Source organism: Salmo salar, chromosome ssa05 (assembly GCF_905237065.1).
Source record: "Salmo salar chromosome ssa05, Ssal_v3.1, whole genome shotgun sequence".
Taxonomy (NCBI): Eukaryota; Metazoa; Chordata; class Actinopteri; order Salmoniformes; family Salmonidae; genus Salmo; species Salmo salar.
The window spans coordinates 31869183-32013361 of record NC_059446.1 but is presented as its reverse complement, the minus strand read 5'-3'; the positions used below and the strand labels follow the sequence as shown (position 1 = coordinate 32013361).

The 144179-nt window shown below is 43.1% G+C and overlaps 1 protein-coding gene across 5 annotated transcripts; it reads left to right on the top strand.

The window, feature by feature from the left end:
* The first annotated feature begins 48068 nt into the window (after positions 1 to 48068).
* On the top strand, positions 48069 to 126770 carry LOC106604630 (complexin-1). Of its 5 annotated transcripts, XM_045718051.1 has the most exons (6): positions 48077 to 48343; positions 48609 to 48695; positions 55141 to 55341; positions 70962 to 71078; positions 110198 to 110376; positions 122764 to 126770. In XM_045718051.1, the coding sequence occupies exons 4-6, from the start codon at positions 71048 to 71050 to the stop codon at positions 122959 to 122961; spliced, it is 408 nt and encodes a 135-aa protein (XP_045574007.1). In that variant the 5' UTR covers positions 48077 to 48343; positions 48609 to 48695; positions 55141 to 55341; positions 70962 to 71047; the 3' UTR covers positions 122962 to 126770. The 5 variants fall into 5 exon arrangements, 4 of the variants coding, with proteins under 4 accessions (XP_045574006.1, XP_045574007.1, XP_014054932.1 ...); XM_014199457.2 differs by lacking the exon at positions 55141 to 55341; XR_006769852.1 differs by lacking the exons at positions 110198 to 110376; positions 122764 to 126770 and having other exon boundaries at positions 48069 to 48343; positions 48609 to 50337; positions 70962 to 71020.
* The last annotated feature ends 17409 nt before the right edge of the window (positions 126771 to 144179 follow it).

The window sequence follows — 144179 nt, the reverse complement described above, 5'->3', positions numbered from 1 at the left end:
GGATGAGCTGCACGACCTGAGCCACTTGTGTGGGTTGTAGACTGCGTCTCATGCTACCACTAGAGTGAAAGCACCGCCAGCATTCAAAAGTGACCAAAACATCAGCCAGGAAGCATAGGAACTGAGAAGTTGTCTGTGGTCCCCACTTGCAGAACCACTCCTTTATTGGGGGTGTCTTGCTAATTGCCTATCATTTCCACCTGTTGTCTATTCCATTTGCACAACATCATGTGAAATGTATTGTCAATCAGTGTTGCTTCCTAAGTGGACAGTTTGATTTCACAGAAGTGTGATTGACTTGGAGTTACATTGTGTTGTTTAAGTGTTCCCTTTATTTATTTGAGCAGTGTACTTTTTACCAGGTAGAATCTTTTGAATACCTTCGTAAAACAGGTAGCACTAGTTCATGGCTGCCAAGTTGTGTAGCTGAAGATGTGACCGGCATCATTAAAGGCATCTACATGACCGAATGCAAAGAGTGTAGCTTTTTCCTCCGCAAGGCAATCAAACAAGCAAAGCGTCAGTATAGAGACAAAGTAGTCGCAATTCAACGGCTCAAACATGAGACGTATGTGGCAGGGTCTTCAGTCAATCACGGATTATAAGAAGAAAACCAGCGCCCCATCGCGGACATCGACGTCTTGCTCCCAGACAGATTAAACAACTTCTTTGTTCGCTTTGAGGACAATACAGTGCCACTGACACGGCCCGCTACCAAAGCCTGTGGGCCCTCCTTCACAGTGGCCAACGTGAGTAAAACATTTAAACGTGTTAACCCTCACAAGGCTGCCGGCCCAGACGGCATCCCTAGCCGCGTCCTCAGAGCATGCGCAGAACAGCTGGCTGTTGTGTTTACGGACATATTCAATCAATTCCTATCCCAGTCTGCAGTGTCCACATGCTTCAAGATGGCCACCATTGTTCCTGTTCCCAAGAAAGGTAGGGTAACTGAACTAAATTACTACTGCCCCATAGCCCTCACTTCTGTCATTGTGAAGTGCTTTGAAAGACTAGTCAAGGATCATATCACCTCCACCCTATCTGATACCCTTGACCCCTCCAATTTGCTTACCTCCCCAATAGGTCCACAGACGACGCTATCGCCATCACACTGCACACTGCCCTATCCCATCTGGACAAGAGGAATACCTATGTAAGAAGGCTGTTCATTGACTACAGCTCAGCATTTAACACCATAGTCCCCTCCAAACTCGTCATTAAGCTGGAGACCCTGTGCAACTGGGTCCTGGACTTCCTGACGGGCCGCCCCCAGGGGTGAGGGTAGGAAACAACATCTCCACCCCGCTGATCCTCAACACAGGGGCCCCACAAGGGTGCATTCTCAGCCCTCTCCTGACTGCATGGCCATGCCTCCAACTCAATCATCATGTTTGTAGATGACACTACAGTGGTAGGCTTGATTACCAACAATGACGAGATGGCCTACAGAGAGGAGGTGAGGGCCCTTGGAGTGTGGTGTCCGGAAAATAACCTCTCACTCAACATCAGCAAAACAAAGGAGATGATCGTGGACTTCAGGAAACAGCAGAGGGAGCATCCCCCCATCCACATCGCCGGGACAGTAGTGGAGAAGGTGGAAAGTTTTAAGTTCCTCGGCGTACACATCACGGACAAACTGAAATGGTCCACGCACACAGACAGTGTGGTGGAGAAGGCGCAACAGCGCCTCTTCAACCTCAGGAGGCTGAAGCAATTTGGCCTGTCACCTAAAACACTCACAAACTTTTACAGATGCAAAATCGAGAGCATCCTGTCGGGCTGTATCACCGCCTGGTACGGCAACTGCTCCGCCCACAACCGTAAGGCTCTCCAGAGGGTAGTGCGGTCTGCACAAAGCATCACTGGCAGCAAACTACCTGCCCTCCAGGACACCTACAGCACCCGATGTCACAGGAAGGCCAAAAAGATCATCAAGGACAACAACCACCTGAGCCACTGCCTGTTCACCCCACTATCATCCAGAAGGCGAGGTCAGTACAGGTGCATCAAAGCTGGGACCGAGAGACTGAAAAACAGCTTCTATCTCAAGGCCATCAGATGTTAATAAACAGCCATCACTAACATAGATAGAGTGGCTGCTGCCAACATACAAACTGTCACGTCCTGGCCAGTATAAGGTTAATTGTTTTTGTAGTTTGGTCAGGACGTGGCAGAGGGTATTTGTTTTATGTGGTTCGGGGTGGTGTGTTTGTGTAAAGGGTGTTTGATTTAGTATTTCCGGGTTTTTGGTTGATGGTCTATGTGTTTGCATTCTATGGTTAGTCTGGTGTGTGTGTTTCTATGTTTGGTTAATTGGTGTTGGGACTCTCAGTTGAAGGCAGGTGTTGTCTATCTGCCTTTGATTGAGAGTCCCATATATTAGGGTGTGTTTGTGTGTGTGATTTGTGGGTGATTGTTCTGTGTTGAGCCTATGCTTTGCAGACTGTCAGTTTATTGTTCGTTTTCTTGTTTGTTGTTTTTGTATTCGTGTTGATTTCATTAAATGTTCAAAATGAACAACTGCACACCTGCTGCGTATTGGTCTACCTTTTCCGATGACGATTTCGCATTATCGTCAGAAGACGAAGATACTTGTGACAGAATCACCCACCACTCAAGGACCAAGCAGCAGAAGAAGGAGCAGAGGGAATTCGAGTTGGACTGGCGGGAGAAGTGGACCTGGGAGGAAGTTCTGGACGGGGCCGGACCTTGGCACCAGGCTGAGGATTATCGCCGCCCGCAGTGGGAAATTGAGGCAGCCAAGGCAGAGAGGCGGAGGTACGAGGCCAAGTACGCGCTGAGGGAGAAGCACGAGAGGCACCCCCAATAAAAAATTTTGGGGGGGCACACGGGTAGTTTGGCTAGGCGTAAGAAGAGCCGGAAGCCAGCTACTCGTGGTTATATGGAGGAGCGTATGGGGTGGAGAGCGCTATGTTTCGCTGAGGAGCGCACTATTTCACCCATACGCACGCACAGTCCGGTGCGCGTTATTCCAGCCCCTCGCAGGTGCCGTGCTAGAGCGGGCATCCAGCCTGGTAGGAGGATGCCTGTGCAGCGCATCTGGTCGCCGGTACGCCTCCGAGGACCAGGCTACCCAACTCCCGCTCTACGCACGGCTACCATCAGGCCCCTGCACAGCCCAGTCTGCCCTGTACGAGCACCCCGCTCGTACAGGGCTACTAGTTCCATCCAGCCAAGATGGGTTGCGCAGGAGGTAAGATCGAGACCGACTGTGCGCCTCCATAGCCCTGGGTTTCCAGCTCCTGTCTCTCGTGCGGACCCGGAAGTGCATCAACCCAGTCCGACTCGTCCTGTTCCCGCTCCCCGCACTAGCCTGGAGGTGCGTGTACATAATCTGGTAAGCCCAGTACCAGCACCACGCACCAGGCTACAAGTGCGTCAACCCAGCCACGCCAGTCAACAGTCACCAGAGCTGCCCGCCAGTCAACAGTCGTCACCAGAGCTGCCCGCCAGTCAACAGTCGTCACCAGAGCTGCCCGCCAGTCAACAGTCGTCACCAGAGCTGCCCGCCAGTCAACAGTCGTCACCAGAGCTGCCCGCCAGTCAACAGTCGTCAGAGCTGCCCGCCAGTCAACAGTCGTCAGAGCTGCCCGCCAGTCAACAGTCGTCAGAGCTGCCCGCCAGTCAACAGTCGTCAGAGCTGCCCGCCAGTCAACAGTCGCCAGAGAGGTCAGACTGCGCTGAACTGCCGGAGTGGCCAGACTGCGCTGAACTGCCGGAGTGGCCAGACTGCGCTGAACTGCCGGAGTGGCCAGACTGCGCTGAACTGCCGGAGTGGCCAGACTGCCCTGAACTGCCGGAGTGGCCAGACTGCCCTGAACTGCCGGAGTGGCCAGACTGCCCTGAACTGCCGGAGTGGCCAGACTGCCCTGAACTGCCGGAGTGGCCAGACTGCCCTGAACTGCCGGAGTGGCCAGACTGCCCAGACTGTCCCGAGTTGCCAGACTGCCCAGACTGTCCCGAGTTGCCAGAATGTCCCGAGTTGCCAGACTGCCCAGACTGTCCCGAGTTGCCAGACTGCCCAGACTGTCCCGAGTTGCCAGACTGCCCAGACTGCCCCGAGTTGCCAGACTGCCCCGAGTTGCCAGACTGTCCCGAGCTGCCAGACTGCACAGACTGTCCCGAGCTGCCAGACTGCCCCGACAGCCTGGAACGGCCTGAGCCGGAGCCACCTCCAGAAATAGGTGGGTTGGGGAGGGGGGGTGTAGCACAGTGCCGTCGTTGACGGCAGCCACCCTCCCTTCCCTCCCTTTAGAAAAGGGGAATTTTTTTTGGTGTTGCTTGGGGTTATTTTTTGTTAAGGTGCTTCTGGGGTAGCATCTTTAAGGGGGGGGTACTGTCACGTCCTGGCCAGTATAAGGTTAATTGTTTTTGTAGTTTGGTCAGGACGTGGCAGAGGGTATTTGTTTTATGTGGTTCGGGGTGGTGTGTTTGTGTAAAGGGTGTTTGATTTAGTATTTCCGGGTTTTGGTTGATGGTCTATGTGTTTGCATTCTATGGTTAGTCTGGTGTGTGTGTTTCTATGTTTGGTTAATTGGTGTTGGGACTCTCAGTTGAAGGCAGGTGTTGTCTATCTGCCTTTGATTGAGAGTCCCATATATTAGGGTGTGTTTGTGTGTGTGATTTGTGGGTGATTGTTCTGTGTTGAGCCTATGCTTTGCAGACTGTCAGTTTATTGTTCGTTTTCTTGTTTGTTGTTTTTGTATTCGTGTTGATTTCATTAAATGTTCAAAATGAACAACTGCACACCTGCTGCGTATTGGTCTACCTTTTCCGATGACGATTTCGCATTATCGTCAGAAGACGAAGATACTTGTGACAGAATCACCCACCACTCAAGGACCAAGCAGCAGAAGAAGGAGCAGAGGGAATTCGAGTTGGACTGGCGGGAGAAGTGGACCTGGGAGGAAGTTCTGGACGGGGCCGGACCTTGGCACCAGGCTGAGGATTATCGCCGCCCGCAGTGGGAAATTGAGGCAGCCAAGGCAGAGAGGCGGAGGTACGAGGCCAAGTACGCGCTGAGGGAGAAGCACGAGAGGCACCCCCAATAAATTTTTTTGGGGGGGCACACGGGTAGTTTGGCTAGGCGTAAGAAGAGCCGGAAGCCAGCTACTCGTGGTTATATGGAGGAGCGTATGGGGTGGAGAGCGCTATGTTTCGCTGAGGAGCGCACTATTTCACCCATACGCACGCACAGTCCGGTGCGCGTTATTCCAGCCCCTCGCAGGTGCCGTGCTAGAGCGGGCATCCAGCCTGGTAGGAGGATGCCTGTGCAGCGCATCTGGTCGCCGGTACGCCTCCGAGGACCAGGCTACCCAACTCCCGCTCTACGCACGGCTACCATCAGGCCCCTGCACAGCCCAGTCTGCCCTGTACGAGCACCCCGCTCGTACAGGGCTACTAGTTCCATCCAGCCAAGATGGGTTGCGCAGGAGGTAAGATCGAGACCGACTGTGCGCCTCCATAGCCCTGGGTTTCCAGCTCCTGTCTCTCGTGCGGACCCGGAAGTGCATCAACCCAGTCCGACTCGTCCTGTTCCCGCTCCCCGCACTAGCCTGGAGGTGCGTGTACATAATCTGGTAAGCCCAGTACCAGCACCACGCACCAGGCTACAAGTGCGTCAACCCAGCCACGCCAGTCAACAGTCACCAGAGCTGCCCGCCAGTCAACAGTCGTCACCAGAGCTGCCCGCCAGTCAACAGTCGTCACCAGAGCTGCCCGCCAGTCAACAGTCGTCACCAGAGCTGCCCGCCAGTCAACAGTCGTCACCAGAGCTGCCCGCCAGTCAACAGTCGTCAGAGCTGCCCGCCAGTCAACAGTCGTCAGAGCTGCCCGCCAGTCAACAGTCGTCAGAGCTGCCCGCCAGTCAACAGTCGTCAGAGCTGCCCGCCAGTCAACAGTCGCCAGAGAGGTCAGACTGCGCTGAACTGCCGGAGTGGCCAGACTGCGCTGAACTGCCGGAGTGGCCAGACTGCGCTGAACTGCCGGAGTGGCCAGACTGCGCTGAACTGCCGGAGTGGCCAGACTGCCCTGAACTGCCGGAGTGGCCAGACTGCCCTGAACTGCCGGAGTGGCCAGACTGCCCTGAACTGCCGGAGTGGCCAGACTGCCCTGAACTGCCGGAGTGGCCAGACTGCCCTGAACTGCCGGAGTGGCCAGACTGCCCAGACTGTCCCGAGTTGCCAGACTGCCCAGACTGTCCCGAGTTGCCAGAATGTCCCGAGTTGCCAGACTGCCCAGACTGTCCCGAGTTGCCAGACTGCCCAGACTGTCCCGAGTTGCCAGACTGCCCAGACTGCCCCGAGTTGCCAGACTGCCCCGAGTTGCCAGACTGTCCCGAGCTGCCAGACTGCACAGACTGTCCCGAGCTGCCAGACTGCCCCGACAGCCTGGAACGGCCTGAGCCGGAGCCACCTCCAGAAATAGGTGGGTTGGGGAGGGGGGTGTAGCACAGTGCCGTCGTTGACGGCAGCCACCCTCCCTTCCCTCCCTTTAGAAAAGGGGAATTTTTTTTGGTGTTGCTTGGGGTTATTTTTTGTTAAGGTGCTTCTGGGGTAGCATCTTTAAGGGGGGGGTACTGTCACGTCCTGGCCAGTATAAGGTTAATTGTTTTTGTAGTTTGGTCAGGACGTGGCAGAGGGTATTTGTTTTATGTGGTTCGGGGTGGTGTGTTTGTGTAAAGGGTGTTTGATTTAGTATTTCCGGGTTTTTGGTTGATGGTCTATGTGTTTGCATTCTATGGTTAGTCTGGTGTGTGTGTTTCTATGTTTGGTTAATTGGTGTTGGGACTCTCAGTTGAAGGCAGGTGTTGTCTATCTGCCTTTGATTGAGAGTCCCATATATTAGGGTGTGTTTGTGTGTGTGATTTGTGGGTGATTGTTCTGTGTTGAGCCTATGCTTTGCAGACTGTCAGTTTATTGTTCGTTTTCTTGTTTGTTGTTTTTGTATTCGTGTTGATTTCATTAAATGTTCAAAATGAACAACTGCACACCTGCTGCGTATTGGTCTACCTTTTCCGATGACGATTTCGCATTATCGTCAGAAGACGAAGATACTTGTGACAGAATCACCCACCACTCAAGGACCAAGCAGCAGAAGAAGGAGCAGAGGGAATTCGAGTTGGACTGGCGGGAGAAGTGGACCTGGGAGGAAGTTCTGGACGGGGCCGGACCTTGGCACCAGGCTGAGGATTATCGCCGCCCGCAGTGGGAAATTGAGGCAGCCAAGGCAGAGAGGCGGAGGTACGAGGCCAAGTACGCGCTGAGGGAGAAGCACGAGAGGCACCCCCAATAAAATTTTTTGGGGGGGCACACGGGTAGTTTGGCTAGGCGTAAGAAGAGCCGGAAGCCAGCTACTCGTGGTTATATGGAGGAGCGTATGGGGTGGAGAGCGCTATGTTTCGCTGAGGAGCGCACTATTTCACCCATACGCACGCACAGTCCGGTGCGCGTTATTCCAGCCCCTCGCAGGTGCCGTGCTAGAGCGGGCATCCAGCCTGGTAGGAGGATGCCTGTGCAGCGCATCTGGTCGCCGGTACGCCTCCGAGGACCAGGCTACCCAACTCCCGCTCTACGCACGGCTACCATCAGGCCCCTGCACAGCCCAGTCTGCCCTGTACGAGCACCCCGCTCGTACAGGGCTACTAGTTCCATCCAGCCAAGATGGGTTGCGCAGGAGGTAAGATCGAGACCGACTGTGCGCCTCCATAGCCCTGGGTTTCCAGCTCCTGTCTCTCGTGCGGACCCGGAAGTGCATCAACCCAGTCCGACTCGTCCTGTTCCCGCTCCCCGCACTAGCCTGGAGGTGCGTGTACATAATCTGGTAAGCCCAGTACCAGCACCACGCACCAGGCTACAAGTGCGTCAACCCAGCCACGCCAGTCAACAGTCACCAGAGCTGCCCGCCAGTCAACAGTCGTCACCAGAGCTGCCCGCCAGTCAACAGTCGTCACCAGAGCTGCCCGCCAGTCAACAGTCGTCACCAGAGCTGCCCGCCAGTCAACAGTCGTCACCAGAGCTGCCCGCCAGTCAACAGTCGTCAGAGCTGCCCGCCAGTCAACAGTCGTCAGAGCTGCCCGCCAGTCAACAGTCGTCAGAGCTGCCCGCCAGTCAACAGTCGTCAGAGCTGCCCGCCAGTCAACAGTCGCCAGAGAGGTCAGACTGCGCTGAACTGCCGGAGTGGCCAGACTGCGCTGAACTGCCGGAGTGGCCAGACTGCGCTGAACTGCCGGAGTGGCCAGACTGCGCTGAACTGCCGGAGTGGCCAGACTGCCCTGAACTGCCGGAGTGGCCAGACTGCCCTGAACTGCCGGAGTGGCCAGACTGCCCTGAACTGCCGGAGTGGCCAGACTGCCCTGAACTGCCGGAGTGGCCAGACTGCCCTGAACTGCCGGAGTGGCCAGACTGCCCAGACTGTCCCGAGTTGCCAGACTGCCCAGACTGTCCCGAGTTGCCAGAATGTCCCGAGTTGCCAGACTGCCCAGACTGTCCCGAGTTGCCAGACTGCCCAGACTGTCCCGAGTTGCCAGACTGCCCAGACTGCCCCGAGTTGCCAGACTGCCCCGAGTTGCCAGACTGTCCCGAGCTGCCAGACTGCACAGACTGTCCCGAGCTGCCAGACTGCCCCGACAGCCTGGAACGGCCTGAGCCGGAGCCACCTCCAGAAATAGGTGGGTTGGGGAGGGGGGTGTAGCACAGTGCCGTCGTTGACGGCAGCCACCCTCCCTTCCCTCCCTTTAGAAAAGGGGAATTTTTTTGGTGTTGCTTGGGGTTATTTTTTGTTAAGGTGCTTCTGGGGTAGCATCTTTAAGGGGGGGGTACTGTCACGTCCTGGCCAGTATAAGGTTAATTGTTTTTGTAGTTTGGTCAGGACGTGGCAGAGAGAATTTGTTTTATGTGGTTCGGGGTGGTGTGTTTGTGTAAAGGGTGTTTGATTTAGTATTTCCGGGTTTTTGGTTGATGGTCTATGTGTTTGTATTCTATGGTTAGTCTGGTGTGTGTGTTTCTATGTTTGGTTAATTGGGGTTGGGACTCTCAGTTGAAGGCAGGTGTTGTCTATCTGCCTTTGATTGAGAGTCCCATATATTAGGGTGTGTTTGTGTGTGTGATTTGTGGGTGATTGTTCTGTGTTGAGCCTATGCTTTGCAGACTGTCAGTTTATCGTTCGTTTTCTTGTTTGTTGTTTTTGTATTCGTGTTGATTTCATTAAATGTTCAAAATGAACAACTGCACACCTGCTGCGTATTGGTCTACCTTTTCCGATGACGATTTCGCATTATCGTCAGAAGACGAAGATACTTGTGACACAAACTCAAATCTCTTGCCACTTTAATACATTTAATAAATGGATCTGATAAAGGTATCACTAGTCACTTTAAATAACGGGACCTTAAAAAATGTTCTACATATCCTACATTACTCATCTCATATGTATATACTGCATTCTATACCATCTACTGCATCTTGCCTATGCCGCATGGCCATCGCTCATCCATATATTTTTAATTACATATTCTTATTCATCCCTTTTACATTTGTGTGTATGAGGTAGTCGTTGTGAATTTGTGAGATTACTTGTTAGATATTACTGCGCTGTCAACTAGAAACAGAAGCATTTCGCTACACTCGCATTAACATCTGCTAACCATGTGTATGTGACCAATAACATTTGTTTTGATTTGATAAAACAGGTGCCACTAGTTCATGGCTGCCAAGTTGTGTAGCTGAAGATGTGACCGGCATCATTAAAGGCATTTATATTAACAAGGTTATGGATGTGGAACTCTGTTAAAACATGTCTTTTCAATACTCCGTTCTGAAGGCTTTTTAGAAACTAAATTCACACTGTTATCCAAGTCATTCCAATATTTGTTATTTCATTTTAATAAAATACATATTTTCTTTAAATATTATGTTATTAGCCTTATGTTAAATACCAGTCATTAAAGAACACGATTTCATTGTGTGCTGGAATTATTCCCTAATACAACTATAGTCAAGTACTTAGTATATTTGACTTTCCCGGTTTCCACTTTCAAAAATAGAACTACATCAATTGAAATCTAAATGTCACTGTAACTGCTTTGGATGGAAGTTGCTCCATCTTGCTAGCTACTATTTTGTGTCTAGGGGATGTTTACACTAGGGCAACAACTAGATAAGGCAGTGACTTGAAGCTGGATGTCCCAACTCCGCCCTTTCCTCTATGCCAAACTGACGTTGTATCCATAGAGACTTGTAAGCCGAACGTTAATACATTGTGGGAGGCGACCCGTCTGTCTAGACTCTAGACTCTAGAGAGACTAACTAATAACATGTACTGTGTCTGCACTGCCAGAGAGGTGTGGGAAGGTTTGTGTCCCTACTAAGCTACTGTCAAGCTCTGCTGAAATAACATCTAGATTCTGTACTGGGGGCCTCTGTGCTTCCAGGGCACTTCATAGATCTCCTTAGTTGAGCATGCCATTGAATATAGATTCATTTATTATCAGTCACATATTAAGTTACAAGCTTATAGAACGAGGGAGCATTTCAAAGTGTATCCAAATGAATTAGATATGGTCAGATTTCCAGTATTGTAGTCATTGCTGTTATGCTATTATTGGGAAGCTGTATATTATATATCTTAGATCATTGAGATAAAGTATGGTCCCCCTTTGCTGCTATAACAGCCTCCACTCTTCTGAGAAGGCTTTCCACTAGATGTTGGAACATTGCTGCGGGGACTTGCTTCCATTCAGCCACAAGAGCGTTAGTGATGTTGGGCACTGATGTTGGGTGATTAGGCCTGGTTCGCAGCCAGCGTTCCAATTCAACCCAAAGGTATTCGATGGGGTTGAGGTCAGGGCTCTGTGCAGGCCAGTCAAGTTCTTCCACACCGATCTCGACAAACCATTTCTGCATGGACCTCGCTTTGTGCACGGGGGCATTGTCATGCTGAAACAGGAAAGGGCCTTCCCCAAACTGTTGCCACAGAGTTGGAAGCACAGAATCGTCTACAATGTCATTGTATGCTGTAGCATTAAGATTTTCTTTCAGTGGAACTAAGGGGCCTAGCCCGAACCATGAAAAACAGCCCCAGACTATTATTCCTCCCCCACCAAACTTTACAGTTGGTGTTATGCATTGGGTCAGGTAGCGTTCTCCTGGCATCCGCCAAACCCAGATTTGTCCGTCAGACGGCCAGATGGTGAAACGTGATTCATCATGCCAGAGAACACGTTTCCACTGCTCCAGAGTCCAATGGCAGGGAGCTTTACTCCACTCCAGCCGACGCTTGGCATTGTGCATGGTGATCTTAGGCTTGTGTGTGGCAGCTCGGCCATGGAAACCCATTTCATGACGCTTCCGACGAACAGTTCTTGTGCTGACGTTGCTTCCAGAGGCAATATGGAAGTTGGTAGTGAGTGTTGCAACCGAGGACAGACAATTTTTACGTGCTATGTGCTTCAGCCCTCGGCGGTCTCATTGTTTTGTGGCATATCACTTCGTGGCTGAGCTGTTGTTGCTCCTAGACATTTCCACTTCACAATAACAGCACTTACAGTTGATCGGGGCAGCTCTAGCATGGCATACATTTGACAAACTGACTTGTTGAAAAGGTGGCATCCTATGACGGTACTACGTTGAAAGTCACTGAGCTCTTCAGTAAGGCAATTCTACTGCCAACATTTGTCTATGGAGATTGCATGGCTGTGTGCTTGATTTTATACACCTGTCAGTAACGGGTGTGGATGAAATAGCCAAATCAACATATTTTGTATATATAGTGTAGTTCGCCACCATTTCTTCTACTGCCTGGGCAGAGTCAGATCAGACGATGCAGTGTCTCTGTAGCCATGTCGTCAGACTGTCACTGTGGCTCTTGTTGCTGGGACTGGGAGTATATCTGGACCCTCCTGCCAGTCCTAAACCACACAGAACCGATGGCCCAGGTTCCCATCCCATCCGCATTCCTCAATGTCAAACGGCTCCACGCACCTACTGGACCAGACAGCGACCTGGCATCCTCAAAGCAGCGAGACGGACTACTACACCATGTCTGTCATTGAAGTGTCCTTGCCGGGATCCTGACTTCTCCATCTTTGTTTTCTACTCAAATCTGCAAGTCTGTTTTCATTTTTTATATATATTGGGAGACCCAGTAATTATAGGTTTGTGTAGTCTTTGTTGAACAGCATTCATCAAGTTGTCAGCTTTCATACAGTCGCAATTTTGACGGCTCTGAGAACAATGACACCAATGCTAGTGTAAGCTTTCAGTATGTCTCAGGTCAAGTTCTAGTATACTCACACTTTCACCACATTGTAAGAGGCATGAGTGGTATTGTAGCCGATATCAACTGTCATGAGGGTACAAGTGTCACAAATGTCAAACTATTGTAATGCATATGAGATACTCATCCAGAATAACTCCTCCAGAACAGTTAAATAACACGTCTCTCTATCTGAAGAGCATATTGTTTAGATTCCATGTACACCTGTGTTCGAAAAGATTTCTCCAACTTCCCTTCGATGATCATAGTCCAATTTGCTTTACTACACACCGTGTAAATGAAGTCAGGGAGAACACCTTGCTTTACTACACACCGTGTAAATGAAGTCAGGGAGAACACCTTGCTTTACTACACACCGTGTAAATGAAGTCAGGGAGAACACCTTGCTTTACTACACACCGTGTAAATGAAGTCAGGTAGAACACATTGCTTTACTACACACCGTGTAAATGAAGTCAGGGAGAACACATTGCTTTACTACACACCGTGTAAATGAAGTCAGGGAGAACACATTGCTTTACTACACACCGTGTAAATGAAGTCAGGGAGAACACATTGCTTTACTACACACTGTGTAAATGAAGTCAGGGAGAACACCTTGCTTTTAAAAACATTTCCAAATTTCTTATGTAAATAAAGAGGTGATCTAACAATGAGCAAATGGAGTGTGTGTCCTTAAAAGCCCATTCTTGCGATGACACACAGAGGCCCATCATTTGTCCTCGATTGGCGCTCTTGGGCCCTTAGATCAGGGCCTCTGATAGAGCCATTTGATGTATTGAGGCTATAGTGGGGGATTCCATTTGGTCCCAGTCATCAGACTGCTACTGGGGGTAATGACCGTCAGTCCTGAAGCCTGCCAGCTGCCATGAGTACTTTAACTAGGTCAGATCAGTCTCGGCTGCCATTAGCGCAAATGTCAACACTGAAGTAAGGGCTTGAATAATTTACTGCTGTCTTTATACAGTATAAACGTAATACCTTGCCAGGTGATATATTTCACCTTGGTCTTCATAGAGGACCTTATATTTTCACCTTTTTGTATTTTCACTTTCTCATAATTTTATAGCTTTTTGGTTAGGGTTTTTTCTTTATTAGTTACTGTCAAAACGTATCTCATTAGACTGTCATGGCATTCAAGTTTAATTAGGCTACTATGAAAGATGCAATCAACCGTCTGGATGGGTATGTATTGACCACCCGTGCATCCGTTCCTCAAAAGGTTGGAGCTAATGTCGGATGACGTTGTGTCACACACCAGTTGATGTAAACATTGCGTAGTGTTTCCACATCATATTCAATATTACACTGTTCAAATCAATGAATTTGAAGCTAATTAGTATAACCTTTTGTCCTGTCGCTGACCGAGTTTGGTTCAGTACCGAGTGCCACAGTTTCAAACCTACAGTATACATCTTTAGAATAATATTTCCATAATTGCTCAGTTTTCATTTACTGGAATCCTTTGCTTTTGAGAGATACATTTTCCATTCAGCTTCCCTCTTTTATGCCACCATGTAGTTGAGACAAAGTGTAAATGGCTTTGTAGCCAACACAATGGCTCAGCTTAATGAATTATTCCCAACTAGTATTTAGGATTTTGTAGGGGGTAAGTCTTTGCTAGTTATTTAATTAACGTTACCGGAACTGGTGTGACTAGTCATCCATTAATATGAACCTCCTATGTAGGCCTAAAACATCTTGTAATTCCTTGAAAGATGCATCTGTTGGGGCCTCCTGAGTGGCGCAGCGGTCGAAGGCACTGCACTACAGTGCTTGAGGCGTCACTACAGACCTGGGTTTGATCCCAGGCTGTGTCACAAGTGGCCGTGACTGGGAGTCCCATAGGGTGGCGCACAATTGTCCCAGTGTCGTCTGGGTTAGGGGAGGGTTTTGCCGGGGAGATTTTACTTGGCTCGCCACGCCCTCTAGCGAGTCCTTGTGGCGGGCCAGGCGCCTGCAGGCTGACTTCGGTTGTCAGTTGAAAGGTGTTTCCTCCGACACATTGTTGCAGCTGGCTTCCGGGTTAAGCGGGCGGGTGTTAAGAAGTGCAGTTTGGTGGGTCATGTTTTGGAGGACGCATGACTTGACCTTAGCCTCTTCCGAGCCCGTTGGGCAGTTGCAGCAATGAAACAAGATTGGGGAGAAAAGGGGTGTCAAATATATATATATATATGTTTTTAAAGACAGTTGCATCTGTAAACAGTTTCCATGCTACAAAAACATCCTACTGTTTTAGGGGGAAAGTTCTCAGCTCCAAGAAACAATGCATGATTAACTCCCAATGACATTAAATTAACACCCAGTTAACTACCTTGTGTTTACCATGCATAAGGACAACAATGTGGTATTATTTTGTCCTTAACAATAAATTAAAGCAAGGTTGGACTGAGAGAGAGAGAGAGAGAGAGAGAATGTGGCATGGCCGAGTTTTCACAGAGATGGTCTCTGGTCAATATCTGCCTGTTCAGCTGGGACTGCAGCGCACGGATTAGCGCCGCAAGACACTCACTCAGCATGCAAGGCAAATCAGCCAGTCAACATCAGTCTTTAGCACCAGGGGATTGGACCTCTGTCTCCATGAGCATTGATATGACTACACACACACACACGGGTAGGCCGTCATTGTAAATAAGAATTTGTTCTTAACTGACTTGCCTAGTTAAATAAAGGTTAAATAAAAAGAAAAACACACACACACACACTCACGCACACACACACGCTGAGTAGACAGTGCAGAGCAGCCCAAGCATGGGTGGAAATCTAATCATAACACCGCAGAAGCCCAGTCTGCTGTGAGTCCTGTGACAAAGGAAAATGGGTTTTGAATAGCGTTGCATAGACGCCATCTTTTAAAGCCGACGTGTAATATATAACCCACTCGCTCATGACCAAAGAAAGAGGGCAAGAATGAGGTATGACACGAAAGGATCATTAGTAGTCGACAAGCAAATGAGGTTGAGTTGATGAATGGGACACGAAAGCCTGTTGTAAGTTTGGTGGCTTGTTAAACCTCAACCAACTTCCTGTCAACTTTTCTCTTTGAATTAAAAGGAGTGGTTCTGTGCATGTCAGGAGAGAACGTCTGTTTCTTATCGCTTAGGATTTTGCAGCATCCCCATTAGTTTCTTGCAATAGAACAATTTGTTCCTGAAAAAATGTCACAGTAACGCATTCACAGATTTCCAGAGCATGTCCGTAATGGGTGTTTCAGTCAGGCAGATGCACATATGTTGGCTTCCCTGGGGGATATGGACTTGCGTCAGCATGTCAGGAGAGGGTAGGGAATCAGACACCCAGCCTGAGGAAGGACATTTATGAAGGGGAAAACAAGCAAACAAAAACATAAAGTGTTCACTGAGGAACTGTGCATTATGGACCGGTAACATGATTCTTTAGAAGTATTTTTCACCGAAAAAGAAGATGCAGTTGTTGGCACTGAGATGCTGTAATGACAAATATATGTGTGCAACTCTGCATGCTACCATTCACAAAGATAGGGGAAGTGTCCACATAGTTTACTTTGGATGCATTCAGGAGCCAAATCTTGATACGAATTGTAAAAGCAATGTATTTTACTACACACACTGTACATGCATGCGTACGTACATAATTCATAAACCATGCAGAGGCAGCTGTTATTTTGAAGTCGAGTGTAAATATTAACATGCTAGACAATATGGTTGATTGATAAGTTGTAAAATTCTACATGGTTCACTGAGTACACCCTCAAGTTCTATTTTGTTGCTCATAGGGAATCTGTTGCACTTTTCAAAGACACTAGGATCAATGTTAGCCTAGCGAATCAAATCAAAGTTTATTTGTCACGTGCGCTGAATACAACAGGTGTTGTAGACCTTACAGTGAAATGCTTACTTACAGGCTCTAACCAATAGTGCAAAAAATGTATTAGGTGAACAATAGATAAGTAAAGAAATAAAACAACAGTAAAAAGACAGGCTATATACAGTAGTGAGGCTTTAAAAGTAGCGAGGCTACATACAGACACCGGTTAGTCAGGCTGATTGAGGTAGTATGTACATGTAGATATGGTTAAAGTGACTATGCATATATGATGAACAGAGAGTAGCAGTAGCGTAAAAGAGGGGTTGGCAGGTGGTGGGTGGCGGGACATAATGTGGATAGCCCGGTTAGCCAATGTGCGGGAGCACTGGTTGGTCGGCCCAATTGAAGTAGTATGTACATGAATGTATATTTAAAGTGACTATGCATATATGATAAACAGAGAGTAGCAGCAGCGTAAAAGAGGGTTGGGGGGGCACACAATGTAAATAGTCCGGGTAGCCATTTGATTACCTGTTCAGGAGTCTTATGGCTTGGGGGTAAAAACTGTTGAGAAGCCTTTTTGTCCTATACTTGGCACTCCGGTACCGCTTGCCATGCGGTAGTAGAGAGAACAGTCTATGACTGGGGTGGCTGGGGTCTATGGCAATTTTTAGGGCCTTCCTCTGACACCGCCTTGTGTAGAGGTCCTGGATGGCAGGCAGCTTAGCCCCAGTGATGTACTGGGCCGTACGCACTACCCTCTGTAGTGCCTTGCGGTCAGAGGCCGAGCAATTGCTGTACCAGGAAGCGATGCAACCAGTCAGGATGCTCTCGATGTTGCAGATGTAGAACCTTTTGAGGATCTCAGGACCCATGCCAAATCTTTTTAGTTTCCTGAGGGGGAAAAGGTGTTGTCGTGCCCTCTTCACGACTGTCTTGGTGTGTTTGGACCATGATAGTTTGTTGATGATGTGGACACCAAAGAACTTGAAACTCTTGACCCTCTCTACTACAACCCTGTCGATGTTAATGGGGCCTGTTGGGCCCTCCTTTTTCTGTAGTCCACGATCATCTCCTTTGTCTTGCTTACATTGAGGGAGAGGTTGTTGTCCTGACACAACACTGCCAGGTCTCTGACCTCCTCCCTATAGGTGTCACGTTGGTATATATGATTCGGGAGACAGGCGCAGGAATGCGTAATAGGGTTTTTTATTCAGCCCAAATTACGGCGTGCCGTGTAAAGGCACGGGGACTAAGACCAAACAAATACGTAACAAAACACAGGGTTAAAACCCATACAAAAGAGCGAGGAGTACCTCAAATAAATAACACACGCGCACATATATACAATTACAATCATTGGAAATATGGGCCAAGTGTGCGCAATGAAAGTTCCAGTGGGATCCGTGACTGTACGTGGGATCCCCCACGCTGCACTAGTAGCACAATGACAACGGTCTCGAGGACGATCACAGGAACGCGGTGCGGGTTGATCAGGACCCGATGCAGCTGCCGAAGTTGCGGCGGCGTCGGATGGACCAGTAGCAGTGGCATCAGACGGACCCGTTGTGGCAACGTCAGACGACCCAGTTGCAGCTGCCGAAGTTGCGGCAGCGCCGGACGGACCAGTCGCAGCGTCGTCAGGCCATTCCTACTGTCTCCCTCAATGGTCGATTATTCTGTCACGTTGGTATAAAGGGATAGGGAGACAGGCGCAGGAATGCATAATAGGGGGTTTTATTTACCCAAATTACAATGTGCCATGACGAAGACCAAACAAACACGTATACAAAACACAAGGTTGAAACCCAAACAAAAGAGCGAGGAGTACCTCGAATAAATACACCGGGGCGAGATCCTAACATACACGCACACAATGATTCTACCCGTGACAAGACCCGTAATCATCTGCGCGATACATGTGGCACGAAAGCCAAAACGACACAGCACAGGTACTCACACGACCAATGGACATTGTAACAATAATCGACAGCCCAACGGAAACCAAAGGGCCCATTATGCAATTACAATCAGGGAAATGGGGACCAGGTGTGGAACATTTCTGGGATATTTTATTTCAGTTCATAAAACATGGAACCAACACTTTATATGTTGCATTTATGTTTTTGGTCAGTGTAATTTGATTATAAATCAAACCCAAGCTCTCAAAAAGGAGAAGGCATTTGATCAAGCTTCTTAACCTCTTGACACCACAGAAATGGGTGTGCACTCCAAGAACAAAATAAAATGTATTTTAGAGGTGAATTGCTTATCAAAAATATGAATTAACTTTTTAGTCATTTAGCAGACTGTACTGTACAAACTTTAATTTCAATCTGCTTCGTAACTTAAATCCGATTTAAGAAATTTTTACCAAATTTCTACCAGCATGTCACATGTGCAACCAGAGGGAAAAAAAACTCTAGACAACCTTTACTCCACACACAGCGACGTATACAAAGCTCTCCCTCACTCTCCATTTGGCAAATCTGACCATAATTCTATCCTCCTGATTCCTGCTTACAAGCAAAAACTAAAGCAGGAAGTACCAGTGACTCGGTCAATACGGAAGGGGTCAGATGATGTCCTACTACACTGGCTCTGACGCTCGTCGGATGTGGCAGTGCTTGCAAACTATTACAGACTACAAAGGAAAACACAGCCGTGAGCTACCCAGTGACGCGAGCCTACCAAGACGAGCTAAATGCCTTTTATGCTCGCTTTGAGGCAAGCAACACTGAAGCTTGCATGAGAGCACCAGCTGTTCCTGACAACTGTGTGATCCTGCTTTCCGTAGCCAATGTGAGCAAGACCTTTAAATAGGTCAACATTCACAAGGCCGCAGGGCCAGGCGGATTACCAGGGCGTGTCCTCAGAGCATGCGCGGACCAACTGGCAAGTGTCTTGACTGACGTTTTCAATCTCTCCCTGACTGAGTCTGTAATACCTACATTTTTCAGGCATAGTCCATGTACCCAAGAATGCGAAGGTAACCTTCCTAAATGACTACCTCCCCGTAGCACTCACGTCGGGAGCCATGAAGTGCTTTGAAAGGCTGGTCATGACTCACATCAGCACCATCATCCCGGAAACCCTAGACCCACTCCAATTCGCATACCACCCCAACAGATCCACAGATGACGCAATCTCAATCGTACTGCCCTTTCCCACCTGGACAGAAGGAACACCTATGTGAGAATGCTATTCATTGACTACAGCTCAGCGTTCAACCCCATAGTGCCCACAAAGCTCATCACTAAGCTAAGGACCCTGGGACTAAACACCTCCCTCTTCAACTGGATCCTGGACTTCCTGACGGGCCTCCCAGGCGGTAAGGGTAGGCAACAACCCATCTGCCACGCTGATCCTCAACACGGGGCCCCTCAGCGGTGTTTGCTTAGTCCCGTCCTATACTCCCTGTTCACCCACGACTGCGTGGCCAAGCACGACTCCAACACCATTACGTTTGCTGACGACAATGATGAGACAGCCTATTGTCACGGATCCCTCCAAAACTGTGTCATTACGCATCACAGAAATGTTCCTTATGCACAAAAAGCTTATTTCTCTCAAATGCTGGGCACAAATGTGTTTACATCCCTGTTAGTGACCATTTCTCCTTTGGCAAGATAATCCATCCACCTGACAGGTGTGGCATATCAAGAAGCTGATTAAACAGCATGATCATTACACAGGTGCACCTTGTGCTGGGGAAAATAAAAGGTAATTCTAAAATGTGCAGTTTTGTCACACAACACAATGCCACAGATGTTTTGAGGGAGTATGCAGTTGGCATACTGACTGCAGGAATGTTCACCAGACCTGTTGCCAGAAAATGTAATGTTCATTTCTCTACCATAAGCTGCCTCCAACGTCGTTTTAGAGAATTTGTCAGTATGTCCAACTAGCCTCACATCGGCAAACCACAGGTTTGGCATTGTGTGGGCGAGCGGTTTGCTGACGTTAATGTCGTGAACCGAGAGCCCCATGGTGGCGGTGGGGTTATGGTATAGGCAGGCATAAGATATGGACAACAAACACAATTGCATTTTATCGATGGCAATTTGAATGCACAGAGATACTGTGATGAGATCCTGAGGCCCATTGTCGCACCATTCATCTGTCGCCATCACCTCATGTTTCAGCATGATAATGCACGGCCCCATGTCGCAAGGATCTGTACACAATTCCTGGAAGCTGAAAATGTCCCAGTTCTTCCATGGCCTGCATACTCAACGGACAAGTCACCCATTGATCACGTTTGGGATGCTCTGGATGGATGTGTACGATAGCTTGTTTCAGTTCCTGCCAGTATCTAGCAACTTCACACAGCCATTGAAGAAAAGTGGGACAACATTCCACAGGCCACAATAAACAGCCTGATCAACTCTATGTGAAGGAGATGTGTCGCACTGGATGAGGCAAATGGTGGTCACACCAGATACTGACTGGTTTTCTGATCCACGCCCCTACATTTCTTTTAAGGTATCTGTGACCAACAGATGCATATCTGTTTTCTCAGTCATGTGAAATCCATAGAAAAGGGCCAAATGAATTCATTTCAATTTTACTGATTTCTTTATATAAACTGTAACAGTAAAATCGTTGAAATTGTTGCATGTTGCATTTATATTTTTTGTTCAGTATATGTGAATGTTTGACACATTTGAAGGAGGGAGACACCATAGGGAAAATGTTAACATAGGTTCCCTCTCTCTACAGACGGGATCCGGTACTAGGTTTAAATCAATGTGAGAGGCTGATACAATATGCAATTCATTTCATAGTAACAGAAGGGGCAACATGGAAAGCGAAGCATATTGAAAAGCATTTCTGTATACTGTATTTAATTAGACAGGGTTCCCACATCGCAAGAGAGGAGTGCTGTTTTGATTAACAGTCTGATAAAATAATAAAATAGCATACACCTTCATAGTACGACACATTTCATTTATACTCTACTTTGCCCCTGTAACAACTTACAGCTTTGTACACTGTATAATCAGCTGAGAACTATTATGATATTGTTGGCATAGAGCCTAAACATCTGTCAGATGCCCGTGAGGACAATCAGTTAACCGTTGGTACGGTTGATTTCCCTGTTTCACAGTCTCTGATAGTCGGACACTATCCAAGTGCACTATCCAATTAAATCATGAATGTGATGATACAGTGTTGTGTTGCCAATAGTCTAGTCGATGGATCAATGGATTCCAATACACTCATTCCGACAGGATGCTGGCAAAAACCTGTGGAAGCTTTGAGTGGTTTATTTTATAAGCTCTAAAAGCCAATGACTCAGTGTTTTTAGTTAAATGGTTTATATATTATAATCTCAGTTGGTGCATATCACATGTGCACAGTACATTTCTGTGTCTGATATAACAGAGGAATGCCCAGGCATTGGTGTGGTACTGTAAATGCAATACTTCTAATGCCTACAGACGTAGCTGCCTGCAAGGAGACATGCACTAAATCTGTTTTATGGATTAGAATTTCCCCAACTATGCAGGCATGTATCTAGAAGCAGAGTGAATGTTGCACACATGATTAGTGAGTCTGTTTTGGGCTTATTCCTTATCAGTTGTCACCGAACGTATGTGTGTTGTTTTGAGTGTGAAATGACATCCATTCCAATCATTCACGTTGATGTGTAGTAGCTAATCTTCTAGGAATGTTCTGCAGAAGGAGAAACCTCGTATTTCTGTTAGTTTGAATCAAGTCTGAAGCAAAGAGGGGAACCTTTTACGATTAAAGCAACCTTTTGCATGCTTAATGTCCTTCGAAGTTACAATGAATCAATTCAGATTCACTAGAGCCGATAAGTGATTCGGAAGATAACCTTTTTTTTCTGCCATAAGAAAACTTGATAAGACTCTTTAAAAAAATGTGTGCCCATATCTGATGTCTAGGAGACTCGAGCCCAGATCAGCATTATCACAAACAACACTGTAGGCCTCATGCAAGTTCTGAATAAATCTGGAATCTATGCCTTCTAGTGCCTTTTCAGCAAGCCCGACTTCCTTTCACCCTCTACATCTCAAAACATATCTCTCCATGGTTGCAGTTGCAAGCATCATTCAAAACACTTTTCTATTTCTAAGGCTTTTGTATGATTGAGCTTGGTGTAGACTTGCTGTGTTACACCGGGAATTGGTACACAATTCAAGTTAGAGAACAACATGTGACAAGAGGGTACAATCCTAAAGTGTTGCACACAGAGCAATGGCAAACTGCAAACTAATTTTGGAATTAATGTCATGTACTGTTGATTTAAAATGTAATGGTTACTTTGGGCACTGTCTGGGTGCTATTAGAAGTAGAAAATGTTGCCCAAGTTCACATCATTAGCTAGTTCCAATGTTTTCTTTGGAAACATTCAGAGATGTTATATTGGGGAGCAATAGGCAGTAAGATATTTTTATATTTTTATTTCACCTTTATTTACCCAGGTAGGCTAGTTGAGAACAAGTTCTCATTTACAACTGCAACCTGGTCAAGATAAAGCACAGCAGATTGACATATAAAACAACACAGAGTTACGCATGGAATAAACAAACATACAGACAATAATACAGTAGAAACAAAGAAAAAAAAAGAAAAAAGTCTATATACAGTGTGTGCAAATGAGGTAAGATAAGGCAATAAATAGGTCATGGTGGCGAAGTAATTACAATATTGCAATTAGACACTGGAATGGTAGATGTGCAGAAGATGAATGTGCAAGTAGAGATACTGGGGTGCAAAGAAGCAAGATAAATAAATACAGTATGGGGATGAGGTAGTTGGATGGGCTGTTTACAGATGGTCTATGTACAGGTGCAGTGATCTGTGAGCTGCTCTGACAGCTGGTGCTTAAAGCTAGTGAGGGAGATATGAGTCTCCAGCTTCAGTGATTTTTGCAGTTCGTTCCAGTCATTGGCAGCAGAGAACAGAGCAGAGAGCAGAGAATATAGGAAGACGTTCCATTCTGTGGTCTCCTCTTGCCATCGGCACAACTTCACAGACATGGTCTTTAACATCACTCCTCTTGACAAAAAGCTACAACCCTGCCAACCGCTTCTCTCTAGCTTGTCCTAGACTTGTGGAAGTAAAAAGAAGGAAGGGAGGGCTGAGAGAGGGATGAGTTGATGGCTGGAGCACATTGTTCCTGCTGTCAGAGGACCAAGGACAGGGGCAACAAACAAACCTTGACAGATTGGCAGCCATGCATTTAAAGTGCTCATTTTGGTGCGATACTCTCTCTGCCTGCTTTAAGGTGTCAGCACCGGAGAAAGCGTGTTTTTGATGTGTTTCATTACTGTATGTTTACGGAGTAAAGTTTTAAGGAGTTCCTCATTATAAAAGTTATGTTACCATTATGTGAGTAATTCATCAATGATGGCTGAAGAATATATTTGCTTAGAAATACAAATACTTCAATACATTTGAACAGTACACATAATACATGAAATAAGATAATGGATGGAGTTCTGGTTGGAATATTTGATGTGGAGCTAACTTCATATTGCTTAGCTTTTGCATATTCGTTTGGAGCATCTATAGTGGACAAAAATATAAATGTAACATGCAACAATTTCAAAGATTTTACTGAGTTACAGTTCATATGAGGAAAACAGTCAATTGAAATAAATGCATTAGGCCCTAATCTATGGATTTCACATTACTGAGAATAGAGGTATGCATCTGTTGGTCACAGATACCCTTAAAAAAATTGACTCAGGATCTCATCACAGTATTTCTGTGCATTCAAAAAGCCATCGATAAATGCAATTGTGTTTGTTGTCAGTAGCTTATGCCTGCCCATAGCATAACCCCACCGCCACCATGGGGCACTCTGTTCACAATGTTGACATCAGCAAACGGCTCACCCACATGATGCCATGCACATGGTCTGCGGTTGTGAGGCCAGTTGGACGTAGTGCCAAATTCCCTAAAACAAAATTGGAGGCAGATTAGGAACATTAAATTCTCTGGTAACAGCTCTGGTGGACATTCCTGCAGTCAGCATGCCAATTGCATACTCCCTCAAAACTTGAGACATCTGTGGCATTGTGTTGCATGACAAAACTGCACATTTTAGAGCCTTTTATTGTCCCCAGCACAAGGTGCACCTGTGTAATGAGCATGCTGTTTAATCAGCTTCTTGATATGCCACACCTGTCAGGTGGATGGATTATCTTGGCAAAGGAGGAATGCTCACTAACAGGGATGTAAACAAATTTGTGCACAAAATTTGAAATAAATAAGCTTTTTGAGAGGAATGAACATTTCTGGGATCTTTTATTTCAGCTTATGAAACATGGGACCAACACTTTACATGTTGCATTTATATTTTTGTTCAGTGTAAATACTTTATATTTGGAGCATATCAAAACTACTTAGATGCTCCAAGCGAATATGCAAAAGCTAAGCAGTATGAGGTTAGCTCCACATCAAATATTCCCTCCAGAACTCCATCCAGGCAAGAAACTCAAGTGCCTGCACTGTTTATGCAGCTCATCCATTGTGGGTCCTGTGCCAGATAGCTTCTGGGTGTCACTTTGCAGATTCAGCTCATGGTGGAACTCAGGAGCTGTCAGTTTATGTTACGTCTAGAGTTGATGCTGGGCCCCTCAATAAAGCAGCGCTTTATCGGAACAGAACTAAGCTTCTGGCAACTGAATTTGGGGCTTTGTACCGCTCTGTCTCACGAGAGAGAGAGAGAGAGAGAGAGAGAGAGAGAGAGAGAGAGAGAGAGAGAGAGAGAGAGAGAGAGAGAGAGAGAGAGAGAGAGAGAGAGAGAGAGAGAGAGAGAGAGAGAGAGAACGATAGAGACAGAGAGAGGTGGGGGTTCCTTGCTTAATTGCACTGAGTGTTTGGGGTTCACAGCTCTCCAAGAAGTGATGGTTATCTCAATCATTTTTGCCCCAAAAAAGCTGCGGGGAAATTGCAATATTGGATTTTTCGGCATCTTCAACGGTCACAAAATGTTATTCCTTGCGACACTTTTGGGTCAACTAAACAAACAGATTATTCAAGATAAATGATTCACAGTGTATAGGTTTCCAATCCCACTCAACCAATTCTCCACATATCAATTTTAGCAAGTCCTCAAATTCACCATAAGCATAATAAACATATCTCCAAACATTCTGTATTTTATGTTGTCATTTAAAAATAGTGAGAAACAGTCACTTTTCTCTAACTCTTTCTAAAGGACCCACATTGGAATTGGAATGGGCTTAAAGCACACACCTAATTAAGCCAATCGTTTGAAAGGTTGTTTAATGTGATTTAGTGCTGCTCATATGTTAGCCTTTAACCATCTCTGCAGGACCCCTCGTTGGCAAGAAAAACACCTGTGGTCTCCTGTCAGAAAACATTGTTTCACACTAATTGGCTCAAGTGATCTGGTAATGTTAGTTGATATTATTGGATAGGTACAATGATCACAACCTATTAGATGGGGTAAGAATTAGCAGGCATGAGAGAGGACAATGAGCCAATCCCATGCAGTATATTAGGCTTTGATGGGGCATTTATTAAGACTATATATGCATTAATATTAATTTATTGTTTACATTTAGGAAATATATACAGTAATAGTGATTGAGATTTTGGGAGGACTTGAAATTAGAGACAATTCATCAAAAACTGAATGTGAGCAATAATGGATGCTCCTACAACTGGCAACTACAAAATGCATTTTATATGTGCAATCAACTCAGTTACTTCATGGCCTTTCAAATGTGAGGTACTGCATACAAGGGAATTTCTTCCCCAGAACTTCCCCATTCCAATTCCCTTTCATCTTTCTCCAAGGGAAAGGGTATATACTGTATTCTTTGTTTATTTTTAAGGTCTCCCAGTGCTTTGAAATCCTCCACTAATAAGACATGTCATGCCGTAATCATGTGAGTTAAGTGTGCTCAAGTTGTGTAACAGTAACTCCTAAGTGAACTTCTTTATTTGTGTGTTGTCCATAGCAGTATTAACTCTGGAATTCAAATGTTGATTTTGAACAATCTGCATGATTGGATCCCTCATGCGAGGATAAGTAAAGATGATCATGATTTGACAATAAATAAGTATAAACTAAACTGTTTATTGTGCAACAACTGCACTTTTTCCCCAATTTAACAGAGTACTTGGAATAGCTTGTAAAGAAAATATCATACAGGGCACAATGGAATGTAAGACCCTCACGTTACAGCTTCTAAATAACATGACCATCTTCCACAAGGCTGGTTGGATATTTGCAAATTGGAGTAAATGTCCGAGCATGACTAGGAATGACTATAAGCTTATCACCAAGCCATTACATTATATTCATTTTAACATTGATAAAAATGTTAGTAAAGAATTCATGCTGGAAAAGCTAATGGTTTCTGACAATAACTTTAGACACCTTGACATATTCTACAATACTGTTGCATGAACTGAATGTAGATAATATTATTCCAGCCATAATCATTCTTAATCATCTTAAAATCCTTCCTCTTCAGCATATTGCAGAGTTCATTTCACTCAAGAATGGTTTCTCTTCTGGTTGAGTGGGTGTTGCTCCTCTAAGCCCAGCTGTGTATGGCGGTGTTAGCTGCGGAGGACTCCTATGGATTTAGAAAGGTCAGTAGCTTTGGGTCCCTCGCACTCCACACACAGACACACACACACACACACACACACACACACACACACACACACACACACACACACACACACACACACACACACACACACACACACACACACACACACACATTTTCTCTCTCTTCAGGCCCCAACTATTGTGATGATAAGAGGAAACCTGCATGTGGTAGAAAAATATGTTTTGTAGAAGAAAAAACAAGCGTAGGGCTCTGGTAAGTAGCTACGCTGCTGGCTCAGAAAACCTATGAAAAGCTACCGTAAGCACCAAGCAACAGACTCAGTATCGCCGTGACGTAGACTCTGGCAGTTTAAAGTTACATAGGGTACAAGTTCATAGATACCAGGGCTTAATACACGCCAGAACAGGTTCCAGCACCTCTCAATGTGGGACTGTTCATTTTCTGGAAACTATATGCATGGATCCGGCATATGATATTTCCAGTTTTTTACAATCACTTTGGCACTAATTTCAGAACCTTGTGGTCATTTTTCAAAACTCTAGACAGAAAACTCAAAACGGTCATCACTTGTAACACAGGCTGTCCAATGTTCAAAACATTGCATTGTGCATTCATATCTTTAAAGAAACCTTGCACTTGCAGAATCATTGGTTCAAATAACTCATTTATCATGAAATACCATAGGAACATTCATTTAGATCACCCACACACAAGATACCGATAGTTTCACTGTGTAGTTGTTCGTACAATCATTAAATATTGTAGTACAAAATATTTTACCTTCATTTAACTAGGCAAGTGAGTTAAGAACAAATTCTTATTTTCAATGACGGCCTAGGAACAGTGGGTTAACTGCCTTGTTCAGGGGCAGAACGACAGATTTGTACCTTGTCAGCTCAGGGATTCAAACTTGCAACTTTTCGGTTACTAGTCCAACGATCTAACCACTCGGCTACGCTGCCTAGTGGTAAATAAATGTTTCATTATGCTACTACACGTAAATACATCACTGTAAAAGGACTAGTAGAGAGAATACTACAGACACAGTGGAATCATTGAACAAAATATGAAATGTATTGATGAAATACAATAAAATCACAACATAGGTTTCTTTGAATCAAAGCAAAAATAATTAGCTACAAAAAAAAGAAAAACCAGTTAAAGGTCAACTGCAGTGTTCCTCACCTGGCTTACTGTAAAAAGCAAAACAAAAGATTGATTACTGTACTTCTATATTTCCATCAACCCTGTCTTGTGGATTTGGCCACAGGTTCATCCACATCACAATTGATGTTTTAATTAGCCAAACATCTTGGGAAGAATCTTCGGACATGGCGAATCCAGGCCTGACACTGGTCTGCCGTGATGTCATTGCATGAGTCATCCATAGCCTCGAAAAGGGTGGCTTGTTCGTGAGGGTGCCTATCATATACCTTCCACCTCCATGTAGAGAAAAAATCCTCAATCGGGTTAAGGAAAGGAGAATATTGGGGTAAGTACAGGGTGGTAAATTGTGGATGGGCCTGAAACCATGCTTGCACCATTTGAGCATGGTGGAACCTGACATTATCCCACACAATGACATAGGTCACGCCATCAGCTCTACAGACCTGATTTAGCTCATCAAGAAAGGTTACAAGGAGAGCTGCATTATATGATCCAATACGAGGTCTGCGTCCCACCACACCATCTTCTGATATAGCCACACACATGGTGACGTTGGCCCCACGTTGTCCAGGTACTTGGATGGTTGCCCGCTGGCCAATGAAATTCCGACCTCTCCTCCTTGTCTTGGCCAGGTTGAACCCTGCCTCATCCAAAAAGAGGAATTTGTGATGGTTTTCGTCAGCATCCAGCTCCATCAACCCCTCTAAAAATACATTTTGGAAAGAAAATGACTGATTGCAATGATGTAGAACTTTGAGGGAATTTTTCACAACAGGCATCTTGAAACTGAACATACCTGAACATACTCAGTCCTCAGTTGCTTCACTCTGTCTACATTTCTTTCAAAAGGTACACGGTATAGCTGTTTTAGAGACACATGGTGCCTTTTCAGCATGCGTGCAATAGTCAGCAAACTTATGGCTTCCACATTGTTGAACATGTCGTCATTGTCCAAGATGTGCTGCCAAATTTCTGTAAGGTGAATATCCTTTCGGGCCCGAACCAAATTGACCACAGCCCACTCTTGTTGGTCAGTCAGAATTTTGCCTCTGCCTCCCCTATTTGGCCAAGTCTCAATTCTGCGGGGAAAATTACAGTAAGAACACATTTAGTCACATCACCTACTCTGTGGTACACATTTGCATGCAGTGTACAGTCATTTGACAGTTGAGAGTAGCCTAAAGTTTAGTGCATTCTGAAGACTTACCGGTTCTCATTGTGGAAAGTTCTGATGATTGAGGCCACGGTTGATCTTCTGAGGTTTGGTTGAATCATTGTAGCTGCCTCAGTCATTGTCATGCCATGATTTACGACATGGTGTACAACTATTGCTCAGATTTCATTGGACACTCTTTGCTGGTGCTGCCGCTGTCTTGGTCCGTGGCCTTGTCCTCTACCACGTTCCCCCACACCTCTCAAACGAGGCCCACGACTACCTCTCAGAAGGAGTGCTTGTCCCCTTCCATTCCTTTGACCACCATGTCTTCCTCGTCTTCCTCCTCCCACTGCTTGACCTCTATTGTGACCTGGATCACCTGCCGGCTCCATGTTATCGCTATGTTGTTGTAGGTGGATACCACTCATTTCAATATATACTCGCACCACAATGTGATATCAGTCATCAATAACAAGTTGGCAGTATTGGAAAAGCAATTATAAGGGCCTGCATACATACACCACCGGCCACTTTATTAGGTACACCTGCATGTTAACGCAAATATCCTGCTTCTTCGAACAGCGGTTCAAGTGGCTGCCTGCAACTCAATATATAGAGTATATAGAGTAGAGAGCTTTAGTTGTTGTTCGACCAAACATTAGAACAGGCAAGATGAGTAATCTAAGAAACTTTGACCGTGGTATGATTGTTGGTGCCACACATGGTGGTTCCAGCAGCTCAGAAACAGCTGTCCTCCTGAGATTATTCCTCACTACAGTCTCTAGAGTTTACAGAGAATGGTGCGATAAACAAAACACATTCAGTGAGCGGCAGTTCTGTGGACAAAAACACCTTGTTAATGAGAGAGGTCGGAGGAGAACGTCAAGCTAACAGAAAGGCCACAAATACTCAAATAACAGCCGCTTAAAACAGTGCTGTGCAGAAGGGCATCTCTTAACGTACAACACCGTGAATAATTCAGGCTGTTGTGGAGGCAAAATGGGGTCCTACCCGGTACTAGATAGGTGTACCTAATAAAGTGTACAGTCATGTCAAATCTGAAAACATGGTTTGGAAAAGTGGTACATGGAACCATAGAAACAGTTTCTGATAAAGAATGATGATGATATATTACATCCATAGATAATGTAGTCCAATTTGTTCCACGGTAATTGGTGTCAATGGATCTCGTTATCCTGAAACTTTCATGATCTAAACATGGAATATTGTTTGTCAGATTCCATAAAACTATGCATTAAGAATAATGCAACAGTTACTTATCATTTTGAGCAGTTGTATCAATTGATAGTTAGATCATTGTAATGAAATGAATAGACAGTCATCTCAGATGTAATGTGTGAATTGCATTTTGAAATGGTAATACTTTGATGTTAAGTTGTGTCCTTTTGAACAGATGATTTTAGTTCAATGAACAAATTTTCTTATCTTTATGTGTATTGTATCCAAGCAATTGGAAAAAGTGTTAGAGTTATGAAAATTGTGCATTTTGATCATCGGTTGTGAGTTTTGTGTCTAGAGTTTTGAAAAATGACATCAAGGTTCTGAAATTAGTGCCAAAGTGATTGTAAAAAAACTGTATTAGAACTCCCTTCTGAAATGTAGGTTGTTTTGTCTTGTGAAATACAGCAGGAGCTTCCACTGTCAACACAGAAGATTTAACTTAAATTGATGTAGGCGAACAGAGCTGGAAATTAGATTTAAATTATGCTAAGATATTTTGAGGTATAGGGTTTCATATGCAAACATGTCTAGTTGTCTGATTGTGGACTACAGGAAAGGAGGACCGAGCACGCCCCCATTCTCATCGACGGGGCTGTAGTGGAGCAGGTTGAGAGCTTCAAGTTCCTTGGTGTCCACATCAACAACAAACTAGAATGGTACAAACACACCAAGATAGTCGTGAAGAGGGCACGACAAAGCCTATTCCCCCTCAGGAAACCTCAGAAAGATTTGGCATGGGTCCCCAGATCCTTAAAAAGTTCTACAGCTGCACCATCGAGAGCATCCTGACTGGTTGCATCACCGCCAGGTATGGCAACTGCTCGGCATCCAACCGTAAGACACTACAGAGGGTAATGCGTACGGCCCAATACATCACTGGAAGGCCCAAAAAAGGAAGTGCCCAAAAATTGTCAAAGACTCCAATCACCCAAGTCATAGACTGTTCTCTCTGCTACCGCACGGCAAGTGGTACCAGAGCGCCAAGTCTAGGTCGAAAAGAGTCCTTAACAGCTTCTATCCCCAAGCCATAAGACTGATGAACAATTCATCAAATGGCCATCTGGACTATTTACATTAACCCCCCCACCCCCCTTTGTGTTTACACTGCTGCTACTCACTGTTAATTATCTATGCATAGCACTTTACCCCTACCTACATGTACAAATTACCTCAACTAACCTGTACCCCCGCATATTGACTCGGTACCGGTACCCCCTGTAAATAGCCTCGTTATTGTTATGCAATCTTATTGTGTTACTTTTTATTTAATTTTTTACTTTGGTTTATTTAGAACATATTTTCTTAACTCTATTTCTTGAACTGCATTGTTGGTTAAGGGCTTGTAAGTAAGCATTTCATGGTAAGGTCTACCTACACCTGCTGTATTCAGCGCACGTGACAAATAAAATGTAATTTGATTTGATAATATAGGCTTGTGAGACATACCCTGGGACTCCTATTACCCGCCCATAGTAGCGTACCTCAATGAAATACAGGAATATATTTGAATATGTTTCCCTTCATGGTTTCTCCTCAAGCAGTTGCTTTAAATTGGATTGTGTACTTGTATCTGCCTCTGGCTTTGATTAACACAGTAGCTTGGCCTGGCTCTAGAGAGGTAAACACTGTTAACATTTGACACACGGTACCCACCCACACTCAGAAGCATCAAGCATTTCACATAATTCAATTAGAATTAAGAATTTGATAGAACCTCTTATCGGAAAGTATTCAGACCCCTAGACTTTTTCCACATTTTGTTACGTTACAGCATTATTCTAAAATGGATTAAAACATTTTCCCCCCTGCTCAATCTACACACAATATTGATAATGACAAAGTGAAAACTGGTTTTTAGACATTTTTGCAAATGTATTAAAAAAAAAAATCGGAAAAACCTTATTAACACAAGTATTCAGACCCTTTGGTATGAGACTCAAAATTGAGTTCAGGTGCATCCTGTTTCCATTTATCATCCTGGAGATGTTTCTACAACTTGATTGGAGACCACCTGTGGTAAATTCAATTGATTGGACATGATTTGAAAAGGCACACACCTGTCTATATAAGGTCCCACAGCTGACTGTGCATGTCAGAGCAAAAACAAAACCATGAGGTCGAAGGAATTGTCCGTCGAGCTCTGAGACAGGATTGTGTCAAGGCACAGATCTGGGGAAGGGTACCAAAACATTTCTGCAGCATTGAAGGTCCCCAAGAACACAGTGGCCTCCATCATTCTTAAATGTAAGAAGTTTGAAACCACCAAGAACTGAGCAATCTGGGGAGAAGGGTCTTGGTCAGGGAGGTGACCAAGAACCTGATGGTCACTCTGACAGAGCTCCAGAGTTCCTCTGTGGAGATGGGAGAACCTTCCAGAAGGACAACCATCTCTGCAACACTCCACCAATCAGCCCTTTATGGTAAAGTGCCCAGATGGAAGCCACTCCTCAGTAAAAAGCACATGACAGCCCACTGAGATTCTCTGTTCTGATGAAACCAATATTAAACTCTTTGGCCTGAATGCCAAGTGTCATGTCTGGAGGAAACCTGGCATCATCCCTAAGTGAAGCATGGTGGTGGCAGCAGCATCATGCTGTGGGGATGTTTTCAGCGGCTGGCATTGGTAGACTAGCCAGGATCGAGGGAAAGATGAACGGAGCAAAGTACAGAGAGATCGTTGATGAAAACCTGCTCCAGAGCGCTCAGGACTTTAGACTGGGGCGAAGGTTCACCTTCCAACAGGACAACGACCCTAAGCACACAGCCAAAGACAACACAGGAGTGGATTCGGGACAAGTCGCTGAATGTCCTTGACTTGAATGGCCCAGCCAGAGTCCGGACTTGAACTTGAACCTGATCGAACATCTCTGGAGAGACCTGAAAATAGCTCTGCAGCAATGCTCCCCATCCAACCTGACAGTGCTTCAGAGGATCTGTAGAGAAGAATGGGAGAAACTCCACAAATACAGGTGTGCCAAGCTTGTAGCGTCATACCCAAGAAAACTCTAGGCATAATCGCTGCCAAAGGTGTTTCAACAAAGTACTGAGTAAAGGGTCTGAATACTGATGTAAATGTGATATTTCATTTTACATTTCTTTGCTTTGTCATTATTGGGTATCGTGTGTTGCTCGATGAGGGGAAAAAACAATTTAATCAATTTTAGAATAAGGCTGTAATGTAACAAAATGTGGAAAAAGTGAAGGGGTCTGAATACTTTCCGAATGCACTGTATGAGATCAATTCAATTAATTTACTGTATGCGGTTGGCTTTCGGGATAATGCTTAAAGTCCTGACAGAAAGTCACAAGGAGAGCCATTAAGACGTGGAAGAAAATCAAGGGTGAAACAAAATTCTATGATGATAATCTCTACCTAGGGGTAGCTGATGATATCAAGTTCATTGGTTTGAAGTCGAGGGGATTTTTTTGGGGGGGGGCTCAGCCCTACAGCAGGTGAACTATGTTCAGTTGTTATGATGACCACTGTTCATGAGAGAGAGAAAGAGAGAGAGAGAGAGATCAATGCCTAAAGCTATCTTAATTACCCAAGCAAGGTCGAAATCAATACACTATCTTGGCTGTTAGCTGTTTTGGACATGTTTACTCACAACAGTGCAGAGTGTCTCGAACATCCCAAATATAGCAGCCCGTACAGAATAAAATGGCATAGAGAATGGACTGGAGAATGAATTGAAATCCAAGTATTTTAGCATTATGTGCTGTAGCTGCACCTGTAGCTCCTTCCTTATGACGATCATCTTGTTTTACCCTGTTGTCATTGATTATTGAAAACAAATCTTATTTTAAGATCACTGCTGTTGAGAAATTAAAACCAAAACAAGACAGTCAATCTCCTAGACATGCCAACAGAACATATAGGGTATTTCACTGTGAATAAATCTCACTGGCACACAAAATCACCCCTGGAAACATAAAACATTCCCACAGAGTCCATTTTTATTTCCCTATTTCTTCAGCTGGAAAACATTGATATCCAACACGTCGGTAACACAGGAGACATGAAAGCCTGACAGCTTTCTTCACCTAACCACCTAACCACCATAGGGAGCTTCATCCTCCCACACATACATTTTAAAAGCCCCCATCTTCACTAGTAGTCCATATTACAATCCTGATCACACACACAAACACAAACCGTGTGGAAGCACAGGCTTTACGCACTGCAGAGACAGGAGGAACAGCAGACGCCTCGTACAGTTTTCTCTTATGGCGCCAACTTAAGCAACAGTTCGGCTTTATTCTGCACAAATAGGAGAGGCAGAGGAGCGATTTCGTGTTTATTCCCTTTGTTTGGTGAAATGTGTTTCTCCCCCTCATTACTTCAATTGCTAGAGGTTCTTCTGTGCTAAATGCAGTTCAAACTACACTGGGCGTTATCTGTCTACTTTCCCCACCTATTGCACTGTATTCATTTCTAACTGAAGACATTGTAAATTAGATGCATTATGGTATGCTATGGGTCCAAATGGGCCCATGTTAGTCTATATATTGACTATATATTGACTACTTAAATGTCGAAGCAATGAGATAAATTGATTCTATCAAAAAGAGGCAAGAATTAAGTAACAGTAAGTACATTTATCTCAATATTTCAGCTTTATGGGAGGAGAGGTATAGGACCATTAGATGGGGCTACACAATTCCAGTCAATAAGCCATTGTCCCTACATTGTAATTGACCATTCATTCTCCAAGGCACAAGAGCGGTATCACCTTTGGTGTAACTAGTAGGAATTTTGAGGTTTCAGAACATTGTGTATCCCAATAAACATTTCTATTATGATCGCATTTTTATCGTGACAATGTTTAGAAAATGTTCCTGTAACCCTACAACGTTAGGCCTTAATCCTATGAGAAATGTCCTTACATTATAGAAACATCATCTCCATCTTTATTGATCTCTCTCTGGTCTGTCTCACCCTCCTACTCCTTTTCACACTCCAACATTGCCCATGCCATAAGGACCCCCCCCCTTTCGTTTCCCTCCAGACCAACAGCACCAGAGGCTGTTTCTATGACGATGGCTTCCTCACCACGCACCAAGAAGAGTTACTTACCTGCATAGCCATGGGAAGTAGGGGTGCTGAGGGTGCTGTAGCACCGCCTGAAAAATTGTAATAAAAAAATTGTAATAAAAACATTTATTTGTTATTTTTTTAAATATATTTTTTACAAAGTAGTGCACTGGGCCTTTACTGTATTAGCAGACGATATAGGTGTCTTCAGTGCAGGCATTTTTTGTTGTTGTTTTTTTCCCTTCCTGTTGGCACACCAGCCCCACCCCCAAACTGCTTCTTGCGGCTATGCTTACCTGGGTTCAATTCCCACCTCCCCGTCTGCGCAGCACCCCCACCACCAAACCGCTTACTGCGGCTATGCTTACCTGGGTTCAGTACCCACCTCCCCGTCTGCGCAGCACCCCCACCACCAAACCGCTTACTGCGGCTATGCTTACCTGGGTTCAGTTCCCACCTCCCCGTCTGCGCAGCACCCCCACCACCAAACCGCTTACTGCGGCTATGCTTACCTGGGTTCAGTTCCCACCTCCCCGTCTGCGCAGCACCCCACCACCAAACCGCTTACTGCGGCTATGCTTACCTGGGTTCAGTTCCCACCTCCCCGTCTGCGCAGCACCCCCACCACCAAACCGCTTACTGCGGCTATGCTTACCTGGGTTCAGTTCCCACCTCCCCGTCTGTGCAGCACCCCACCACCAAACCGCTTACTGCGGCTATGCTTACCTGGGTTCAGTTCCCACCTCCCCGTCTGTGCAGCACCCCCACCACCAAACCGCTTACTGCGGCTATGCTTACCTGGGTTCAGTTCCCACCTCCCCGTCTGCGCAGCACCCCCACCACCAAACTGCTTACTGCGGCTATGCTTACCTGGGTTCAGTTCCACTGGAGACCAAATAAATCATGTAGGCAACAGTTTGGAGCGAGTGGCACATCTGTCTCCCTGGCACTCCATTAAAATACTGATGGGTTTATATTCCTCACCAGGAGCAATCAGCTTTGCCCGGATGACCGCCGAACACACCTCCATTTGGAAGAGCTGGAGTGGCACAGTGTGGGAGAAGACCCGGGAAGTCTCATGTGTCGCATGAAGGGAAAGTGAAAATAAAATATGGTAATATCCAGCTGTGTCATCTCACTAGTCATTGAGATCTCTTACGGCAGAAGAACTCGGAGAGGACCGTGGACATGGAGGCATGATACTCAACCCTGTCAAAAAGATCTGGGATCATCTTTCACAGCAACTAAGGGATGGTAGAAAGAAAACAGGCTCTGCACTCAGGACCAACTTTCAGTCCTACCATATGGCACTATACAGCAGGATTGAATGAATGTTCAAAGGAAAGACTGCATTGTCCACTTGTAAAACAAGTAACAGGGCCATAGATACTGTTGTCGTAATGTTTGCTGTTCATTAAATGTGAAGATAGTTATATTATCAAATCAATTCTCTATGTGTAATTATTAAACAAATCACAGAATAGTAATTACCTATGAAGTCGGGACACCACAAGAAAATGTTTAAAGAGTTATTATTTCCAGAATTGAACTCTCTTCAGATATTTTCATATGTTATAGATTACAGTCACTTATTAATGTATTATTACCTCATCAGTCATATTCTGAATGTTGCAAACTCTTGGAAATCTGCACGAACCCTAGCATAAATGATGAATCAGCGATATACAAATTGTCTTACTTATTTATTTACTAACTAATGAAATAATCACACAGAACTACATAAACACTCACAGGATAGGTTATACATTGGTTATTTAAATGATACAAAGAAAAGTCCCGAACGGACGAAACCGATATGACGGCTTGGTAGACAAAGGAAAGGGTTGGGGTCAGCTCAAGAGTGGGAAACTCAGAGTGGACCCCAGTACATAGTTGACTACACTCATGGAAATGCTAGTACATTGAACATGAACAGCCGCTCATTCGAAAATACATTTCAATTGACATATTTACAAGTGTATGCCTTTGTTGTCTCTCTCTGTGGTCGCCGATCCATCTGCTGGAGAGAGTCGACAGAAAGTCACTGGTTGCGTTCCCCAGAAGTCACAAGGTCTTTCGTGGTTGTAGCTTTCTCAGTGGGCTCTGGATAGTGTCTGTTGTAATGGATACGTCAAACGTATCAATGGTCGCTTGATAAGGAAATGTTCTCCAGAATGGATCTTTCAGCGTACCATTCGGTCGTTCGATCAGTTAACAGACTAAAGTACTTAAACAGCTGCAGACTGAATAATTGGACTTTAGTTTGTAGATTTCTTAACCATTTCAGCATGGGGATGATCCCCATGTTCTCTGGTCTTGTCCTTTGGTATAGTTGTAGTGGGAAACCCCATCCCTGCGTTTTCTTGACTAAATGTACATTTTCTCACAAGTCCTTTTATTAACTCTGTGGAAAGGGGCGTTCCATGACGTTTGGGTATAATGTCTGTGTTCACTGGGCGTGGCCACTGTCTTGTTTCAGACTTCATATGAAAACAATGACCTCATTTAGAAGGCTAACCTCACATTACATCTTTTCACAAGTAGTTTCATGTTTAATAATATACATTATACAACATTCCGATGCAACGCTAAAAACTGAGGAATGTACACTTCCAGAGTTACAGTTATATTGGTCTTTCATGATGTCACAAAATAAAACAACTTTGATATGATTGTTCTTTAATTTAACATTGGTTCCAGCATGGCAAACAGTTATCTCTGATACAATGTCATGTACCTTCTTGCAACAAGAATGCATAAAACAATTCAAAAGGGTAGGGGTCCAAATTACTGACACCTCTGTTTTCAATACCTTTCAATACCTCCCCTTGCTAGTATAATGGCACTGAGCCTTTTTTTTTTAAATGTTTCATGAGTTGGAAAACACATTGGGACGGATCTTAGACCATTCCTCCACACAGAATCCTTCCAGATCCTTGAAATCCTTCATCTGCGCTTTGGACTGCCCTCTTCAATTCAAACCACAGGTTTTCAATGGGTTTCAAGATTGAAGACTGAGCTGGCCATTGCAAAATGTTGATTTTGTGGCCAAATAACCATTTCTTTGTGGATTTTGATGCGTGCTTGGGGTTATTATCTTGCTGGAAGATCCAGTTGTGGAAAAGTTTCAGCCTCCTGGCAGAGGCAACCAGGTTTTTGTCTAAAATGTCCCGGTACTGGGTACCGGGACAAGATGCTGTTGACCTTAACAAGGGCCCCAGCACCAGTGAAAGCAAAATAGCCCCATAACATCAAAGATCCTACACCATATTGTACAGTAGGTATGAGGTTATTTTCTTCTCATGGATCTTTATTTTGATGCCAAACGCTCCACTGGTGTGCGTGGCCAGAGAGCTATATTTTCATATCTTTTGACCAAAGCACTGGTTCCAATCCAAGGGCCAATGCCATGTGTTTACATTTCTTAGATGACATAAAAATAGAGCTCTGTAGCCACACACACACCAGTTACCCTCACAAACAGCATGTTGCAACCCACTAAGCTATTCGTTATCATTATTCTTACGTTCTCCCCTCGTGTGTAGCTCGTCTGAGGAGGATACGTAAATGCCTGGGCCTAAACACACCAGGTAACACGGATGAAAAGGGAAGAAATGTGGGGTGCAATGAGCGATAAATAAATCAGACCACAACCAGAACTCAATTTTAACCCTCAGGGGATGTTTAGTGAATTAGTTAAATAAACAATATAAAAACACCCATAAATAAATCAGTAAGGAACAAAACCACAACAAGGGAAGGTAAGAGAAGGGAATGTTTGGGATCGGGGTCCAAGTAATGAAAATAAACAAAAGGTCCCTCCTCTTCTACACACCTAATCCTTCCTAACACATTCTACACCCTAACCCACTGTCCTACCTGGTTCCAAGAAAAAATACAAGGGTGACACCCGCCCGGCTAACCTAGTGTATAAAACAATGGGTTATCTACGTGAGAATGTACACCCATGGGCAGATCTACCTTTTCCCTTCTCCAGGACCTAGGTAGGGTGGAGCGCCTCAGGAGGACAGGCTGAAACACAAACAAAGAAATTAACACCAATAATCAAACAAAAAACAAGTGTCCTCTCTCTCTCCCCCTCTCTCTTCTCTTCTCACACGGCAAACAGATATCCTCTCTGTAATCAGCTACAGCCACGCCCACCATCGTTAGCCGCAACTCGGTACACCTGTAATGCCCAAGACAAACACACTAACAGGGGAAAAATGGGGAACAAGAAAAACGTAACATGTAACAATTATGAATAACAAAAGGACCCATTGTGTGTCTACCATGGCCTTGACTAGAAGACAGGAGACGGTGTATCACAGAGGGTGTGTACATTTTCTGTGTAATTAGTGAGGCACTGCTTGATCACACAGAAACCTAAATTACCAGATCATATCCAAGGCGAGTCTACCTTAATAGATCATTGACCCGTTTGTGCGTCTGGAGACTGGGACCAGAGAGAAGGCTAAAGATTAAATAAGCAGGGGCCATAGATAAACGAGAGCATTGCATTTGCTTCACAGTCACGTCTCAATGTACTCCCAAGACTACTGTGTTGTTCACAAATACTCTGGAGAGGAGAAGAATATTGGCAAGTTGGACGACCTGGTCTTCGCAAGACTTGGAACTAGGGGAAGCAGAAAATGAAGAAGCTCAGATCGAAGGGATTCACTGCCAGAACCTAAGCTCTCTGTTGGTGCCCAGGATGGTTAAAGAAATAGGGGCAAAGAAAGAAACATTTCAGCTTGATTTCCTCATTTCGGATTGAGCCACATATGATTTGACACTTACAGCAGATTGATTCTTGATTCTTACTCTTATAGCAGATTGATCCTTGATTCTTATCAGTGCTATTAAATACTTTTTAGTCAAAGCCATTTCAAACCAGAAGGTGAACTTGAGAATTGAATTTAGGCATACTAACTAAGAACAAAGCAATATAAAAGTATTACATTAATATTTATATTGCTCATGTCTTCTAGCTTAATTCCTTGCCTACCTGTCACGTCCTGACCAGTAAAAGGGGTTATTTGTCATTGTAGTTCGGTCAGGGCGTGGCAGGGGGTGTTTGTTTTGTGTGTTTCGGTGTTTTTGGTTTAGGTTCTAAGTTTTCTATTTCTATATTTAAATCTAGTTTTCTATTTCTATGTTGGGGTTTTGGTAGGACCTCCAATTAGAGGCAGCTGGTTGTCGTTTCCTCTAATTGGAGGCCATATTTAGTTGGGGTTTGTTTCACTTGCGTTTTGTGGGTGCTTGTTTTCCTGTATAGCCTGTGTTGCCTTACGGAACTGTTTCGTCGGTTTGTTTATTTTGTTTAAGTGTTATCTTTAAATAAATTAAGAAGATGAGCACTATACCCGCTGCGCCTTGGTCCTATCCTTACGACGCCCATGACACTACCACCTCTTCCTCGATAATGACCTTTCCATGAAATCCATTGCTTTACATGTATCTGACTAATAGGCTACATTACTCATAGGCTAGATTAATTCAGCTAATTTCTACATGAAAAGGCCTCCAATGCCAGATATTCCTTGTCTAGCTAGAGATGTAAAGGCCCAGTGCGGTCAAAAACATGATTTCATGTGTTTTATATACAGTGCATTTGGAAAGTATTCAGACCCCTTGAATTTTTCACATTAATTTACGTTACAGCCTTATTCTAAAATGGATTAAATTGTCCACCCCACCTCATAAATCTACACACAATACCCCATAATAATGAAGCAAAAACAGTTTTTTAGAATTTTTTGCAAATTTATACAAAATTAAAAACTGAAATATCATATTTACATGAGTATTCCGACCCTTTACTCAGTACTTTGTTGAAGCATCTTTGGCAGCAATTACAGCCTTGAGTCTTCTTGGGTATGACGCTACAAGCTTGGCACACCTGTATTTGGGGAGTTTCTCCCATTCTTCTCTGCAGATCCTCTCAAGCTCTGTCAGGTTGGATGGGGAGCATTTCTGCACAGCTATTTTCAAATCTCTCCGGAGAAGTTCGATTGGGATGAAGTCCGGGCTCTTGCTAGGCCACTCAAGGACATTCAGAGACTCGTCCCAAAGCCACTCCTGCATTGTCTTAGCTGTGTGCTTCGGGTCGTTGTCCTGTTGGAAGGTAAACCTTCGCCCCCTGTCTGACAACCTGAGCGCTCTGGAGCAGGTTTTCATCAACGATCTATCTGTACTTTGCTCCATTCATCCTTCCCTTGATCCTAACTAGTCTCCCAGTCCCTGCAGCTGAAAACATCCTCACAGCATGATGCTGCTACCATCATGCTTTACCGTAGGGATGTTGCCTGGTTTCTTCCAGTGATGTGACGCCTGGCATTCAGGCCAAAGAGTTCAATATTAGTTTCATCAGACCTTTTGGCAAACTCCAAGCGGGCTGTCATGTGCCTTTTACTGAAGAGTGGCTTACGATTGGCCACTCTACCATAAAAGCCTGATTGTGGAGTGCTGCAGAGATAGTTGTCCTTCTGGAAGGTTCTCCCATCTCCAGAGATGAACTCTGGAGCTCTGTCAGAATGACCATTGGGTTCTTGGTCATCTCCCTGATTCCCTCTTTCCGCTGATATAAAGTTTGCGTCTATTCCATAACATGGGGCTTGTGAAAGCAACCTTTTTCTACACATGAGAGGAACCGGACAAGAAAATGGTCACGGAATCGGCTGTAAAACCCAAACTGTGGGACCTACAAACGAAAAAGTCACCACCATCCAAAGATGAGACTCTCACGTACACGACATCATTGGTTGTTTGGCTCTATGACATCTGCAAGCTTTTCGGCAGTTGTCTGAACTCTGTCACGGGCTACCTCTTTTCGAAGAGGTCTTCTCACAAAACTGACTGTCCAGACTGAACCGTGGAAGCTACACCCTCATATGTCACCAAAAGGGGAGACTCTCGCGAACACGGAGGTGTTGGTTGTTCTGCTCTACAATGCACACAGGCTTCAGGGGAGTCTTCTGATGGTAACCCAGTAACCCAGTACCTTATTCCTTATTCCTTATAATACATTTTTGGACTGTCTGTTTTGTCATTTATGAATGTGTTATTCTATGGGCTATAGCAGGTCAATAAAAAATATATATAAAGTCAGCAAAAAAATAAATGTCCCTTTTTCAGGACCCTCTTTCAAAGATCATTTGTAAAAATCCAAATAACTTCACAGATCTTCATTGTAAGGGGTTTAAACACTGTTTCCCATGCTTGTTCAATGAACCATAAACAATTAATGAACATGCACCTGTGGAACGGTTGTTAAGACACTAACAGCTTTCAGACGGTAGGCAATAAAGGTCACAGTTATGAAAACTTGGGACACTACTGACACAACTGACTCTGAAAAACACCAAAAGAAAGATGTCCAGGGTCTCTGCTCATCTGCGTGAACGTGCCTTAGGCATGCTGTAAGGAGGCATGAGGACTGCAGATGTGGCAAGGGCAATAAATTGCATTGTCCATACTGTGAGACGCCTAAGACAGCGCTACAGGGAAACAGGATGGACAGCTGATCGTCCTCGCAGTGGCAGACCACGTGCAACAACACCTGCACAGGATCGGTACATCCGAACATCACACCTGCGGGACAGGTACAGGATGACAACAACAACTGCCTGAGTTACACCAGGAATGCACAATCCCACTATCAGTGCTCAAACTGTCCGCAATAGGCTGAGAGAGGCTGGACTGAGGGCTTGTAGGCCTGTTGTAAAGCAAAAAGTGCTCTTCACTGACGAGTCGCAGTTTTGTCTCACAAGGGGTGATGGTCGCATTCACGTTTATCGTTGAACGAATGAGTGTTACACCGAGGCCTGTACTCTGGAGCGGGATCGATTTGGAGGTGGAGGGTCCGTCATGGTCTGGAGCGATGTATCACAGCATCATCGGACTGAGCTTGTTGTCATTGCAGGCAATCTCAATGCTGTGCATTACAGGGAAGACATCCTCCTCCCTCATGTGGTACCCTTCCTGCAGGCTCATCCTGACATGACCCTCCAGCATGACAATGCCACCAGCCATACGGCTCGTTCTGTGTGTGATTTCCTGCAAGACAAGAATGAAAGTGTTCTGCCATGGCCAGCAAAGAGACCGGATCTCAATCCCATTGAGCACGTCTAGGAGCTGTTGGATCGGAGGGTGAGGGCTAGGGCCATTTCCCCCCAGAAATGTCCCGGAACTTGCAGGTGCCTTGGTGGAAGAATGGGGTAACATCTCACAGCAAGAACTGGCAAATCTGGTGCAGTCCATGAGGAGGAGATGCACTGCAGTACTTAATGCAGCTAGTGGCCACACCGGATACTGACTGTTACTTTTGATTTTGACCCCCCCTCTTTGTTCAGGGACACATTATTCAGTTTCTGTTAGTCACATGTCTGTGGAACTTGTTCAGTTTATGTCTGTTGTTGAATCTTATGTTCATACAAATATTTACACATAAACGCAGTTGACAGTGAGATTTGACAGTGATTTTAGATTCTTCAAAGTAGCCAACCTTGGCCTTGATGACAGCTTTACACACTCTTGGCATTCTCTCAACCAGCTTCACCTGGAATGCTTTTCCAACAGTCTTGAAGGAGTTCCCACAGTCTAAGGCACTGCTTCTCAGTGCTAGAGGCGTCACTACAGTCGATGGGTCGATCCCGGGCAGTATCACAACTAGCCGTGATCGGGAGTCCCATAGGGCGGTGCATAATTGGCCCAGTGTCATCCGGGCTAGGGGAGGGTTTGGCCGGGTTAGGCCATCATTGTAAAATAAAATGTTCTTAATTGACTTGCCTAGTTAAATAGAAAAAATATGCTGAGCACTTGTTGGCGGCTTTTCCTTTACTCTGCAGTCCAACTCATACTAAACCATCTCAATTGGGTTGAGGTTGGGTGATTGTAGAGGCCAGGTCATCTGATGCAGCACTCCATCACTCTCCTTCTTGGTCAAATAGCCCTTACACAGCCTGGAGGTGTGTTGGGTTATTGTCCAGTTGAAAAATAAATCATAGTCCCACTAAGCCCAAACCAGATGAGATGGCGTATCGCTGCAGAATTCTGTGGTAGCCATACTGGTTAAGTGTGCCTTGAATTCTAACTAAATCACAGACAGTGTCACCAGCAAAGCACCCCCACACCATCACAGCTTCTCCTCCATGCTTCACTGTGGGAACCACAAATGCGGAGATCCTCCGTTCACCTACTCTGTGTCTCACAAAGACACGGCGGTTGGAACCAAAAATCTCAAATTTGGACTCATCAGACCAAAGGACGGATTTCCACCGGTCTAATGTCTATTGCTTATGTTTCTTGGCCCGACCAAGTTTATTCTTCTCATTGGTGTCCTTTTGTAGTGGTTTCTTTGTAGCAATTCGACCATGAAGGCTTGATTCACACAGTCACCTCTGAACAGTTGATGTTGAGATGTGTCTGTTACTTGAACTCTGTGAAGCATTTATTTGGGCTGCAATTTCTGAGGCTGGTAACTAATGAACTTTTCTCTTCAGCAGAGGTAACTCTGGGTCTTCCTGTCTTGTGGCTGTCCTCATTATATCCAGTTTCATCATAGCGCTTGATGGTTTTTGCGATTGCACTTGAAGAATCTTTCAAAGTTCTTGAAATGTTCCGGATTCACTGACCTTCATGTCTTAAAGTAATGATGGACTGTCGTTTCTCTTTGCTTATTTGAGCTGTTCTTTCCATAATATGGACTTGGTCTTTTACCAAATGGGCTATCTTCTGTATACCACCGTTACCTTGTCACAACACAACTGATTGGCTCAAACACATTAAGAAGGAAAGACATTTCACAAATTAACTTTTATCAAGGCACATCTGTTAATTGAAATGCATTCCAGGTGACTACCTCATGAAGCTGGTTGAAAGAATGCCAAGAGTGTGTAGAATGCCAAGAATGCCAAGAGTGTGTAAAGCTGTCATCCAGGTAAAGGGTGGCTCCTTTGAAGAATCTAAAATAAAAAATATATTGGGATTTGTTTAACACTTTTTTGGTTACTACATGATTCCATATGTGTTATTTCATAGTTTTGATGTCTTCACTATCATTCTACAATGTAGAAAATAGTAAAAATAAAGAAAATCCCTTGAATGAGTAGGTGTGTCCAAACTTTTGACTTATACTGTATATACCTAAAGTCGTCCTAAAATTCAAAATAGCTAAATTATACATTATGACCATCTTAAAATAATGATACATGTTAGCTTTAGTAAATATTGTGATCTAAGGGCTTAAACCTACAGGGGTTAACTAACTTATCACCTGGTGATGTCACCAGGCAGGCCAAAACTGCAGTTTCAGGCTGTATTTTCAAACAGCTCTTACAATAAAACTGCATTATCATCATTTTCACAATTTCACAGTATTATTCCAAGCTCATTGTGTCAAAATAAAATATATAAAACACATGAGAATCACGTTTTTGACTGCACTGGGCCTTTATATCTGTAACGGCTGCCGTGAGAGAGAGTGGACCAAAACGCAGCGGAGTTAGTGTTCGTCATCTTTAATTAAGGAAGAACACTATACAAACAAAACAAGAAAAAACCGACAGCCAAACAGTCCTGTCAGGTGAAACACAATGACAGAAACAATTACCCACAAAACCCCAACGGAAAAACATGCACTTCTGTGTGACTCCCAATCAACAACAACGAACTTCAGCTGTGCCTGATTGGGAGCCACACACACGGCCCAAAACAAAGAAATACAAACACATAGAAACAGAACATAGAATGCCCACCCAATGTAACACCCTGGCCTAACCAAAATAAAGAACAAAAAAAACCCTCTCTATGGCCAGGGCGTTACAATATCAATGAGTACTTGCTGCAGATTTGATCATACATAAAACCACAGAAAGATTGCAACAAACATAATAACCCTTGAACGCTATTAAACTCCTGTATTACATTTCCGATGGCTCAGTTTAAGTCTTGCATGTTTGACTGTGCTTCCCTAAAGTTTTTTGTGCCAGAGGTTCTGATAGGGAATTTCTTATGCTAATTCCAAGGCGTAGGTGTCCCATCTGTTTCCTAATAGCCTACATACACGCAATTTAGAAGAAGAATTTAGCAACAAAGAAGGCGTTATGCACATTTCTCTATTGTCATGCACACAAGGATTCACATTCTCTTCTCACAACCTATTATAATCCATTTACAAAACATATGTGCACATAAGGAATGATTAGGCAAAGAAAGAGGCACTGCACTATTCAACATGCAATATTCCACAGAAAGATATACTGGGGTCGTCAGTTTTCTTTTGTGTAGAGCTCCAAGTGCATCGAGACAAGATGGCTAGAGAAGATGGCTAGCAAATTATCTTGGTTATGCTTTAGATGAGCTGATTGAAGAAAAGGATTGAATTACCATCGCCTGATGAAAGACAAGAAAGAAAAGCGAACTGAATTCATCAGAATAATCTCTGTTTTAATGTGATGAATCAGCCCCAACTGTTAACCAGTGATGTGATTTAATTTCTCTCTTTCGAAAAAGAAGAAAACTTCATTATCTATTCTAGGAACCTAGCAAGTGCTTAGGGTGGGGAAATTAGTGTGGAGTTGCCCGTGGCAGCGACAGCTTTCACAGCCTTCAACGGCCACTGAAGAGATGCTGCAACCCTGACTTGACATTGCCCAGCAAGGGATTTATGAGTGCTCACATTATGGAATATCAATGTAGAATACATCATGGAGTTCCCAGTTCATATACAGTATAAAGGAGGCAAGTTATATTGGCCTATATGTAAAAGCAATAACTCACAAGCGAACTAAGAGCTCACATTTTGAAGCTATCTAGTAAAACTGAGAAATTGTGCAACCCTAGAATTGTATCGTTAGACGTACAGAATTTATTAGCTTGAAGAGAGATCAGTCTACTGTACAATTGGATCTCCATGCTCTAGTATTGTGGTTTTCGCTCAGCCTGGGGAATGGACCGCCCTCAGAGTGTCTGGATCTGTTCAGCAATTCAAATATCCATCTACACAAACAAAACATGGTCACCAGCTTTTGATCTCATACGATATGCATGCGGTGCAATCTGCAAAGAAATAATTGCCTGAGATTGAGCCATTTCAAACCTGTCCTCTGGTCCCTCTATTTCCAGGCTCCATCATTTCCCATGACATGAGCCCTTTAATGGGTTTTCTCATCTCCTTGTCTCAGGTAATATGATGTATATTCATCAGAGTATAAACAGCTACCTCTGGGATAGAAGACTGATGGAGAGGCTATCTCATGCAAACATTGTTTTGTTTGGAGAAATCAAAAGTGCTTCCTTATTACTATTGTGCAGATGCATGGTATTTGGCTTTTTCTCATATTAACATTCAAACGCCTGAACCTTTATCACTTGTTTTCCGCCATCACTGCTTAATGTTTGAGACGCTGTCAACACTGTATCACTTTATTTGTCAAGGGTGCTGGATGAGGCTGCTGTCTAAAATTCTGTCAAATCGTTGTACTGGTATAAAATCGGCAGAGCCGTAACTTTTCTGTAGTACAACATTTGTCTTTTGGACGAGCAACCATGTTGGTGGAGCTTTATTGGTCAAAGTCAAGTTGTGTAATCTACTGTACGAATTCATTTCCCCCACATCCCCTTATCACTCACATTTGTAATTTTCTTGTTAGTTTAAGCAACCTCTTCCTGATTGTGAAATATATGAAAACCAACACTGAGATGACAGTGTGAAATATTAGATTGTAATTCTCAGGGGATAAAAGGGGGGAAATCATTTACCTAACCAATAGAGATGTTAATGGTGTATCCCACCGTAACATAGAGCTGTAACAGAAGTGATATGAAATGTTTCAGCTACATTTATCTTAGCCAACAGCTTCAGGTATCCCATATAAAGTTGGTCAGATTCTGTTCTTTGCCTTATATAGTCATCACACCACCAATGTGTCTTAAGGGAAGGAAGTTGGTGAGATGTGTTTCAGCAACATGTCCTTCCTCCGTTTACTAAGAAACATCTTCACAGTTATATTTCGTTCAACTGTGCTGCCAGACATTTTGAAGATATCAGTTGACCATCTTTCCCAAAGTGTAAGTATCTTTTGTGATTATTTACGTCACTAATTACATTTCTCTCAATTCACACAGCTTAAATCCCCAAGACTTCTGATCCCAAAAAGCTAGCTTTTCAACTTCTGGAAAAGTTTGTTGACATTGACGTCAAAGTAGTTTTTGGGCTCTAGAGCAGTTTGGGTTATAACAAATATTGAGTAATATGAGGCAAATGTTTCATGCTAAAATCTTAATCAAATACTTGATTCATTATATCTATGATGTTATTGCCTCTACACGACAGGTAACTGCAGAGATCCCCATGACACTGACAGGAAGAACGTTTTTTGGACTGTTTCTCTTCATACCAGGTCTTCTGTCTGTGAACGTGGTGAGTACCACCCGTGCAGAGTTGACTATCTGTGCATTACAGGGAGCAACTGTGAAAGTAAGATGCTGCCATCCACCAAATTCCAAAAGTGAATACCAAAACCTCTACTGGTTTAAAAAGAACCAGAAGTGGAAATGGAGGGACAAGACTATACCTGAGGACCTCTCTAAAGACCCAGAATATAAAGGTCGTTTGACAGTTGGTGGCAGATCTTTTCTTGAAATAAGAGATCTTAGAAAGAGTGATGAGGGTGTCTATTCCTTTAGATTTAAGGCAGAGTCCTCTGGATGGATAAATAGTGCACATGGAATCAAGTTGATTGTCACAAACCTGCAGATAAAGATGGATTTTATGACAAATGAACTGAAAATGACCTGTACCACTACCTGTACACCGAGTGATAACCCCACCTACATCTGGTACAAGAACGGTAAAATTACTCCACACACCAACACCTTCAGCTTGTCCCTCAACTCAGCCAATAGTAGGGATGCAGGCAGCTACTCCTGTGCTATAAAGGGCTATGAGGATCTCCGTGCTCCTGCAAGGTGTTTCAAAACAAACTGCTTGGATGTGAGATACACCCCCACGACAATCTGTGGCTTCCCTGGGTCATATGTAGACCTACCTTGCACTTACACATTCCCCAGAGATCTCAATATCACAGAGACACTTTGGGTGAATAATACAGATCTCAAAATGGAGCCTGAAGATCTGACTCGGTACCCGGAGTATGAGGATCGTGTGGAATATCGTGGGAACGGTAATGACTGCACCCTGAGAATCACAGATTTGAGAAAGAGCGACTCGTCCAAGTACAGGTTCCTGTTTAAAACGCAAGGGACATACTTCAATTCGCCAGCAGTCTCCCTGTCTGTCACAGACTTATATGTGCATGTATATCCTGCCGTCGTGGAAAAAGGAGCCTCTGTGTGGATCTGGTGCCATACCCAGTGCGGTCTTCCGCAAGGCTTTGGGGGCTTCATCTTGTACAAAGACGGACATCCCATACCCAGCCCAAATGATGAAGAAGATTACATAACGCTCCACACAGTCAGCAGTGAGGATGCAGGTAGCTACTCCTGTGCACTGATTGGTCAGGAGAAGTTACTCTCCCTGGAAGCTACACTCACTGTCACTGAAGGACCAGTGTCTGTGTTAATTGTTGTTCTGGTGGTGGTGGTTCTCCTGACTGTCGCAGCTCTTCTGGTCTTTACCTTCAGCACACTGAAAAGGAGAAACATGGGAGGACATGATGTCAGAATGAACGTCCAAACTGTAAATAATGATTGCGCTCATCTAGATGTCAGTAGGAGGGAGAGCTCCCCCGACTTTGAAAATGTTGAACATATCTATGCGGACCCAGATGAGTTTGATGACACGTACACAGCTCTTCGGCGGGGGCATTGGCACTCCGTGTATGACATCATCCAGAGGAGGGAGTCACCACAGAACCTGGACTAAAGGATGCCTGTGAGGAGAGCACTGGCAGAATTAAAAAGCCCTTTTGGACTGACCAATGTAGACATTTTCAAATAAATGCAACTTAATGTTTTATATCAAGACATTTCGAAAGCTTTTGGACATCACAGCAACATTGAGGGAATTCTATTTGAGTCAGAAAAAGATACTCATATGACAGGTAAGATATTCAAAACCTTGTAGAGAGCCTATCCAACTGACGAACCAAGACTTAAAAATAACTAGTTTTGGCACAAGATGGAGGGAGTGTTGGAATATAACTAGTGAAATTACAGTTAACGAAAATAAATGCTTAATCCAATATCAACTAATGTACATAATTTATCATATGAGAGACAAAATTCATAAATTCTACAGCACAACAGCAGAGTCATGTCTTAAGTGTAAAGCTAGCAATGACTCCATAGTTAATGCCTTCTGGGAGTGCTATAAAGTCCAAACGTTATGGGCAGAATTAGAAAGCTGGCTGTCAAAAGTTTTAAAATGTAAGTTTACTTTTAATCAATCTATCTGCATATTTCAAGACTTAGTAAGATAACCAATGGACTGGACAATATTATTTTCTTCACTCACATTGGAGAAGCTATTACTTAAATACTGGAAGTCAAATGAAACTCCATCGTTAAGAGAAGGGAAGAATCAATGGCTTGCTATTTAAATATGTAAAACAATCTGTCTACAGGTCATATGGGGCAGAGTCTTACAAGTATCGGGGGTGGATACGGGGTTGGATGTGGTGGGAACATGTGGGTGTGAGCATGTGTGATGTCATTCATGTTTGTGGAAATGTATGTAAACTTGAAGTTATTTATTGTTTATTGTCAAAAAAAGAATAATATATAAATAAATAACTATATATACAGTACCAGTCAAAAGTTTGGACACACCTACTCATTCAAGGGTTTTTCTTTATTTTGACTATTTTCTACACTATAGAATAATAGTGAAGACATCAAAACCATGAAATTACAAAAAGAGTGTGCATAGCTGTCATCAAGGCAAGGTGGCGTCTTTGAAGAATCTCAAATATAAAATATATTTTGATGTGTTTAACACTTTTTTTTTGGTTACTACATGATTCCATATGTGTTATTTCATAGTTTTGATGTCTTCACTATTATTCTACAATGTAGAAAATAGTAAAAATAAAGAAAAACCCTTGAAGGAGTAGGTGTGTCCAAACTTTTGACTGGTACTGTATATAAAGAGAGAGCACTGGCACTAAACGAAGGCCAGGACTCACAAGATGGATAGATATGCACAAGGTCATTGGATACATTCTTGAGAAAGGCTGATCTCTCTTTCCTTTTTAGGGAAACGTATTGAATGGAAATATTGTAATAGCTATTTCTATGGTTATTATTACAAGCTAATGCATACAAGCTAATTAGTGTGCCGTTATTTACAGCATGTAAGCCATTTATAGGCGTGTGTAGGCTACATTAAAGAAACCTAATGTTACTCTTTTATTTAGTCTTTTGTTTATGACTACTGCCAAGACAGGCAATTACCTTGCATAATAACCTGAGCGTTTATCAAATAGGTCACTGATTACCTGCTGATAGACTTGAAATAATTACAATTTAATCATGCTAAACAAATATTCTGGCCATAGACTGAAACATTCAGAATATTCCATGCAATGTCTTCCATAGTGTATGCACAGTGATGACACTGACATGATGACACTGACCTCATTAGTCCTGTCACTGTGATCTACACACTGAGGAAGCACTCAAAAGGATGCCACATAGTCCCACTCCAACGTAGCCCTGCCAGATTCTCTGCACAGTGCACGTCATCCTCAACCTTGTCCTTGCGCTCTCTAGAGTTTGACCGTGAGCGGGCACAAAATGTCACCAAGTTGAAGTGGCAGACAGGCACCCTCTCTGTGGGGCTTCAGGTCGCTTCTCCTCTCATTAGAGAACATAACACAATCTCACCCTTCTCCTCAAATCAAATAAGGAGTAGGTGATGATGTCCTCGGCGACCTGAATGCTCTTAACGAGTTTCAAAGGACACTATTTTTTCTTTCTCTCACAATATCCCTCTGTTTCTATCCCTCTGTTTCTATCCCTGTTTCTATTCCACTGTTTCTATCCCTCTGTTTCTATCCCTGTCTTTTTATATACAACTGTTTCTATCCCACTGTTTATATCCATCTGTTTTTTTCCCTCTGTTTTTACCCCACTGTTTATATCCCTCTGCTTCTATCTCTGTCTTTATATCCAACTGTTTCTATCCCACTGTTTCTATCTCTCTCTCTCTTTCTCTCTGTTTCTTTCCCTCTGTTTCTATCCCACTGTTTCTATCTCTCTCTCTCTTTCTCTCTGTTTCTTTCCCTCTGTTTCTATCCCACTGTTTCTATCTCTCTCTCTCTTTCTCTCTGTTTCTTTCCCTCTGTTTCTATCCCACTGTTTCTATCTCTCTCTCTCTTTCTCTCTGTTTCTTTCCCTCTGTTTCAATCCCACTGTTTCTATCTCTCTCTCTCTTTCTCTCTGTTTCTTTCTCTCTGTTTCAATCCCACTGTTTCTATCTCTCTCTCTCTTTCTCTCTGTTTCTTTCCCTCTGTTTCTATCCCACTGTTTCTATCTCTCTCTCTCTTTCTCTCTGTTTCTTTCCCTCTGTTTCTATCCCACTGTTTCTATCTCTCTCTCTCTTTCTCTCTGTTTCTTTCCCTCTGTTTCAATCCCACTGTTTCTATCTCTCTCTCTCTTTCTCTCTGTTTCTTTCCCTCTGTTTGTATCCCACTGTTTCTATCTCTCTCTCTCTTTCTCTCTGTTTCTTTCCCTCTGTTTCTATCCCACTGTTTCTATCTCTCTGTTTCTTTCTCTCTGTTTCTATCCCACTGTTTCTATTCCACTGTTTCTATCATCTGTTTCTTTCCCTCTGTTTCTACCCCACTGTTTCTATCTCTCTCTCTCTTTCTCTCTGTTTCTATCCCACTGTTTCTATTCCACTGTTTCTATCATCTGTTTCTTTCCCTCTGTTTCTATCCCTCTGTTTCTATCCCTCTGTTTCTATCCCTCTGTTTCTATCCCTCTGTTTCTATTCCACTGTTTCTATCCCTCTCTTTCTATCCCAATGTTTCTATCCCTGTTTCTATCCCTCTGTTTCTATCCCTCTGTTTCTATCCCTCTGTTTCTATCTATCTGTTTCTATCCCACTGTTTCTATCCCACTGTTTCTATCCCACTGTTTCTATCCCTCTGTTTCCATCCCAATGTTTTTAACCATCTGTTATATCCCTCTGTTTCTATCCCTCTGTTTCTATCCCTCTGTTTCTATTCCACTGTTTCTATCCCTCTCTTTCTATCCCAATGTTTCTATCCCTGTTTCTATCCCTCTGTTTCTATCCCTCTGTTTCTATCCCTCTGTTTCTATCTATCTGTTTCTATCCCACTGTTTCTATCCCTCTGTTTCCATCCCAATGTTTCTAACCATCTGTTATATCCCTCTGTTTCTATCCCTCTGTTTCTATCCCACTGTTTCTATCCCTCTGTTTCTATCCCACTGTTTCTATCAATCTGTTATATCCCTCTGTTTCTATCCCTCTGTTTCTATCCCACTGTTTCTATCCCTCTGTTTCTATCCCACTGTTTCTATCAATCTGTTATATCCCTCTGTTTCTAACCATCTGTTTCTATCCCTCTGTTTCTATCCCTCTGTTTCTATCCCACTGTTTCTATCCCTCTGTTTCTATCCCACTGTTTCTATCCCTCTGTTTCTATCCCACTGTTTCTATCAATCTGTTATATCCCTCTGTTTCTATCCCACTGTTTCTATCAATCTGTTATATCCCTCTGTTTCTATCCCACTGTTTCTATCAATCTGTTATATCCCTCTGTTTCTATCCCTCTGTTTCTATCCCACTGTTTCTATCAATCTGTTATATCCCTCTGTTTCTAACCATCTGTTTCTATCCCTCTGTTTCTTGCTGTTGTTCTGCTCTCCTAGACCTTCATGAGGAGCCTCATGTCATTCATCTGCTTGACAACAGATTGCCATTTTGTCCATTCCATTTTATGTCATATTACATTTAGTGTGTATGTTATTGTGTACGTAACTATAGATGTAAGACTGCTATATTGATTTTCAACATACTGGTATGATTATGTTGATCAATACAGGCTTTGGTTGTTGTTGCTAGTTTTATTCAGTGTTATTTTCGAGTTCGAAACTGCCAGCCCCTAACTCGCTTGTCTGCTTCAGTTTGTGCTTTCCATGTGGTTCATGCAGGTTGAATGAGCCTACCGCTGAGCGCAAGCCTCACCTGTGGTGCTCCATGAAAATGTGATCAGTCAAACCATTAACATTTTACACCTATCAAGGGATTCTAATTAATGTTCCACTGCAGCGTTGGAGCTGGCCTGCCACAAACCTAATTTACTCCACCATATTTTATTCAACGCGTACCTGCATTGGGAATACACTGCTTTCCTTGCCAGTGGAGGATCATGGCCTTATTCTTCTGAACTCTCCCTCAAGTTTACTATCTTCCTTTATACCCAGCTTTATGCTAAGACTTTATTTTGGTCATATCCTGTCTCTCTAGTCATATAGACTCCTTTCCTTGATTCCTTTTATCATGACTGACCACTGCTCTGTAGAGAACTTAAATTAAAGCAGTATGGCAGAAAGCTATCCATTCCTTTGAAATATGAGCAGTCATCAAGAAAAGGAAGTGGTTTAAGAGTATTGGGACACGGCAGTACATAATGCACAGTAGTAGTCAAAAGTTTGGACACACCTACTCATTCAAGGGTTTTTCTTTATTTTAACTATTTTCTATATTTTATAATTATAGTGAAGACATCAAAACTATGAAATAACACATATGGAATTATGCAGTAACAAAAAAAGTGTTAAACGAATCAAAATATATTTTATATTTGAGATTCTTCAAAGTAGGCACCCTTTGCCTTGATGACAGCTTTGCACACTCTTGTCATTCTCTCAACCAGCTTCACCTGGAATGCTTTTCCAACAGTCTTGAAGGAGCTCCCACATATGCTGAACACTTGTTGGTTACTTTTCCATCACTCTGCGGTCCAACTCAACCCAAACCATCTCAATTGGGTTGAGGTCGAGTGATTGTGGAGGCCAGGTCATCTGTGTGTCCAACCTTCTGATTAGTACTGTATATTTGACTACATCTTCAGCAGGTAAGTGAAACAGTTGGTCAGACACTAAAGCAACCCTTTATTCCCTCACCTGTGGGTTGTGGCCCATCCAAGTTTTACAATTGGCCTCATGAGTCATCATTAACTATTTGAATAAAAAATAATGAGGCCGCAGCATGAAAACAAAAACTCGAGCCTCTCTATTCAAGATTGATTACTTTAATTTAACTTGGGGTCTGAAATTAGCTCTGTGAATGGTACATAAACTGCAGAAATGGCCTTGGTAACAACATGCATTTCTACATCTAATGTCAATGGTATTTTATATGTTTATTATTCATGTTATTTTTATTGCTATGCTGTCATCATTGGCCAATATTTCCAGAAATTGTAGAGCCTCTATATCCTCAGTTTCCATGAAACACACCACAACAACATGTTGTAGCAAGCTCTGAATTTGACTGAACTTCTCCAGCTCAGCTGTTGTTGCAGGACATATTAATCCAAGATTGCTATGAGTTTTATTTTTATTTTACCTTTATTTAACTAGGCAAGTCAGTTAAGAACAAATTCTTATTTACAATGACAGCCTAGGAACAGTGGTTTAACTGCCTTATTCAAGGGCAGAACGAGAGATGTTTTACCTTGTCAGCTCAGTGATTCAATCTAGCAACCTTTCTGTTACTGGCCCAACGCTCTAACCACTAGGCTACCTGAGGCTGGTTCATACAATCAGCAGATTTGACAAAAAGAGCTTAAAATCCAAAGACTTCTGATGCCATTTCTGATTGCCAAGTCATTTTAATAGAGGTGCTCAGTCTAGTCTTAAATAAGTTACGCTATATCCTCAGCCTACAGTACTAGTCTTTACCTGTCTTTATAATGTCTTGGACTCAACAACCTAAATGGTTGAGTATATCAACTACTTAAGCATCGAGCTGTGTCATTTTTAGCTCATCCTTCCTTTCTCTCAAGAGCACAATGTTAGTTCCTGTGTGAAGAAATGCAATGTGAAGCAATACCTCTAAGAGATTTTTCTACAATTCCTTTGAGTTGGTTTATCAATCCAGTGTGTGTACATAACACAAAAGGGTCCATAGTTGCTAAGAATCAGTAACTTAAGTTACTCTATTGTGTATTAACCATGTACTTACTTTGTTTGGGAAACACACTCAGAGGAACAACTTTCAGTGATGAGCAGAAGTGCTCTGTGCTCCACCCTACATTGCAGCTCCACTCTCTCTGTCCATGACTGAACACTAGGGGGAATGCATTGTCTGGCCATGATGCTCTTCTGTATTGACACTAGAATGATTGATGAGTTTTGAGGGCGAAACAATGGAGCCCGTTGAGAAACATTAGACTTAGCAGCACCCTCTTTCTCCTTGAGACAAGGAGGCAATTGCACACTCCACTTACACTTCTAATAAACATCCGACCTTCAGTCCCCCATGCTTTGTTAACACTCCAGAAAGAAGTGGGTTGTTTATCAAAATCCCCCAAAGTTTTCAGTTTACTGCTATTCGGTTCAAAAGAAAACAATTTGGATCGAGGGAACATTGTCTTGTGAATTTGTGCTTATATCGTAAAACAACGGAAAGGGATGTTGGCCATCTGTAATCAATGATTTCTTTGTATCACCTTGGTTATTTATCACCTATGGGCTAGCCTTTCGTATGTGAAAGTGACGCTTCAATTAGCTGATATGGCTAATGTAGCTGAATTCAGCTAAGGTTTTATTATGCTGTTAATGTTGTTCAAATCGTTGCAATGTATGGTGATACCACAGCACAGAATCCATTAGTTGGCACAAGCCTAGTTGCCAAGGGTATAACAAGAACCTAGAAATAATGTGTTAAGACAACATGCCTCCCTTTATTGTAAGAACATACAGTCATGCAATCACATGTGTGTTTAGCACTGTCCACATGCAGCGAAACTCTATTTGGTGACTTCACACAGTTCATCTTAATGACCTACTTCTCCCAGAGCATTATTTCACATTACTACCCATGCTATTTCCTTTCCCCATCATTAAGACCTCTGGTGCATGACCAAATAAAAAAGGCGATAATGGAGAAAGTCTCTTCAATGTCAGCCTATGCATACAGATTTATAGGATCTTAACTTGACCAGTCTTTGTTTGCTGAGAATTTTTCTGCACCGCAGGAAATGCCGATGAGTTTCATGATTTACAAAAATTAACTGAAAACCCGCACTAACAAACAGATATATTAACAATATTTCACTTTTAATATAGCTAGGGTGGCAAAATTCTGGGAACTTTCAATACATTTTTCAACCCGACATGTAGCCTTATTTTAACCAGCTTAAGCACCTATCAAGCAGCATTATGGACTAAACATTTAAATCCTGAAGCAGTGTCAAGAGTCAATGTGCAGCAGTTGGGACGGAGTCAGGCGCAGGACACCGAGAATGAGTAATAAAGGTCTTTACTCAACAAAACAACACAATTTTCCACGCAGGGAAAATAACTCAACTCACAAATATATGCGACAGCTTAACAGAACAAACACGCACAAAACCAAGGGGGAAACCAGAGGGTTAAATAGGGAACAATAATGATGAAATGGAAATCAGGTGTGTATAATGAAGACAAAACAAATGGAAAAGGTAAACGTGGATTGGTTCCGGCGGAAGTCGTGACAGTACCCCCCCTTGACGCGCGGCTCCAGCAGTGCGCCGAAACTGGCCTCGGGGACGACCCGGAGGACGAGGCACAGGACGATCCGGGTGGAGACGGTGAAACTCCTGCAGTAATGAAGGATCCAGAATGTCCTCCACCGGTACCCAGCATCTCTCCTCCGGACCGTACCCCTCCCACTCCACGAGGTGCTGAAGGCCCCTCGCCCGACGCCTTGAGTCCATGATGGCTCGAACAGCATACGCCGGGGCCCCCTCGATGTCCGGAGGGGGCGGAGGAACCTCCCGTACCTCAGATCCCTGGAGCGGACCAGCCACCACCGGCCTGAGGAGAGACACATGGAACGAGGGGTTAATGCGGTAATCGGGGGGAGCTGTAATCTAATAAACATAATTCACTCTCCTCAGGACTTTAAATGGCCCCACAAACCGCAGACCCAGCTTCCGGGCAGGGCAGGCGGAGGGGCAGGTTTTGGGTCGAGAGCCAGACCCGATCCCCCGGCGCAAACACCGGGGCCTCACTGCGGTGGCGGTCGGCGCTCGTCTTCTGCCGCCTGATGGCCCGTTGAAGGTGCACATGGGCAGCGTCCCATGTCTCCTCCGGGCGCCAAAACCATTCATCCACCGCAGGTGCCTCGATCTGGCTCTGATGCCATGGTGCCAGAACCAGCTGATAACCTAGTACGCACTGGAAAGGAGATAGGTTAGTGGTGGAGTGAGTTCTGGGCCATCTCTGCCCAGGGGATGAAAGCCGCCCACTCCCCCGGCCGGTCCTGGCATTAGGACCGCAGAAACCTACCCACATCCTGGTTAACTCTCTCCACCTGCCCATTACTCTCGGGGTGAAAACCCGAGGTAAGGCTGACCGAAACCGCCAGACGTTCTATAAACGCCCTCCAAACCCTGGATGTGAACTGGGGACCCCGATCAGAAACTATATCCTCAGGCACACCGTAGTGCCGGAAGACGTGAGTGAACAGGGCCTCCGCCGTCTGTAGGGCCGTAGGGAGACTGGGCAAAGGAAGGAGATGGCAGGACTTAGAAAACCGATCCACAACGACCAGGATCGTTGTGTTCCCTTGTGACAGAGGAAGATCCGTCAATAAATCCACCGATAGGTGTGACCACGGCCATTGTGGAACGGGTAGGGGTTGTAATTTCCCTCTGGGCAGGTGTCTAGGTGCCTTGCACTGGGCGCACACCGAGCAGGAGGAAACATAAACCCTCACGTCCTTAGCCAGGGTAGACCACCAGTACTTCCCACTAAGACAGCGCACTGTCCGACTGATGCCAGGATGACAAGAGGAGGGTGACGTGTGGGCCCAATAGATCAAACGGTCGCGGACAGCAGACGGAACGCACAGACGCCCAACTGGACACTGGGTGGGAGTGGGCTCTGTATGTAATGCCCGCTCAATGTCCGCGTCCACCTCCCACACCACCGGTGCCACAAGGCAAGAAGCCAGAAGGATGGGAGTGGGATCCGTGGACTGCTCCTCTGTGTCAGACATCCGAGAAAGTGCATCTGCCTTAGCGTTCTGGGAACCTGGTCTGTAGGATAGGGTGAACAAAAAACGGGTGAAAAACATGGCCCACCTTGTCTGGCGAGGGTTCATTTTCCTCGCCGCCCAGATGTACTTCAGATTGCGGTGGTCAGTCCAAATGAGAAAAGTGTATTTAGCACCCTCAAGCCAGTGCCTCCACGCCTTCAGAGCCTTAACGACAGCCAACAGCTCCCATTCCCCGCATCATAGTTTTGCTTCGAAAAGAAAGCACAGGGGTGGAGCTTTGGTGCTGTACCCGAGAGCTGAGATAGCACAGCTCCTACCTCAGATGCGTCCACCTCCACTATAAATGCCAAGGAGGGATCAGGATGAGCCAGCACGGGAGCCGAGGTAAACAGAGCCTTCAGGTGACGAAAAGCCCTGTCCGCCCCAGCTGACCACTGCAGTCGCACCGGTCCCCCCTTCAGCAATGAGGTAAGGGGAGCCGCTACCTGACCAAAGCCCCGGATAAACCTCCGGTAGTAGTTGGCAAACCCTTAGAACCGCTGCACCTCCTTTACCGTGGTTGGAGTCAGCCAATTATGCACGGCTGAAATGCAGTTACTTTCCATCTCCACCCCTGACGCGGAGAGGCGGTACCCGAGGAAGGAGATGGACTGTTGGAAGAATACACATTTCTCAGCCTTGACGTACAGGTCATGCTCCAACAGTCGACCAAGCACCCTGCACACCAGGGACACATGCTCGGCGCGTGTAGCGGAGTATATCAGAATGTCATCGATACACACCACTACACCCTGCCCGTGCAGGTCTCTGAAAATCTCGTTTACAAAGGATTGGAAGACTGATGGAGCATTCATCAACTCGTACGGCAGGACAAGGTACTCATAGTGCCTAGAGATGGTACTAAATACCGTCTTCCACTCATCCCCCTCCCAGATACGCACCAGATTGTAAGCGCTCCTGAGATCCAATTTTGTGAAGAAGCGTGCCCCGTGCATTGACTCGATCACATTGGCTATGAGAGGCAGCGGGTAACTGTACTTCACAGTGATCTGATTGATACCTCGATAGTCAATACACGGGCGTAAACCACCGTCCTTCTTCTTCATAAAAAATAAACTTGAGGAGGCAGGTGAAGTGGAAGGCCGAATGTATCCCTGCCCCAGAGATTCAGAGACATATGTTTCCATAGCCGCCGTCTCTTCCTGTGACAGAGGATACACGTGACTCCTAGGAGGTGCTGCGTCTACCAGGAGATTTATCGCACAATCCCCCCGTCGATGGGGTGGTAATTTAGTCGCCCTCTTCTTACAGAAGGCAAGAGCCAAATCGGCATATTCAGAGGGGATGTGCACGGTGGAGACCTGGTCTGGACTCTCCACCGTAGTGGCACCGATGGAAACACCTACACACCTCCCTGCGCACTTACGTGAGCATCCCTTGAGAGGCCTCTGTTGCCACGAAATAGTGGGGTCATGACAGGCCAACCAGGGAAGGCCCAGCACCATGGGAAACGCAGGAGAATCAATCAGGAAGAGACTAATTCTCTCCTCATGACCCTCCTGTGTTATCATACATAGTGGAGCAGTGGCCTCCCTAATCAGCCCCGACCCTAAAGAACGACTATCTACAGCATGTACAGGGAATGGCACATCAACAGGAACAATAGGGATCCCTAAACTAAGTGCAAATGAACGGTCAATAAAGTTCCCAGCTGCATCTGAATCTACTAGCGCCTTATGCTGAGAATGCGGGGAAAACTCAGGAAATTCTATACACACACACATGTGAGCAACAGAGAGCTCTGGGTGAGTTAGGTGCCTACTCACCTGGGATGATCCGCCAGTGCCCTGCCTGCTGCCTCGACTCCCTGAGGAACCTCCCCAGCACCGACCAGCAGTGGGCCCTCTGCGGCCATATGTGGTGCAGGGAATGGCTCCCCCTCCGGTCACCCGCAGAGCAGCACCTCCGAGCTCCATAGGTGTAGGATCGGAGGTGCTGGGGGATGGAATTGACGGGCCCCGATACGGACGTCCGCAGGTGGCCAACAGGCTATCCTGCCGGATGGATAAATCCACCAGCTGGTCGAGGGTAAGGGTGGTGTCCCTGCATGCCAGCTCCCGACGAACGTCCTCCAGTAGACTACACCGGTAATGGTCGATCAGGGCCCCTTCCTTCCATTCCCCGCTGGCTGCCAGGGTCCTGAAGTCCAGTGCAAAGTCTTGTGCGCTCCTCATTCCCTGTCTAAGGTGGAACAAGCGTTCTCCCGCCGCTCTCCCCTCAGGTGGATGATCGAAAACCGTCCGGAAGCGGCGGGTGAAATCCTCATAGTGGACTAAAGTTGCGCCTTCTCTCCCCCATACAGCTTTGGCCCACTCAAGTGCTTTCCCTGACAGACAGGAGATGAGGGCGGACACTCTCTCGTGTCCCGAAGGAGCCGGGTGGACGGTCGCCAGGTAGAGCTCCAACTGGAGCAAGAACCCCTGGCACCCGGCAGCCATCCCACGGGGTGCAGGTGACGGAGAAGTGGACAGCGGTGTGGGTTGGGGTGACGTTGATGGGGGTGTGGGAAAACCCCCTCTCTCATCGCTCCATGGTGTGCAGCACGCGATCCATGGCTGTGCCAAGATTTTGTAGCATAGTCGCGAACCTATGAACGCGCTCCTCCATAGGTAACGGAGGACTGGGTGCGTGTTTCCGTCAAGAGTCAATGTGCAGCAGGTGGGACGGAGTCAGGCGCAGGACACCAAGAGTGAGTAATAAAGGTCTTTACTCAACAAAACATCAAAATATTCCATGCAGGGAAAATAACTCAGCTCACAAATATACGCGACAGCTTAACAGAACAAACACGCACAAAACCAAGGGGGAAACCAGAGGGTTAAATAGGGAACAATAATAATGAAATGAAAATCAAGTGTATACAATGAAGACAAAACAAATGGAAAAGAAAACGTGGATCGGTGGCAACTAGAAAACCGGTGACGACGACCGCCGAACGAACAAGGAGAGGGACCAACTTCGGCGGAAGTCGTGACATGCAGCAGGATTATTTTGCTGCGACAATACGGCTTAAATTAAGATCCTACATCTGCATCTGCGGACGCCACACACAGAGGATCATCAAATCCTATAATGACTCTATGAATGAGGGGGATAAATTGGTTGTGGCAGGGTTTAGGGGAAAGAATAACTGTGGCTAGATGTTTTCCAGTGTGACCCAGAAACAATGAGAGGAGACCCAGGTGAGAGAGGAGTTGTGAATGGCAGCATGAGCTAGGAGATAGGGTTTTGGGAGGCAGGGGGCTGTACTATGCTGTACTATGGTGTGTGTGGGAGCTAACTGATAGTCCACAATTTTCCTATATGACCTTGAACACTGTTTAACCACATAGTCACCTCCGATCTCAATTATAATGGAGTTGACTGTCACAGAATATGCTTTCATGATATATATAGAATGTTTGACATAGTTTTGGAAGTGCTATCGTTTTAATTTACCATTAGTTGCTCACATTCCTGCTGCCCAACACTGGTTATGCTATGATGTCATTATGTATGTCATATTCCAGAATTCAGTCAAATTGTCCTCCAATCGAGCAAGGGCTTTGCTGTGATGTCATGTATTACTCCTTGTCAGAATGTTGGACATTTCATAATATGGTTTCCAAGGGAACTCATTTTCTGTGTTAGTAGATCATAGCAAATAATTTCCAATATGGATACTATTCGGATCAAACAGATTTGCAGTCATGAAGAATTTTCTGAGAATGGTGAAAAACAATCGACTAGCTGGAAGTTAAATTACATACGGATTCATGCATGGATCCAGAAGGTACTTCTGAGAATTAACTTCATAAAAAGTTTAATTACTAATGCTCAATTTGTAGGTGTTTTTTTAGTATGAGTTTGAGGGTTGATAAGATGCTTGATCCATGATTTCATTTTAAAGTCAAGTTATGTTTTTTTTTTTGAACTGAGGTTTATTTTTTTAATGTAATGGCTGTGCGAAGTTGCTGGATATTATCGTGAACTGGAACACTGTCGTACACATCAATCCAGAACATCCCAAACATGCTCAATGGCTGACATGTCTGGTGATTATGCAGGCCATGGAAGAACAGGGACATTTTCAGCTTCCTGAAATTGTGTCCAGATCCTTGCAACATGGGGCCGTGCATTGTCATGCGGAAACATGAGGTAATAGTTGCGGATGAATGGCACGATAATGGGTCTCAGGATCTCGTCACGGTATCCCTGTGCATTTAAATTGCCATCGCTAAAATTAATTTGTGTTCATTGTCCATAGCTTATGCCTGCCCATACCATAACCCCACTGCCAACATGGGGCACAATGTTCACAACATTGACATCAGCAAACTGCTCGTTCACACGACTCCATACAGTACACAGGGTCTGCGGTTGTGAGGCCGGTTAGACATACTACCAAATTCCCTAAAATGATGTTGGAGGCTGCTTATGGTAGAGAAATTAACATAAATTCTCTGCCAACAGCTCTGGTGGCCATTCCTGCAGGCAGCATACCAATTGCACGCTCCCTCAAAACTTGAGTCATCTGTGGCATTGTGTTGTGTGGCAAAACGGCACATTTTAGAGTGGCCTTTTATTGTCCCCAGCACAAGGTGCACCTGTGTAATGATCACGCTATTTAATCAGCTCCTTGATTTGCCACACTTGTCAGGTGGATGGATTATCTTGGCAAAGGAGAAATTCTCACTAACAGTTTACATGTTGCATTTATATTTTTGTTCAGTGTAAATGGGAAAGGCATCACCAATGACTCTAATGCCATTGATTCCAATGAGACTGGTTTGGATTTCTCCCTGACCACAATTGCCTCCATTCTGGAACTTTGAGGGTTGGAGAGAGAGGAGGAAGGCACCAGCCCCTGGAATGGCTCCTCCCAGGGTTCTGAACAAGAGGAAAGGCAGAAGCAACACATCGGAGCTCTTAACCTCCAACTCCCAGAAGGAGGCACTAAGCCTACATATACAGTATATACTGACATCTGCACTTAGCTGTCTCATGACGTCAGAGGCATATCAGAAATGATTCAGCAGTGGACTGATCATGGCAGCAAAGGCATGTTGTGACTCACTGTCTGAGTGCTATGTGCGTGCGTGTGCGTGTGTGTGTGTGTGTGTGTGTGTGTGTGTGTGTGTGTGTGTGTGTGTGTGTGTGTGTGTGTGTGTGTGTGTGTGTGTGTGTGTGTGTGTGTGTGTGTGTGTGTGTGTGTGTGTGTGTGTGTGTGTGTGTGTGTGTGTGTGTGTGTGTGTGAGTAAGCACTCCCCAAGAGTGGCTTAGGGAAGTTCCTGGATAATTGGTCATGATCATTTAAGTGTATGGTCATCACTCAGCCCACCTCAAGTCTTCACCATAATACACCCCCAAGTCTCAACTGTAACTAGAAGTAGCTGAAGGCTTAATGACTCCAAATTATTTTATATACTAGCTAGCTACAGACCGGAAGGCAGTGGCATCATAGGAAATGAATGAAAATGCAAGCCACATGCTAACGATACCAAGACAATACCGACATTATTTGGATGTCATATTATGACCTATTTGCACACTTGCCCTTATTAAATTGAGATCCCCACATCTCCCATGCAATATGCTGCAAGGTATCATTCAATTAATAGTACAACCTCAATAACGCATATTAATGAACCCAAGTCGATCTCCATTACCAAGCAGCAGCACCAAAGGGACTGACACCTTAGGGATTACTATTCAGTAATTATCCACGTTAAAATATCAGGTTGATATTATATGACTGGATTGACACATTGCAGCTTCATTTATTTTATTTTTCTTATCCACAAAATGATGATATATTATATTACAATATTATAGTCATTTGTATTACTTTCTACTCCTTATGGATCTGAAATGAATGGAAGTGTGAGCAATATGGTTACAACATCACCTGTCAGCCATATTTCTTACCCCTATTCGGTCATTTAAGATCTGCAAGGTGCGCTCAACGAGGAACCCCAGGGATAGAAGCATGATATTAAGGTATCCATTAGGAGGAATCCCCAAATACCAGGATGTAATATGCCTGCTATAATGGCCTCCATTGGTTGGAGATTAGGTCTTTCATGACAGGATGATGGAAAGATATACCTACTTACTAGTTATTTACCCACCACCACCATCAGCAACTAGCAAGTGAGTGTCCCTATCCTTCCCAGAGGTAAGAGGAGAACGGAGAAGAAAACAGAGGCCTCATTCCAGTAGTACCCTATAGCATCCCTCTGTCCTCCACTAGGTGATCATATGAAACACACAACCTCCAGGGGAAATTTGACATTACATGTACATTTGAGTCATTTAACAGACGCTCTTATCCAGAACATCTTACGTTAGTGCCTTCGTCGTAAGATAGCTAGCTGAGACAACAACAATTCACAATCTTTGCAAGTACATGTCATCTGCAAAGTTAGCCCTAGTAGGGAAATACAAGTGCATAGATTTTTTTTATACAAGTGCCACAGGATTTTTACAAACTCTTTAAGGAGGTAGGGCTTCAGAAGTTTTCGGAGGATCAATAATTCAATTAAATGACGGAACACACGTCATCAAAGTCTGTAGATTACCCACCTTGATTTAGAGGCCAACTCACCATTCTAAGGCAAAGACTAGTTTGGGCAGATCAGTGTGATTTATTCAGCTCGGAGAGGCAGAGCATGCATTACAATGACTGTGTCTCTATCTTTTGTAATAAACAGAAAACTGAAGACGCATTATCAGGTCCAAACCATGCAACCCTGTGTAGAAGTTGTATTTTCTTTAGTACTCTGTTAAACCATTTTTATATATGTGGATTGTATAAGGTTTACTGGAAGTGCTCTTTGAACATGAGTGTTTGGTTAAAAATTAGAGGCTTTCTAGAAACTGAAGATGATTAATCAGGTAAACAAGATGATGATCGCAAATCCGGACTGGTGAATGGAAAGCAAAAATATGGCAACCTACATAAGAAGCAAGAATAACTTGGTATATGGTTTACAACTGGGAATTTCATTACACTGGTCGATATTGCCTACTGGTGCATAAATATGAAGAAAAGTACATGGATGGTGTTCAATTAAATTAAGTTAGAGAAATCATGTAGATCATAGAATTGAGTCAATTAAATCGCAAAGCAATATTGTAATGAGTTTCACAATCAATTAATCCGAACCAATATCTGTTTGTGGTGAAAGCTCAGTGATTCTCTCAAGGAAGCATTGGAATGTATTCAAGATGGTCTAGGGCTGGCCTCTGAATTGGTTGGACACCTTGGTTGGACCCCTTAAATTATATTCGTCAGCAGCTTCTTCTGTAATAAATTGACTTTATTAAAGGTGGCAGGTAGTCTAGCGGTTAAGAGTGTTGGGAGAGTACTTGAAAGGTTGCTTGTTCGAATCCCTGAGTCGACTAGGTGAAACATCTGTAGACGTGCCCTTGAGCAAGGCACTTAACCCTAATTTCTCCTGTAAGTCACTCTGGATAAGAGTGTCTGTTAAATGACTAAAATGTAAGTTTAATAATAACCTGTTCTAAGGTGATTTCAAAGTGTGAACAATACAAAAGCAACTGATGAATCATAAAAATATAATATAATATATATCAAGTTCATTTCTGTACATGTTCCTATGTGTTGTGCTGATGGCTATGGATCTATAACCTATTTCAGTCAACACAGAGCAATAATGCTGTTTGAGTTAACTTGGGTTTTATCTCCGCTTTTTAAGTCCTGGGTGTTCGGGAAAAACCTCTGTGGGGAATTGCAGAGTAAGCCTAATTACCTGGTTTTGGCCAGCCTGTTCAATCCCAACCTCATTGTTTTGCTCCTCAAATGAAACGAGATAGAAAGCTGAAAAGGGGAGGATGAAAAATTCTCGACATGCGCCCTAATTTCAGTAAACGTGTCAATCTATTACAGTGGAATACTGGAGGACCCTCTGTTTACATATGAAAATGTGGGAGATTCAGTTAGTTAAACGTTAAAGGAGGCCTCATATTCTGTAAATCCATAGAGGTCCCTAACGATGTTTAGCTTGTGAACTGCAGTACAAACCAGGTATGATATTACAGCTTATTGTGGTAGACTTGCATGGTTAGTAATTCCAACCACACAGCTTTTGACCATGATTGGGTTTGTTTGATCTTTGTAAGCCAAAGTGCTTAAATGGGCGAATGTCACGTAATGCACTGAATTTACATTTACAGTACAGTACAGTATATCCAAGGCGCCCAGATCCTAATAATTACAACAACAATAGTAACAATGATCATGATGGAGCACTAACAAAGCCCATCAATTAGTTTGTTTGTTTTGTACATTACTCAGTGTGTGGGCCCATGTTGTTCATGTGGGCTCACTAAAAGCAACGGATGATGCCGTGGTGCTTGTTTTGCACTCGGTGGGTGGAGAGAGAAATATCTCCAAATTTCAGGTTTGAATTCCATAGGAATCTGTGACACCCACGTCAATCTGTAATCCTGGCTATTAGAGGGCTTTAGTTTCGATACGTGCATCATCATCACTTGGGTTGCCATGCACACACAAACGGCTGGCTTTGGAACAAGGCTTGGGAGAGTATTGCAGTTCCAGGGCACTTTATAGTAATGGCACAGTGTTGATTTGTCTGCGAACAACCTGCAGGCATGCTACTGTGTTTTCTCCTATAAATGATGTACTTTAAAAGACATACAGATTGTCTACTGTGTGCATATGTGTCTGCTCAAGACGGATATATATCTATGCCTTTTGCTAATTCAACTGTTTAACTGGGAGAGATTTACATTAAATTGGGGATGATTTAACCCTACCCATCTCTAATCTAATTGGAGGAAAGGTTAAATCAATGTGAATCTAATAAGGCCAAGAAAACATTGCAAGCCTCCAAATGACTGCACATGGAATTCCATTCAATAATCAGTCAAAGGTTAACAGGCAAAGACGATTAGCTGAATCTGCTACTAATTCCTCCATCTTATTGGCTAAAGGTGGCCAATATTCTGCTATTAATTTTAAATTGCAGTAAATGACATCATTGTCCTGTTGAAAATATGGACACATGCTGATATGATGTTGCTACAGTATATCTGCAAGGCCAATACAATGTTGGAGGACAAAGGGTTTGGGCCTAACAAAGGTTTGAACTAGGCCAAGGACCAATGATGTGCACCAGCATTTTTTGATGGGCCCAATAATTTAATTACATATAGAATCCCTATTAATTCAATAGGATCTCTGTGGGCCTAGTCTTTGTGGGCCTAGTCATCATTTAACTTTTAAAATGTATTACCTTTTATTGTGGCATAAAGACAACCAGTCATGGTGTTTTCATCTGATTGTCAAATGATCACTACCCGCGCACGTTCATTCACACGCAAAATATTTCCAACCTCCAAACAGTGGTGAACGGAATACACACAAAAACAAATCTCATACACAAAAAAAACTAAAATTGTTCTGATATTTGGCTATTGTAATTAGGTCAGAATGTATGCGTCGACTGTTGACGCGCGTGTCTCGGGTGTTGGCCACTCATCTCTGATTTGGCAAAATGTCAGTGTTCTCGGCGAACAACGTCGCATTTTGGAGCGTAGGTTATACCACCGGTTTTCATGTCCATTCGCAATTTTTTTTTATGCCTTTGACATGCGGTAATGATAAATAATGGTATATTACCCTACCGTTTTCTTGACATTTTCTTTTAATTATTGTGATAGGCTCATGTTTAACGTACCCCCACAATTTATTTTGCCAGACCACTTACCAGACCGTACCACCTTAGTTTCACCCCTGTTTAAATGCAATGTGAAACCTTTGCAATCTGATTACGTCTGTGTCAATGATGTGATAAACCAAAAAAACCGAGGTGCTCAAAAACCAAAAAAACGAGGTGCTCAAGAAACACCTGACAATGGATAAGTAGGCCTAGACATGTTGTCCTTTGCTTTCATAACCAGCCTTGAAGCAAAATGCAATGTGTGTGTGTGTGTGTAGCCTAATGGAAGGCTACCCTAGATGGATGTCACCTTAAAAAGGATGCATTCAACCTCATAGATTCACAAAAGCAGTCGCCTGGGACAATATAATGTAGGTCAGACATGGTTAAAAGGCAGCAAGGCAGGTATATCGCTGGTCATAAAAGCCGTCCACTTGGTATTCTTGTTTGTCGGCTATATACGGGTAAACTACTCAAAAAGACACTATTGGACCGAACGTGGTGGGACGCACAAAGACTGGACCGCGTCAATAATTGATCGCTCTCTTTCGGTCAGAACGTGGGACGTTTCAGAAGGGAGCTCTACATGTGATTCAGTGAGTTGCTTCATCAGCAGCAGGCAAGGCAGCTGCAGTTCCCCTCGTAAACACACTCATATAGCCAGTGTGGAAGAAGGAGCAAGGACATACCTTTTTGCCAGGAAACAGGAGATGCTAGGCGTGTGCACTTAATATCAACGTCTGCCATTGCAAAAAAAAACTTCATTTTTGAGAGTCTTATTGTCGTTTTTGATAGATTCCCAATCGCCGGACAGGTAATTATTATGAGCGCTGAAGAAAACCCGGCTGTCGGGTGAACTATGTTGAAGGTTGAGAAAGGAGCTTTCCACCAGCAATGGTGCTGAAACCTGTCTTTGATCGAAAGGAAGTGTTTCTGTATCACCGCAATCATTTCCATGGTGCTTTCACAAATGCAACGCTTTTATTAATCAGTTTTATGTTCAAATTGACTGATCATCTAAATACATACGCTATTTTTGCAATAGGCTACATGCAATCAAAAAGGCATGGTTATTGTTCATGAAACAACATCGTAGGTTATAGGAATTAGGAACATTGATCGTTTCTAGATGGGTTGACAAACATTTGGAATCGTAAAAATATAAATTATCTTTATTGGAAGTTTTCAATATGAGGAGGATTATTGTGTATTTTGGTCGTCACCCTTCACCTCTGCTACTCCCGGGAAATGTGGAGACCTCTAAGAAATAGTTAAGTGTCGGTGACATATTTTAGACTTTGAGTAGCCTACCAATAAGAACATAAGTTTCGATATAATTCTCAATAACAAACCAGACATAATCAAATGTGATGTTTTAGGCTAAAAATGAACATACTGATAAGTGTGTAGGAGAAGTGTACAGCACCATATTGTTATTTGTGCTCGTGAAAAACGGTACATGCATGATTGTGCATGCGTCTGCGTTTAGGCTATGAGGTCGGATATATTGACGGTTGGTGTTCTTCCTATGGGCCCTAAAACAGTCAGTCTACCTATGAGCTATTACCTGCTTATTTTTATTGGTGCTAAGAGGCATATTCAGTTACTTACATCAATGGATTCATATGGAAATATGGCTGAATAGTGTTTTAAAAGTTTCTTCAGAGTAAAGGGTTTCGGTCAGGACAGGTTAAACGTTTCAGTGGGAACTCAACACCAACTGTTTTTCTTTTTACTCTAGATCGGCCAATAAAGGACTATTTCTCCTGCTGGACCTGAATGTAAGATCGCGAGGATAAAGAAAGTCAGGAATCAAAAGCCATCATCATGGATTTTGTTATGAAGCAAGCGTTGGGAGGTAAGTTGCTAACCTTATGCTACCACTGCCTGATGAGATCATGCAGTCTTAGGCTGTTGTCTCTATGGGGAGATACCGGAGCGTCCGAGTGTCTTCCAGTCTCCCAGACTATAGGTCATGACGAGGTCCGTTAAGGCGACTAAAACCACTTTGTTTATATTGGTTAATGGGTTTTTGGAGATACACAACTATCACGTTATTCGGTTACATTTATAGTTATGTATATATTCTGGGAAAGTAAACTTGGAATATTAGCTATGCCAGTTCATCATTGTAGGCTATATTTTTCTTGGTGAAATTTGAACACGCATAATTTATATATTTAGAAGGTTTGGATGTTTATTGATCGATTATGTCGAAAATATCATAGTATTTTGAATAACCACTGTTTTGGTTATGCGCAATTGCGCACTGCATCTCCAGCAGTTAGTCAGTCCCTTTGTTGAGAGCTATTGGCAATTTTGCGCATTTCAGTATCTGCACAGGTGCATTGCACATGTTTTAAAGCCCGAATCCTTAAAGAGCTATTTACTCTTCCATGAAGTTCATCTGGAGCGTAGGCGTTGAATAATTGTACTTCCAAAAAACGAATACAGTGGAAGCCTACCTGTAGCCTTCCAATGAGCACCATTACAAACATTATTACTGTGCAGTAGTACATCTTGACTTTGTGCTATTACTCCTTATCTTCCAGCTGCAAAAGCCTATCAACACTAATTTAATGTTCAACAATTGTATTAGTGCACATTAAATATGCATGATTTTATTTTCATAATTACTTGAGGAAAGATGTCCCTATGTGGGATTAGCATATAAAGTAATGCATTTTTTAATGAATGTAACAAATTGATCCTATCATCAATATGCAAATCAATCTAGTGGATGGTGAAGTAAGTGTCTTATATGGAGAGGTGCTAAACCTGGAGATAGACTGTAATAATACAGTAAACCTTTTCAAATCCTTACACAGCCTCCTCCCTCCACACACACACACACACACACACACACACACACACACACACACACACACACACACACACACACACACACACACACACACACACACACACACACACACACACACACACACACACCCTTGTCTCTTGCCATAAAAAACATGACTTGCCATGCATCCCTGTCATCGATGGCTTTAGACAGCTGTGCGTTCTGAGACCCGATGATGGATACGCTGGAGAAACCAACACTGACTGATTAGGGAGAGCAAGGGCTCAAAGAGGAAGAGATGGGATTCATTTCATTAAACAGCTGCTAGATAAGGCAGTTTGTCAGGGCCTGTGGTCAGCTGTACCCAGCTACATCGATAAAGAAAACGAGTAGAATCCACTGAATTTTGTGCAAAGGGATTTCACACATGAAGAAATAGAGCTTGATGCCAAGGTCCTAACCTTCAGCAGTTTGGAGACATGTTTTTGTTTATTTCTCTCCTATTGATATGGGAAATGTGTGTGTGGAAGAAGATTGCCTTTTGGTTAATGAAGTTTAGCTTGCTTCCCCATTGTAGACCTTTACACTGGCGGATTTGGACACTGATACACGCCTAAATTGGAATGCAGTGGCTGTACAGTAACATGTTATACATGACGTCAGAGCTCTGACTCTGCGCTTCACAGCGCTGTATGGGTTTTGACTGACAGTCGCGACAAGAAGTTGCCTCCCTCCCGCTAATTAGGCAACTTTTGAGTTTTTTGTTGTTGTTGTCTCAGTGAGGGAAATGCTGTAAATTAAGAGGACACTATGTATTTTGAAAGATGAGAAGTTGAGGAATATAATAAATTGTCACGTTCGTGTGTATAGACGGACCAAGGCGCAGCGTGAGTAGCGTTCCACATAATTTATTAGAAAGTGAAACTTAGCAAAATACAAAACAATAAAGACTAAACGAACCGTGACGACAATGCAGTGCTAACAGGCAACTAAACATAAACACAATATCCCATAACCCACAGGTGGAAAACATGCTACTTAAGTATGATCCCTAATTAGAGACAACGGTTACCAGCCGCCTCTAATTGGGAATCATACACAATCACCAACATAGAAATACAAACCTAGAACCCCACATAGAAATAATAAACTAGACTAACCCCCCAGTCACACCCTGACCTACTCTACCATAGAAAATAAAAGCTTTCTATGGTCAGGACGTGACATAAATACTGCCTTGATGTCATACAAGCAAGCCAAACACATGAGTCCAAATGTGCACTTCACGTTTCCATATCATAAAACACATGTCAAATCAAATCAAATCAAATGGTATTTGTCACATGCGCCAATACAACAGGTGTAGACCTTAGAGTGAAATGCTTACTTATTACAAGACCTAACCAACAATGCAGTTAAAAAAAAAGAAGAAATAAAAGTAACAAATAATTAAAGAGCAGCAGTAAAATAACAATAGGTAGGCTATATACAGGGGGTACCGGTACAGAGTCAATGTGCTGGGGCACCAGTTAGTCGAGGTAATTGAGGTAATATGCACATGTAGGTCGAGTTATTAAAGTGACTATTCATAGATAATAACAGAGAGTAGCAGCAGTGTAAAAGGGGGGGATGCAAATATTCTAGGTAGCCATTTGATTAGATGTGTTTCCATACCAGGCAGTGATGCAACCAGTCAGGATGCTCTCGATGGTGCAGCTGTTGAACCTTTTGAGGATATGAGGACCCATGCCAAATCATTTCTCCTGAGGGGGAATAGATTTTGTCGTGCCCTCTTCATGATTGCCTTGGTGTGCTTGGACCATGTTATTTTGTTGGTGATGTGGACACCAGTTCTTAACCTGCTCCACTACAGCCCCATCTATGAGAATGGGGGCATGCTCGGTCCTCCTTTTCCTGTAGTCCACAATAACCTCCTATGTCTTGATCATGTTGAGGGAGAGGTTGTTGTCCTGGCACCCCATGGCCAGGTCTCTGACCTCCTCCCTATAGGCTGTCTCATCGTTGTCGGTCATCAGGCCTACCACTGTTAAGTCATCGGCAAACTTAATTATGGTGTTGGAGTCGTGCCAGTCATGAGTGAACAGGGAGTACAGGAGGGGACTGAGCACGCAACCCTGAAGGGCCCCTGTATTGAGGATCAACGTGGTGGATGTGTTGTTACCTACCCTTACCACCTGGGGGCGGCCCGTCAGGAAGTCCAGTATCCAGTTGCAGAAGGAGGTGTTTAGTCCCAGGGTCCTTAGCTTATTGATGAGCTTTGAGGGCACTATGGTGTTGAACACTGAGCTGTAGTCAATGAATAGCATTCTTACATAGGTGTTTCTTTTGTCCCGGTGGGAAAGGGCAGTGTGGAGTGCAATAGAGATTGCATCATCTGTGGATCTGTTAGGGCGGTATGCAAATTGGAGTGGGTCTCGGGTTTCTAGGATAATGGTGTTGATGTGAGCCATGACCAGCCTTTCAAAGCACTTCATGGCTACAGATGTGAGTGCTACGGGTCAGTAGTCATTTAGGCAGGTTACCTTACCTTACAACATGTAATTAATGGGATTGGAACCAGGTGTGTAGGAAGACTAGACAAAACCAATGGAAAATGAAAAACTGATCAATGATGGCTAGAAGACCGGTGACGTCGACCGCCGAGCACCACCCGAGCAAGGAGGGGCATCGACTTCGGCAGAAGTCGTGACATCATGACATCTTTCTATGCGTGTCACGTATACTCCCTCTCCCGGCGCTCAAGGTCGTCAGCCTGCTCGTTATTATGCACACCTGTCACCATCGTTACGCTCATCAGCGCCTCATCAGACTCACCTGGACTCAATCACCTGCCTGATTACCTTCCCTATAACTGTCACTCCCTTTGGTTCTGTCCCTAGGGGTTATTCACTCTGTTCGTGTTTCATGTCTGTACGCTACTCGTGTTTCTGTGTTGTGCCATATTCATTTATTTATTAAATATGCACTCCCTATATTTGCTTCCTGACTGCTACATGTTACAATGCAGATCAAATTATGATCTGTTTCCCTGAATTGCATTGGGAAACACTGTAATATAACATAACTTTGCTAGTCATGTTGGCAATTAAACAGGCTTTCAAATGATGCCCACCTGACCCGGATTGCGATTTATAATGGACCGTTTTTGGATTACGTAAACAACAACAGTAATTGTGTGAGGGCAGGGATGCAGGGTTGTGTTCCAAAAAAAAGCCAGCTACAAGTGTGTTTGCTCTAGTTCCTGAACGGCACAGCTAGGAGAGCTCAAAAAAGCCCCTTATAGTTGAAGACTCTTCTTTGAGTCAAAAAAAGTGCATTTATATTACTTAGTAACTGTGCACACTTTGGAGAGGTGTACTGTATGGCCACTTGGAGACACCAGTTAGACCCCACATTTCCAGAAATTGTCTTATCATGTTACTGAATGTATCCAGATTATTTTCAGATTTCGTTATCAACAAATGCGGCGAAAGTACAATAAATGTCAAATGCACATAAAATCAACACTGTACTGTTTGTATTCAGTCTTGTGTCAGGTGAACTGTTGTGTCCTCACCTTTGGTTGAATAATTTCCCCATGATATCCAAACTGTTCCCTTTCAGTTGTTACTTTTTTTTGCCCTATCCATATACAGTGCCTTCGAAAAGTATTCAGACCTCTTTCCTTTTTCCACTTTTTGTTACGTTACAGGCTTATTCTAAAATGGATTAAATAATATTGAAATATTTCTCCTCATTAATCTACACACAATACCCCATAATGACAAAGCACATTTTTTTTTTTTTATGTTTGCACCTTTATCCCCAAAAATAACTGAAATACCTTATTGACATAAGTATTCAGACCCTTTGCTATGAGACTTGAAATGGAGCTAAGGTGCATCCTGTTTCCATTGATCATCCTTGAGATGTTTTTACAACTTCATTGGAGTCCCACCTGTGGTAAATTCAATTGATTGGACATTATTTGGAAAGGTACACACCTGTCTATATAAGGTCCCTCACTTGAAAGTGCAGCGCAAGAACCAAACCATGAGGTCGAAGGAATTGTCCGTAGAGCTCCAAGACAGGATTGGATTGTGTCGAAGCACAGATCTGGGGAAGGGTACCAAAACATTTCTGCAGCATTGAAGGTCCCCAAGAACACAATGGCCTCCATCATTCTTAAATGGAAAAAGTTTGGAACCACTAAGACTCTTCTTGGAGCTGGCCGCCCGGACAAACTAAGCAATTGGGGGAGAAGGGCCTTGGTCAGGCAGGTGACCAAGAACCTGATGGTCACTCTGACAGAGCTCCAGAGTTCCTCTGTGGCGATGGGAGAACCTTCCAGAAGGACAAACATCTCTGCAGCACTACACCAATCAGGCCTTTATGGTAGAGTGGCCAGACAGAAGCCAATCCACAGTAAAAGGCACATGACAGCCCGCTTGGAGTTTGTCAAAAGGCCCCTAAAGGACTCTCAGACCACGTGAAACAAGATTATCTGGTCTGACGAAACCAAAATTGAACTCTTTTGTCTTTGAACTCTTTGGCCTAAATAAAGAACTCTCCGGGAAGAAGAAAGACGGGGGTGTATTTTTCATGATGAAATACTCATGGTGTGATTGTGATAACATACAGAAACTCAAGTCCTTTTGTTCACCTGACCTAGAATACCTCACAATCAAATGCCGACCGTATTACTTTCCAAGTGAATTCTCTTCAGTATAGTCACATCTGTGTATATTCCCCCTCAAGATGATACCATGACGGCCCTCAAAGAACTACGCTGGACGACTCGATCTGGAAAAACATTGGACCACTGCACCACTGCTACTCAACTTTTAAAATGCCTACAAGGCCCTCCTCCACCCACCCTTTGGCAAATCTGATCACGACTCCATTTTGCTCCTAACCTTCCTATAGGCAGAAACTCAAAAAGGAAGTACCCATGCTAAGGTCTAATCAACGCTGGTCTGACCAATCGCAATCCATGCTTCAAGATTGTTTTGTTCACACGGACTGGGATATGTTCGGGGTAGCCTCTGAGAATAACATCGACGGATGCACAAATACGGTGACTGAGTTCATCAGGAACTGTATAGGAGATGTTGTACCCACTGTGACTATTAAAACCAACCCAAACAAGAAACCGTGGATAGATGGCAGCATTTGTCCAAAACTGAAAGCCCGAACCACCGCATTTAACCATGGCAAGGTGACTGGGAATATGGCCGAATACAAACAGTGTAGTTATTCCCTCAGTAAGGCAATCAAACAGGCCAAAAATCAGTACAGAGACAAAGTGGAGTCGCAATTCAATGGCTCAGACATGAGACGTATGTGGCAGGGTCTACAGACAATCACAGACTACAAAGGGAAAACCAGCCATGTCGCGGACACCGACATCTTTCTTCCGGACAAGCTAAACACCTTCTTCGCCCGCTTTGAGGATAACACAGTGCCACCGACGCGGCACTCTACCAAGGACTGTGGGCTCTCCTTCTCTGTGGTTGATGTAAGTAAGGTATTTAAGCTTGTTAACCCTTGCAAAAATGCCGTCCCAGACAGCATCCCTAGCCGCATCCTCAGAGTATGCACAGACAAGCTGGCTGGAGTGTTTACGGACATATTCAATCTCTCCCTATCCCAGTCTTCTGTCTCCACTTGCTTCAAGATGTCCACCATTGTTCCTGTACCCAAGAAAGCAAAGGTAACTGAACTAAATGACTATCGCCCAGTAGCACTCACTTCTGTCATCAAGAAGTGATTTGAGAGGCTAGTTAAGGATCATATCACCTCTACTTTATCTGACACCCTAGATCCACTTAAATTTGCTTACTGCCCCAATAGATCCACAGATGATGCAATCTCCAACGCACTGCACACTGCCCTATCCCAACTGGACAAAAATAATACCTACACTACCATTCAAACGTTTGGGGTCATATCTCTGCCATATCCCTGTCCAGTGTTTGTGTTCTTTTGCCAATCTTAATCTTTTCTTTTTATGGGCCAGTCTGAGATATGGCTTTTTCTTTGCAACTCTGCCTAGGGTTGCAAAGGCCAGCATCCGGGGTCGCCTGTTCACTGTTGACGTTGAGACTGGTGTTTTGCGGATACGATTTAATGAAGCTGCCAGTTGAGGACTTGTGAGGCGTCTGTTTCTCAAACTAGACACTCTGATGTACTTGTCCTCTCGTTCAGTTATGCACCTGGGGCTCCCACTCCTCTTTCTATTCTGGTTAGAGCCAGTTTGTGCTGTTCTGTGAAGGGAGTAGTACACAGCATTATACGAGATCTTCAGTTTCTTGGCCATTTCTCGCATGGAATAGCCTTCATTTTTCAATCAGCACGACTGTTTTCAGCTGTGACAACATAATTGCAAAAGGGTTTTCTAATGATCAATTAGCCTTTTAAAATTATAAACTTGGATTAGCTAACACAACGTGTCATCGGAAAACAGGAGTGATGGTTGCTGATAATGGGCCTCTGTACACCTACAGTGAGGGAAAAAAGTATTTGATCCCCTGCTGATTTTGTACGTTTGCCCACTGACAAAGAAATGGTCAGTCTAATTATTTTAATGGTAGGTTTATTTGAACAGTGAGAGACAGAATAACAACAACAAAATCCAGAAGAATGATTTGCATTTTAATGAGGGAAATAAGTATTTGACCCCTCTGCAAAACATGACTTAGTACTTGGTGGCAAAACCCTTGTTGGCTATCACAGAGGTCAGACGTTTCTTGTAGTTGGCCACCAGGTTTGCACACATCTCAGGAGGGATTTTGTCCCACTCCTCTTTGCAGATCTTCTCCAAGTCATTAAGGTTTCGAGGCTGACTTTTGGCAACTCGAACCTTCAGCTCCCTCCACTGATTTTTCTATGGGATTAAAGTCTGGAGACTGGCTAGGCCACTCCAGGACCTTAATGTGCTTCTTCTTGAGCCACTCCTTTGTTGCCTTGGCCGTGTGTTTTGGGTCATTGTCATGCTGGAATACCCATCCATGACCCATTTTCAATGTCCTGGCTGAGGGAAGGAGGTTCTCACCCAAGATTTGACGGCACATGGCCCCGTCCATCGTCCCTTTGATGCGGTGAAGTTATCCTGTCCCCTTATCAGAAAAACACCCCCAAAGCATAATGTTTCCACCTCGATGTTTGACGAGGGGGATGGTGTTCTTGGGGTCATAGGCAGCATTCCTCCTCCACCAAACACGGCGAGTTGAGTTGATGCCAAAGAGCTCCATTTTGGTCTCATCTGACCACAACACTTTCACCCAGTTGTCCTCTGAATCATTCAGATGTTCATTGGCAAACTTCACACGGGCATGTATATGTGCTTTCTTGAGCAGGGGGACCTTGCAGGCGCTGCAGGATTTCAGTCCTTCACGGCGTAGTGTGTTACCAATTGTTTTCTTGGTGACTATGGTCCCAGCTGCCTTGATATCATTGACAAGATCCTTCCGTGTAGTTCTGGGCTGATTCCTCACCTTTCTCATGATCATTGCAACTCCACGAGGTGAGATCTTGCATGGAGCCCCAGGCCGAGGGATATTGACAGTTATTTGTGTAATCGCACCAACTGATTGACAGTTCTTTTCGAATAATCACACCAACTGTTGTCACCTTCTCACCAAGCTGCTTGGCGATGGTCTTGTAGCCCATTCCAGCCTTGTGTAGGTCTGACACTAGAATTGACTAGAATTAGCCTGATTAACTAGAATTGACACTAGAATTGTCATTCATAACAACAGGAAGTTAATCAGGCTAATTGTTCTGAACCATCTTCATTACCATAATATCATAAAATCTTGTCCCTGACATCCTTGGAGAGCTCTTTGGTCTTGGCCATGGTGGATAGTTTGGAATCTGATTGATTGATTGCTTCTGTGGACAGGTGTCTTTTATACAGGTAACAAACTGAGATTAGGAGCACTCCCTTTAAGAGTGTGCTCCTAATCTCAGCTCGTTACCTGTATAAAAGACACCTGGGAGCCAGAAATCTTTCTGATTGAGAGGGGGTCAAATACTTATTCCCCTCATTAAAATGCAAATCAATTTATAACATTTTTGACATGCGTTTTTCTGGATTTTTTTGGTTGTTATTCTGTCTCTCACTGTTCAAATAAACCTACCATTAAAATTATAGACTGATCATTTCTTTGTCAGTGGGCAAACGTACAAAATCAGCAGGGTATCAAATACTTTTTTCCCTCACTGTATGTAGATGTTCCATAAAAAATCTGCCATTTCCAGCTACAATAGTTATTTACAACATTAACAATGTCTACACTGTATTTATGATCAATTTGATGTTATTTTAATGGACCAAAAAGAAGGTAATTTCTAAATGACCCCAAACTTTTGAATTTCTTATGTATGTAAGAATGCTGTTCATTAACTATAGCTCAGCATTCAACACCATAGTACCCTCCAAGCTCTTTATTAAGCTCGGGGCCCTGGGTCTGAACGCCACCCTGTGCAACTGGGTCCTGGACTTCCTGACTGGCCGCCCCCAGGTGGTGAAGGTTAGGAAACAACACCACTTTGCTGATCCTCAACACAGGGGCCCCACAAGGATGCGTGCTCAGCCCCCTGCTGTACTCCCTGGTCACCCATGACTGCGTGACCATGCATGCCTCCAACTCAATCATCACGTTTGCAGATGACACAACAGTTGTAGACCTGATTACCAACAATGACGAGACAGCCTACAATAGGTGGCTTCCACCCGGTTACGCAACCCTTCATCTTAGAGGCTGCTGCCCTATATACATAGACTTGACGTTTTGCCTGTTTGATTTCCTTACGGAGGGAATAACTACAGTGTTTGGATTCGGCCATATTCCCAGTCACCTTGCCATGGTTAAATGCGGTGGTTTGTGCTTTCAGTTTTGCGTGAATTCCGCCATCTATCCACAGTTTCTGGTTAGGGTAGGTTTTAATCGTCACAGTGGGTACAACATCTCCTACACACTTCCTGATGAACTAAGTCACTGTATTTGTGTATTCGTCTATGTTATTCTCAGAGCCTACTCCGAACATATCCCAGTCTGCGTGATCAAAACAATCTTGAAGCATGGATTCCGATTAGTCGGACCAGTGTTGAATAGTCCTTAGCACAGGTAGTCCTGTTTGAGTTTCTACCTGTAGGAAGGGAGGAGAAAAATGGAGTCATGATTAGATTTGCCGAAGGGAGGGCGGGGGAGGGCCTTGTAGGCATTTCGACAAGCTGAGTAGCAGTGGTCTAATGTTTTCTCAGAGTGAGTGCTACAGTCAACGTTTTGGTAGAACTTCGGTAGCGTTTTCCCCCCCAAAAAAGATAAATCCACAGATATAATAAATACACGCTCAGTATATGTGGTTTCCAGTTTGCAGTGAAGTCCAGTGAAGTTCTTTAAGGGCCGTCGTGGTATCAGCTTGAGGGGAAATATACACGGCTGTGACTATAACCGAAGAAAATGATCTTGGGAGGTAATACGGTCACCATTTAATTGTGAGGTATTCTAGGTCAGGTGAACAAAAGGACTTGAGTTTCTGTATGTTTTCACAATCACACCATGAGTAGTTAATCATGAAACATACAACCCACCTTTTTTCTTCCAGGAGAGTTCTTTATTCCTGTCTGCGCGATGTACTGAGAACCCAGCTGGCTGTATGGACAAAGACAGTATATCCTGAGAGAGCCATGTTTCAGTGAAACAGAATATGTTACAATACCTGATGTCTCTCTGGAAGGAGATTCTCGACCTGAGCTCATCTATTATATTATCCAGAGACTGAACATTAGCAAGTAATACACTCTGAAGCGGTGGATGGTGTGTGCGCCTCCTGAGTCGGACTAGAAGTCCACTCCAAATACCTCTTCTCAGCCGGCAGTGTATTGGATCATGAAACACATTTCATGAAGCTCCCGATGAAAAGTTATTGTGCTGATGTTGCTTTCAGAGGCAGTTTGGAACTCGGTAGTTAGTGTTGCAACCAAGGACAGACGATTTTTACACACTAAAGTTCCGTTCTGTGAGCATGTGATGCCTACCACTTCGTGGCTGTTGCTCCTAGACGTTTTCACTTCACAGTAATAGCACTTACAGTTTACCGGGGAAGCTCTAGCAGGGCAGAACTTTGACAAACTGACTTGTTGGAAAGGTAGCATCCTATGACGGTGACACTTTGAAAGTCACTGAGCTCTTCAGTAAGGCCATTCTACTGCCAATGTTTGTCTATGGAGATTGCCTGGCGGCGTGCTTGATTTTTATACACCTGTCAGCAACGGGTGTAGCTGAAATAGCTGAATCCACTCATTTGAAAGGGTGTCTACATACTTTTGTATCTATAGTGCAATAACAAGCCACTGTAATGCACTTTTGATCAAATTTAGAACGCTCAGTCGGGCATCAGTCCTAAAACGAATGTTAAAAAATATTGTGACAAAACATGCAACCCATGAATAAGAGATTTGGCGAGGCATAGTCCTTAAACCCCACCATTACAAAGGTATAGTTACAGGAGTAATGGACTGGGTGGAAGAGAAACACAGCAATCTCTAAATGATTGATGTATTGGCATTTGCCCTCATCAATCCTGTGAGGTCTGTCTTTGGCATGTCCCTTTAAGGTCACTATGTGTTTTCCGTGCTCATGTTATAATGATGATAGATTCCTTCCACTGTAGTGGGAGAGAGGTTAGATTGACCAATGACCACTGGAGGTAATATCCCAAGAGGGGTGTGCTGCGGACTGCTGTCAATCAAAGCTCCTAATTTGGAATTCCTGGTGTTAAAATCTGTTGGTTTAGTTAGTGAATATCTGAACCCCGGATTGTGTATCTATGTATAAATAAACACAATTAGGAAGTAATGTACTACATAGATATGCAGAAACACAATAGCAGTGGCATTATTATAATTGCTGTAACCACAATCATTACCATCATCATTATTACAATAATCCCACATCTCCGAACCCACGCTCAGCAGACCGTGGAGTCAAATAAGATTTTCTTACCCTAACTACAGTACAATAACAAAACCGCTTCCTTAGCTTCCGTGCAGCTAATTATGTTTCCAAATGGCTCTTTTCTTTTAGCGTGGAGTTGGAATCAAAACAGTCTACCTGTGACTCTGGGGAGTCGAGTGTGTGTGTGCCGCATGAGCGCTGCCGCTTATTAATTTAGAAACAGCTAATAGTGTATACTATTCAATGTGTGTGTGTGTGTGTGTGTGTGTGTGTGTGTGTGTGTGTGTGTGTGTGTGTGTGTGTGTGTGTGTGTGTGTGTGTGTGTGTGTGTGTGATGACCAGGAAGTTAGCGGCAGTATCACAAGGGGGGTGACAGAATCAATACAGCATCCATGACGAGGTAGTCAGGAAGGGATCCACATGCACTGCTGTGGGTTCAATGGAGAGATGAAATGGAGAGGTTGGGTTACTGGGAGATAATGGTGACATCCTCCTTTAATAATGAATATTTATTCTCTTCTCTCAATAGGAGGGTTACTGATGTAGCACGTCTACTCTCTATGAGGAGTTATACAGCACCATCAGGAGGAAGTAGCTGCTGAAATGAAAGGGAGATAGCCGCTGAAATGAAAGGGAGATGGCCGCTGAAATGAATGGGAGATAGCTGTGAAATGGAAGGGAGATAGCGTGTGAAATGAATAAATGGTTTAATTTGCTCTGAATTTATTGTATTTATGGCTCAGAGTCGAACCTTCTCGTACACTCACTCACTCCCCCCCTCTAACACACACACCTGCAGCATATTACAGCATATTGTCTGTTTTACCATGATGATTCCCAAGCCCTCTGTGCAGTCTGTGCAGGCAGGCGGGCTGAGGCGGATGTGTTGGGTTGAAGTTCAGACAGGCTGTGTCCAGCATGGAGAGTTCTTTAGGGGTCGGCAGCTGTACATTCTACTCCTGGCCAGCCCACTTGGCCGGGCCGGCCCTTGTTGGCTGTAGGCAGTAGGGATTACGGCTGTGCTGTAGACCCCTCATGCCATCATGCCTCATGCCATCCTGGGGACCAGAGAAGACACCAGCCACAGCAGACACAAACGAGCATACGAACATGCACACACACACACGCACACGCACACGCACACACACACGCACACACACAAACTGACAAAGCCATTATTCACAGAAATACAAAGGGAAAGTTGAACATACACAAACAATTAAAACTAATAGCTAGACACACACACATTACTCTCGCTCATATGCACGTCACAGATGGGCTAACTTTCCTCTGTTGCGTCTGAGCGTGTCGTGTTGGAGTGACTAATTTCTTTGGCCTGGATATTTGAACCTATATTACAGCAATTCAACACAAAAAGCTCACTTCAGTTTAAGTCATAAAGCTGCTTCAGTGAGAAAAGCATACAATGCTTTTTCACACAGTTCCAACAACTTCAGAGCTTGGCATAGATTCACTTAGAGTATGAACTGATCTCATACAGATGTAGGATCTTAATTTGAGCCAGTATGCTACAGCAGGAAAATAATCCTGCAGCAACATGAAATGTGAATTATTATGTGGATTATGATTAATGGACATTTTTTTAAGGGACTGGTAGATTTTTAATTTGGGCAAATCAAGTCATTGTAAATTGCAATAACTTAAAGTTTAAAACTCAAATACACTACAGTTTTGCATTTCCTTCTGTGCAGGAAAATTCTCAGCAACAAAAGAGTGATCAAATTAAGATCCTACATCTGTACAGTTACTGTACATATTTCTGATTTTGGGAAGCAATTTTCCAGTTATTTTGAAGCCCATGTGTTTTTGTCTCATTTGAATCTGCTTGACCATTCATGAAGTTGAAATGATCATCATCAACAATTGCCTGGCATTGCCCATTAAGGCAACAGAGAGCCAAGTAGTACTTCAGACTATCCAAATATAATCATCATTTTTGGGAATGCTTTGAAGAGGGCTCCCGAGTGGCACAGCAGTCTAAGGCACTGCATTTCAGTGCAAGAGGTGTCACTATAGTATCTGGTTCAAATCCAGGCTGTATCACATCCAACTGTGATTGGGAGTCCGATAGAGCGCCGCACAAGTCGTCAGGGTTTGGCCAGAGTAGGCCATCATTGTAAATAAGAATTTGTTCTTAGATGACTTGCCTAGTAAAATAAAAGCTCAGAATCAGCAAAGGGGAATGACTGTCATTGGTTTAGAGCAGAGCACTGTAGTTGAAAATAACTAAACAGTTTTTTTTAATGAATCTTAGAATTATTTATTTATTGGAATCAGTTAATCTTTGTGTTATCTCTGCTGAAATGTGGACACAAATGTTATTTGTGGTCACGTAGCATTGAAACACTGTTTATCCTCTTGGTGATGTAAATCGTTTGACCTAATTTAGCAAAACTTTCTTCCACTAAAATAGTCACCCAGAATACATGCTGGGCCGTTCTTCTGTTCCCAATATTGAAAGTGAAACATTGAGCAAAACGTGAAAAGTTCAGTCAAGAGACTTAAAATGCTAGTATCGGGGCTGTTGATATAAAGGAACTACTTCTGTCAAAAATAGGCCTGTGACGTTGGCCATTAGATAAGCGCAAATTCTCCACTTGGGTCTCTCCGATACAGTATGCTACCCTGCATCACCCATAGAGACTACTATGTTACTGGCTGGCAGTATGTTAAGCTCCTTTGGCCAGAGCATCGGTTATCCTCACTGTGCCTCCTTGACCACCTTCCAAAATGGCCACCTCTTTCATATGTCATCTTGGCAGAAAATCCTGGTCTCCCTCTGCCAGGCTTTAGCCAACATCAATATAGTAAAGGTGAGATGTGGTTCCCTTAAGGTTACAGGCCATTCTGGTCTTTCCACATATTCACTTTTCCCTTACCTTCCTCCCTGCTCCCTCCCTGAAACTTAGTCAAACATAATGTAGGCTCATCAATTATGTCAACCAAACTGACTTTAAGGTCTAATAAACAGTCTGGTCCTGTTTGGTGTGCTAGGTCATTTATCATGTACACTTCTGGTGTCTGGTGCCGATTCCATGTGTGTCTGTTCATAAGTGTGTGTGTGTGTGTGTGTGTGTGAGAGAGAGAGAGAGAGAGAGAGAGTGTTTGTCTTTGTGAGAGAGAAGGAGGGGCAGATAAGGAGAGTGGGTCATAACAGCCCGCTCAGTACAGTACCTTTCATTCCATAAAACACAGCTTTTCACCCTCGCCACGGGATGACAAAATGAAAGGTGAAAGGTGAAATTGTAGTGTTACAGTCTAGCATACAGGTTATTATCCCAATGTCTTGCTGTAACCAAATAAAATCCCTGAAATCAAGATTTACGATGGAGAGTTGGCCTCGCATTTCCCTCAAATCATTTATTCAGTGGGGAACCCAAGGTTCAGATGAAGGTCAATGAGTCAGCTAATTAATCCACCAATTACCAAAGCCTGTATAATCCAATCCACCAATTGCTCTGCTCTGTTCATTATATTGTGCAACATTCTACACATAACTCCATATGGTGCCCTGTGTGCATTCTACTTCTAGTCAAGTAGAGCACAAGCAATGTGCCTGGTTGGTCATTTGTGTACAGAGCAGGCCTTTGGCCCCATAGCTTTGAAGGCTTGGGGAGAGGGACATGTGGACTGGGCTGGGTTCTGTCGGTGGAGGCCAGAGCGGCCAGAGCAATGCCCTGGTCTCTGCTGATAATGTCGGAGGCTGCGTCATGTGCCATCTGTCCAAGGGAGATTCCTCTCTTTCCTTGCTCCTGAAAAGGGTCAATTGGGTTTAGGTCTATTTATTTTCACTTTTTTTTACAAGATAGCATTTTAATTGTGGCTCGAGGAATGCTCAGTTGGCCATCAACTGTAGAGAATGGGAGGGTCAGTTTCAAATGACTTTAGGAGTTAGGTGTATAGGGAGCGGGAATCATTGAGGAAATTGGATTTTGCTATGATTCATCTGATATGATTCATCTGTCTCATGGTAGAGATCTTAGCAGATCAGGTGCTTTCTCTAGAGTCAAAACTCGCCTGTTTCCATAACTAACTCCACCCGTCACTTGAGAGAGGTGCCGTTGGATTGGGCATGACGGATGCATCGGCAACCTGTTTATGAGGCAGCCAGTTCCTATCATGCATAATAAGCAATTTGGAGGCCCTACTGTGTTTCTTTAACGGAATGTGAGGAAAATATGAAAATGAGCCCTTCTGCATTCTGTGCCTCAGCCTCACTTCATCAAATATGCCCTTCAACAAATCTGCTCTCTGAATTGATACGCTCTCAGAGAGAGGGAGAGAGACTGTTATTTACTCCTTGTTTTTTTTATCAAAATTCCATTCCACCTACAGTGTCTTCCAAAAGTATTCATACCCCTTGATATATTTCATATTTTGTTGTGTTACAGCCTGAATTCAAAATGGATTACATTTTTTTTATACTCACCTGTCTACACACAATACCTCATAATGACAAGGTGAAAATTTGTTTGTAGAAATGTTTGCAAATTTATTGAAAATGAAATACAGAAAAACCGTGTATCATTTACATATGTATTCACACCCCTGAGTCAATCATTTGTAGAAGCACCTTTGGCAGCTATTACAGCTGTGAGTCTGTCTGGGTAAGTCTCTAAGAGCTTTCCACACCTGGATTGTGTAACATTACATTCTTTAAACTCTGTCAGATTGGTTGTTGATCATTGGTAGACAACCATTTTCAGCTCTTGACATAAATATTCAAGTAGATTTAAGTCACTCCGTCACTCAGAAACATTCACTGTCTTCTTGGTAAGTAACTTCAGTGTAGATTTGGCCTTGTGTTTTTGGTTACTGTCCTGCTGGAAGGTGAATTCATCTCCCATTGTCCGGTGAAAAGCAAATTGAATCAGGTTTACCTCCAGGATTTTGCCTGTGCTTATCTCCGTTTCTTTTTATTCTGAAAAACTCCCCAGTCCTTAATGATTACAAGCATACCCATAACATGATGCAGCCAACACTATGCTTGAAAGTATGGAGAGTGGTACTCATTCATGTATTGGATTGGATTAGCCCCAAACATAACACTTTGTATTCAGGACAAAAAGGGAATTGCTTTACCCCATTTTTTGCAGTATTACTTTAGTGCCTTGTTGTAAACAGGATGCATGGTTTTAGAATATTTGTATTCTGTACAGGCTTCCTTCTTTTCACTCAGTCAATTAGGTTAGTATTGTATAGTAACTACAGTGTTGTTGATCCATCCCCAGTTTTCTCCTATCAAAGCCATTAAACTCTGGAACTGTTTTAAAATCACCATTGGCCTCATAATGAAATCCCTGAGCGGTTTCCTTCCTCTCCGGCAACTGAGTTAGGAAGGACTCTTGTATCTGTGAAGTGACAAGGTGTATTGATACACCATCCAAAGTGTAATTAATAACTTCACCATGCTCGAAGGGATATTCAATGTCTGCTTTTTTTCACCCATCTACCAATAGATCCCCTTCTTTGTGAGGCTTTGGAAAATCTCCCTGGTCATTGTGGTTGAATATGTGTTTGAAATTCACTGCTCGACTGAGGGACCTCACAGGTAATTGTATGTGTGGGGTACAGAGATGAGGTAGTCATTCAAAAATCATGGTAAACGTTTAAATGTAACTAAATGTAATCGAAAATGTAATCTACTATTTACCATGAGAGGGCCATAAACCATAACTAGTAATGCTGCATACTCAAAGAAAGGTTTAAATCTCACCTTTCTGGTAAAATAGTTATAAATTGCTGAGGTGTAGTCACCTTTGAGAACACAAGCTCAAGTACACAGTACAAATATGATAAAAATATGAAAATATGAAATATTTTATATTATGTATTTCCTATTCAACAAAACTGTATGAATAAAGCTCGAATTGACAAACACTACCGTTCAAAAGTTTGGGGACACTTAGAAATGTCCTTGTTTTTGAAAGAAAAGCTACTTTTTTGTCCATTTAAATGACATCAAATTGTTCAGAAATACAGTGTAGACAGTGTTAATGTTGTAAATGACTATTGTAGCTGGAAATGGCTGATTTTTTATAAAATATCTACATAGGCGTACAGAGGCCCATTATCAGCTACCATCACTCCTGTGTTCCAATGGCACATTATGTTAGCTAATCCAAGTTTATAATTTTAAAATGTTAATTGATCATTATAAAACCCTTTTGCAATTATGTTAGCACAGCTGAAAACTGTGGTGCTGATTAAAAAAGCAATAAAACTGGCCTTCTTTAGACTAGTTGAGTATCTGGAGCATCAGCATTTGTGGGTCGATTACAGGCTCAAAATGGCCAGAAACAAAGTGCTGTCTTCTGAAACTTGTCAGTCTATTCTTGTTCTGAGAAATTAAGGTTATTCCATGCGAGGAATGGCCAAGAAACTGAAGATCTCGAACAACGCTTTGTACTACTCCCTTCACAGAACAGCGCAAACTGGCTCTAACCAGAATAGAAAGAGGAGTGTGAGGCCCCGGTGCACAACTGAGAAAGAGATTGGTTTGTATTTGAGCTCAAATTCTAAAGGGATTGATTACCTTTGAATATTGAGATTGTGATTTTATAGCATTTCAATGCTGAAACTATTCATTGTATAGGATAAGAAGTGACATTTTGGGAATGTTGATTAAAGCATGTTGATACACAACATCCAATTTAGAAATAGGCTTCCTGGTTTACAGCTTCTCTACTTCAGAGACTATATCTCCAGCTTCTTCTGAGATGAATAACAGCACTACATCTTTGTAGGCGAGTAAGAAAAGACTTGCCGTGGGCGAGTGTGGGTACCTCTGCTGACCTGCGGAAGGTTGATGGATTCCCGAAAGCTCTCTGGTTGAAAGCAATGCCAGGCATCTAAGAAAAACAGCTTGAGCCATTACTGGAGGCTGGAGAGGTCAAAGTGTGCTTACTACTTTTTCCTCACCTGTGACGCCGATTGGTGCATTTTCAAGGCTCACTTGGTATTTACTGCTGTTGTTGCTTTCGCTTCTGAAAATAGTTCCTCAAATCCCTCTTTAATGCAAGTGAAGGGAAAGGGCTCTTTGAGGTGTTGCCTTTTGGTACGTGTGCTGGCTCGCACGCTTTCACAGCCAAAGAACATTTTATGAAGTCTATGTTCTCAGCTTAATGCTCACTGTGCATATAGCTCACGTGGAAAACAAATAGATTGACTATTTGGATGAGTCTGCACCATCAAAAAAGGTGGCGCAGCCATTGGACACAATAGAGTACTAATTAGTTTGCCGATGAGAATTGGTAGGCAAATGCTACACTTGCTTCAATTTAGGGATTGTTAATTTTGTCAGTGGCTTGGGATGGAAAGAGGATGGAATTGGCCACTTACATCCTGGCAATGAGTTATGGAAACCCATCCAAAATAAGGTCTGTTTTAGCATGGACTGGAGATTCTCCCCTACAAAACAACAATAGCAAATCAGATCACTTCATCAACTGGATTGACATTGCAGCCCTAACTTGTTGACAGATGTTTTAGGTTGGGGGTGCTGGGGGGGTTAATGTATTTTGATTCATCAGGGGGTGCTGCAGCACCCTTACTTCCCGCGGTTATGGAAGAATCTGGAGAGGATGAAAGAACTGGGAGGTTCACATAAAAGGGAAGGAGAGAACTCGAGTTGAATGAGATAGTTTTTGTATTTGTGGGACATGATAGAGGGGATGGCAGACAGCGGTGCATACAGAACTGCTCTGCTCTGACATAGAGAGAGACAGATGGCTTGATCCATTCTAGATGTGAGGGGAGACCAGCCATTGGCGTAAAGGTTATCTCCTAGACTCCACCACAGGGCAATCCACAACCCGATTGCCTCAGCACTCTCACCTGACAGACAATAATGCTTATTGTTAGCTTGACCTGGCTGAATGTCACGCTCGCACATTGAATCCCTGGTCTGACAAAATTATCCAATCGATATCAGCTTTAGGGCCCAATGCCTTTGAGAATGGAACATCTTTTAGATCGGGAAACAGCGATCATCTGGAGAGGGAATTGACAGGTTGGCTATCAGGAGGCTGCACAGGTCAGACATCAATAGTAGGCTTTGTCCTGGAGGACAACAGCACTGTGGTATCTCTCCAATCCATACCCTTCACAAAGATCCTTGGCCCTAAAGGCCACATGAGCTGGATAAAAGCTGTTTGTTGATGAGGTATTGATGAATTTGGTTTAGGGTTATGGTCTTCTGGATGTGCTGCCGACAGCACCTAAGCACAGCCTGAAAGATGACGAGACAAAGCAGATCAAACTTTATTGGGTACAGTTTATGCCTTTCATACTCTGGACGTGGTCCAGCAATGGCCAGAGGAAACGTATGTACCTTAGGCACAGGAGGCTGCTGAGGGGAGAACGGCTCTTAATAATGGCTGTAACGGAGCAAATGGAATGGCATGGACCACCTGGAAACCATGCGTTTGATGTATTTGATACATTCCTCTCATTCCGCTCCACAATGCAACAGTGAATTAACGGTTGGTATTACCTAAATGTAGAGCCAAGCCAAATTTCAATATAGATTTGCAATACTCTGACGAATACCATGACTACGTACACTAAGAAGCAGCTGAAATATTTGATGTGCTACATAGATCACATATTTGGGGGGATTCTCACTGAAGTCAAGGCAACTACAACAAGTGAAATTTAGGGTGAGCTTGACTCACAAGGTTTCACTAAGGTTATCTGTTCAACACTAATGCAGACATAACAATGTCATGAATCCAGATGAACAGTGTCTGTTTGAGAAAGATGAAATGAACGATTCATTAACAGTGGAGTTGGCTCAAGGCGAGTGTGTCAAAATATCAAAGTGCAACGACGAGCAGTTTTCAATCAAGACAGCATTGGACATCCCATTAATAAAATGTTGTGTCACTTGTAACCTTTGTCTTGTTCTTCCACTCAGTCCATCATACTGTTGAGGTAACGACTTTCCTTAAACATGCATGTCATGATAAATATATTTAGTGAGTGCTCAAAATGATGAATGATACAATTATAGTCACAACAAGACAAGATTAATCATTCAAAAGCAGCCATGTGCTTCAAAACGAAAGGAAAACAATACAGGACAAAACGTTTCTAAAAATGCTAAATCAACAGGACAATGTACATGATTAAGTAGTATCATTAGATGCAAAGAGTATACACAAGATAAATAAATAATGAATAGAACAATACATATTTTATAAGAAAACGGGACTAATTTGGAATGCAGCGGAATGCATGCTAATCTTAAAGCTGCTAATTACTTATGGCTTCAATTGGGTTGCAAACAGAGAGTATGTGACGCGAGGAGTGCTGAGTAGTTAGTGTTTATTCAGTGCTGAGGCGAGAAAAACAGCACCTGGAGTGTTATGTGTTGAATAATCTTTTATGGGCAGATTCTGAGTGTAGACATGTATGTACAGTCCTAATAGATAAGCTCCTCCATGAGCTTTCTGGGTACACAGCACCAGCCAGTTGGAGGGGGAGTCTTATCTCTACAGCCTGGGCTCAGATAACCCTTCTGGTGTTCCTCTTGGGGTTTTATCACCAGTGAGCTGAGCATCTAAGCAGCTTTGATACCAGATCAACGCACATCTGACACCTTCCAGTTAACACAGAAAACCTCCAAGGGTCAACACAAACTGCCATTCCCCCAAAAGGATAAAAGGTACATTTTCTGAGCGAGTAACTCCTGTCAGATGCATTAAAGTAATAATTCATAGAATGGGGCAATGTTGGCTATGAACACTCAGGGCGGCGCGTCTCTCCCGTATCGTGACTCACTGAGTCACAGACGACGCCGATGCCACCGTAGCCTTTGAGAATGCACAAGGAGGCCATAAAACTAATCCGAATGCCTGAGTGATCGCTGGCACGAGCTTGTACGGTCTCGGAGAGCAGAGGGAATCGGGAGGGAGTTGAACGGTGTGGTGAGCCTCGACGATGAGTACATTGCGTGTGAGTGACTGCAACACCTGATGCTCACTCCAGCCCTGAGGCCAGTCCTCAGGGGGACTGAGTAATCCCTCTTAATGGTCTACGAGGGGACAAGGAGAGATTCGTAATCTTCTCTAGTATTGTCCCACTTTCTCATGCTGAGGATTTGCTATTTGCTTTTGGAGATCAAATTGAGTGTCCAATACAGAGGACGTTGTGTTTGTTAGCATGACCAGAACAAAGTCAGGTACATTAGGATACAAAACAGGAAACAAAACCGAAGCTGACACACAGTAACTAGGGTTCCTTTAAAAAGAGTTAGTGTTTAGTGTATATGATATCGGGGAGAGGTATCATGCAATCATGTGCAGCCTAGGACTTCAAATGACTGCCAAAAAGCTTGATCTTGAGTGCTCATTTGAATGGCACCCATCCATTTTTGATGGGTTATCTCTGTCGGTAATATGCTGCATAACCACTAGCATTCTTCATCATGGGCCATGTTTTGACTAATTTCCCACGCTCTAATCTAACTATCGGGTAGAAAATAAACAGTCAGGGAGCTGTTAAATCATGGAAATTGATATGCTCCACCTGGCGTTGGTTGGAAGGCGAAGATCAGTGGCTGAGGATGAGTCAACGTGTTAAAGTCAGAGCACTCCGCTCCACTCCTCTCCCTCTCAGCTATGCTTCCTCTCTCCTTCCTATTGTCTCCAGTGTCCTGCTTCATCTCTCCTCTTTCCTGTCGTCTCTCTCCTCTCTCCTGTCTCCGCCCTCCTCTCTCCTGTCTCCTCTCTCCTGTTTCCTCTCTCCTGTCTCCTCTTTCCTGCTTCCTCTCACCTGTCTTATCTCTCCTGTTTCCCCGCTCCTCTCTTCTATCTCCTGCTTCCTCTCTCCTTTATCCTGTCTCCTGGACCCTGCTTCCTCTCTCCTGTTTCCTGTCCTCTCTCTCCTCTCTTCTGTCTCCTCTCTCCTGCTTCCTCACTCCTCTCTCCTGTCTCCTCTTTCATGCTTGCTCTCTCCTGTCTTATCTCTCCTGTTTCCCCGCTCCTCTCTTCTGTCTCCCCTCTCCTGCTTCCTCTCTCCTTTCTCCTGTCTCCCGGCTTCCTCTCCTGTTTCCTGTCCTCTCTCTCCTCTCTCCTGTCTCCTCTCTCCTGCTTCCTCTCTCCTGTCTTCTCTCTCCTGTTTCCCCACTCCTCTCTTCTATCTCCTCTCTCCTGCTTCCTCTCTCCTTTCTCCTGTCTCCTCTACCCTGCTTCCTCTCACCGGTTTCCTGTCCTCTCGCTCCTGTCTCCTCTCTCCTGCCTCCTCTCTCCTGTCTTATCTCCTGTTTCCCTGCTCCTCTCTTCTATCTCCTCTCTCCTGCTTCCTCTCTTCTTTCTCCTGTCTCCTGCTTCCTGTTTCCTGTCCTCTCTCTCCTCTCCTGTTTCCCCGCTCCTCTATTCTGTATCCTCTCTCCTGCTTCCTCTCCTTTCTCCTGTCTTCTATCCCCTGCGTCCTCTCTCCTGTTTCCTCTCCTCTCTCAAGTCTCCGCTCTCCTCTCTCCTGTCTGCTCTCTCCTGCTTCCTCTCTCCTCAGTCCTGTCTCCTATTCCATGCTTCCTCTCTCCTGTCTCCTCTCTCCTGTTACCCATCTCCTCTCTCCTTTCTCCCCACTCTTGCTTCCTCTCTCCTGTCTCCGCTTTTCTCCCTCCTGTCTCCTCTCTCTTGCTTCCTCTCTCATGTCTTCTTTCTCCTGTCTCCTACATCCTCTCTCCTGTTTCCTGTCTTCTCTCTCCTGTCCCTGGTCTCCTCTCTCCTGTCTCCTGCTTTCTCTCTCCTGTCTCCTCTCTCCTGTCTCCCCTCTCGCCTGTCTACTCTCTCCTTTCTCCTGTCTCCTGCTTCCTCTCTCCTCTCTCCTGTCTCATTTCTCCTGCTTCCTCTATCCTCTCTCCTCTCTCCTGCTTCCTGTCTCTTGTTTCCTGTCTCCTCTCTGCTATCTCTTGTCTCCTTTCTCCTTTCCTCTGTCTCCTCTCTTCTGTCTCCTCTCTCCTGACTCCTCTCTCCTCTCTCCTGTCTCCTCTCTCCTGTCTCTTCTATCCTGCTCCCTCTTTCCTCTCTCCTGTCTCCCCTCCCCTGTCTCCTCTCATTTCTCGCCTGCTTCCTCTCTCCTGTTTCCTCCTCGGCCAATCCTCTTTACCAGCTCCTGCTTGATATTTAGAGCAAGAAGTCTTCTCAGCTACTGAAAACTGTTGCAACGGTGACCTCAATTCTCAGCTCCCTCTCTCCCAGCCTGGCACTTCAATGAAGAACAGCCCTGGTGGTATTCTAACGTCAGCCCTGGTGGTATGCTAACATCAGCCCTGGTGGTATGCTAACATCAGCCCTGGTGGTATGCTAACAACAGCCCTGGCATAAGAGCTTGTTATCCTCTATGGGCTAGGCGGGACGAATTTGTCCCACCTACGTAACAGCCACTTGTATCCAGTGGCGCGATTTTTGAATCGTTTGAAATACTATTACTTCAATTTCTCAAACATATGACTATTTTACAGCTATTTAAAGACAAGACTCTCGTTTATCTAACCACACTGTCCGATTTCAAAAAGACTTTACAACGAAAGCAAAACATTAGATTATGTCAGGAGAGTGCCCAGCCAGAAATAATCAGACACCCATTTTTCAAGCTAGCATATAATATCACATAAACCCAAACCACAGCTAAATGCAGCACTAACCTTTTATGATCTTCATCAGATGACACACCTATGACATTATGTTATACAATACATGCATGTCTGTTCAATCAAGTTCATATTTATATAAAAAAACAGCTTTTTACGTTAGCATGTGACGTTCAGAAAAAGCATACCCCCGCAAACTTCCGGGGAATTTACTAACAGTTTGCTAAATTACTCACGATAAACGTTCACAAAAAGCATAACAATTATTTTAAGAATTATAGATACATTACTCCTCTATGCACTCGATATGTCCGATTTTAAAATAGCTTTTCGGATGAAGCACATTTTGCAATATTCTAAGTACATAGCCCAGCCATCAAGGGCTAGCTATTTAGACACCCGGCAAGATTAGCCTTCACCAATATCAGATTTACTATTATAAAAGTTTGATTACCTTTTGTTGTCTTCGTCAGAATGCACTCCCAGGACTTCTACTTCAATAACAAATGTAGGTTTGGTCCCAAATAATCCATCTTTATATCCAAATAGCGTCGTTTTGTTCGTGCGTTCTAGACACTATCCGAAATGGTAAACCACAGTCGCGCGCATGGCGCAGAACGTGACAAAAAATGTCTAAATATTCCATTACCGTACTTCGAAGCATGTCAACCGCTGTTTAAAATCAATTTTTATGCAATTTATCTCGTAGAAAAGCGATAACATTCCGACCGGGAATCTGCAATAAGCTAAACAGCCTAATGAAAATACTCCACGGGGGGCTAATCGCGCACGCGCCTCATTCCATTGTCACCTAATGGGACACTTGGATAAGGCGATAATCTGTTTCAGCCTGAGGCTGCCTGGTAATCGTTCATGATTTTCCCGGGTTCTGAGAGCCTATTGGAGCCCTGGGAATTGTCACGTTACAGCTAAGATCCTTACTCTTCAATAAACAGATGCAAGACGCACGACTCCTTGTCAGACAGGCCACTTCCTGCATGAAACCTTGTCAGGTTTTTGCCTGCCATAGGAGTTCTGTTATACTCACAGACACCATTCAAACAGTTTTAGAAACTTTAGGGTGTTTTCTATCCAAACCTGAACAATAATATGCATATTCTAGCTTCTGAGTTGGTGTAGGAGGCAGTTAAAAATGGGCACAGATTTTTTCCAAAATTCTCAATACTGCCCCCTAGCCCAAACAGGTTATAATGACACTGACTTGAGATAATCGCATGACGGTTGGAATTCATAATTTTCAGTATATATTTTTTATTATATTAGAAGAAGAAAAAACTAGCCTCCGCCAGGAGTTATGGAAAAAATGTGTTTAATAACACTTACAGTACGTGCCATCAAGTCAGGCAATTTTGACTTGCATATTTCAGAAATATTTCACATGACATTAATGTAAAGAGGCTGAAATCTGCAAATGTGACAAAGCTTTCAATAATTCAATGGGCCATCAACCCTTGTAAGAAAGGAGATGTTTTATTATACAGTTTCCCATCATTACAATAGGGTTTGTTGGCGCTGTGGGAGAAATATGGATTTAACCTCCATAACAATTGAATGCTGCTATATGAATGTTCTTGAAAATGCATTTCCTTTTTCAAGTCACTATTTGTCATTTGCATCAGTAAGCATTAGCGGTTAACAAAAAGCACACATGAAGACAAAGGAGATGAATTTAGACTTAGTTTTCTCAGTATACCAAAGCAGCTGATATGTTCTATGTGATTGACTGTAAACGCTCAAGAGCCTAAGAAAACAGCACATCAAATGAAGAATGAAGGAAACAAATTTAATCAAATGGTGTGGATTCTAGAGGCATACGCTTGGAATGCATAGATGCAACAACTTTCAGAGATCTGCAGTGACACTCTTAGTGCTCCCACATAGGTGACATGCTGTGAAAGAGATTGGCATGAATTGGATTGTCATATATCACATGCTTAACCGAAACCATAGGAATTCAGCCCATGCCTGACAGTGAGGGAAAAGTCATCTCGTATTTGAATGATGGTGTTAGTTATCTAAGAGATCAGATTGCCTGCGTGATCGATGAGTGTTTCTCAGGAATGGCAGAGCGGATGGGGAGATGGGATTATGCGCAGAAGGGAGTTAATGATTCGCTGGACTAATTAACGTCTTCCAAAGCCATGCAAGCACGGGATAAGAAAGGATTGAATCATACCATCTGACATTAGCGTGAAGCCAGGGAGTAAGATGGGAGATGAAGGCAAAGCCACCAGGAAGAGACTGGGGGAAGGGATTGGAGCCCCAAGGCATACAATTCAATGTGCATGAATAACACTGAAAATACTGTAAATACCAAAGTATTAGAGAGCCCTCCTAATGCAGCAGAAATCTTAGGATAATGCCCAAGGTGATGGCAGCTTTGTAGGTCAGACCTCATTTTGATATCTGTTATATACCAGGAATAATATGCTCATTCATCACAGGCTTTCATCAAAAGCGATTTACAGTAAACATATTCTAAAGGCATATGAGGCTTATGTGGGAATCAAACTCTCAGCCCTAGTCATGTTGCAAGCAACACATTCCAACCAACAGAGATATTGAAAAGCACATCTTTACATGTTCTTACAAGTACATGGTCTTTTCATATTGTGTGGGTAATGAGTTTGAGATTCAGATGTTCTAACACTATTTGTTGTCTTGGTCACTGGAGCCAGTAAACACTGAGATGCTTGTGGCCTACATTGGTCTTGCATCTCTACCTTTACACACAGTATCTTCTTGTCAAGTGAAATTTTGACTTGCATATTTCAGAAATATTTCACATGACATTAATGTAAAGAGACTGAAATCTGCAAATGTGACAATGCTTTCAATAATTCAATGGGCCATCAACACTTGTAAGAAAGGAGATGTTTTATTATACAGTTTCCCATCATTACGATAGGGTTTGTTGGCACTGTGGGAGAAAATTAGGAGAACAGGAAGGATGGTAATTATTTTAAGGCCAAGCAAAATACTTTCAGAATATATGAATTTGTCACAAATGGTACCTCTTGAAATATTCCGTACTCCATGAAAACTATAGCAAATGGCTTTATGGGATTTAACCTTCATAACAATCAAATGCTGCTAGATGACTTTTCTTGAAAATGCATTTCCTTTTTCAAGTCACTATTTGTCATTTGCATCAGTAAGTATTAGTGGTTAACACAAAGCACACGTGAAGACAAAGGAGATAATAACTCCTTTCTGTGCTTGCAAATATTGCCGCATGAAGGCAACGCACGCAAGTTGGTGGCAGAACACGGGGGGGATTCTTCTAGAATGCCAGAAAAAAAGCCTCTGTTTACATGTTGCTTATGAGTGCATTTCACACTACTTGTGGATTATAATTGGATTTTAAGGCTTGTATGAATGTCCTGCTTAATATAATGTTTGTGTCATCAATGCAAATCAACTGCATTATACTTTTTTTTAAAAACACGTCAACTTCAACCAGTAAAATGGCTCTTTGGGTAGCTTTCGCTACAGCCTATATCAATGAGCGTTAGCATTCTAGCTAACAACTGTTGCATCCAAAATGGTTATTTTGTTTAAGATCACAACCAAATATAATCTTAGCAACTGTTCAAGCAAGAATCAAAACATAATTGTAAGCGTATGAGAACCCATAAAAGTTATTTTGTTTCGAAGTAATAAAAATGGCGATAGTTTGCTTACTGCAGCCAAAAGTCGAATGCATCAGTGCGTGACATCAGTCTGTCGTGTACTGGAAAGGGGTCTATACAGAGACTCAAATAAAGTCCCATACCTCACTCATATTCTGAATGTTCTTGAAAATGCATTTTCCTTTTTCAACTCAATATTTGTCATCTGCAACAGCAAGAATAAGTATTTAATTTTTAACACTAACACTAACCCAGTCCCCAATAACCAGTCTCTGAAATGATCACCACTGCGAGGACAATTGATGCTAATCTGATGCTCTAGATTCTAGGGGAATTCTTTGATGTTACCTGACACCATTGTAGTTCTAGTTGATTTAGCATGGATTGCAGTGATATGTACCCTACTGTATATCTTGCTCACGTTTCAGCTTCACATGTGACTTCCTTTCAAACAGAGAAGAATGGCATTAACAGAGAGCCGGAACCATCCACTTCAGTAGTTTAGCGATGGCTTTGAAAATACTGAGAGAGGAATGCTACCTCAGAGGATATTGCAATTGTCCTTCGTGTGAATGGGGTAGTGCAGTTGTCAAAGCAAGTAAACGGTTGTACAAAGAGATCTAATGCAGAGCTGTGCTGAACTGGGAGCAACGCCACCATTTCCACTCACGTAGAAAATATCATTACAACAAATGCCAATCTCCAAGGGAGGGCTACAGACCTGAGCTCTTGGTTGCCAAATTCACAATGCAAGCTCAAATAGATACTGTAGATATAACAGGTGAAGCTATTCTGAGTAATGAAACATAAAACCTTTATGCTAGTTAATCAAAGTAATGCGATAATTGAGACAATGACGTGTACATGTAGAGTTGTTAATCACATAACAGTTGTGAAATGGGTTTCACAGGTGCTAACTTCACAGGTACTGATTGGGAGGTGTCTATTTACAAGGTGTGAGGTAATAGCATATGTGCAGGTGACATGCAAGTTCTGCCTAGGACGGTTATGGGGTTATAGTCCTAGACACAGTAGTGAATCTATACGTCTATGTAGATCTTTAAAAGCCAGACACAGTGGTGAATCTATATGTCTATGCAGATCTTTAAAAGCCAGACACAGTGGTGAATCTATATGTCTATGCAGATCTTTAAAAGTCAGACACAGTGGCGAATCTATATGTCTATGTAGACCTTTAAAAGCCAGACACAGTGGTGAATATATACGCCTATGTAGATCTTTGAAAGCCAGACACAGTGGTGAATCTATACGTCTATGCAGATCTTTAAAAGCCAGACACGGTAGTGAATCTATATGTCTATGCAGATCTTTAAAAGCCATTTTCCATCACCCTCTTTTATCTTGCAATTTAGTTCGTATGGATTTGATTACCTGTCATTTTAATTAAAAAGCCTAATTCTCTTTGCCAAACTTTCCAAACTAATCAAGTCATGTTTCAGAGGCAATTATATGGAAGCCTCGAAAAGTATGAGTTGTGCAAAACATTCCCGGAGTGACATCAGCTTAATTCCTTTTAACCACCACACCTGGCAAAACAAGTGAATAGGAACACAACTACGCTTGCACAAGCAATTCATAATTAGGACCTGAATAATTTGTAAGTTGACTGCGTGACCCTGGGAATCATCTAATGCATAAACAGTTTGGCGTGGGCGTCTATAACTAGCTACATCCAGATGAACCCATCTGAATAGGTCTTCTAATTGACAGCTAGATTCCCAATTGGGGGCATGCTAATGTAATCAGCTTGATCTAATGACAGTTACACTTATCTTACCTCCTCCATCATAGGGGGGATCAGTCCTCAAAACAATGTTGGTAACTTAAACATATTTGAAACTTTTCTATTAATAATTCTACATAAATTCAGGTTGAGCAAGCTTTCAAAAAGACAGAGGCATGCAGAGGATGCTGATAATGGTGGAGAACAGCTACATATCAAAAGCATATAAATTAGCTGAGGTGGCAGAGTCTAGGGAATTAAAAGAGAAAAAAGCAGCGGAGCAACAATTGAACCTTGGGGGATGCCATTTCTTCTTTAGTGCAAGGGCTAGGATGAAGTACCTTTAATGCCTTTCACTAGCCCAGGCATGACGAACGCAGTTAAATACTGTGTTCACTTTCTCTGGGTCAGGAGGAGTCCTGGCAGATCCACTCAGACAGCATACAGGTCAAAATGGGTGACTGACTCTGGAGGGGAGAATGTTCACATCAACTCAACATCCATTTCCACACTATTGTCCTCCTGAAATTCAAGTCTGGTATTGTGTCTGAAATACGCAACAGAAATGACATGCCAACTTGTCATTATGTTGATTTGATTAAAGCATAGATGATAGAAACGTCTTTCTGTATCAAAGTAGTATTGGATTATTTGATACTTGGGGCGCAAGTCAGACAGAATTTGTCATTTAGTTATTTTAATATAAAAGTACACGATTCTTTCTAGAAGGAAAGACATTCTGCAGACCTCTATTTTAGGTTAATTAGGTCTGGTTTCATTCCCTTGTCCTTCATAGATGCTTTTAATGTTTACCTATTATCTCATTGCAGCATGACATTTATTAGCAGCAGACTGGCTGATTATATTTAGACCTTGGTACCAAAATGAACGTTGAGGGATTTAAAGGTTCCAGCTGTGCCCTTTAACAACCCTGGAGCATTGGACTAAACAGATGTATCTTTAGAATGAATACAAAGGAGAAAACTATGTTAGCACACAGCATTAGATATTAATACATTTTGTTAATGTACGCTCTAATCTGTACTATACTGCTGTTCTCTGTAGAGGGCTACTTTATGCCCCATTTGAGTTTGGAAATGTTTTGTCTAAAGGGTATAGTGCCCTTCGGCTGCATAGTTCCAGCCTGTCATATTGTGTCTCGTTCAGTTTGGCTGAACCCTCTCATCTTCCTGCATCTCCTCAGAACTGAAGGCTCTTGTTAAGCACAAAGCTTGTAAAAGTCACAGAACACAGACTTTTATTCAGCGTTTACTCAGCATGGTGTTTCATTTTATCTCACATCCTGTGAAGTGGGTCCTCTTGACTCCTCAGTTACCTCAGTATCAGTGGGTTGGTGTTCTCCGCCTCGCTGCCGTCCGTGACCGTTAACCCAGTGACACGAGCATTATAACTTATGAAGGTCCGCAATGGTCTTCTGTGATCTCTGGCAGGCAACCAAGTGAACCACCCCGGACTGCCCATGGTTGCTACAGCACGCTCCACTAAAGACAGTGCTTATCTGAGGAAGCAGAGAAAATCTATTTAAAGGCAGCTAGTGGTACTGCAGGCCTACTCCTCCTATGATTGTGGCGAAAAGAGTATACAACTGTCCAAATGACATCATCATTGTGCGCCATATAGATTCTGTCTATATGCTCCCTTCGACAATACTAGATATATTCCCCTACACACTCCTACCACTGTGGGTGAATTCTACTTTATTGCAAATGTGGCTCTTGGTTGTGGTAAACAATGGACCATGGGTGATCTGCGTCCTCTGCAGATAGATTGGTGTGAGCCTCACGGTGATACATGCGTTCGGTCCTGCTAGCTCATCTCCACGCTGAAAGTCTGTGAGCTGCAGTCCAACGATAATGACGGAGAATGGGTGATAAAACGCAGCAATGTTGAACCTCCTGCCTCCGTTTTCCATCTCCCCACGGGAGATTTACTTAGATATGGTGGCTGTGGCTCCAGCTTACCTCAGCCGCCCTATTCCTCCCCCATCCCCCTTCACTAACACATAAAAACCCCCAGTCTCATTACGGCCTGTCTGCAGGCCAAATCCCTCAGCCCTTGGGGCCCTTTTATATTGTCACCCCCCCCCCCCCCCTTCACCCACCACCAATAGATATATAATTCCAGATTATACCTTTGCACGCTGTTATGGTTTTGGGAGCTGCATCACTGGGTGGGAAATGGTGGATGTGTGTGGGGAGGCAAACTATTCTGCTGGGGAGTAGAGATTAAATGGAGAATTGATCTAGCTCTTGCAATCCATGTGAAAAAGCAAACTACCTCCCTGTGGTCAGTGTTTTTTTATTTATTTAACCAACCAAGCTATTTCTTGGCTGTTTGAACAAACTGCTGTGTACTTTAGGTTGGTGCCTGCTCTGTGTCTAGCTATGCAAAGACCGTTGCTTTCACAATATCCTACCACCTGACCATGCTTGAGAGGTAGCTTGAAGGAACAGCACAGTATTGCTGCACCCAAAGTAGGATGTTCTGTGGAAGATCCTTACGTCATAGTGTTTGTTGTCTATCACTGCAGGATTCCTACTGTTCAAATGATAATAATAATAATAGATATATACAGTTCTTTTCATTACAGTACATGAAGAATCACAAAACAAATAAAAAATGAAGTTAGTAATTATTAATGAAGTTATTGATAGTTCATGTGGGCTAGATCGAGGGTCATATGATGGGTGACAGATGGAGGAGAAGGAACACACAGTCCTTGAGCTGGTCCCGCTGCTCCGCGCAAACGCGACCTGTGTCTGGGCACGGCAGGGGCCGCCGTCACCGCCCTCGCAGTCCTTTAAAAAGGACAGCAACCTTCTTACACACACACACACACACACACACACACACACACACACACACACACACACACACACACACACACACACACACACGTTTTATTTGTATTTAACTAGGCAAGTCAGTTAAGAACAAATTCTTACAATCACGGCCTACTGACGTAAAGGAACACACAGACATAAAAGAACACAGACATAAAGGAACACAGACAAAGGAACACACAGACATAAAGGAACACACGGACATAAAAGAACACAGACATAAAGGAACACACGGACATAAAGGAACACAGACATAAAGGAACACACGGACATAAAGGAACACAGACAAAGGAACACACAGACATAAAGGAACACACGGACATAAAGGAACACAGACATAAAGGAACACAGACAAAGGAACACAGACAAAAGAACACACAGGCATAAAGGAACACACAGACATACACACTTAGTGATGCATATACAGTGATATCGGAAAGTTTTCAGACCCCTTGAGTTTTTCCACATTTTGTTACGTTACAGCCTTACTCCAAAATGGATTTGAAAAAAAAAAACAATCCACAGCAGTCTACACACAGTATCCCATAATGACAAAGCGAAAACAGGTTTCTAGAAAATTTTGCAAATGTATTAAACAGAAATGCCTTATTTACATAAGTATTCAGACCGTTTGCTATGAGACTCGAAATTGAGCTCAGGTGCATCCTGTTTCCATTGATCATCCTGGAGATGTTTCTACAATTTGATTGGAGTCCACCTGTGGTAAATTCAATTGATTGGACATGATTTGGAAAGGCACACCTGTGTATATAAAGGTACCATAGTTGAATGTGCATGTCAGAGTAAAAACCAAGCCATGAGGTCAAAGTAATCGTCCTTAGACCTCCGAGACAGCATTGTGTCGAGGCACAGATCTGGGGAAGGGTACCAAAACATTTCTGCAGCATTGAAGGTCCCCAAGAACACAGAGGCCTCCATCATTCTTAAATTGAAGAAGTTTGGAACCACAAAGATACTTCCTATAGCTGGCCTCCCGGCCAAACTAGCAATCGGGGGAGAAGGGCTTTGGTCAGGGAGGTGACCAAGAACCAGATGGTCACTCTGACAGAGCTCCAGAGTTCCTCTGTGGAGATGGGAGAACTTTCCAGAAAGACAACTATCTCTGCAGCACTCCACCAATCAGGCCTTTAGTGTAGAGTGGCCAGACGGTAGCCACTCCTAAGTAAAAGGCACATGACTGCCCGCTTGTATTTTGCCAAAAAGCACCTAAAGACTCTCAGACCATGAGAAACAAGATTCTCTGTTCTGATGAAACCAAGATTGAACTCTTTGGCCTGGATGCCAAGCGTCACATATGGAGGAAACCTGGCACCATCCCTACGGTGAAGCATTGGGGTGGCAGGATCATGCTGTGGAGATGTTTTTCAGTGGCAGGGACACTAGTCAGGATCGAGGCAAAAGATGAATGGGGTAAAGTACAGATAGATCCTTGATGAAAACCTGCTCCAGAGTGCTCAGGTCCTCAGACATGGGGCGAAGGTTCACCTTCCAACAGGACAACGACCCTAAGCACACAGCCAAGACAACGCAGGAGTGGCTTCGGGACAAGTCTATGAATGTCCTTGAGTTGCCCAGCCAGAGCCCGGACTTGAACCCAATCAAACTTCTCTGGAGAGACCTGAAAATAGCTGTGCAGCGATGCTCCCCATCCAACCTGACAGAGCTTGAGAGGATCTGGAGAGAAGAATGGGAGAAACTCCCCAAATAGAGGTGTGCCATGCTTGTAGCGTCACACCCAAGAAGACTCAATGCTGTAATCGCTGCCAAAGGTGCTTCAACAAAGTACTGATTAAAGGGTCTGAATACTTTTGTAAATGTAATATTTCTATATATTTTATTTTTTATAAATGAGCAAAAATTTCTAAAACCAGTTTTTTCTTTGTCATTATGGTGTAGATTCATGACGGGAAAATGGTTTAATACATTTTACAATAAGGCTGTAATGTGACAAAATGTGGAAAAAGTCAAGGGGTCAGAATACTTTCTGGATGCACTGTACATGGACAGGAGTGCCATTGGCAGGCACGGAGAATCCCACACAACCCACTCACAAACACATACATAGTCACATACTGACAAGAGTGGTACATTTTGTTCTCTGCCAGTAACACCCACAAGGAGCCACCTCCAAACACCCACACACAACAGGAGGTTGGTGGTACCTTAATTGGGGAGGACGAGCTCGTGGTAAGGGCTGGAGCGGAATTGGTTGAATGGTATCAAATATATCAAACATATGGTTTCCATGTGTTTATTCCATTCTCTCCGTTCCGGTCATGCCGTCCTCCCCTCAGCAGCCTCCCCTGCCACACACACACACAAGCAAAAGACACCTACTGTGTACTCACACACACACACACACACACACACACACACACACACACACACACACACACACACACACACACACACACACACACACACACACACACACACACAGTCAAGTGTGCCATTTCATCCACTCTTCCAATCACTCTCACACTCTCCACCAAGTCCACAGCATGCGTTTACGTAACAACGGCACATTTTAGGCCGACACGTGACCTTGCTCATCCACAACTTCAAATTCTCCTGATCCCTTTCAATTTCAACTCTTTGTGCACGATGCATACTCACTCCTTTCACCATTAAAAATTGTCCCTCTGGACTGAACTGAGCTGAGGAGACCCTTTTAAGCTCTGTTGAGTTGGCGCCCTTTACCTCCTGTTAGCTAGACGCTACACAGACTCCTCTCAGTAGATGCGGCTGAAAGGCCTCAGCAACCAGACCATTTCCGTTAGCACTTAGGCTACACAGCTGGTAGGGAGTGGCACCACTAAGACTAAAGGGATGGTGGCTGTCTCATGCTGTTCCGCTGCAACTTTGTCACAATCAGATGAGCTAATTGGCCTGGGGAGCTGAGATTAAGCGTACGGTGCGATGGGAGAAGAGGAACAGAACAGCGTTGCTAAGAGAAAATGGTATTAATTAAAAGCAGATAACGTTCAGATAACGTCAACAATAATAAAGGCAAGCAAGGCTGAGAATATACAGTATACCTATGAAAGTTGTTTTGTCGCAAGCCAGGGTTTCCATGTAGGTTTTCTGATTTATTAACAGCCAAGGGCCAGGAAAGGGCCATATTGTGTGAAATACATTCTAATTACTACATTGCACACACAGAGATGGTAAAACCATGACAAAATCATGTATTTAGAATTTAATTTGACTGTGTGATAGAGTTCTCTGTCACTATAGCAAGACTCTTTGCAGGATTCCTATTTTTCAGATGATGACAATAATAATAATAATAATAATAATAGATTTATATAGTTATTTTCATTGAAGTACATGAAGAATCTCAAAACAAATGTGTGTGCAAGTTGGAAACATCTTCCCAGGCTACTGGCAACCATGGAGAGTGTTCACTCAAACGTCTGTGGTACCACAAACACTGGAGGGAAATCACTGACAGTGGCTCTTACCTTGTAGAGAAGTTCAATAAATTGTTTAGACGGGATATTCTTTATTCTGACCTTGAGTGAAAATATTAGTTAGAGTAAAATAATTGTTCCCCACGATGCCTCAATGTTTTTTTGTCCTTTGTAGAATGATCTTAGTAGAAGTCACTGCAACCAGTCTGCTCTTCAATACAGCTAATCACAGCCTTGCCTTTCATCAGTTCTACAAAAGTAATTGTTTTGTTCAGCTGTGAATTTATTACATTATAAGGGTTTTGTAGAAAGGTCAATAGTTGTATTGTCTCATTCAGATTTAGCTTTGTATTCATCTTGCTTCCAAATGGCTTACATTTAAAGACACAATGTAGCATTATACAATGAATACAGTGGACCATAATTGGAAATGGAAGCATCTAAAGGTTACAATATTATAGGTGGTTCTCTCCAATACTAAGGAGAGAAACTCCATTTAATTTAATTCACCCCTGCGTGTGTAACAGCATAGCTTCCGTCCCTCTCCTCACTGCTACCTGGGCTCGAACCAGGGACCCTCTGCACACATCGACAACAGCCACCCTCGAAGCATCGTTACCCATCGCTCCTTGCAGAGCAAGGGGAACAACTAGTTTAAGGTCTCAGAGCGAGTGACGTCACCAATTGAAACACTATTAGCGCGCACCCCGCTAACTAGCTAGCCATTTCACATCAGTTACACTCACCCCTCTTTTGACCTCCTCCTTTTCCGCAGCAACCAGTGATCCGGGTCAACAGCATCAATCTAACAGTATAGCTTCCGTCCCTCTCCTCGTGCCTACCTGGGCTCAAACCCGGGACCCTCTGCACACATTGACAGCAGCCACCCTCAAAGCATCGTTACCCATCGCTCCACAAAAGCCACAGCCCTTGCAGAGCAAGGGGAACAACTACTTTAAGGTCTCAGAGCGAGTGACGTCACCGATTGAAATGCTATTAGCGCGCACCACCGCCAGCTAGCTCGCCATTTCACATCGGTTTTACGTGTAACGTATCATCAACATTGGTGTTCAATGGCACATTATATGACATCCACTGTAGAATGAAACTGTTAATAAGACTGATGTGTAAAGCAACGAGGAGACCTCAACTGACCCTTTGTGAGATGTCGAAAAAACCTAGTCCTAGTCGTTTGTTTGCTATGCTAACTCGCTAATGAAACACCAAATAGACAGTGTATTTATGAATGAACGTTCTCTTCTCAGGACGAGGTGCTGTAGCTTTGCCTAACTCCTGCTTGCCAGCATCAGAATGCAAAGTGGAGAGTAGCCAGCGACCCCGAAGGTCATGGCGTGCGATCTCATACATTTTGGGTTGAAACCAGATGGCCATGTGTTCTCTTCCTCCTCTGGAGAGCTGGGTGCAGCCTGGCTTGTCGGAACTTTGCACAGATTGGATCAAGACAGCGGGGCTAATGCTGAAAGCGTAAGCCTTTTGGACCGGGAAAGGCTCGTGAAGGATGGGGTGTGGTGGAACCATCTCCACTGCATCTTCGTCTGTCATCGGGGAGGCCCAGTTCTCATTAAAATACATTTCCAGCGAGTTGGGGCATGAGCGGTGTGGTGTGTGAGGGTGTCTGGGTATCCATGGGCGGCCATGAGAGAAAGAGAGAGAGAGAGAGCACAGGCATGCGTCCAGCTGTTGGAGGAGAGTAGGTGAAGTTTCCGGACTGAATACACAATGTCTCATGCCTCGACACGCTCTGTGTCAGACCTCGATGTGAGGAGAATACACATTGGATCTGCCCTCTGCAATCTGACTCTCTCTCTAAATGTAGTATTTGGCTTTTACATCTTTTAAAGTTATGTAGACATTCTTTAATCTATTATTCATGAGTGTATTTTGCTGAAGTGTGTGGTCTTGATTTTAGGAAAATACACAAGCATCCTTCTCAGAGACATCAAAAAGGTAGCAAAGTGGATTTGTTTAATTTTACAGTGTAAGTGATCTGATTGTCCTAGTGTGATTTTTTTTGTCATAATGCTCAGAGCCGCTGGCATAGTGTCAGTTTTGCACGTTAAGAAAACTGCTTAATTATGACGAGGTGAACACTTTCCAAAAAGTTGGGAAGGAAAACATGCTCACGTCCCAGATGTGATCTATATGACCTGTCACCACTTACAACTACTTCAGCCAAATTTCTGCATTGAATAAACCATTAGATGTTAATCAACTCCCCTCTTCTCCATTTATAATAACTGCCTGCGTTTTTGTCTTCATGTTCTCTTTTCCTTCCCAATAGTCCAAAATTTCGACATACAGTATGTAAATGTCCATCTGCTTGGTCAATGCAGAGTATGTATGAGCAATTGGTCTCTGAGGTAATGCCTATTCACTTGGTTTTTGGCAAGTCTGTCCAGCCTCTTTTCACTTCGGAATAAAAGTGATCCAGTGACGCACCCAAGGGCTACGGTATATTCCGTAATGAAATTCAGATGTCATTGAATAAGACTTATCTTCTCTGTGCTCTTTTTTCTAGCATATCTAACAAGCCCGGCCAGGGGTAGAGATCAATGAGAGGATGTCCTATTATCTGCTTATTATCAGCTATCTTCAAATCCTGCCATAGAACTCCAAGCCATAAAAAAAGCCCTTTGTTCTCAAGTCTTGACCCACTGTCCAGTTGGAACATTTGTGTGTAGCTCAGCCTCTGACAGAGATAGCCATGGCCGAAGAGTCCAACACAAAACCCATCAAAAGGAAATCATTTAGAGGGTCTTTAATTGGGTTCACGTTCAGAGTTGTTGTTTCCTCTGTTGTTCAATACTGTACTGTGGGTTCCCTCATAACAGACCCATGACTGACATTTCTTCCCTCCTTTCGTTCACCTCTTAAGGAGCTACCAAAGACATGGGGAAAATGCTGGGTGGGGAAGAGGCTGAGAAGGATCCTGATGCGGAGAAAAAGGAGGAGGAAAGACAAGAGGCACTTCGGCAACAGGAGGAGGAGAGGAAGGCAAAATATGCAAAAATGGAATCGGAGAGAGAAAACGTCCGACAGGGCATCAGGGATAAGGTAAAATTGTAATCCTGTTAAATTATGAATCTTATTTAAATATATTCAATCCCATTGCAACTTTCATACTCACATGTGATTGCCTCCCGAAGCAAAACTCATGCATACATTATCATATGTAATGTCGCTGTGTGTGTGTGTTTGTTTATGTGTATGTCTGTCTGTCTGTGCATAAACAAACAATGCACTATGCTTGTTAAATTCCTATTTGATTATTATTTCTATGTCATCCAATGTTGAAAATCTTCCAAGCAAGCGTTGGAAACCGAAGACTGTGGAGACTGACTAAATGTCTTCTTAGCAAAGACTAATTTCTCAAGCAAGAATTTATCTAGGACTGTCTGGGAGTGGTCTGAGTGGGGAGGGGAAAACTGAAAACTAGCTGTTTGGTTTAGAACTCTTTCTTATTGGTCTATTAAAGTGGAACTGACAGCATTTTAGCAATATGAAATCTTATTCAAATCTGTTCAGGAAGGAAGGAAGAATATGACAAGCAATATGGTCATTTTCATGTATTTCAAAATTCATTGAATGTTAAAATTCTATAGCAATATAGAGTGGGAAAGCGTAAAGACAGTAAATAAAACCATTGGTCTTGTCCAGGAGTCTAAGAGGACCGGTGTGCCATAGCCAATCAGTGCTACAGTAGACCTATATGCAAATAATGCATTTGGTACACTGGCCATTTATTTTTTACCTTTATTTAACTAGGCAAGTCAGTTAAGAACTAATTCTTATTTTCAATGACGGCCTAGGAACAGGGGATTAACTGCCTTGTTCAGGGGCAGAACGACAGATTTTTACCTTGCCAGCTCCTTTGGGTGGTGGCTGGATGTCCTTTGGGTGGTGGACCATTATTGATACACACGGGATACTATTGAGCATGAATAACCCAGCAGTATTGCAGTTCTTGACCCAAACCGGTGCGTCCAGTACCTACCCAATTCAAAAGCACTTAAATCTTTAGTCTTGTTACGAACCGGCTCGTAGCCCATAACAAAGAGGGAGAAAACACGGAGATAAATAAATAACCTAAATATATTTATTACACAAAGTAAACTATATACAAGTAACAGTGGTGTGTGTAGTGGATGCATGCATAGATGGTGATAATGAGGGGTGTTGAGAGGTGCCAAAACAAATGAACACAAAGAAGCCCCAAAATGTCACAACAAAAACAACAGTGTGACTGCGTGGAGTCACCTGCGTGGAGTCACTCCTTGATGTATGGGGGGGGGGGGAAAAAGAGCAGAGAGAAAGAATACGGCAGACAGAGTGGGAGAGCCCCCCCCCATAAAACCGGTGACCACCAAGGACCCTGGACCACCACACAAACACACTGCCCTGGTTAAAACGGCCCCACCCAACCTAGTCCTCCCCAGACCTCAGCAACCTTTCCACACAGGAAGCAACCTTTAAGAGGAAAGAAGAAAACAAGGACAGCAAGGAACAGATGACAGGAGCGATAGGACAACACAAAATAAACAGTGGCTGGTCACATGGATGACATGCATACGTCACAACACTCGGGGAAAGCGCGCATGAGAAAACGCTTGTCCACCTGTATCTGCATAAACCACTACGCAGTCCAAATAAACAGAGCACCCGACCAGAGGCGATCCTATTCATAAGGTTGGGAAAAGTGACAGGTGCGTTACGTAGGCCGAAACCCATAACTGAATATGAGTACAGACCGAAGGGTGTAATAAAGGCAGAGGTTTTGTGTGCCCTACACATAAGTGGCACTTGCCAATAGCTCTCAGGTCAAACTTGCTCACAAACTTCGCTAATCCAAACTGATCAACGCAGTCCTCCATCTGAGAAAGAGGAAATTAATCTGGCTTAGTGACACTGTTTGCCTTATGGTAGTCTGTACAAAATCTGTTTGTCCCATCCGGTTTACTGACCAAGATACATGGAGAAGCCCAGCTGGAGAAAAAAGGCTCAGCAATATCCATCTCAGCATCCAGACAACTGCGTTTCTCTGAAGAAACTCTATACAGTGAATTTGGAAAGTATGTAGCCCTCTTGACATGTTGCACATTGATACGTTACAGCCTTATTCTAAAATGGATTAAATGAAATACAAATCCTCATCTACACACAATACCCCATAATGACAAAGTCAAAACAGGTTTAGAAATGTTTGCTAATTTATAAAAAAAAAAACAGAAATACCTTATTTACATAAGTATTCAGACCCTTTGCTATGAGACTAGACATTGAGCTCAGGTGCATCCTGTTTCCATTGATCCTTGAGCTGTTTGTACAACTTGATTTTAGTCTACCTGTGGTAAATTCAATTGATTGGACATGATTTGGAAAGGCAGAGTGTCCCACAGTTGACAGAAAAACCAAGGCCATGAGGTCGAAGGAATGGTCCGTAGAGCTCCGAGACAGGATTGTGTTGAAGCACAGATCTGGGGAAGGATTCAAAAACATTTCTCCAGCATTGAAGGTCCCCAAGAACACAGTGCTCTCCTTCTTAAATGGAAGAAGTTTTGAACCACCAAGACTCTTTCTTGGGGGAGAAGGGCCTTGGTCAGGAAGGTGACCAAGAACCCGACGGTCACTGACAGAGTTCCTAGAGTTCCTCTGTGGAGATGGGAGAACCTTCCAGAAGGATAACCATCTCTGCAGCACTCCACCAATCAGGCCTTTATGGTAGAATGGCCAGACTGAAGTCACTCCTTAGTTAAAGGCACATGACAGCCCGCTTGGAGTTTTCCAAAGTGCAGCTAAAGACTCTCAGACCATAAGAAACAAGATTCTCTGATCTAATGAAACCCAAGATTGAACTATTTGGCATGAATGCCAGGCGTCACGTCTGGAGGAAACCCTACGGTGAAGCATGGTGGTAGCAGCATCATGCTGTGGGGATGTTTTCCAGCGGCAGTGACTGGGAGACTAGTCAGGATCGAGGCAAAGAGGAACGGAGCAAAGTACAGAGAGATCCTTGATGAAAACCTGCTCTAGAGCTTCCAGGACCTCAGACTGGGGCAAAGTTTCATCTTCCAATGAGACAAAACCCCTAAATATTCCTTTCATCCTCGCCTGTGAAGATGACAGCCCCTCTTCAGCCATCCCACCAGCGGTGCACAGGCACTGCCGGAAACCACACACACATAAGACAACAGGGACTGAGGTGACCTGGAAGACCCCCAGTCATCACAGAGCACTGCCAGAAGTCCATGCACACCATGTCCAAACACTAGGTCATTTGGAATGAAACCTGTGAAACCTAACCATGGCAACCCCTCCTCCCAATCCTTATGCATCTCTGTACAAAAACCTTTCAAAGACTTAAGCGCGCTCCAGCGCTCCTTGACTCTGCGTGTGATAGGCCCTAACCAAATTGTGTTTAATATGGAGCTGTTGGAGAACCTGACCAAACAGACCATCTGAATATCCTTTTGGATTCCAAACCGCGAGAAACTGACTCAAAGCTTTTAGCATGAACTTAGTCGTGATAGACCGGAGATGACAGGCAGCAGGAAACCTAGTGGTCTGACACTTCACAGTGAACAGGTAACTACTACCATTCTTAGAGCGAGGCAGAGGGCCAACACAGTGAACAGGTAATTACTACCATTCTTAGAGCGAGGCAGAGGGCCAACACAGTGAACAGGTAACTACTACCATTCTTAGAGCGAGGCAGAGGGCCAACACAGTGAACAGGTAACTACTACCATTCTTAGAGCGAGGCAGAGGGCCAACACAGTGAACAGGTAACTACTACCATTCTTAGAGCGAGGCAGAGGGCCAACACAGTGAACAATCAGATACTCAAAAGGCCGGCTGACTATGGGAATAGGAAACAGCGGTACCGGTTTAATAGCTTGATTAGTTTACCCGTTAATTGACAGGTTGATGAATGTAGAAACATCCCTCTTTAACTTAGGCCAAAAGAAATGTCTAAGTATGCGATTGTAGGTTTTCCTCATGCCCAGATGTCCAGGAGCATTGTCCTGGGAAGTTTTCAACACCAACTCACGAAACCTAACTGGTACAACAACCTGACTAATAGCCTCCCCCACGAAACTACTATGAGGCACCCATTCTCTCATCAGGACATCATCCTGGAGAAAATAGCCACGGGCGACATCTCCTAACTGTTTCACGGGCACAATTTGGTCACAAAACTCTGTTCAACCCGATTCCCCTAATTAAAACACTATTCCCTGAATCAGTCTCAGCAGAGAAGGGTAACACAGACTAACACAAACAACCCAGAGGCACCTGTGTCCCTCAGGATCTTCACTGGCACTGGGTTGTTACTTCCTAACAGAGACACAAAACCCTCCCTAATGAAATGTAAATAATCTGGGTCAATTGGGACTTTCACATGCACCTGGGCATGAGACCAAGTGAGAGGAGTGAATGGATGTCGGACAGGCGCTGCTGACGCTGTAGGCTTAGGTTTAACATTAGCACGAGTACTACATTTACCCTTTACCCTGAGAGCAGGACATTTGTTTTTCCAATGACCTAGATGAATGAAGCACTGCCCGTGAACCAGAGTGTCTTGGTGGGCGAGGCTCAAATCTCTCCGAAAGCCCCCACTCACTCGGAATACGGGGCTCTGCAAAGCCACTATTGTGAGTCAAAACAAACTCGTCCGCCAAAACTGCAGCTTCAGAGACACTCTTTTCGTTCATGTACGTGGCTATTCGATCAGGGATTATGTCTTTAAATTGCTCTAGCATAATCAGATTACACAGCCCCTGGAAATTCTTAAGCGCAGAGACGGAACACTTGTGATTAAACTGTAAAGAACTCTCGCGTAAAATCAACATGAGTCTGTTTATCAACCCTTTTTAAAGTTGTAAATCGTTGTCGGTATGCCTCAAGGACCAATTAGTAAATCTGTAACAGCGATTTTAACCTTAGCATAGCTGACACTGTCGGCTAGACCAAAAGCTGAATATGCTTCCTGCACTTTACCAGTCAACACATTGCAAGTGTGATCAAAAATCAGGCCAACTCCTAGTGTCAGCAACGCGCTCAAACAAAAAGAACATCTCAGGTTCCTTGTCATTACATTTTGGCTACAGCAGTAAGTTTCAAACGTGTCCGGGGCACCTCCGAGAGAGGAGCGACCCGTAGGTAAATCAGGGTCACCTTCCCTAAGCAAACTCTCCCAAGCGCTTTCCTCCCCTAACCAATTCCTGCCACTCTTGTCGCAGCTTGATTTTAGCGCGCTCCAATTCCTGTTTAAATTTCAGTTCCTTATCATGCTTAACACGATCAGCACACTCAAATTCCAATTCCTTATCACGCTTAACACAATCAGCACGCTCCAAATCCTGTTTAACCTGTTTAAATTCCAATTCCTTATCATGCTTAACACGATCATGCTCGAACTGTAGCAGAAGCAGTTCTTTCTGCTGTTCAAAGGAAAGACTAAAAGGGGCAACAGACGGAGCGGCCATTGTAGCAAAACGGGGAGACGGTGGGGGGTGGCAAGTCCTCGGCAGAGGCTGCCCCAGTGATAACTACGGGTATACCACTCTCCATCAGATTAGCCTTCAATATCAACCTAATCATTTTTGGGGGCGATTATCACTAATCAAATCAAATTTTATTTCTCACCTGCGCTGAATACAACAACTTATCATGAAATGCTTACTTACAAGCCCTTAACCAACAAAGCAGTTCAAGAAATAGAGTTAATAAAATATTTACTAAATAAACTAAAGTAAAGAAAATCTAATCAATCAATAAGGTAACACAATACATTTACATAACAATGAGGCTATATACAGGGGGTTCAATGTAAGTCATCTGAGTGGCCATTTGATTCGTTTAGTTGTTAAGCAGTCTTATGGCTTGGGGTTAGAAGCTGTTAAGGAGCCTTTTGGTCCTAGACTTGGCGTTCTGGTACCACTTGCCATGCGGTAGAAGAGAGAACACTATGACTTGGGTGACTGTCTTTGACAATGTTTTGGGCCTTCCTCTGACACTGCCTATTATATAGGTCCTGGATGTCAGGAAGCTTGGCCCCAGTGATGTACTGGGCCGTACGCATTACCCTCTGTAGTGCCTTACGGTCAGATGCCGAGCAGTTGCCATACCAGGCGGTAATGCAACCGGTCAGGATTCTCTCGAAGGTGCAGCTGTAGAACTTTGAGGATCTGGGGACCCATGCCAAATCTTTTCAGTCGCCTGAGGAGGAAAATGTGTTGTCGTGCCCTCTTCACAACTGTCTTGGTGTGTTTGGACCATGATAGTTTGTTGGTGATGTGGACACCAAGGGACTTGAAACTCTCGACCCGCTCCACTTCAGTCCTGTCGATATTAATGGGGACTTGTACCTCCTTTTCCTATAGTCCATGATCAGCTCCTTTGTCTTGCTCACATTGAGAGAGGTTGTTGTCCTAGTATCACACTGCTAGGTTTCTGACCTCCTCCCTATAGGCTGTCTCATCGTTGTCAGTGATCAGGCCTACCACTGTTGTGTCATCAGCAAACTTGATGGTGTTGGAGTCGTGCTTGGCCAGACAGTTGTGGGTGAACAGGGAGTACAGGAGGGAACTAAGCACACACCCCTGAGGGGCCCCAGTGTTGAGGATCAGCGTGGCAGACCTGTTGTTGCTTACCCTTACCACCTGGGGGCGGCCCGTCAGAAAGTCCAGGATCCAGTTGCAGAGGGAGGTGTTTAATCCCAGGGTCCTTAGTTTAGTGATGAGCTTTGTGAGCACTATGGTGTTGAACGCTGAGCTGTAGTCAATGAACAGCATTCTCACATCGGTGTTCCTTTTGTCCAGGTGCAAAAGGGTAGTGTGGAGTGCGATTAAGATTGCGTCATCTGTGGATCTGTTGGGGCAGTATGCAAATTGGAGTGGGTCTAGGGCTTCCAGGAGGACGCTGTTGATGTGAGCCATGACCAGCCTTTCAAAGCACTTCATGGCTACAGACATGAGTGCTACTGGGCGGTAATCACTTAGGCAGGATACCTTCGCTTACTTGGGCACAGGGACTATGGTCTGTTTGAAACATGTAGATATTACAGACTCGGCCAGGGAGAGGTTGAAAATGTCAGTGAAGACACTTGACAGTTGGTTCTTGCATGCTTTTAGTACACGTCCTCGTAATCCGTCTGGCCCGCGGCTTTGTGACCTGTTTAAAGGTCTTGCCCACATTGGCTACAGAGAGCGTGATCACAGTCGTCCGGAACAGCTGGTGCTCTCATGCATGCTTCAGTGTTGCTTGCCTCGAAGCGAGCATAAAATACATTTAGCTCGTCTGGTAGGCTCGCGTCACTGAGTTTCCCTTTGTAGTCCATAATAGTTTTCAAGCCCTGCCACATCCGACGAGCTTCAGAGTTGGTGTAGTATGATTCAATCTTTGTGCTGTATTGATGCTTTGCCTGTTTGATGGTTCGTCTGAGGGCATAGCGGTATTTCTTATAAGCGTCCAGATTAGTGTCCCGCTCCTTGAAAGCGGAAGCTCTAGCCTTTAGCTCAGTGAGGATGTTGCCTGTAATCCATAGCTTCTGGTTAAGAAATGTACTTACGGTCACAGTGGGGACGACGCCGTTGATGCACTTATTGATGAAGCTGAAGACTGAGATGGTATACTCCTCAATGCCATTGGATGAATCCCGGAACATATTCCAGTCTGTGCTACAAAACAATCCTGTAGCATATCATCTGTGTCATCTGACCACTTCTGTATTGAGCGATTCACTGGTACTTCCTGCTTTAGTATTTGCTTGTAAGCAGGAATCAGAAGGATAGAATTATGATCAGATTTGGCAAATGGTGGGCGAGGGAGAGCTTTGTATGCGTCTCTGTGTGTAGAGTAAAGGTGGTCGACAGCTTTGTTTTTCTCTGGTTACACATGTGACATGCTGGTAGAAATTAGGTCAAATGGATTTAAGTTTGCCTGCATTAATTTCCCCAGCCACTAGGAGCCCTGCTTCTGGATTAGCATTTTCTTGTTTGCTTATGGCCTTACACAGCTCATTGAGTGTGGCCTTAGTGCCAGCATCAGTTTGTGGTGGTAAATAGACGGCTACGAATATTATCGATGTGAACTCTTGATAGGTATTGTGGTCTACAGCTTATCATGAGGTATTCTACATCAGGTGAGCAATACCTCGAGACTTCTTTAATATTAGACATTGCGCACCAGCAGTTATTGACAAATAGACACACATCCCTGTCCCTCGTCTTACCAGATGTATCTGCTCTGTCCTGCCGAAAAACGGAGATGCCAGCCAGCTCTATATTATCCGTGTCGTCATTCAGCCAAGTTTCGGTGAAACAAGATTACAGTTTTTAATATATCGTCTTCCCCTCTGCTGAGCACACCAGACCAGATCACAACAAGATAAGCGCCAATCACACTGGTCACCACAGGAGAGAGATGAGATACATAAGGAGCTTCCCCGAATCCTACAATAGCGCAACCCTAGTCTTCGCGTGGATTCGCGGTGGGTAATTACGCTACCGCTGGCACGGAAAAACCCCCGGCATGCTGGCGGATTCCAGATCCTCCCCGAGCCACGGTTGTGCCCTGAGATAACTGCTTTGTCCACAGACTCCACACAAAAATAATAAACAAAATAACCATGCCCAACGTATTCCAAAGTGGAACATGTCACTAAGCCTAACAGGGGAAAATAAAGGCTATAGCTCCGGGTAGAAAATGGCAATACCCTACCCAAATCTCCCAATGAGGTACACAGCAGATTGTACTCACCTACTCGGACCAATGTCCCAACAGCAAGTAGAGCAAAAGTTTTCAGCCTGGGCAGGGGCCTGGAAACTAACCAATGTTCCTCTCTCCAAAGCAGCACACCACCAACTATCCACCGCAGTGGCAAGTTTACCAAACAAACAAGCAAAGGCAACCAGTACTGGGCCTACCAGACAGCGCAACTCAAAAAAGCTGTAACAAAAGATGCAAACAAAGCACTTACAGAGTTGATCAAAACGCTAACTCCACGTCTTCTCCCAAACAAAATATTCATACCAGTTAGCTTAACCACACTAGTATTTGGCCTATTGGCATACTTCTCCAGGCAACGCACCTGTTTGATGACATCACCAGACAACCAAAATCACTAATACATCTCTAAGGCACTATACCGAACACTTACAAGACTAGGCAATGAATACCAACCGAAGCGCTTCTCAATTAGCATTAATCCATCATAAAGGGGGAAAAAAAACTATATGCCAAAAATGTCTAGGAACCACCTGGTTATCCCAGACGAGCCCCCACTTGTTACGAACCTGCTCATAACAAAGAGGGAGACAAGATAAGGAAATAATAAAAACATATTTATTACACAAAGTAAACTATATACAAGTAACAATGGTGTATGTAGTCAGTAGTGTAAGTAAGTGAATACCTGCATAGATGGTGATAATGAGGGGTGTTGCGAGGCACCAAAATGCCACAAAAAAACAACAACAGTACAGTATGTCTGCATGGAGAGAGTCTCCTTGATGTATGGGGGAAGGTGTATTTATCTCCAGGACACACCCGATCCCAGGTGTGTCCCATTTCACTGACGACCCTCTCAACTCCGCCCACCGACATCTTATTAAGGAAAACTAGAGCAGAGAGAAAGAATACAGCAGACAAAGTGGGAGGGTCATCACACCATACACCCTCTTAATGGCACATACACAATCTATGTCTCAATTTTCTCAAGGCTTAAAAATCCTTCTTTAACCAGTCTTCTCCCCTTCATCTACACTGATTGAAGTGGATTCAACAAGTGACATCAAAGAGCAGGTGTCCTTAATGTTTTGTAAACTCACGTTTTTTGACTGAACTGGGCCTTTAACATCCAACACAATAGGTGTGATCAGTCTTCAAACCAGCCTAAAGGTTTCCTTGCTGTATGTAATCTGTAGATGTTACTGTTAGTAAGCGTGGAGTAATGTGTGGAATCATCACCGACTGTGAGATAGCCAACTTCCTATTTAATGCCAATCAATTGCTTTGCAAAGAGAGGGGCTAAAGACGCAGCGTCTTATTGGCGGCACTGGCACCTAGCTGATCTCACCAGGATTAAGACTTCATCTCCATGTTTCACTCAAGATGTGACTGAGATGCACAAACATCTATGTTGATCTTCTCCAACATGCACAACCACACTATTGGCATCAGCAAAATGCTACGGCGCCTCTATTGTGCCGTTGTGTAAAGCAGTCAGGAATTGTCTTGGAAAATCGAGTGAGTCAGCTTACTTCATTGTTTAAGCCTCGAAGATGAGAGAGTGCTTTTTCTAGCAGGCCTACCATGAAAGAATCATGAACAATTAGCAAATTCACATTGGATCATGAAATATGACCAGTGTGTTAGAAACATGATGTATTTACCTGATTTGTTTGATATTAATAGTTAACGATTATACACTTAACAGAAAGTAGAACATTTCTGTTCTGTTTAATTCTGTGTTTCTATAAAGAGATGGTTTCCACTCTAGCTTTCTGCAGTTAGTCTGGGCGTATGGTCAAAGAAATGGGTTTTGCTAGAGATAGCTTGAGCTGACAATGACTTGGGGATAAAAACCTAAAGCTGGCATTCCATAGACAAGATGTGGTGTGTGTGACTTGAGATAGAGAGAGCCTGGAAGAGTTTAGAACAATCCCTCATTGTCTCATCTTACTGGCATCTGGGAAACTAAGCCAGGTTGTGGGTAAAACAACATCCCATGCAGATAACCAGGAGATAGACCAAGGTGGCTTATGGGAGGGGTGGAACCAGTCCTGACTAAGCATTTTTAGGTCCTATATATGATCTCTATTTTTTCATTATGAGTTAGGCTGCTCGGCCGGTTGACTAGTCTCATTATTGCAATAATTAATCGATATTGAATAAAGATGATTGTTTGAAGAAATAACAAAGTCTCTTACTTGATTAGAATATTCCAAGATACCAGTCTGATGCACTTTAATGAATGTCTTACACACTTTTGATTTGCGTTATCGTGACAGAATTAGCGTTAGCATTTCTATACGCCTCAGATGGTACTGAGAGCACTCCCTGCCTTGCCCCCTTCTGAGTCCCTGTTCACAAACTATATCCTCTCTGTGGCTAAAGCCACGAGATCCATCCTCCTTTAAGATGTTTACTGGCTGAGAATCACATTCATTTCTGCTTGGGAGAGCAGCAAAGTGTCACAGGAGAGTCCGACTCATTTTCCGCTTCCGTGCCCCAGGATGGTCCATCAGTCAGGTAGGCTGTCGGCCCTCACTGTGGCCCTACTCCCCTCCTCAGCTCTGACAGTAACTCACCAGAAGCTCTCTCAGCCAGAGGTCTAATAGAGGCCCAATCCTCCCTTGCATAGTGGGAAGCTCACCTGGCTGATCTCAGAGAAAGTAGTCCTGTTTTGGTCCTACTGTGCAGTATAATGGGCGCTATTGTTGTACATTGTAGATCATGTTATACTGAAAATCACGGGGTGGCTGGAAGCCTAGTGGTTAAGAGCATTGGGCCAGTAACCGAAAGGTTGCTGGTTCAAGTCCCTGAGCCGACTATGTGAAACGTCTGTCGATGTGCCCTTGTGTAAGGCACTTAACCCTAATTGCTCTGATAAGAGCATCTGCTAAATTATTTAAATGCTTGGTGATTGATTGGTTTATGTATTGATTAATTGTTATTTATTGTCCTGCAAGAGGAAATTATTTCCACTTTCCTTAATGTGTTTTACACTGCTTGATCAAAGACAGAAGAAGGTTGAGATATTTTGTAATGATAATGGGTACATACACAACCATTGAGATATGTTTCCAGAGGAACACAAAATTCCCCCCCAAAAATGTATCACTTGAAGTATGAAGTGATCCATTATTTCAACCTGAATTGAATGTGTAGGAAAGACAAGTGAAGTTGTTGAAATGATTTTACACTAAAAGGATTTTCCTGCCAATATTCAGCTTAGTATTAAAATAATGACTTTAATTCAAGAACAAATCCACTTGATTTGAATGGAGAGGGGCACAAGGTCTCTACATTACTATTCAAATTGTTAGTATTCAAGGAGGCAGATTGAGAGCCAGATGGCTCAATGCCAAGTAACTGGCACAATGCATCTTGGTGGGTCATATCGAGACAAGTTCATTGCAAGCTCAAGATCTTGGTTGTGCATTCAAAAAAATCCCTCTACACTTTGTGTATTCCAGGGGGGGCTATTGCAAGGAGAAAAGGGAGACTAAACCCCCCCCTTTAATTATCATAAAATCAACCATAACTACCATCTTGTATTGTTATGTGTATTCTATTGTCACATTGAGGTGCACAAAACTCTATTAAGACTGAAGAGCGCCAGAAAATTGATAGAAAGTACAAAAGTGCATGTGTGATGTGATGTGAAGTTTATATTTGTTCCCTAAAATGGCCGCCTTTGTTTGTTTTCTGTTCCAGTACGGCATCAAGAAGAAGGAGGAGAAGGAAGCCGAGGCCCAGGCTGCTTTGGATCAGGCAGCAGAAGGAAGTCTCACCCGCCCAAAGAAGGCTGTCCCACCTGGCTGCGGAGACGAGGAGGAGGAGGAGGAAAGTATCATGGACACGGTCATGAAATTCCTTCCCGGTCCACTTATGGATATGTTCAATAAAAAGTAACAGTGTTGGCGATATTAGATTGTTAACCTTCCAACACACATAACCAAGACCACCATCCTAACCAACCCTTCTCCTTCACCCATACATCCCTGTTCTAAGAGCCCTGGTTGAATCAACGTGCCATAATATTTGTCCTTAACTTAAATTATCTGTGTTACATTGTCTTATTTGGAAGGAAGACCACTGATTGGTGGTACTATGAAACTATGTAGCATCTGCATAGATCCAAAACATTAACTTAAAGACAAATTTGAGGTGTCCAGGCCTTAGAATGTGATCTGAGATCAACCATAATCCACCCTTTTTGTTTGTAAATAGCCTCTGGTTTAAAATAAATATATGTGATTACCAGAAAATATATTAAGAGTCTAAGCCATAATTTAAACTTTTGAGAAATTCTCCAAATCATATAAAATTTGATTGAATTTTGCTGTTTATTGCTTCTCCATTGAGACTTCATACATATACTGTTCTCTGTCCCAAGACATTCATAGGTTTTAATGTAAAAAAAAATTATAATGGTAATAGTAACAACGTGGTGAACCAGAAAGAAAATGGATAACTAATTCAACAAGAAATGTTTTTCAAGCATGCAGTTGATATATTTTGTGGAGTACAGTACATGTACAAATTCAATTAAATTTGTTATGATTAAGTGAAATACATTAATATTGAGGCAATAACTCTGGTTTTCAATTTTGTTTCAATGACACCACTACTACTATGTACAGTAGGCTATACATAAACATCCTAACTGTTCTTCCTTGAGATGTCCACGATAAAAATGAAAATGCTCAACAATGAACCAAACAACATTGGCAACATTCCTGATGTACCTGTGCTTAGTACAAACCAATAGAGTTGTATGTCTTGTTGCTAACTTTATCTGCTTCGCTCCTATAAAGTAGGACTTGTGGGAATCAAATCCGGCAATTGGACGTAGATGCTTACTCTTCTTATTTCCATGTCTGTAAATATAGATTTACGAGATGTACTCATAATTTCTCAAGCACAACTATGTTGTGATCACACTTTATGTGAACAGACAGTGACAGTGGTGCAATATACAGTATTGTTCAAGGTTTTCCTGTTAACTAAATGGAGTGCAGTCCTGAATCAGCAAAAACAGACACTCTTCATTGTTATGTGTTGAGCTTAATACGTTTTGTGTGTCAGTGTACAGACACAGCGTTGTCTGACTAGTAACGGCAAAGCATACGAACTCAGTCTGAAGTGTGATGTGGGGAAAGAGGTGGAGGATTGGCTTAATATAGGGGGTTTGATCGGACAGCATTTGAACCGGTGAGGGTCCTTGTCTCTCAGTGGGATTTGGTTTGTGGTTCTAACATACCGGTAAATTGTGTTCTAAACTTTGCCGAGAATGCAGGACAAGACAGGTATTAGTAATAACTTAAGAGGCATGTATACACCATAGGAAAGAGTTGTCCTCCGCTGAGTTTGTATATATGTTGTCCATTTTGATCCCAGAGGTCAATATGTACATTTCCCCAGAAGTTGCTGTGCTTTAGTTCTACCACAGAATAATTTGTTGAAAGTTATTCAAAGTTTATTCTAACTTTATTGAAAGTTATTTCAGAATTTTCAATCAATTTCTTAATTTAAAATGAGCTAAGCTGGACTGTCTGTTTCAAACATTCCAAATATTTAACACATTCCATAAGGCCACTGGCTTCATAGGATCATGGACATCCATATGGCCACTGGCTTCAAAGGATCATGGACATCCATATGGCCACTGGCTTCAAAGGATCATGGACATCAAATGACAAATTTGTCGCTAGTATGTGTAAAGAATGCCTTTGATGTTCTTCTCTTACTGTAAGGAATTTTTGCTTGAAAATCCTTTTTAAGTGTTGAGGTAGATAAAGATTCAACACATGACCAAGTAAATGTCAATAGCTATCTAGCCTGCCATGTACAGAAAAAATGTCCAACATGTAATCAAAGGGAAAAATGAAATGCATTATAGCAGCTAGCTAACTTATAGATTGCTAGGTAACAGATAGCTTGTTAAGCCTTTATTTGGGAGTGAACAAGCTAGTTAGCTAGCTATCGAGCATTTGTCAATAATAAACAATCTGGAATAATAATATTTGCTTGCAAACCAATAAATGTTGAGTACACTAGACAAGTGCCAAGCAGTTAGGCGATGGTATTTGTGAAACTGCCACTGTTTATATCGGCCCAGTGTTGATGCTAGTTATATTCAAGATTAACCGTTAGAAACCCGCCAGGTGTGATTCTGGGGCCTTACTAATGTAGTAGCAGTGAAATAGAGAAGAAAAATGTGCATGTCGTAAAACCTAGCTACATAGTACGCTCTCAAACTTTCCTGCCAATTGCCTACAATGTTTAAAGCTAGACATATGAAAGCCACAACATTGAGGTCCTTTATAGAGCACATTTATTGAACTTCCTGTGATGTTTATGTACTTGTGAACTGCCTTCAGCCACTTATTTATCAATGTGCTAAAACTTAGCTGAAATGAACGACCAATACTTGTTGGTATTATACAATTACTGCATACTACTTTTCTATTTATTAGTTGTTGGCACATGCATTCATCGACAGCATTCAATTCATCATTGACATGTTTTATTCTATTAAAAACCAAAGAATAGTCTTGTTAGTGATAGAATGTCTCATACTGTCAATTTCTTTATCTCATGTTTTTTCTTTATTTCAAATTCTCAGGTATTTTAGCTTTTCGTTTGTACGTTTTTAATTCATATTTTCTAGTGATCATGTAATGACCACAACTTAGTTAGAAAATGCAGTATTTTGTTGTTAGGGACCAAGCACACCACATCATTCATTTACGAGGATAATGGGTAGATGGCATGGATCTGGTTTGCCCCTTATAAATATTTTATAGAACCAACCCGACAAGGTTTTCCAGCAACTTACAGTTGTCTGAAATCCTGTCAAAGTTCCAGATTTCCTACTTGGAACACATTGTAGAATACTAAACAGTCATGAAAGTGCTCAGAAAGAAAAACAACCACCTTCACCTTTCATCTACAAAATGGCATCTCTGCCTATTTGTCATCATCACCTAATCACAAACAAATGCCACTTATTGGCAAATGGCTGAAAAACAAGTCACATGTCTTAATGGTTCTTTGTTTGCTATTCTAATAGACACCATGCCAGATTACTGTTGATCCACTCTTTCTCACTCTTCAAGTTAAACCATTCTTTCATTTCACCCCTCAATTAACCATCAATATGATAAAAACTGCCTGACAAAAATCCCACTTAAAACATTCCTATGTTGTGACTTGAATGTAACTGTCTGATGTTTCTATCTTTGCATTGTCTTCGACTGTTTCCTCTGTGTTGAGAAGATGCTTATTCTGGTGCAGTTTTCTGTCTGTATCGTTCCTGTTTACGTCCACTGGTGGTTGTACTTCGAGAAATCTGTCTCTTTAGTATTTTTGTATTGTAAAATCTTCTCACCCTTCTCCCTATCGCTCTCTCTCTCTCTCTCTCTCTCTCTCTCTCTCTCTCTCTCCCTCTCTCTCTCTCTCTCTCTCTCTCTCTCTCTCTCTCTCTCTCTCTCTCTCTCTCTCTCTCTCTCTCTGTTGACAATTGTGTGCATGCTTATGGTGTGCAATGTACTGTAGGCAAGGTTGTTAAGATAATTGTTTGTGTCTTCTGTGTTGAAAAGCTCCACCTGACAGCCTCCCTGCATGCCATTTCAGGCTGATCTTTTAGTCTCTGTAACATTCCTGCCAAAATGGAATCACCGCACACTCTGAGAATAAAGTGATTTCATATAATTGTTCATCGTCGTGTGTTTCTGATGGCTCACTGTACATTATAATTCTCATAAATTATTCAAAAGCAGTGCAGTGGTATAAACGTAGTTCTGTTATAGGGAAATGAGAAAAGATTTTGTAGGACTGTAGAGATTACTTCCAGAACCGCAATATGAAATCATACTTATCTTATTTGAGTAAACGCAACGACATTACATGTGCAGACAACAATGTATCAATTGTAACTGTTTCTGTTGCTGACGTTCATTTTTCATCTCAACATGGTTGTTATGCATCTTCACGTTTTCCAATAAATTTTACATCTATTCAATAAAAGTGAAAGGGCTGTGAACAGAATGTACTGTGTCATTCAAAGGGTGATTGGATCTTGTTTCCAAAAGATTTAACTGGTAATTATGTTGCAGGGTGAGTGGAAAAGGAACATCAAAGTAATGCAAATGGTGCTCCTCTCACAATAAAGTCTGTTTGCCATGAGAGGGGCTCTGATATGGGTATCAGCAACCTTCTACACCAAACAAATCCACTAGAAAGTATGCCCAGCAAGGATTATAGACATACATTTTTTGTATTATGTTAAATGCCATTGCATAGGACACAAACACAGGATTTAAATTCATCGATTACAATGGTGAGACATTTTCCAGCATTTTCACTGGGAGGGAGGAAAAGTACTGTTATGCAAGCAGCCTTTGTTTTGATTTTTAATGAACTTTTAAAGGTTGCAGGCATTAGCTCTCTGTTTGTACAGAGTTCTATTCTCACTAAATCTTGGTTTCAAAGATTTCAAACATGAAATCTTTAAAAAGACAAAATTTCATGTTTAGGCATTAATAACAAGGTCTTAAGTGTTTGTGAGCATTAATTTAAAAAATAATTTACTAACAATTTAACACCTTTTTGAACATATTTTCCAAAACAAGTCCTTAAAAATCTCATTACCGCAATGCTCTGAAAACGTCAAGACTATTAGGAAAGCTAATACATTTTCACATTTTTTTTAAATGTATTATTAACAGTCATCCACACTTACTTGAAACTCTGAATTAATATATATTTTTAAATTAACATTTTTATTTATTTGATTTTGACTGATTTCTCTCATTACCGCAACACCTTCCGCAATCTACAACCTAATATTTTTCATTGAAACCTGACATATTTTCAAAATGATGTGGCAAGACTGAAATAACGTAACGTATAGATTAACATTAAATGAACACCTGTTGCGGTGATGATACATAGGTTTTGGAAATGAGGTTGATGATTTCGGTAATGATAATAAGTATACTAAGACTGAGGTATGGTTAAAAACATCACATTTAATGTAGAAAACAAATTAGATATCGGCACAATCATGGATTCAAGTTCAATCAATTTCATTTTTGCTGTGCTTCAAAAGTACATAACATACATAGGCTAAAAACTGAGAAAACATAAAAACAACACATACAAAAACGTTAGAACAGCACATGTCATCGTCACTACACATACTGGCCTGTACAGTGTCCCATGGGGATGATGTTTCTATGACCCCAAGCTGGTGTAGCTTCTTCATCTTCAAGCCAAAGTTTTCATGCGTTTTGCAAGAACATGTTTCTCCGTCTGTGACTCTTGTGTGTGTGTGTGTGTGTGTGTGTGTGTGTGTGTGTGTGTGTGTGTGTGTGTGTGTGTGTGTGTGTGTGTGTGAGCGCGCGCGCGTGTATGTGGTGGATGCGTACGCGCGCGTATAAACTTCCTAACACTGTAGGGTATTGACTTCCTATAGACACCGTATGAGGCATAGGCTTCCTATAGACTATACATATGCTAATTACTCTTGCTGTAACCTCTCCAACCCCTAAACTCTCTCTCTCCTTCCTTCTGTACTCTTCCAGCAGTTCTGGTTTGGTGTAAATTTGTTCTCTGAATTTTGTCTGCCTTCGCTAAAGCTTTCTTTTTGTCACTTGCTGACTGTCTGCAATTAAACAGTACATAAAGCAAAATATCAACAGCTAGTAAATAATATTTAAATTAATAGTTAATTTTATATATATTTAAAAAATATAATCTGTATGATTAAATTCTCATTACCGAAACAGAAGTTCTCTCTACCGCAACTGGCCTTAAATTGCAGCGGTAAGTGAGAATGGTGTCGCGGAGGATGAGGAACCTTAGCATGTTTTGCTAACAACAGAGAAGACATGATGACTAAGCAATTTTTTACTCATTGTACATAATTTTACTCTGTTTGAATTACAACGTAACATACACTCAGACAGAGCTGGACGCGTTGCTGTAATGAGAATTTCAGCAGAAAATGCAATAAAATACAAAAATAATTGAAATGAAATGACTCTGCGCAAGGTAGAGAACACTATTATCTTTATTATGATATTTTGTTATATTACTAAATGACATGTTTTATATTTAAAATCATTCCTGCCATGGTATTTTAATGGTTTCATGAGAATGACCCATATAGAGAACAGCCGGGCTTTTGATCACTTAGAAATTCTATTTAGTCATTTATCACCTCGCTCAAAAAAGGTCTCCATTTGAGCAGTTGCCATTCCATCCATATCTTCCAATTTAATGGTCTTTGTGCTTCAACGCTCAACCCTCTTATGGGTTTGGAATTCATTAATACAACATTTTTACAGCGACATAAAAAGATGAACACTGAACTCTGTACTACAAAAAACTATAACTCTGCACTGTTGATGTTTAGCATTTCAATTCTAACATTTACAATCCAATGCTTTCTATGGACATTTCACAAGTTGTTTACCGATCAGATTCGATTGATCAAATGTTTTGATTGTTAAAGCAGAATCCTTAGTTGCTACATTACATTTTGGACTTATAAATGAATGATATATACCCATTGATTCTTAAATGATATAACTTATAAATCGCTCATGGGTTTAGTTCAACTGTCGTACCCCATCAGAACCCAAAATATATGTTTGTTTCACTCCAATGTTTGTAAACAAGCTAAATGTAAACAAACACGGTATACCCGCAAAACGTGGTTAAAACTATAATGTTAATATCATGGCTGGTCAGTCCTTGCATCCATAGCTCTGTGTATGAATTTGAGAGTAGTTACATTTCTCCAGGCCCATCCCTCAGCTTTTTTTTACCAAAACAGAGGTCGGTTGACTGCTTAGTCATTGTTTCAACTAAGGATTGTAGCTTTAAAAAGTAGCTGATCATACCAACCACATACTGTTAGTTTAATGGTGGGAAAACAGAACCCTCAGCAGTATCTGCGGCAACAGATGTTTCATGGCTGTATGCTCTGCCAGCTATCATGAGGAGATTTCCCTCATATTGACAAGGTTGCTAACATGTCACACGGCTCCTCATTTGGATCAAAGCTGTAAAAAACAACAGAGATTCACGGCTGACCTTGACAAGAATAATGTATTTATACCGATTTGAGAACTATCCACACTGTTGAGTCCATAAATAACAATTTCTTTCCTTATCACTATTCAGCAAACTGGTCTGTTTAGCACACAGCAGTCTCCATCCACTCCTTGGCAACATTAGCCCTGAGGTATTGCTGCAGGACACAGGGAAATAAATCAATTCCATTAGCATTCCTACTCAGGGGTGGCCTTTTCATACCCAGCTGCCTCCCCAATCTCCAAACACCACTCAGAACCGTGGGGAGCCGGGTCTCTATTGGTGTCCTGCAGACATGCTTAAGTCAATGTCAATTAACTGTTCTCCACTGGGCACTGCAGAAGCCAGCCCACAGAACAGCTCCCAGGCTTCTGCTCAATAGAAAAGGATTTCACTCCTGACGGTGGCCCTAATCTCTCAGGCTTGCCTGGGAATTCTCCCCACTCCAAAGGCAGGGGTTTACCCACAGACTCAAAAACAAGTTGATAGTGAAGCAAAGTTCGTCATTTGTGGAATATTTACATGTAGACTACATTCAGTTTAGTGTTTCATGAAACAAAGATATTCCCTACAGTATACTGTATAGTAGACGCTCTATATTCTTGTTTGGTCATTCATCTGTGCAATTATTTGGTTTAAGAAGACCATATTAGATGCTCTTTTTGAGTTAGAGAGGAAAACAAAGGAATGTCAGTCGTCAAATATCAACATCTTTGTTCACTCATCAAAGTATCCAAATTGGCCCACAAGATAGGCATAGTGTGCATGGGCACAGATTCTCCTCTGTTTTGCATATTGATTGCATGTCAATGACAGATCGAGGGGAGCACAATTCATTTCAAACCCATCAGACATCCATTTAACTGTCATCAAACGTCCAGGAGACTCTTTCCCCCCGCAACTCTGAGCCGTGAAGCTAGACAGGTATCAGTGTGGCCAGGGAAGGCCCAGATTGACAATACCGACAACTCCGTTGACAGGAGATTGGAGCAGTGGCGGCAGCTCAGATGAAGCTATAATGGGCCCAGTTAATGAGTAAAGTAGCCCAGAGACCTTCGCTGTATGAGGGACAGATGTGGGAGTCCTTCTCCATCCACCAGTGAAAGCTATCTGTCGAATTATAGAGCATTTAATTTCAGAGTGGACCCCTGGAGGACTTTCTCGATTTAATTTTGTTAAAAGGAGCAACAAAGGACTAGGAAAGATTAAAAAGTCCTATTTGAGAGATCTTCTGACCTCAATTAGTAAGTGTGTCCCCTCAGTTTTAGGTGCTGGCATAAGATGACGGCAGCACTATCAGGACTATGTCACCCCTTCTATGAAGTGCCTGGCCTGATTTAGATTTAGATTTATGCATAAAATAACATCCACCATTACTAGACCATGTACACTAGGTGATATTACACCTTACTCCATTTGGAGATGCGGATTACAAACAGGAAGTGATCTTGCGTACGGTGGATTAGAAACATATTCTTCTATAAATCTTTTTACGGTGCTTTTTCTGTTCTCTGCATTAATATAAATTGTTCTTTCTAAATATCGTATCAGAAGACATACTCTCTGTCACATGCATTTAATACTACATGTATGGATATTCAGCTGATATTGTATAGTGCAGCCTCTTCGGCAATCATCTCAGTTAGTATCTAGGTAGTATCTAGGGAGTATCTTAAATGCATGCTTCGGTTTGACTTATTTTTTCACATCAATTTATCGCTTACAAATATATGCAAATGCAATGTTATGTTGTAGAAGCATTCCATCTGAAATGTGGGTTCACAACCAAGATTGTGTGTATCTTCTGCGCCGAGTTGTATTACCTTTAAACACAGACCAACTAAATATTGCAGTACATTCTCCCAGAGTAAATGTCTTGTCTTTACTTCTCGGAAAGCGGTGCTCGGGACTAAGCTCTGCTGATTTGCAAAATGTAACTGTCAGCCATCTATGGAGATTTCATAACTGAGGGTAATGCTCTAAACCTGATATCTGAAATTATACTCTAAAGCAGGGTGGCAGGTAGCCTAGTGGTTAGAGGGTTGGGCTAGTAATCGAAAGGTTGAGAGATTGAATCCCTGAGCTGACAAGGTAAAAATCTGTCTTTCTGCCCCTGTGACAGCCTGTTCCTGGGCTGTCATTGAAAATAAGAATTTCTTCTTAACTGACTTGCCTAGTTAAATTAAGGTAAGGAATGCAAGTGCAGTCAGCAGTCTAAGCAGCATCCTTGTCCACAAAGGAAAGCCTTTGATATTTCATTGCGCAACTGATTGATGAAACATCTGGGCCACTCAGTCCATGTTCCCTGCAACCCTCCATCCACTCACTCTTCCACTTCCACCCACCCAGGCCTAAACCAAAGCATTTTCATTCAATCAGAATACCAATTACTTATTGTTGGGAACCTAATTGCCTCAGATTCAATACAAGACACATAATTTGTTCTGAAGAAGAGACAGGATTTATGCAAAGTTAAATTGTGCCCTATTCAAAGTAAATGAGTAGCTTTGAAATTGAAATTCGGGCTTTTGTTTCAGAAGTTTCCAATGTAATGTCACATCTATAGTTTCTAGTTACAAGACAGCTATTGCAGAGCACATTGCCTTCAAATTTGTCTACCAATCTCTTCAATGGTCTTTGTTTTTTAAGCGTATAATGAGTATATATTATTTATAGTTTAGCTAATTGTGGACATACTTTTAAGGTGCAAACGTTAATACTTATCCTGCAACATATCCTGCAACAACATATTTCACTGCACCTATCTGGTGTGACAATTAATCATGTACTATTATACTTTAACAGAATCAACACATTATTTTAGGAAATAATCCAAAAATGATGCATAGCATACATGTATTGTTATGTAGATTTGATTACATTCATTAATTCAGTGAGTCAGCGAGAGCTTACATTCAGTGAGTCAGCGAGAGCTTACATTCAGTGAGTCAGAGAGAGTTGACATTCAGTGAGTCAGCGAGAGTTTACATTCAGTGAGTCAAAGAGAGCATACTGTCACGCTTGTCGTTGGAAATGGAGGACCAAAACGCAGCAGGTATGTGTATGCTCATCTTGCTTTTTAATAAATACAAAATGAACACCAAAATAACAAAGAACGACCGATCAAAAAAAAAAAACAGTCTGGTAAGGCACAAGGCTAAACACAGAATAATCACCCACAAATAACAAACACAAACACACCCTCATATATGGGACTCTCAATCAAAGGCAGATAGACAACACCTGCCTTTAACTGAGAGTCCCAACCCCAATTAACCAAACATAGAAACAGACATACTAGACAAATCATAGAATACCTGAAAACCAAACATTGCCCAAAAACCCCGGAATACTTAAACCAAATGCCCCTTCAACAAAACACACCACCCCGAACCACATAAAACGAATACCCTCTGCCACGTCCTGACCAAACTACAATACCAATTAACCTTATACTGGTCAGGACGTGACACATACATTACCTTGGTAATACATTGGCCTAAACACAAACCATTTTCTCAACAGGCACCACAACAGTACTATTTCTCGCCATCCAAAATTTTTACAAAAATTGCAACAAAGCAAGAAGAAGAGCACGGGAATACTGTACCAAATTAGAAAGTGAACTCAAATTAAACAGCTGAGTTGACAAGCTTGGGGTAAAGAGGGCATGAAAAACAGGCATGCTCCACTTGTTAACGAGACACCAAATCAGTGGAAGTGAGCAGCATGACTTGAGGATATAGAGAAAAAGAGACAGGAGAAAAGGAGAAGCTTTGCAGTCCCACAACCCCCTGGGACCATCAAAGAGCACACACTAGCCTTTATAATAATTTAACTTAAACCCCAGAGCGTACATAACAAGGAACGGGTAGCTTAATATTCCTTAGTGTATTTTTTTTAATGGAATGTCCTCGTTCTGAACTCGAGTCTGCTTCTTCTAAAACTTAATTGTCACTGATTTCATAATTCCATTCTCAAGATGGCACTTCGAATGAGGACACACACAAGTGATTCATAAAATGTGACAGTTTTCTGCATGCAATGAAAGTAAATAAAATACAATCGGTTGAACTTGATATACGGTTTGGTCGATAATGTCTGGAGGTAACCATGCAGTTTTACAGTAGAGCTACAGAACACACTTTTGTAAAAAAATGATTCGCTAATCAAATATACTTGGTCCTTATTTGTGTGCTACAAGAGAGAGTTATCTATTGTCCCACAAAACCTCCACTATTCCATGGGCTCTATACCAGAGAAACAGCTGACCACAGATCACATTCTGTACTGGGGTTGTCTCAGTTTGCTGTAGTGCCATCTGGCCATGTGTAAATTAAGACATCATACTGAGGAGTTAAACTTGGTTGCCTTCCAAACACTCCGACGTTTCTGCAACTGCCTCCCCCCTAACAAGCAACGTTTGAAATCGGATCTACCTTCTTGTTGCTTTGAGTCAGCGCCTCTTATTGTGGAGTTGAAATGTACCATGTACAATTGTACATGCATTTCCCTTGTACAAGTTTCCTGAATACATGAACGTCTGTCCAACACTCAACAACTTCCAGCTATAGTAGCAGTGTACACAGAACACACTGCAACACTACTCCCATAATGTACCCCCTTTCACAGAGGCCAGAGGCTAATGCATAGGGATGCCTCTCATGATCTCTACAGTATACAAACAAATACTATAGGCTTATCCAAACGTTGCTGTTTGTCATTCTACTGTGCTAGTCTGGTACTGTGTGACATCAGGGCTAAGTCTGCTTCTGTGTGGCATCAGGGCTAAGTCTGGTACTGTGTGACATCAGGGCTAAGTCTGCTTGTGTGTGACATCAGGGCTAAGTCTGCTTTTGTGTGACATCAGGGCTAAGTCTGGTACTGTGTGACATCAGGGCTAAGTCTGCTTGTGTGTGACATCAGGGCTAAGTCTGCTACTGTGTGACATCAGGGCTAAGTCTGCTTCTGTGTGACATCAGGGCTAAGTCTGCTTCTGTGTGACATCAGGGCTAAGTCTGCTTCTGTGTGACATCAGGGCTAAGTCTGCTTCTGTGTGACATCAGGGCTAAGTCTGCTAATGTGTGACATCAGGGCTAAGTCTGCTTCTGTGTGACATCAGGGCTAAGTCTGCTAATGTGTGACATCAGGGCTAAGTACTACTAGTTTTGATTGTGGCCCCTGGAAAATAAACCGATGAAATAAGAACATTTGATATGTAGCACATTTACCACAGTGCAGTCAAACTCTACATTTCCTGTTATTGCACAAAATAATATCATACCCCAATAATAGCTAAGAGGATTCGGTCTTATTTCTCTTGGTAATGCGGTGGGAAAATGCCTTATTGAACAGAGAGAACACAAAGCATCCCCTGCAAGTGTCTGTCTCTTTATCTCTGCCGTTTAAATAGATTTTTTTTAAAGTTTAGATGAATCTCGCAGTGCACTCGTCTCGTTTGTACCTTCACACACAATTCATCATGTCGAAGCCCGCTTTGATTGATTTTTGTTTCACAAACACAACACATCCAACCCATCAAAACACATGGGCGATCTGAGCATTTGCATGGATATATTTCTTCACATACATACTGTTAAATAAAATTGCTGATTCATAATATTATTATGTCATTGTCAAAGGATAACTTTTTACTTAAACGCACAGAGGAACAGAATATCAGACAGTAATTCATTTACGTCAGTTAAAGCTAGAATCCTTAATTCAAACAAGAAATGGCTTCCCCGCCTCTGTTTTGCTAAAAAGCTGAGGGATGGGGCTGGAGAAATGTAACCACTCTCAAATTCAGAAAGAACTATGGATGCAAGGACTGACCATCAAATGTATCATTTTAACCATGTTATGAGGCTATATAGTGTTTGTTTACATTTACTTTGTTTACAAACATTGGAGTAAAACAAGGTTATATTTTAGTTCTGATGGGGTACTGTTACGCTCGTTGATGGAAGGATTGGACCAAGGTGCAGCATGGTAGGCGTACATTTTACATTTATTAAATGAACACCGAAACAAAACAAATACAAACGAAAACGTAACGTTCAGTAGGGCATACAGCACAGTACCAAAAACAAGATCCCACAAACTAAGGTGGGAAAAAAGGCTGCCTAAGTATGATCCCCAATCAGAGACAACGATAGACAGCTGCCTCTGATTGGGAACCATACCCGGCCAACAAAGAAATAGAAAAACTAGAATGCCCACCCAAATCACACCCTGACCTAACCAAATAGAGAAATGAAAAGGCTCTCTAAGGTCAGGGCATGACAGGTACGACAGTTGAACTAAGCTCATGAGGTATTTATAAGTATATTCTTTAAGAATCAATGGCTAAATATCATTAATTTATAAGTCCATGATGTAGCAACTAAGGATTCTAGCTTTAAATCAACCAGCCATCATTTTACTTGTCTCAACACAGGTACGTATCAAGCTTGATTAGTAAACGCATCTGTGGTTCTGATGCTCTCACAATCCTGAAGGATAACCCATATAAACCCTTATAAATATTCAGCTCATCCATGATTATCTTAATTATAATCAAGTGTTAAACACTTATATGTAATTAACACTGCAGGGTGTGTGAATCACAGTGTATCTTAAGCTACAGTATCTACAGTACTGTTCACGTTAACACTGATGAATGAATCTATTTATCAATTGATTAAATGTGAAATACCATTTTACAGGGTTCTCACTGTCTGAACACAGTGGCAACTATGAACAAGGCTATCAGTTTCAAAATGAAATGCCTTGTTTGTCTGTCTTTAGGCCCCAATTGTCTCAATCACAGACAAACTGAACTGCGCGTTCAACTGGAATGTTTGCAAAGTTTTTTGAAAATGTGCTTTCAATTTGCAATTACCATAGCAACAGCTTGTAGGTTATCAGTTTTAAAACAGTTAACACATCTGATACAGTGTAAAATAAACATTATTGTGAACAGCAGTTTTCCTGGCTTTGAAATGTAGCCTTAGAATGGGAGGCTATCTGTCTAAACCTGTTTCTGTAAGACTGAGTTCACCTGATGCAGAGCAAACCTGATGCATGCATAGTAAACTAAAACTACTTGTACATGCCACTTGAACACTATTGGTTCCCAGTGCACTCTGTCTTTAAAACCTTACAGTAGAGAGTGAGATCACTAGAGCCATGACGCAGGAAGGAGGACAGCCTATGGTGTTCTAGTCTCCCGGGTGGACACTGGAGAGAGCAGATCTTTAAACATTTATGTGACACACACACACACACGCTCGCTGTAGATCACCTTAAAACAAGGCTGAAGAATAAACGAGCTGTCAGACCAAGCCATCACACTCAATAAATCATACCACAATTTACTATTTATCCCACTTCAAAACAGAAAGCTATCAAGATTTTCTGCAGAAAAGACACCATACCTGTAGCGAAAAATTGGTGGCCTCTACAGGTTTTACAGTAGATCTCTATATCCCAATATTCTTGAAACACATCAATATTACACTGTAATAGGCACATCAGGAGAACTTACAAAACAAGGTGTAATGCAAAATGTATAGTGCCTTCCTCTCAGTGTGACTTCACAAAACTGCTGGTGATCACATCTATCATTTTTCAGGCCCTGGGTAAAAAACAAATTAATTTTATTTGAATGAAGCGAGCATAGCTGTCTCAGCCATACTGATTAGTTTCCAAATAAATTATCCCTTTTTGGGGGACACTAATCCGGACTCTTATAAGAAATCCAGCAGCGACCTCCGACGAGCCATCAAACAGGCAAAGCGTCAATACAGGACAAAGATCGACTCCTACTATGCTGGCTCTGACGCTCGTCGGATGTGGCAGGGCTTGCAAACTATCATAGATTACAAAATTATTATTCAATTATTATCACCCCATGGCACTCACATCTGTAGCCATGAAATGTTTTGCAAGGCTGGTCGTGGCACACATCAACACCATCATCCCAGACACCCTGGACCCACTTCAATTCGCATACTGTCCCAACAGATCCACAGATGACGCAATCTCTATTGCACTTTACACTGCCCTCTCCCACCTGGACATAGGTGAGAATTATGTTCATTGACTACAGCTCAGTGTTCCTGGGACTGAACATCTCCCTCTGCAACTGGATCCTGGACTTCCTGACGGGTCTCCCCCAGATGGTGAGGGTCGTCAACAACACATTAGCAAACCTGACCCTCAACACGGGGGCCCCACAGGGGTGTGTGCTTAGTCCCCTCCTGTACTCCCTGTTCACCCACTACTGTGTGGCCGCGCACGACTCCAACACCATCATTAACTTTTCTGACGACACGGCGGGGGTAGGCCTGATCACCGACAACGATGAGACTGCCTGTAGAGAGGAGGTCAGTGACCTGGCAGTGTGATGTCAGGACAACAACCTCTCCCTCAACGTCAGCAAGACAAAGGAGCTGATCGTGGACTATAGGAAACAGTGAGCCGAGCACGCCCCCATCCACATCGACGGGGCTATAGTGGAGCAGGTCGAGAGCTTCAAGTTCCATGGTCCACACACACCAACAAAGTCATGAAGAGGTCACGACAACGACTCTTCCCCCTCTTCCCCCGCACCATTGAGAGAATCTTAACTGGCTGTATCAACTGCTTGGCATCTGACTGCAAGGCGCTACAGAGGCTAGTGCTTACGGCCCAGTACATCACTGGGGCCGAGCTCCCTGCCATCAAGGACCTCTATACCAGGCGGTGTCAGAGGAAGGCCCTAAAAATTATCAGACTCCAGCCACCTAAGTAATAGACTGTCCTCTCCGCTATTGCACGGAAACTGGTACTGATGCACCAAGTCTGGAACCAACAGGACCCTAAACAGCTTCTACCCCCAAGCAATAAGACTGCTAAGTAGTTAACCAAATAGCTTCATGGACAATCTGCATTGACCATCTTTGCCCTTTTTTGACTCATCACATACGCTGCTGCTACTGTTTATTATCTATCCTGTTGCCTAGTCACTTTACTCCTACCTATATGCACATACTGTATCTACCTCAATTACCTCGTACCCTTGCACATCGACTCGGTGCTGGTACCCTGTGGATATAGCCAAGTTATCATTACTCATTGTGTATTTATTCTTCGTGTTAATATTTTTCTATATTTTTCTCTCTGCATTGTAGCAAAGGGCCCATTAAGAAAGCATTTCACTGTTAGTCTACACTTGTTGCTTACAAAGCATATGACAAATAACATTTGATTTGATTTGAATCTCTCTGCATCTGCCTCCAGGCTCTGAGCAATCGCCACATTCCAATGCACCATGGTTAGCCGTCATTGCAGACATTACATGATTTGATTACCATAGGAAAAGATCTGCATGATGCGAGAGGTGCTGAACCACTGAAAGTCCAACTGTGAGAAAACCTGTCGACACACTGTACCTCCGACAAGACTCCACAATCTCATTAATTTACCATCTCCGTGCGCCATGGAGATTTGAGATATTCAAGTTTTCTTGTCTGACAGCTGACAATGTTTCTCCCTTCAATGAAGAAAGGAATTTCCTGTGCAGGAGAAACAGTTTTTGTCTGCAGAAAAGTGAGAGGAGAAATGTGTTACTCATGTTTCAGGGCTGAGAAAACATGCTTGGTGATCTGGTCGTTTTTAAGCATCATTACCACATTAATCACCATTATTAATATATCACAACATACAGTGCATTCGGAAAGTATTCAGACCCCTTGACTTTTTCCACATTTTGTTACATTACAGCCTTATTCTAAAAAATTCCCTCATTAATCTAAACACAAAACCCCAGAAATGACAAAGCAAAAACAGTTTTTTAGATGCACAGTTGACAGTGGATGTCAGAGCAAAAACCAAGCCATGAGGTCGAAGGAATTGTCAGTAGAGTTCCGAGACAGGATTGTGTCAATGCACAGATCTGGGGAAGGGTACCAAAGAATGGACTCCATCATTCTTAAATGGAAGAAGTTTGGAACCACCAAGACTCTTCCTAGAGCCTGGCTAAACTAAGCAATCTGGGGAGAAGGGCATTGGTCAGGGAGGTGACCAAGAACCCAATGGTCATTCTGACAGAGCTCCAGAGTTCCTCTGTGGAAATGGGAGAATCTTCCAGAAGGAAAATCATCTCTGCCGCACTCCACCAATCAGGCATTTATGGTAGAGTGGCCAGACGGAAGCCACTCCTCAATAAAAGATACATGACAGCCCGCTTGGAGTTTCCCAAAAGGCACCTAAAGGACTCTCAGACCATGAGAAACAAGATTCTCTGGTCTGATGAAACCAGTATTGAACACTTTGGCCTGAATGCCAAGCGTCACGTCTGAAGGAAACCTTGCACCATCGCTATGGTGAAGCATGGTGGTGGCTGCATCATGCTGGGGGGATGTTTTTCAGCGGCAGGGACTGGGAGTCTAGTGAGGATTGATGGAAAGATGAATGGAGCAAAGTACGGAGAGATCTTTGATGAAAACCTGCTCCAGAGTGCTCAGGACCTCAGACTGGGGTGAAGGTTCACCTTCCCAACAGGACAACAAACCTAAGCACACAGCCAATACAATGCAAGAGTGGCTTCGTGACAAGTATCTAAATGTCCTTGAGTGGCCCATCCAGAGCCCGGACTTGAGCCCAATCGAACATCTCTGGAGAGACCTGAAAATAGCAGTGCAGTGACGCTCCCATTCAACCTGACAGAGCTTGAGAGGATCTGCGGAGAAGAATGGAAGAAACTCCCCAAATACAGGTGTGCCAAGATGTAGCGTCATACCCAAAAAGACTTAAGGCTGTAATCACTGCCAAAGGTGCTTCAACAAAGTACTGAGTAAAGGGTCTGAATACTTAAGTAAATGTGATATTTAAGTTTTTTAAAAACCTGTTTTTGCTTTGTCATTATGGGGTATTGTGTGTAGATTGATGAGGGAAAAAAACAAATGTAATCAATTTTAGAATAAAGCTGTAACGTAACAAAATGTGGAAAAAGTCAAGGGGTCTGAATACTTTCCGAATGCACTGTTTAACTTACATTTTTTAGCATTTGTGAGGTGAATTGATGGTGAGAAACAAGCCCTCAGACTCCACACTAACAAGGAGATTCACACAAAAGGGTCACTCAATTCCTTGCCACAAAATACGACTGCACAGCTCGAACGACTCTTTACTTATTGAACAATCCATTGAACCATGCTGTTGAATATGTCATCTTCAAAGAACAAAATAATAAACAAAACAAAAAACTATAAGTTTTGAATGAATTAATATGGCAAGGAAGGTGCAGTCTAATTCATTGGATAGAATTTCCAGTGCCATGGAATGGTGTTTGGCTTGTAGTCAGACATGTTGGCCTAGTTACACAAGCTTGACGGTTCATCATATCCCAGAGGAAAGAGTGTGAATAAATTATTTACCAGCTAGGCGACTGGAACGGTGCAAGAAGCCGTGCATTCTATGAATCTAAATCCATGCATCCCACTGGGCACAGAAGTCAGTTCAACGTCTAGTTTTTTATATATTTGGTTGAGTTGTCAATGAATGTGAATTCAATGTGAAATTAACAAAACATTTCACAATTTCGTTGTATTTAGATTAAAAGTTGGGTAAAAAAGAGATGAAATTCACTGACGTTGATGATTTCTTTGCAAATTCAATCAGTTTTTCACATTGATTCAAGGTCATCACATTGAATGTTTTTGTTGAAATGACGTGGAAACAACATTGATTCAAGTAGTTTTTGCCCATTGGGATTTCCCTTCTCTATCCAACCTCCATAGTGTTTACTGACCCTATATCACTTTGAATGTCAATATTTCCTTGGCGCAAGACTGATCTGCAAGTAGGGCACCCAAAAAGATGACTGCTGTATAACTCATTCCTTCCCAGCAGAATACCGCCCACTCCTCTTTGGCAATGATTACATTTCTGCACTCCAAAAAAGGGACACTTCAAAAGCCAATAAGCTCTCATCTTATACACTAGTCAAACAGGTTGTCAGTAAAGTCGTTGTTGCTCTGCAAGACTTTTAACAAGTATAACCCTTGTTACTAGTGCATTTACTGTAGTTGGCAAAGAAACTTCTCAAAGTATTTGGAAAAAATAAGATGCTTTGAAATGCTAGTGTGAACTGCTTTAATCAACCAACTGTTTGATTTAAATTTCTTAACAGAAGTTCACCAACCCACACCCTACCAGAGAGCAAAGAGGTCTATTCACAATTAAAAAAGATATGAAGGAATTTATTAAACACATGATAAAAAGCCATGTTACAGTGGCCACTTCTGACCAACACTTACTGTAGTTGAAAAGCATGTTGGTCTCCTGCTGTTGTCCAGGTCTGCATGTCTTTGATGAGGAGGATTATCGGTGAGGCTTGCAAGGCAGTGTAACATGAAGAACAGCAGTACATCAATCTTTCCTGTCTTTTATCCCCCGAAACAACGCCTGGGGGAGGCCACACAGTGTGAGGTGGGTACTAAACAGGTAGTACTCTGAAGTTGAGGGGTAGCCTATGTTTGGCAGTCCTTCATTAACCTCACCTTGACACCAGCCAAACCTTCATACACGTTTGAGTGGTCTGACATTCACACGTGACCTTCACATATGGCTGCCACCCTTTCTGATTGTGTTCTTTGTTGCCCTAGAATGGTTCTCTCTGTAAAGGTAACTAACTAATACATGAAAGGTCAACTGAGAAGTTAATCATTCCCATTTGTAGATGGGAGAAAGGTTAATAAACAAACTGCAGGAGGAAACCCAAGTAAAAGAAGCCCGTAGGAACTTCCCCTTGCAATATTAATAGGCAACTGGCCAATTAGTTAAATGATGTGATCTTCCTAGAGTTCACAGCTTACTTTCATTTATTAATTTACATGAGGCAGACATACACAGTTGACTGCCCATTGAGTTGCTGGATGCTTTTTAAATTATGTTTTGGAATGTTGGGGGGGGTAAGGCTGAGGGAGCGGACAAAGTTCTTACATTTGTCCACTGGGTTGAAGGGTCCTGATCCTTTTTGAATCCATCTAGTTTTATTCCAGAGATCCTATTGATTTACCCCACACATCATGTATTTCATCAATTTAATGCATCACAAGCTTTCATGGTGTGCTAGACTATAAGGCTGGTGACAGTTACTGATGTCCTCCTGTTGGATCAATGAATAAGGCCTGAGTCTCTGCCAAGTCTTCCACTGGCACAGCATAGGAGATTCAACATCCACGTCATCTGAGAGATAGTTGTTTAAGGACCACAACATCTTGTAGGCTGTTGCATGAACATACCAACAATTCATAACAGCTACGGGCCAAATTGTACTTCAAATGTGTACTTTGTTCTTACATAACCCAAACAAATTCCATGCAACAGCACGGTATCAGTCCAAACCCAACACAGGGATCACTAAGGGCCAGTCTGCCAGGTGTTTGTTTCACTGCCAACAAGCTGCACCTGACAGGACAAGCCTACATACAGGTTGAATACTGAGCCAGTACCCAACAGGAACTTGGTGTTTTTTATAATTCAATTAGTCTTTCTGCATTTGACAACGAGTGGAGTTGGTCCATGGATCCACCAAAGAGGTCTGGGACAGGGTACACAAGGCCCTCACTGCTGGTGAGGCCTGTGTGCGCTGGATGTGTAATTGCGCTTGGCAGGAATGCGGGTTCTGTCAGCCGAAGAGATTCTCATGTAATGTGCCGCCAGCTTCAGGAGACAACAGGAAGAGATGATGGCAACGTAGGTGGTCTTCTCACACTGAGGTATCTTTATACTGTACTTTGTCTTGACGGCTGACTTAGCCTCTGGAATTGCACATCCTGGCAGAAACCTCAACATTTGAGTGATCTGACATTTCTTCTGCTAGAAGAAAGAAAGGAAACAAAACTGATGAGTGCTAATCAAATTAAATGTAAACAGGAAGTAAACCAAAAAGAAGAAATACAAATACAAGAAATACAAGATATAAACTGAAATGCTGGGACTTGATCTAATTACTGTACAGTATGCAACAAATTTTCCAATTCTGGGCATGTTGG

Bases quoted from the DNA above. Each gene is read 5' to 3' on its own strand.
- LOC106604630 (XM_045718050.1), top strand. From the start codon at position 48,227: ATGTGTTTCAGCAACATGTCCTTCCTCCGTTTACTAAGAAACATCTTC. The intron at 48,344-48,608 runs GTAAGTATCTTT...TCTACACGACAG, and splicing joins TTGACCATCTTTCCCAAAGT to GTAACTGCAGAGATCCCCAT.